At 39.9% G+C, this 112317-nt stretch overlaps 2 protein-coding genes across 3 annotated transcripts; both read right to left on the bottom strand.

Annotated features, from left to right (window-relative positions):
* Positions 1-12444: 12444 nt before the first annotated feature.
* LOC143850300 (uncharacterized) lies at positions 12445-12879 on the bottom strand. Its single transcript, XM_077359557.1, has one exon. It carries the CDS (start codon positions 12877-12879, stop codon positions 12445-12447), a length of 435 nt encoding a protein of 144 aa, XP_077215672.1.
* Positions 12880-34626: 21747 nt separating this feature from the next.
* LOC143851549 (putative protein S-acyltransferase 23) lies at positions 34627-100532 on the bottom strand. Of its 2 annotated transcripts, XM_077361012.1 has the most exons (13): positions 100103-100531; positions 97979-98119; positions 88731-88843; positions 79130-79209; positions 78112-78275; positions 71614-71752; positions 71413-71512; positions 52059-52119; positions 51169-51246; positions 50964-51062; positions 47901-47979; positions 47656-47801; positions 34627-35222 (listed from the first exon to the last, which is right to left on the bottom strand). In XM_077361012.1, the coding sequence occupies exons 1-13, from the start codon at positions 100358-100360 to the stop codon at positions 35034-35036; spliced, it is 1647 nt and encodes a 548-aa protein (XP_077217127.1). In that variant the 5' UTR covers positions 100361-100531; the 3' UTR covers positions 34627-35033. The 2 variants fall into 2 exon arrangements, with proteins under 2 accessions (XP_077217127.1, XP_077217128.1); XM_077361013.1 differs by lacking the exons at positions 52059-52119; positions 71413-71512; positions 71614-71752 and having other exon boundaries at positions 100103-100532.
* Positions 100533-112317: the final 11785 nt, after the last annotated feature.

The following is a 112317-nucleotide window of genomic DNA, read 5'->3' as shown; positions in this document are numbered from 1 at the left end:
GGTTACATCTCGATGGAAGCCACTGATCCAATGCGATTGTAGTTGTTAACTATGGAGCAAGATCGCAAGGGGGCCCATCATTGGGTTCTACAGGATCGACAGTCGGATCCCTGCAATTATCCCACTCACAATTTGAATGACCCATTTATATTCTTTGGATAAGGGTCGCGCATTTACAAGATTGCACAGACGGACTAGATTCGTCGCATTTGATACGAGGGAAAATTTTTACATAGTTCCTTTGGTGTATACACACTGTAGGACGCATTTGGAATACCCAAAGAGTTAATTATTAAATTAGGGGTGTTTTGAGAATTATATAATATTATAGATTGAGCTTTTATCCCATTGTATGGGAGGAAATAAGTATATTTAATTAGAAAAATTAAATAACAACCTTATAGACTCGTTTTACTAAAACAGTCATATCTCTCTCATCTCTTGGCCAAAATGAGTGTGTAAGTACTCGTTTTGAAGAAATTTTAAAGGGCTACAACTTTGTATTTTATGATTTTTTCTAATTTGGCCATTTAGTAGTAAAAACATGGAGTCAAAAATTGGCCAGCAGCTTTGTAGCGGGAAAGGAGAAAAGTAGGAGATTTTTTAGGGATTAGTTTTGAACCAATAAAGCAACCCACATTTTTTTAATTGGAAAACGCCTATCTTGGCTATGAAAAAAGTCCAAAAAGTTTTTAAAAAATATTCTCCACCTTATTTGTTTCCTATTTGTAAAAGTAAAGTGAGCTAGTCTTTCTATTTTCAAGGGATTTTGGGAGACTTTTAGGAAACTTTAAAGGAGGAAAGCAAAACTATATAAACACATATGAGAAGGTTTTTCAACAGATTTTGGCTGGGAAAAACATTCTCCCCTCCTTGGGAGAACATCTAAAATTTCTCCCCTCTTCTCTCTCTTCTAGTTCTTTGTTTTTTAGTTTAATATCTTTGAGAAATCAAAGCTCCATCAAAGTAAAATTCGATTTCTCATCCAAGAGTGATGATATGATAAGCCTATATGATTGAATAAGGGTTGTTCAATTTTCCTCCGTGCAATTCGAAGGAATCTATCGGTTCAACTTGCGGGTCCGCGACATCGAATCGTTCGTGGTCATTCGAGCAGTAGATCAAGCAGAGGCTGATATTACGGTCAGTCACAAAGGTATTTTTTTATCTTTTATTTTTATTTGAATCACAATCAGTTCATCTAGACCCTAGGATCCTGGGTTAACGGGCGAAATCAACGAGAAATTTTTTATTCTACGCGATTTCCAGTTCTGCTGCGTGTAGCTATTTCCCCCGGGGGCGAAAACCCTTCCAACAGACGTAATAAGGAAAGCAATAACATGCATGCACTACAACTAAGCAGGTACTGAACAGATATCAAGGGATAATGATAAGGAGGCAATAACAAATATCATGTACTAGCAGATAAGCAAGAATAAGCATGTGATCTAAGTATTGCTATATAAAAGAAAACTAATCTAGCACATGCTAGAATAATAAGCAACTAAAAGTGCAAGCAATAGACATGCAAGCAATCAAAGAGTCAAATGATCTACAGAGAAATAATAAAAAGAAAAGGGGTAAAGGCACGATAGGCTAGAGAGAGCAATCATCATGACCTATCGCCTAGGTCCAATGAAATCAACAGATGTTGATCTCATTGTGCCGTCGACCAAGGGGAGAAAGACTTTTCTTTTTTGTTTTTGGTTGAAAACTATTTTTTCTTTAATTTTCGAAAACCATTTTATTATTTTGAAAGGTTTGACTGGACTTGGGTGGACCCAAGCTGCCAACTTACCCTGTGGAAAGGGATCAAGCCAACGTAGTTCGAAAACTACATTTTTGAAAAGCGTTTTTAGTATTTTTTAAGTCTTTTGTGATTTTTAGCATTTTAAGTGTTTTTTGTAATTTTTATGTGTCTTCACTCTTTCAGCCAAAAGGAACATACAAGAGATACTCCATACTCCAAGTATGGCGGAATGCTGACAATGGAGGACAAAATCCCGAAAGCTAAGGAAAATTTCAAAAACAAATGAATAAGAGTCCTTAAATGACACTAAAAATGATCCCCAAGAATGAATAAGACCGAATCTTAATAAGACAAAGTAAGTCTCTAATGGAAAGGAAAGAGACAATGGCAGGCTCCAAGTATCCTCATCATCGCCCCTACGATGAAAAGAAAGGGAACATCACAAAGAGACTAAGTCAGTCTCAGAAAGTAAGGGGGAAAGAATCGGATGGGCTCCAAGTATCCTCATTATCGCCCCTGCGATGATGATCCCGAAAATAAATGACTAGAGAAGCATATCTAGAGACTAAGATACAAGGGAAAGAGAAAGAAAAGAAAGGGTTGAGCTCCAAGTAACCTTATCATCACCTCTTATACTTTCTCAGACCTCTAAATGAAAATTCTGCAACAAGAATACAAGTTGTATGGATACATCACCATAGTCTGTTAAGTTCTTTTCTTTTTGACAAGAACAAATCCAGAGAAGAAATCAAATTTCTGAAATGAGTATATCATACGGTTGCTTAAAAATTCATCAATCTCATACCTAAAGTTCATGAGCAAATAGTTTAAAGATTCATACAAATAAATGATGATATTAATTCAAGAATATACTGTCTGCAAGTAAATACCATGTGTATATCCGTAGGAAATATTCCTATGTCTCATCAATAAAATGCCTTCTTCTTCTTTTGTTATTTTTTTATCACAACAATCACGAAGTCTGTTATTAATAACAATACCAACAACTGAAGCATGCATAATTGGATTACATAACTCTTAATATGCAGTAAGAGAACAAATATAATTCAATTCTGAAATCAAACAAATGAATGGCATTAGGGAAGTGTATACACATAACATTAAACTGAAGTGAACTACGTGAACCTATTTTTATTCCTCATTCACACGAGTAGAAGTCAAAATCAAGATCAACACAACATTCCAAACCTTGCAACACAAAGCAAAATGAACAACTAGAATGGAGTAAAATACCACCAACAGCCATATGAAGTACATTACGATACACGCCAAATAAAAACTAAGCTTACTATTCCCAATTTTATGCTTAAACTACTAAAGACCGGTCAATTGATCTTACAAAGAAACCCTCTTCTATTCTCTCATCATACACAGGTAATCACTAAAAGTCATAGCCACTATCAAAATGTGGTGTAGTTAACAAAGAGAGATACAAGCCTTCCTTGTTTATCATTGGATAACACATCTGTGGGGTATTTATAACTCCTTCTAAATATTCTCATTTTCAAATGGTTCATCAATTAATTCGAAACTAGAGACTAAATATGATTGTGATTAAAAATCAAGCATGGCCTAATCTCCTTCTATTTGGTATTTGCCTTTCAATGGAGCCTTTTGCTAGGGAATATAAACAAGAGTCACACTGATCTGGTATCAACTTTCGAAGTTTGGTGGTGTTTGCAAACACCTCAATACTTCGATGTTAACACCATTTCATCTGAGCTTTTTAAGAATTATAAGCTAAGAAAAATCAAGCTCGCTTCTTTGAAGAACATTATCTTTCCTATTCATTTACTGATAGCATGAAAGTATATATTCCCACATTTCAAATCGCTTTCAAATTATTATTGCCGTCCATAAAATTGAAGCGGGGTCATGACATCAAATCTTTGCTATTTATCTTATTCTGAAAGAAATCAAGGAAATCATTGAAAATAAAACTAAATTATAAAATTGAACCTTTAACTATTATAACATCCTAAAAGAAATGAATACAATACATGAAACTAAAAGAAAATTGTAAGAACAAAACACATATTGTTAGCATATTCCATAAGGAGTTAACAAGATGAAAACAAGACCTGGAACTTCGACAATTGGTCATCACCACATCCAAACAAATTTAATATAATAAAAAGGCATCACTATAATCATAAAATCAGAACAAAACTCATGAGACTAGATCTCTGTTTATTATCACATTTATCAAGATCATTGAAATCACAATAAGTCATGGAACCTAATCATTCTACCAATTACTTCTATACTTTGAAGGAATTTAACAACAAAATGAACAATGAAATTAAAGCAAAACTATCAGATCCACATTAATTAACAAATCAGTCAATGAAACTGAAATCAAACTGAATGTCCAAGACAAGCCTCGTGAAAAACATAGGAATTCAAATAAAATTTATAAAATCCAGAATCAATGCATTATGACATTATTAGATACTATCCACAAGATAAAACAATGGAAATTAAAACACCATTTGTGAAATTTGTGAGAATAAAACCTTTGACCTATACGAGAACAGAGATCCAAAGCTAAATCATGCAATCATATCCTTACAACCAACATTCTAAACGAGAAATTAAGAATAGAGAAAATTACCTAATAGAAATGATCTCTTACACTAATGTAGTTTCCAATCGGGCGGATCGCATCCAAAGCTTCAAGGATCTTCGACTTGTATGCCAATGAAACTATTGATTTTGTCTCCTCCCTCCAAAGGATGATGAATATAGTGACAGAGAAGGCTAGATCGGAATCAATGGAGTTCAGTACCAGATCTTAGCAGAGAGGTGCACGGATCTATGTATTATTGGTAACTGTAAGCCCAAGGGTTCCCATGGGTTAATCATTCACCTTACCTCTTGTTTTGATGCTAGCAAAATAAATTGATTAGCATTTATGGACTGATGTGTTGCTTTGATCTTCCATTTCTACATCTTATTAAGAGACACTCCATAGGGCTTTACATTTGTATTTTCTTGGAGTGATTGTGAGCTTACAAAGTTATAATCCACCTATTAAGAGGCATTGAGTATTTTTCAATTTTTTCTTTGTTCTTCATTGAGGGTCTTCTCTTCGGTCCGTTAAGAATAGTGAAGACGAGGATCTCCTCTTCGGCCGGTTAAGAAAGGTGAAGAAGGCATATGTATGTCCCATTGCCAAAGGCTTCGTGTAGATGGGCTTCGCTTTGGCCCTTGAGAATGGAAAAACTTGGTCATGTAATGGCTCATTGATCCGGCCTTGAAGGAGGATCGAGATAGTGGAACTCACGCGCGGACGTGAAGAGTGGAGTAGGTATTGTGATAGACCGAACCACTATAAATTTTCTGTTCATTTTCTCTCTCTCTCTCTCTTCCTTTCCTTCTCTTGCATGTGTGGTGATTGGTAATATCTAACCCTAACTTATTTATTATTTTAATGGAACAAGGATTAGTAAATGCACTTGAATTAAATGTATAAACCCTAATTGCATTATAATGTCTATTTGAACAAGGGTTAGCAAATGTGTATGATTAGAATGTCTAAACCTTACATTTTATTGATATACCTATTTGAACAAGGGTTAGGCTAATTAGTGCTTAATTAAATGGATTAATTTTTAATCTTTCCCTAATTAAGCCTAAAATTTCTAATTGACCAATTCACCCCCCCTCATGGGTTGTCACACTTGTATTTCAGTAACAAATAATTAGATCTAAAATTTGTAGGATGAGGTTGTAGACACCCGATTTGACTGAACCCTAAACAATCATTTATTTGAATAAAATCTCAAAATGAGTGAATTAGAGTCCCAAAACTGACCCAAAGGTAGTTTAGAATCCCAAGAGTATCACTACAAAATTTCATAAAAATCTGACAAAATTTACCTAATAAGACAAGTTAAGTTTGAATTGTAGTGCAAAATGAGAGTGAATTATCGAGTTAACCAGTCATCTATATACACTGGAATAGAAGGGGGAATAATTAGCAAAACCAGGGAATAACTTAGCTTAAGATCTAACCACCAGAAGGGGGTGGTTTATCCCAGCTAATAATTCGTTAACACTTTTCCCTGAGACCACCCTTAGTAATGAAAGAGTAGTTATGAATACAACCAAGAGGGGATGTCCCAATAAAACTTAGGGGGCTTAAAATTAACTCAAAATTCTATAAATAGTCATTAAAGCTAGGATTTTCTCATTTTCTTTTCAAAACCATAGCAAAGAGAGAGAGTGGGAGAGAGAGTGGGAGAGAGAGTGGGAGAGAAGAAGAACTTCATCTTCTCCGGCCAGTTCTTTTCCTCATTTTCATACATTTTCTTCATAAAAGCCCTTGTCTTTCACCTTGCCTCTCCATTTCTCCTTTCATTTCCATCCAAAACCCTAGATCTGAACATTTCTCTTCCTTATTTGAGTTTCAAAGCTTTAGATCTAAGCCTATTTTCTTCCGATTTTAGGTTTTGAAGCTTTAGATCTCACTGTTTCTTTTGATACCTTGACGCTAATGACGTAATTTTGACTATTGTATTGGAACTCTTAGCCATGGGTCATCTGTTATTAGATCCAAACCTTGAAGAGGAGAGAAAGATCAAAGATCATAGCAAAAGGATCAGAGGTAAAGTTATTTTCATATTTCCCTTGTAAATCTCGTGCTAAAGCTCTCTTTGAGGTATGAGTTATACTTAGAATCTTGTTTTACTTGGTATTGAAATGGCTTGAGTTTTTTTTAGATCAACTACTCTTGCTTTGATGCATTTTTACATGATAACACTTACATGATAAAATATCCTCATATTATTTATGTAATTTCGTTTCGTGATACAAGATATTGTTTGGATCATTGTTGGTATTATAAAGTTGTTTAATGTTGAAAAGGATTGGAGCTATTTAGATTTGTGATTTTGATTTATTCTTTTGATTTTTTTTTATAAAAAAGAAGGAAGTTTTTCTTATTATTTCAATCTTTGGAGAAAGATGTAATGTTTTGACGCTAGTATGTTCTCTTTCTTAAAGCTTATATTCGATACTGATAATGTGTTTAATATCAGTGAAAGATTTAAGTTTAGTCTTTAAAGTTGATATCCCTATTTTCTAGATTGTGACCTCTTTTATTCAAGGGAAGATTAACTGAGTTCATTCTTCACGCTGAGTAGTTTAACAATCCAATTCTATTTGTTTGAACATAAAATAGTATGTGTTTTCTCTGACAGATCTCAATGTAAGCTTATGAATCTGCCCTGTTTAACTGTCAGTCATTGCAATCTTATTTGTAAGGCTATCTAATGATGTAGACGTGTTTGATGAAGTATTAAGTAGTGTGAACTTATTTAGTTTTATCATGGTTATCAAATAATGTGAGATCATCGTGTTTAATCACTGGATGTTGCCAACACATTCGATGGAAAGTGTTTAATGATACAGTTTGTCTCTGTTGGATTTTTTTCAATAAGGTAATCTCATTAGGAGGGTTTGCTATACTTGATAGTTATCTTGAACCACTAAGTTTACACCTTGTAGCCGTTGATCCATAGTGTCTAGTTATTGCCTTGGATTCCTATACATTCCTCAGTTGCCTAAATATGTTTCTCAATTATGTCATTGGAAAAATTAATTTTTGGATTATTTGAGGGATTCCCTATCCCTTAGCTCAAAATTATTTTGCAATCATATCCACTCATTCCTCGGATTAAATTCATCGTAATTTGGATTTGTAGTACTTAGTCGAGAAGAATGATAATTTTGAATAGTTCTTGGATGAATGAAATATTTGTTTGAATCATAGTGCATACAAGGTGATTGGTACATACATGTTAAATTCTTTAGATCATGTAGGTTTCTAAGGTCTGTATTGTAAGGGCACTTTGAAAAAGAAATGTAACTTGAGATTATTTTATGATCAATGCATACTTTTTCTAAAAAAATCAGTTAATTCAAACCTTTTCAACGTTGAGTTCAATGTGATGGTTACTGATTTATTTTACATATTTTATAGTATGTAATTCAGAATTGTTACATGTCTTCATTTGATAAGAAATGTTTGATCATGTGTTTCAAAGTTGTTATTCATTCACATAGGATTTTACTTTGCATTAGACTTGTGCCCTCTCACTATAATGAGACAAATAGATTTAGAAAGTATGTTATACCCTCAAAATTTAACAGATCCCATATGTTGTGCTCTGCAAGCTATTGTAGATCAATATTTGATTTTAGTAATTCTAAATGCTTGGATATTTTGTCTTTGAGGAATTAACCACATCCTCATGTATTTTGGCATGCTTAGTTAGCAATATTTAATAGGAAATCACCTGAAACCTTCTTATTTCCTTATCTCTTCCAGCTGGTCATATGTCAGAAATTAAGGGGAAGTTATCTGAACTGTGTAGGGCCCTTCCAGAATCAAATTTCATTAACTCTTCTCACCCAGTTGCTAATGTAATTTCAGAAAATGAATGGTTTGAGCCTTTCAATTTTATCCAGGGTTTTGTCTATAAATCAGATCTTTCATTACATTTATTTCAAGGAAAAGGTAATATGCACTGTTATGTCTTGTTTGGTTCATTCATTTAGAAGTAATATTAGTCCAATCATGTCTTAGGTCATTATATTGAAGGCACAGCATGGTAGTGCTACTACCATTACTTTATTTAATCATAGCTGTGTATTGATAATAGCAATTACATTTTATTTTCTTTCCTTTCATTATGGTGCTAAGAATACTTTTAGAATTATAATTCCTTTCTTCCATTCTCCTAAATGATAAGCTGAGATCATGCATGTGTCAGGTGATTAGGAGAATACATTCTCTGCAACCTGTATTCCATTTTTTTAGGGCTTCTTCCATTGTTATTTTGAAAAGAAAAGATTATAAATCATGCTCCCTTAATCAGGTGTAGAAATTTGGAATTCACTTTATCCTTTGAATTTGGTTGAGTCTCTTATAGGCTTCAGGATTTATATTGGTATGAAAACCATTCAATAATTTACGGGTTCTTTTCCTCTTGAGTAAGGGCAATGATGAGGATACTTGGAGTCCAACCCTTTCTTTCCCTTCTTTACCCCTCGAGACTGACTTAGTCTCATTAGTAGCTCACTCCCTATGGTTTCCTCCCTTGCCTTGTCTTTCTGATACTAACTAAGTCTCATTGATGTTCTTTCCTATCATTGTAAGGGCAATGATAAGGTCACTTGGAGCCTACCCCTGTTGTCCCTTCCTTTTAGGAGACTTGTTTAGTCTCATTAGCACCTCATTCCATTCTCTTAGAATCAACTTCTAGGATACTGTCTATTAGTCTAGGTAGTTGTCCTGTCCATCAGTCTAGGATTATGTCCACTAGTCTAGGAAGCTGTCCAGAAATTTATCCCCTAGGTTAAGGTAATGATGAGGCTAAAAAACACAAAAGACTTAAAAAACAGTAAAAATGTATTTCAAAAAAGTTGTTTCCGAACTACGTTGGCTTGATCCCTTTCCACAGGGTACGTAGGCAATTTGGGTCCACCCAAGTCTAGTCAAACCTTTCAAAAATAATAAAACGGTTTTCAAAAATCAAAGGAAAAAAATATTTTTCAACCAAAAACAAAAAAGAAAGGTTTTTCTCCCCTGGTCGACTGCACAATGAGATTGACACCTTTCAGGAGTTGATTTCATTGGACCTAGGCGATAGGTAATGATAATTGCCCTCTCTAGCCGATCGTGCATTTACCCCTTTTCTTTTGTTCACCATGTCTTTATTGATTCTTTGATTCCTTGATTAATTACCTGCATTTCATTGCCTGAACATTCAAATGCTTACTCATATGCTTGGCTTTTAGCATGATACTTGCTATTGCTTTATTGCCTAGACTCTCTTTTTCTTTCTCTTTCGGCTTCTTCTCCTCTTGTCGGCTAGTGAGGAGCATCTCATGGGTAATGAGAGATCCTACAAGCTCCTCCATGGTTAGAGTCTTGAGATTCTTTGATTCTTATATTGCGGTTACCTTTGGATCCCAATATGGAGGAAGAGACCTAAGCAACTTACTCACAAGCTCATCAGTAGGATAAGATTTATCAAGATTAGCTAGTTCATTAGAAATTTTAGAAAAATGTGTATACATTTCGGAAATGCTTTCGTTTTGATCCATTCTAAACATTTCATATTTGCTCTTTAACAAGTTTATTTTGGAATCCTTAACTTGAGATGTTCTCTCATGGGTAACGGCAAGTGTATCCCAAATAACCTTGGCGGAATCAAAAAGAGCAACTCGATTAAATTCCTCCGTAGATAGGGCGCAAAACAAAGAATTTATAGCTTTGTAATTTAAATTTGCATGCCTTTTTTCTACGACATTCCATTCTTCAAATGGTTTGGAAGGCAACATGTATCCATTTTCAACAATGTGCCAAAGTTCCACATCTATCGAAAGAAGATAGATGCGCATCCTTGTCTTCCAATGTCCAAAATTGGACCCATCAATGGAAGGAGGTCTAGTTGTGGAATGGTCCTCCGGAAGTCCGATTCCATTTCTATCCGCCATTTCACAATTAGAAAGTTGCCAAAAATCTTATGATCTTTCCCTTGTTTGAAAATTTTAAAGAAAAATTTACCAAAGATTTATAGAAAAGAAAATCTTTTAAGAGCTTTGCTCTGATACCAAGTGAAAATCCAAGGGTGGTCCCGAATTGGCAACAAATGAGGAGTGAGAAATTAGGTTTCTAACAAGTTTTAACTCTTTTGAAAACTCAAACCCAATTTTAGAAATTAAGAGATCAACAATAAAATTTGATCACACAAGTTAAATCTAAAGTGCAAATGTAAATAAAGGGCAAGAGTAAGAGAGATTGCACACGAGATTTAAAGTGGTTCGGTCCTCCAAACGTAAGGCCTACTCCACTCCACCAACCAAACCCGTTGATGGCTTCACTAGGGATCTTCTTAACTTCGGCGAAGATCAATGCCGATTACAATTCCAACCGCCTTTAACCTTGGTGGCGATATTCACCACGGAGAGTGGGCTACGTTTCTCCGAACACTCGCTCAATACAAAGTTCTTGACTAAGAAAGAAAGAACAAAAAATCCCTCACAAGGGTTTACAAGAATTGTAGAAGATGTACAAATTGAACCTATGATCCAAATCCTAATCTTTAGAGGATGAGAGGCATAATCAAGTTTGATTCACTCTTTGGATGTTCAAATGAAGTTTTAGAGTGTTAGGATTGATAATTTGGAAGACGGGAATACCCATATATATAGAAAAACCCAAATATGACCGTTTGGTGGCATAGTGGTAATTCTGGAGAAAACACCAACGGATATAAATCTAACCGTTATTAGTGTTCTTGGAATTCCGAGAATTTTTCTCGGAGTTCCGAGAATTTTTCTCGGAGTTCCGAGAATTTTTCTCGGAGTTCCGAGAATTTTTCTCGGAGTTCCGGGAATACAAACAGGAGATGAAAAATGTCTACTGGACCAAATCTCGGAGCTCCGAGGATTTCTCGGAGTTCCGAGCTCGGAGCTCCGAGAATTCTCTCGGAGTTCCGGGAAGCCTATGTTGAGCAGATTTTCATTTCTGTTTTTGGGCTACCAATTCTCAACCAAGATGGGATTGCTATGAGGGTTCCAAGGTGTTGGAACACCACAAGGACAATCTCTTATATATTTAGTGTGTGTGAGATTAACTTAATTATGCCTTTCAAAATCCTAAACTAGGATTGGATCTTAATACAATCTAATATAACTTTGATCTTCAATGGACTCTTCAGGTCTTCATTTGTCTTGGACTTCGATGTCTTTGGCCTTCATGATGTGGTCCAATGAGATCTTCTTGGCCTCAATCCAAGCAATGTTGTCTTAGCACCAATGTGATCTACAACTTAGACAATCAAACACATTAGTGATCATAAATCACTTGTGTATTGGAATCATCAAAATAAGATGGGAATGCCAAGGTGGAAACCATTGGGCTTACAGATTGTTTAGTCTTAATGCCTCTAGCTTAGGTGAATACCAAAGCAAGTCATGCTGGCACTACTCAGACTTTGGATAATGCCAATACTGAGCTAAAAGTCTAGCCGGCTTTCTAAAGTTCTGTTCTTTATGCGAAGTCACTGTCATTGACCAGATCGCCCTTTTGGGTTTTCAACCTGGCGGACCGTCTACCTTAATTTTTGCTTGGGTTGCCCTTTCGAGTTTTCAATCCAGTAGGCTAGCACCCTGATTTTTTCCTAGACCGCCCTTTCGGGTTTTCAGCCTAGCAGGTCTTTAGACTCCATCGTTTTTTTTCTTTCTTTCTGTTTTTACCCACAAACCTTTTCCTGATCACACCAAAAGGACTTTTTAGGAGGGCTAGGGTTTGAAAGAAATGGACTTTATTAAGTGTGCAAAGATTTCGACCGGATCTGGACTAGCCATACTACCTATGTACCTCCAAAGAATGAGGATCGGGTCCGCGTAGTTCGCTCCATTGGGATGTTATGATTTTTATTTTCAAAGGTCGACTGAACCTGAATTGATCAGGCTGCCTACGTACCCTGTAGAAAGGGATCGGGCCAAACGTAGTTCGGGTCAAAATGCCCCTGTTTTGAGTTTTAACAAAGAAATTTGATTTTTGTTTAGGCTCTAAAGGGTTTGTTAACAAAATTTTCAAACTCAGGGATTTTTAGTTTTGAAGCTCAAACGGCCAAGGATGACCTTCTGGTGTTCTAGGCGTAATATTTCTTTAGTTGATCAAGGTTTATGGGTTCTGTTGACGTTTCACCATTTTGATCGAGGAGTCTGACGGCTTTTCCAAACAGGACTTCGTTAACAATAAATGGACCTAACGAATTTGGCCTGAACTTGCCCCTGTGATCATAGACCGGTGCCCGATCGAATTTCACGACCAGGTCTCCTTTCTTAACATCACGGATACGAACTTTCTTCTTGAAAGCCTTCTCAACAAGACGTTGGTATCTTTGGACATGATAAAGAACTTTCAGCCTCTTCTCGTCAATCATGTGCAGTTCTTGGTATCGGGCTTGTGCCCACTCAAATTCTGGCAAACCGGCTTCCATCATCACTCTCTGGGAGGGGATTCTCAACTCAACGGGTAAGACTGCGTCCATTCCGTATACTAGAGAATATGGAGTTGCACCCATGATTATAAGGGTTGCGGAACCGCCCCTCCGGATCCCGAAGATATGTATAACGAGCGGCATTTGCTAACTCATTGGTGGTGATGTTCCGTGCAATCTGCATGAGAACTTGAATTGTTACATTCGAGGAAATTTAACACATGGAAACGAACAAAATATTGACAGATCATTCCGTTTAAGCCACATATTTTCTTGAGACTACTTCAGCTATAAGTGGAGAAATTCATGAAGTGAAGACCCATTTCGGACATCTTTACTTACTTTTGAGGGGTGTTTATATGTGCATTTCAAAATTACAGTGGCACTCAAAATAATTGAGCCGTTAACTGAAAAAAAAGGGATTATAGAACAACTTTAAACACACATTTAGACATTCAGTTTGTACAGTCCTTCCAGTTAACAGCCATCAAGGAGCTGGTTGAGTAACTCTTGTCAAAGATATTTTGTCATATTTTGTCAAACTCTCCGGCTACATTTTTATTAGAAAGGTAGTAAAAAATGCTTCATATATTAGAAGATTTTATAAATATGAGTTTTGCTAAGCTTCTAAGCTTCTGACGAGCACACAACAACAAAACCATACATAAATGATTAAAGAATGTTTCACATGACTATTGGTAGGAGATGAGATTTAGGAGGATTTTCCGCCCGAAGGTAGCATGACAGGTAAGGTTTTTTTTTTTTTTTTTTTGAAAGTTGACATATTTTCAAAGTATCAGAGAAGCTGGCCAGGGCATACCCTGGACCAGAAAACTTTAAAGCAAAAATAAAACAAAATAACTGGGACATGTCTTCCTTCATCATGCCAGTGGTGAGACATATGCTTGAACCGACCCAAGAGAGCTTCATATTACCATGCTGCTCCACCAATCAAACTAATCCCCAAACTTTTCCTATTAACACTGTCACTAAAAAGACACAAAGATTTCAATTTTCAACACTTCTTTTATAACCACCTATGAAGCATGGGTACGGGGTGCGGGTACGACACGACACAGGTACGTGGGTACGTGATTTTCCAAAAAAGCCGGGTGCGGGTACCTTCGGGTACGCCGAATATACTAATATATTTTAATATTTTATTATATATTTATAAAAATTAAAAATAATAATTGGACAGCAATCAAATAACAATAACATCACCAAAATGGAAAATTCTAATATTACTCTTCATTTCATAAGTGATTAAATTCCATATTTCATAACATGAGGCATCAATACATCATTCATTAGAAAAAAAGTCTGTCGCCAATGTTGACCAGCGTATTGACCAGTGCCTGACATGGATCGGGAGATTGACATGGATCGGGAGGTTGCGGCCTTGCGGGCGGAGAATGATTTATTGAGGAATCGGGTGCGCTGGCTAAATGACCGGGCCCGATTTGCTGAGAATCGCCGCTGGGGGAGCTCTTCGGAGGGGGAGTAGAGTGATAAAGAGCTCTCCGATGCGGAGAACTCTTTTATCGGCCGATCGCTCTGAGCCAGAGGTGGCGGGATGAGTAGGATTTTGGAGGAAGCCTCTTTTCTCTGTGTCTTTTTTTTGTTAGGGGCCTTGGGGGTCCGGGCCTGCGTGCCTTCTGTCTTTACTCCTCCCTCTTTTTGTAGGCCCGTGGGCCAGAAGGAAGTGGTTTATGAATGGCTCTTTTGTCTTTTTCTCTGCTTCTTACAACTTATATCTTATGTTTGCTTTCTCCTTGCGCGTTTGCTTTCTCCTTGCGCGTTTGTTTTCCCGTGCGACTCGAGCCTTTTCGCTGCGTTTGGTATTATTTGCCTGGTGGCACCGTGTGTCGGGTCTTCGGGACTTGCTCTGAGCCTTTCTTGGCCTTACGCAGTATTTTCCACCCCACGGATCCGCATAACGTCCCCTTGTGAAGGGCTCCGAGCTCTTTGCCATCGAACGTGGTTTTTTCCATCTTGTGGATATGTATGTCGGACCCTTGTGACGGGTCTCGAGCCCTTTGCCATCGAACGTGGTCTTTCCCCTCTTGTGGATATGTATGCCGGACCCCTGTGACGGGTCCGAACCTTCCCTCATGTACTTGGATTTTTTCCCTCTAGTGGATTTCTATGCCGGGCTCTTGTGATGGGGTCCGAATCTTTTGCTGTTGAGCGCGGTGAGGGTTTAAGGATGGCTTGCTGGGAAGTCACGTAGGGGTAGGGGCGTCTTTTCCGTGTGGGACTTTTGGCGGTCCCTCGGGTTTCCCAATCGGCGCCATGTGTGCGTGTCCCATCGATTTAGAAAAGGAGGGAAATCAAACGACGCGAGTCGAAACCCTAGCCCTTTTTAAAGCCTTTTGGGGATTTCATTCTTTGCTTTATTTCTTCGTCTTCCTCGGGTTAAACGGGTTTTCCTCCGCTGCGATTTTTCTGCGCGTTGCTTGTTCATCAACCTTCTTCCGGTGAGTTCTGTGTCTTTTTTTATTCGCCATTTGATAGTTTACGATGTCTGTCGCGACTGTACCTCAGAGCCCTTCTTCTGAGACGGTAGAAGTAGTGGAGAGGGCTCCGCCGAGAAAAAGGAGGCGGTTGTCTGTAGAGGGTGGGGGCGGCGTCTCTGAAGATGTACGGCAGCCCACGGAGTTGAGAGATAGCTCCGGGACCTCTGGGTCATCGGTGGGGGCCGCTCCTTCGGAATCTCTGGCTCGAGTTTCTTCTGCTCGTGAGGCGGAGATTGGGGATATTCGGTCTGGTGCCGTTATTTGTCCCGGTCGGGTGGCGTGTTTCAGGAACACTTTGGGAGAAGGGGCGGCGGAGAAAATTAGGAGGGAGTTCCACATTCCCGATGATTATGGGATTAGGGTTCCTTCCTTTGTAGAGGGGGTGTGTGGAGGTACCACTGAGGAAGAGGTAGCTTTCTACGTGGAGGCTTTTCGGGCGGGGGTTAGGTTCCCGCTCTTGGGCATTATAGTAGAGGCCCTCGAGTTTTACCGGGTGACCCCCTCCCAACTGGTGCCTAATAGTTGGCGCACTCTCTTGGCCTTTGTGGCCAAGGCGGGTCTTCACAAGGTTCAGCCTACCCTTCCGCTGCTCCGGGCCTGTGTTGCCCTTAGCCCATTGGTGAAGGGGGAGGACAGCTGGCTATATCTGACCCAGCGTCCTTAGGTGAAAATGGCGGCGAACTTGTCTTCCTCCATCAAAAAGTGGAAGGAGGAGTATGTGTTCATCACCCCTCCGTCGGACGCCGGCTGGGACTTTCCTCGGTCTTGGAGGCGCTCCGTTGAGTGGTGAAGGAAGTCCCTCCCCGACGAGTCTGACTATAGCAAGTTTGACTTAGGGAAGCTCGCCTCTGGGGAGACTATTGACGTTTCCGAGTTTTGATGAAAGAGGAGCTTGAAGAGGCTTGGTTTGCTGGGAGCGGTGGAGAGGAGGACCCGCTGTATGGGCGAGGGAACGGGGGAGAGTTCCGCCAGCCGTCGTGGTGAGCGCCTCTCCTCTTTCTCCCTCTCTGTTTCTCCCTTTTTTTTTCTCTTTTTTTGTTGCTTTCCTTCGTTCTGACCGGTTGTTGTTCTCCTGTTTTTGGCAGGAGGTATGTCTTCTTCCGGTGACGCTGGGAAGGGGAAAGGAGTTGCAGTGGTGACGAAGGGTCTGATGAGTCACAAGAAGATCCCTTCTGATTTCATGGCCGCGGCCAGGCTGGGCCGGTCGCAAGCGAAACTCGCGGTATCCATGCCTTCTAGCCCCTCTGCTCAAGCGGTCGGAGAAAAGGGGGCGGCTAGGCTTTGTCCTTCAGAGTCGGAGCCGTCCGCCAAGAGGGCTGCCCCTTCTAGCGCTCGACAGGGGGATGCTGTTCGCGTGGCGCGTTCTCCTGCCTTTGCGGAGGACGTGCCAAGTCGGATGGAGGGGGCGGTTATGACCAAACTTCTTCTGGAACGGGTGGTGCTTCCTCCGCAGAGCTTCCAGGCGCGAGGAGAGCTGTTTAAGCCTAACTGGAAGATTGGCGTTGAGGATAGCGTTCTTGCGAATCCCCGGGTTGGGGTGGAGCTGGGGGTGACGACCGCCCTTCCTGGCGACGAGGCTGAGTTGGAGGGCTACGATCGTAGGGCCCTTGGGGCTCAATATTTTCAATCAACATCTTGCGTAAGTACCGGGTGGCCGGTTTTCTGTTTGTACGTTTCTCTCTTTGCCATTTTGAGAACGTACGTTGGAAATTTTCTGACATGTTGCTTTTGCAGTCCCAGAGCTATGCCAGGAGGATGGTGCAGTGCCTGCTCGAGGATGAGGCTGAGATAAGTGCCTTTGAGGAGCAAAACCGGCAGCTAAGCGAGGATTTGGATAGAGCCCGGGCGGAGAAAGCGACCTTTGATGATACTGTCGCTCGACTTCGGGAAGACCTCCGGACAACCATGGAGGGGAGAAGTCGTGCGGTGGACAAATTGGCGGTGGCTCGTCGAACGCATGTCCGGGAACTGGCGGAGGCGCGGGAGGAATGGCGTGGCTCAGTGGAGTTCCTTAGGGCTGCGGCCGCGTTTAGTGTGGATGTTGAGATTGATGCTTTTGATGAATGCCGGCGGCATGTTCAAGAGGTTGATCCTTCCTTTCCCCTTGACAGACTAATGCATGAGGCTGAGGTCGATCCTTCGTCGGTACCAGTAGAGGCACCGGAGCTGGTCGGAGAGGAGGTGGCTGCCCTGGCGGATCCGGTAGTCACTGAGACCTCTGAGGGGGCTCAGTGATGCGAGGATGCATTTTGGACCTTATATTTTACTTTTTCTTGCGGGGTCTGTAATAACTTTTGAATTCTCCTTCTTTTCTTCCTTTTTTCTGCTTTCTTCCTTTTTTTTATATATACGACGTGCTCCGGGTTATCCGAGCCTTTTGGTATTGAATTTCAATCTGACCGTCGAGAATATTACTGGTGCATCCCGTGGGGTGTCTTTTTTGCGGAAGGACTATCTTCCCCTCGAGTGATCAGTCCGGGGTTAATGGGTCCTGCCTGCCCTTTAAGGGGAGGTCTTTTCTTCATGGGGAGCGTTTTAGGGTATTCTCGGGGGGATCGGCCCCGATGCTACCTCTGTCTCACTCCCTGTCTTCTTTCGGGTCCCTCGTTTATTATGGGCCGGAAAGTGGAGATACGTATGGTTTTAAGTAGAAACGCTATTCCATTGATTTGTTTAAGGAGAAAATACATCTTTGCTTCTAGAGACACAAAAAGAAACAAACAAACATTCGTCATGCTTTTAAAGAAAAACACGGAACTTACCCTGTCTTTTTACTGGTAAAATTCTCGGAGGTTGTCCATGCTCCAGCTTCGAGGGACTGGGGTCCCGTCGAGGCGTTCTAGTTGGTAGGCCCCGGGGCGGAGTGCTCGAACGACCCTGTACGGTCCTTCCAATTTAGGGGCGAGTTTTCCAGTGTTGCGGGGGTCGGATACCTCCGCACGCCGTAGCATCAGGTCTCCGGGCTTTACCGAGCGCTTTTTTACCCGGGCGTTGTAGTACCGTGCCACCTTTTGCTGGTAGGAGGCGGTTCGGAGAAGAGCTTGCTCTCTTTTTTCGAGCACGAGATCGAGGGTGTTCCGGAGGAGCTCGGAATTTCCCTGTTCGTTATAATTTGCAGTGCGGAAGCTGGGGAGGGCAATTTCTAGCGGAATGACCGCTTCGGCCCCGAAGGTTAAGCTGAAAGGGGATTCTCCAGTCGCGGTCCGCTGCGTCGTTCGATAGGCCCAGAAGACGCTAGGGAGCGCCTCTACCCAGTTTTTTCCGGCTTCTCCCAGTCGCTTCTTGAGGCTCTGAAGCAAGATCCTGTTAGTTACCTCTACCTGCCCGTTGGCCTGCGGGTGTGCTACGGAGGCGAAACGATGTTCGATGCTTAGGTTATCGCAGAATCTGCTGAATTCAGCACTAGCGAACTGGGGACCGTTGTCTGTTACAAGTGTTTTTGGAATGCCGAAACGGCACACCACGTCGTGATAGAAGAACTTCTCCGTCGCCTTGGAATTGGGTTTTACCACGGCTTTGACCTCGACCCATTTGGTGAAGTAGTCGATGGCGACGTACAACATTGTATGCCCCCCGGGGGCTTTTGGGAAGGGTCCGAGTAGATCCATGCCCCACATGGCGAAAGGCAGGGGCCCTGCTATCGCGGTGTATGGTGTGGCCGGTTGGCGGGGGTGGTCGCATACCTTTGGCATGGGCTGCACTTCTTGACGAACTCCTTGGCGTCCCTGAGGATCGTAGGCCAGAAGTAGCCGTGCCTCACGATTTTCTGAGCGAGAGTCCTGCCGCCCCCGTGGTCTCCTCAGATCCCTTCATGTACTTCTCGTAGCGCGTAGTCTGATTCGGAGGGCACCAGGCATCGGAGGTACGGCCATGTGTATGACCGTTTGTAGAGCCTGGACCCGTGGACCACGTAGTGGGCGGCTCTTGCAGTTAGGCGCCGGGCTTCCAGCTTATCTGTGGGCAGTATACCGTCTTTCAGGTATCGCATGATGGGGTCCATCCAGTTTGGTCCAGGTGGAATCTCCAAAACTTGCACCTCGTCGATGCTGGGGTGAGGCAGTATTTCTGTGAGCACGGTGCCGAAGTCATGAGTCTCTTCGGCGGCCATTTTTGATAATGCATCCACTCGATTGTTCATGTCTCGTGGTACCTGAAGGATCTCTACCTCTCCCATTCCCTACAGCTTTTCTCTTACCTTCTGGAGGTATCTCTTCATCCTGAGGCCTTTGGCTTCGTATATTCCGTTCACTTGGTTGACGACGAGCTGGGAGTCGCTATGGACTTTTAACTTTCCCGCGCCGAGCTCCGCGGCTAGATTCAGTCTTGCCAGTAAGGCTTCGTATTCAGCTTCATTGTTGGAGGCTTTGAAATCTAACCTGAGGGCGTATTCCAGCGTAAATCCTTCTGGGCCGTGGAGGACCACTCCCGCCCTGTGCCCTTTTTTGCCGGCTGAGCCGTCAACGTGCAGGGTCCAATGAATGTCGTCGCTTTGCCTGGCTGAGTCTGGTGCGAAGTCGTTGCGAGCCTTCTGTTCGGTGGGGCCCTTGCCGTCCTCCGTTGTTGCTGGTTCTGCGGCCAGGGCCGTGGATTCCACTATAAAGTCAGCGAGGGCTTGGGATTTGATAACTGGCCTCGGGCGGACCTGTATGTCGAATTCTCCCAACTCGACGGCCCAACTGACCATCATACCCGAGGTCTCTGGTTTTTGGAGAATCTTCCTCAGGGGTTGGTCGGTCAGAAGCACAATGGGGTGGGCCTGGAAGTAGGGGCGGAGTTTTCGGGAGGCGCTGACGACTGCGAGGGCGAACTTTTCTATGTTTAGGTACCAGATTTCTGCACCGTGGAGAGTCTTGCTCACGTAGTACACCGGGTGTTCCTTTTTGTCGCTTTGCTTGGCCAACACCACGCTCACCGCCGTGGGGCTGACGGCTAGGTATAAAAATAGCTCTTCCCCCGGCACAGGTTTGGCGAGTACGGGTGGTGTTTGAAGGTATTGCTTCAAGGAGTCGAAAGCCTCTTGGCAGGCCGGGGTCCATTCGAATTCCCGTATGTTTTTTAATTGTTTGAAGAAGGGTTGGCACTTTTCTGCCGATTTGGGCATGAATCGGCCGAGGGCCGTGATTCGACCTGCGAGCCTCTGTACTTCTACCGCTGTTGTCGGGGGTTCCATGCCTAGGATGGCCTGGATCTTCTCAGGGTTGGCCTCGATCCCTCTCTGGCTGACCATGAACCCCAAGAACTTTCCGGAAGTTACCCCGAAGGCGCATTTTGAGGGGTTTAGTTTCATCCGGGCTCGTCGCAGGGTGTTGAAAGTTTCCTGAAGGTCGGAGATGTGTTTGGAGGCTTCTAGACTTTTTACCAGCATATCGTCGACATACACCTCTACGTTCCTTCCGATTTGCGCCTGGAATAGCTTATTTACGAGCCGCTGGTAGGTGGCGCCCGCGTTTTTTAAACCGAAAGGCATAACAGTGTAACAGTAGACGCCCTGATCGGTGATAAACACTGTTTTTGGGATGTCTGGCTCGTGCATTTTGACCTGATTGTAGCCTGAGAACGCATGCAAGAAGGTGAGAAGTTCGTGCCCGGATGTGGCGTTGATGAATTGGTCTATGCGCTGGAGGGGGTAGGGGTCCTTTGGGTAGGCCCGGTTTAGGTCTGTGAAGTCTATACAGGCCCGCCAGCCTCCGCTAGGTTTCTTGACCATGACGACGTTTGACAGCCACTCGGGATATCGGATTTCTCTGATGAACCTAGCTTGTAGTAGCTTTTCCACTTCGGCCTTTATGTGAGTTTGATGCTCTATCGCGAAGTTCCTTTTTTCTGCAGGACGGGTTTAAGGGCTGGGTTCACATTCAGCTTGTGAACGGCTAGTTCCTTGGGTATATCGGGCATGTCTTTAGCGGACCATGCGAACATGTCCTTGTTGATCCTAAGGAAGTCGATCATCTGGTCTCGTAGGGGGCCTTTGAGTAGGGAACTGATCCGGACTTGTCTCTCCGGCTGATCTTGGGCTATGGGGATGGAGTCTAGCTCCTCGGCGGGCTCTCCTCTGATTGTGCGGTCCCGCTGTCGAGGATCTTCGCTATCGATCGTGAAGTTTTTGGCCGGGGCATTGGTTCCTCTCAGGCTTGCTGCGTAGCACTGGTGCGCGATCATTTGCTGTCCCCGGACCTCTCCTACTCCGGTTGGGGTGGGGAATTTCATCTTGAGGTGGGGGGTGGAGACTACTTCTCCCAAATCTCTGAGAGCGGGTCGCCCAATAATGGCGCTGTAAGTGAATGGTATATCCACAACCAGGAAGGTGGTCAGGATGGTTTTTTGGAGGGGGTATGTCCCAAAGGTCACGGGTAAGTCGATCTTGCCGTCCATCCGTACGGACGCACCGGAGAACCCGTAGATGGAATACTCCGCGGGCCCCAACCTTTCCCTGCCCAGTTTCATTTCTTCGAAAGTGTCGAGGTGCAGCACGTTGACGGAGCTTCCTGTGTCGACTAGGATTTTTCCTATGTCGAAGTTGGCGACGACTAGCCTGATGACCAGTGCGTCGTCATGCGGGACCTGTAGCCCGTTAAGGTCGTTGTTGGAGAAAGTGATGATTTGGTCCTCACGGGGCGGATCTGTTCGGGCCTTTTTGGAAGGCACATCCATGGAGAATACACGTTCAGCATATGCCCGCCGACCGGCGGTTGTCGGCCTTCCAGCTGCCGGCCCACCCGTGATGATATTGATTTTTTCGATATGGTGGGTGGCTGTTCGCGGGCCTGTGGTTGCTCGGGGGGCTCTTCTTTCCTGGGGCGCTGGTGGCGGTGCGTGTCGTGTCTACCGTGGGATCGGCGTCTGCTTCGGGAGTGATGCCGGCTAGGGGATCGGTGTCGGCTTGTGGATCGGCGACGGTTGTTGGATCGGCGTCTATTGGGTGACCGATGCCTACCTCTGGGCTCGTCGGGCGGGTGCTGGACCTCGCGCGAGCTTTTGCCAGGGCTCCTGAGATATTGATTTAGGTACCCTTCTTCGGCCAGCTTTTCGAGCTGTAGGTGGAGGTGGAAGCAATGGTCAGTTTCGTGGCCGTAGTCCCCGTGGAATTCGCAGAATTTTCTGGCGGACCTCTTCTTTGGGTCTGTGGCCATTTTCTTGGGGGGGTCAGGAGACCCTGATCCCTGATAGCTAGCAGAACGTGGGAGAGGGGGAACTTCAGCGGGGCGGTCCCCAGTCTCTCGAAGACGGGGACGGGGTTCCGGCCCGCCTGCCTCTCGTCGGCACGTGGCCTTATGGCCCTTCGGCAGTCGTTTTTTCTCTCATCGGGGCCGGGCTGATTTTGCTCTCGAGCGCAGGCGTCTTCTACTCGGACGAACTTATCAGCCTTGGATTCAAGTTCCTGCAGGTCCCGTGGTGGCTTGAGGGTGAGATGCAGCTTGAGATTCGGATCGGTGGTGGCGTGCTTTAGCGTCGCGACCGCTATTTGGACGTCCATGTTAGAAAGCTGGGCCAATTTGGCGTTAAATTTTAACATGAAGTCTCTTAGGGTCTCATTCCTTCCCTGCCGGAGGGCTAGGAGGGCGTCCGCTGGATCATGGCGGAGGCAGTTGTTGGTGAACCTTGTGCTGAACTTCCTCCCGAATTCGTGGAAGGATGCGATGGAGTCGGGCTCCAATCTCATGTACCAGTCGTTAGCAGTTTTTCTTAGCAGGGACGCAAAGGCTCTGCACATGAATCCGTCCGACGCGCCTCGAAGCGTCATTACCCTTTTGAAGGTTTGGAGGAACTCGAGAGGATCCGTGCTTCCATCGTATAGACCGAAGCGGGAGAGGTCTATGCCTGTTTCTGCTGGGGTTTTTAAGACCTCCGAGGTGAATGGGGATGCCGTCTCCCTTTCCCACTCATCGAGGATGCCGTGGGCGTAGGGTTTTTTCATTTCCAGTTTTACCTCTCGGATTTGCCTTTGTAGGTCGGCTATCGGATCCATGCCGGGCGGCTGTGCTGAGGTTGCTACTTCTTCCACCCGAGCCAGAGGCGGTTCCTGGAGATGGGCTGCCTGGACAGGGGGCGCGGCTTAGCGTGGCCTGCCTCTCGCTGGTGTCCCCTGGATACGGGGGGCAAAGGGCTGTTCGTGGATGGGGACGGTGTCCGGCGAGTCGGTGCTCGCTTTCGCCGGGGATGGCGCTCCCCTGGCTGTTCCTCGTTGCCTTCATCATAGGCTTCTGTCTCGTCCTGTGTTGTCAGGGGCTTCTCCGGGGCCGGAGGAGGCAAGCGCTGGAGTAGTTCTCGGCGGAGTTCGTTCAACATCTCCATGGTGGGGACCATCTGCGGCGCGCTAGAGGAGGGCTGGTGTCGGCCCGAGAGCGGTGAGTTGGGTTCTCGGGAGCTTGAGGTGTTGGTTTGTGCGCGTTGAGCCTGGCTTCTGGTCATTACCCCTATCTCTTGCTGTTGGGTGTGGTTTCTCATCGCCATAAGGCGTTCAGTACTCGACGAGTCCCACGGATGGCGCCAATATGATGGCGTCTGAATCCGGGTCTGCGATTGCGCGGTCGGTAGAGGGCCTTCGCGGGGTCTGCAATCACAAACAAAGGGGGTCAGGGGGTCCGGGGTGGGTCCCGGACGACCACTTCGACACCCAAGTCAGATCCTTTGACCAATCAATATAAAGAACATCGAGAAGGGGAAGGGGTTTCGATCAGGGTTACCAGGGGCAGTGTGCGGAGTCTTTTCTGGGTGCGTGAGTGAGTGGGTCGGAGGGGACTAGCAGGGAGAGTAGGATTGAGTTCCAAGCCTCCTCTGTTGTTGCCTCGCCTCTTTTCCCGGTGTCCGGAGTGGAGAATGGGTGAAGTCCTTTTTTCAGCGGAAAAGCCTCCCCTTCTCTTCTTCCTTTTCCTCCCTTTTAAAGGGAGGCGCGCGGCCCTTTTCATCATTATAGAGAGAAAACCTTCTTTTGCAGGATTGGGCCGTCCCCCTGCTTCGCCGGCGCGCATGGCTTTGGCGGCCATTTCCTTCCATGATTTGTGATGATGAGGCCTGGGCGGCGAGAGGGTGACACGTGTCATGATTGTGTGGTCTTTGCCGTTTTCCAACGCCCTTCTTCATGATGATTGGGCTCTGCTCGTGCATGGACGACACGTGGCGATATCTGGGAATACAGCCGTATTTGTGTCCCATCAATGGCCAGGTATATTGTCTACCAAAATATCAATGTGCGGTAAGGGGAAGTCATCCTTCGGACTTGCCCTGTTAAGATCCCTGAAATCCACACACATTATGACATTTCCATCCTTTTTGGGCACCGGTACTATGTTGGCCAACTACTCAAGGTATTCTATGACTTATATGAAGCCTACGTCTAATTGCTTTTTAACTTCATCTCTGATTTTCAATTCCCACTCCGGTTTCATTCTTCGAAGTTTTTGCTTTTTTGGCTTGGCACCTAGGATTAGGGAAAGACGATATTGGATAATGTCTTCACTTAATCTCGGCACATCTTCATAGTACCAAGCAAAAACCTCTTTAAATTTCCTAAGTAAGGTGATTAACTCCTCACGCTCCTCAGGGGATAACGTTTTCCCAATCCGTATTTTCCGAATTAGGGTTTCATCACCTATATTCATAGTTTCGATTTCTTCTTCAAGTGGTTTTGCTCGACACTCCTCCCCATGTCTAATCATGCGTTTGATTTCAGGGGGAGTTTCGTCGACATCCTCATCCGATGAGGGATCTTGATTATTATCGTTAATTTTATCAGATGAAGAAGCAGACGCACGAAAATACTGAGAAGAGTTATTCATTTCATCAACAATCACATATACAATGATGGAGGCAGTTTGCAAAGAGGAGTGATTTCCTTGGAGGCGATTTTGCGAAGAAGGTTTGTTCCTTGGAGGTGATTTGTAAAAGGGGGTTTGTTCCTTTGAAGGAGTCAAGTTGTAAAGCCCGGATATTCGGCGTGGAATCTCAAATAGTGAAGGTAAATCCCAATGAAAGACCAAGTACATGGGTAGTGGTAGATCTACTTATGACCGAAACACTCTAAATGATTGTGTCGTGTCCTATCTTCCTTCTCCTTCTTTTTGTGGTGATTGGTAACATCTAAACCCTATCTCTTTTGACATGCCTACATGAACAAGGGTTAGATCTATAATTTCTAAGTTAAATTAATTGAAGATAATATTTCATATAATAAGGGTAAATTTTTTTAACTACCCAATTCATCCCCCTCTTGTCTTGTCTATTGGGATTTCAGGTTCACTAGTAAATGGCTTTTGATCGGACATGTCGCTTCCTCTTGTCATCTCTTCAATGCGATGGTCGATTTCTTCGAACTTTCGCTACACATGATCAGCCCTTTTTCGATCCTCTTGTCTTTTCTAACAGTAATGTCCACCGTAGGGCTTGAGGCAGAATCTGATTGGCTATTGGTGCTCTTCCTATGACGGCGATGCTCCGCTTGGCTAGGGTGATCATTTTGAGATCGGTATCTATGGGTCGATTTAGATCGACTTTGGAGGTGATGGTGGCAAGCTGGGGACTCCGGTATTCCTCCGAGGTGGAGATCACGTCGATCCGATGACCTGGGATGTTGTTCATAATATGTCGGTGCCTGTTGTTGTTCAGAGTTAGCTCTTCCCTGCTGGACAGGCGGAGTTTCGAGATGAGCATGACGTGGGGAATGCTGAAACAAATTCTTGTATTGTTCTACCGTGGCGGACATTTGCTGGACTAGTGCATGGTACTACTCAAAAGTAGGCGCCGCTACTTGAGCATGTGGTTCGGAAGGACCCGAGGGCTGCCCCTCTATAGGAGGAGGAGGGATCACCACCTGAGAGGTGAGGCGTGGAGCCTGAGAGATGTTTCTAGACGTCGGATCGGCAACTCGATTTGATCCATCTCAGCCGCTCTTCCTAACTACCATGCTCTTACTTCTGTAATGACTTCTTGTTCGGTCCCACGGATGACGCCAGTATGTTGAGCTAAAAACTGGAGATCTGTTTATATGGCTTTGGAAGAGCTGAACTGGACCTGCACGAGGTAGCAAACGGTCAGACGACCGACTGGAGTGGTTACTCCAGGAAGGTCCTCATATGCTTAAGTTAGTGAGTGCAACAGATAAGGAAAATGTCCAATGAATAGTAAATTTCGGGATTCGGACCCTTACTTTTGAGCTTTTGAGGGCTATTTATAGTGGGGCTCTGAGCATGAGATTACCTTTCTACCCTTGGACAGGTGTCAGGACATGACTAGGTAAGAATTGCTCTAGAACCTTCCTTTGGAGAGTATAATTACCTAGTTACCCTTTATGTAGTGCTAGTGCAGAATCACAGGTTCGTTTTAATGCCATGTGTCGATCTACGATTGGAGTGTCATTTTTGGTCCACATCACATGTTTTAATTCATGTCTTGGTTCTGAAGAGGGTCCTTTATGGGTTAAAGATCGGAGGAGTGTTGTTCTTGAATGCGACTGTGATTTCTTCAGACTCTCTTGAGTAGGAACATATACGGAGGAAACTTGATGGAAATCCATCCAAAAAAAATGATCAAAGATGTATTAAGTTCTTCTTAAGCCCTGGATTCGTTGTAACCCCAAGTTCTTGCACACACTGTTATAAAAATTGATGTGCAAATCTGTAATTTATGATGAGATAATACCTTATACGAAATTAATCTGGTAACTCCAAAAGCAGATTTCAACAGTAACAATTTTCTGCAATAATAAACTGTAAAGGAAGAACAAATCGTTAGATCACTTATCGAGTTGAGGCACGAAGAATCTTCGCTGTCCTTAAGGCAAATCTCGCCCCCACTATGACGAATCAACGGTGCAGATGGGCGTGATGGCGTATGCCTCCAGGATACAACAACTCTCGCTCCAGGGGTGTGCACTCACGCAGCCCGGATGCCTAACAACTTGCTTATATGTGCCAAAAGCCTTGATCAGAAAGATTGGGGAAAACCAGAAGGAAAACCAGAGAGAAGATAGCAGAAGAAGAAATCGTTCTATGTCTTTCTATCTCTGTAAAACCGTTTTTATAGAAAAATAAGAGACACGTTGGGATGAAACGTCGCACTCTTTTAGTGCGTGAGAGACGTTTCCCAAACGGTCACAAAACCAAGATTTAAGGAATCTCAAACGGTAAAAAGTATTAAATAATGATTAAAGAAAAAGAAAAGAAATAAAAGAAAAAGGCTTTGGGCCCACGCGCGCGGCCGGCCGAGCCGAGCCGGGCCGGGCGGCGCGCGTGTGTGGTAATACCAAAAGCCCACCGGACCCAAGTGGGTGATCCGTGCGCGTAGGATTCTCATGACCTCTTTCTCATTCACAAGACTAAGAGAGTGAAAGTATATATATGGCCACTCTCACCCTCTCACACTTCCCATCTAGGACTAAAGTTTTCTCATGGCTTTAGTCCTTTTGGAGGGAAGCTCTAACTTTGAGTGAGAAGCCCTAAAGCAAAAAGCAAACCAATGTAAAAGACTAAAAGCACCCCTTTGTAAGATTGAATTACAAAAAGACTTTTGAATAAAAAGTCAACAATCCCCCACTAATTCAAAATTACAAGAAATAAATCATAAATGTAAATAGATTTGATCAAGGCAAGATGTGTTATGCATCAGTAGAGGTGTCTTTTGGACTTGAACCTTTACTTAGTGCAGGTATATCGAGTTTATCAAGTACTTGGTGAATATACGTCTTGAACCAAGCACTTTTAGTAATAAACTGAAACAACATACCACACACACAACACAGAAGGCATAAGCAAGTTCATACGGTGTTGCACTTTTCGGCCATGTGCTATATCCTGATTTCATGAGAGCTCTAGAGAATTTAGCCCAATTCTCATAGGAAGCGGCCACACTTCCACACTCATATAGGTGTATCTATCAGGAGTGCCCTGTAACTACGCACCCCACTGACAATCAGCATGACAGCTATAGATAACATTAAGAGTCCTACAACTCATCCTCTTACCGTTACAGGTTGCACCCACACCATAGGGATAGGCTTAGTGAACTTAATTCACATACAACTTGGTGCAATACAGATCACTCAAATAACTTGTTTTTTCCATTGAACCTACTTCTTGGGATCTCCAGTCAGATAGGTTGGGTTCCTGTTATAGGTGATCTAAACAGTGGGCTTCAGCCCCATCCCCCTCGATGTGCTTATGACTAAATTTTTATTTAGTCCTTTTGTAAGACAATCTGATATATTATCAATTGATCTTACAAAATCTATGGTTATCACTCCATTCTTCAACAACTGTCTTATGGAGTTATGCCTCCGACGAATGTGTCGTGATTTTCCATTATATACATTATTACCTGCTCTTCCAATAGCAGCTTGACAATCACAGTGGATTGTAATACCTGGTACTGGCTTATTCCAAAGTGGAATATCAGACAGAAGGTTTCTAAGCCATTCGGCTTCCTCACTTGCTTTCTCTAAAGCAATAAACTCAGACTCCATAGTGGATCTGGCTATACAAGTTTGCTTGGTAGACTTCCAAGAAACCGCTGCACTTCCTAGAGTGAAGACATATCCACTCCTAGATTTGGTCTCAAATCCAGATACCCAATTGGCATCGCTATACCCCTCTAGTACAACAGGATATTTAGAAAAATGCAAACCATAGTTTATGGTTCCTTTAAGATATTTCAATACTCTAATTAGTGCTTCCCAGTGATCACTATCAGGATTACTGGTATAGCTACTGAGTCTACCCACTGCATAGGCTATGTCTGGCCTAGTGCAGTTCATCAAATACATTAGACTCCCTATAACTCTAGAGTATTCAAGTGGATCTACTCCACTCCCTTTATTCTTACATAATCTTATACTAGAATCATATGGGGTAGCCACAGGTTTACAATCAAATTGATTAAACCTCCTTAATATTTTTTCTACATAATGAGACTGAGTTAAAATTATTTCTTCTGGGTTTCTATTTATTTTGATACCCAGGATTACATCTGCCTTTCCCAGATCTTTCATATCAAAATTATTTGATAAAAACTTCTTAGTGTCTTTAATTACACTTATGTCTGTTCCGATGATCAACATATCATCTACATACAGACAAACAATAACACCACTATCCCCACTAAATTTGCTATAAACACATTTATCTGATTCATTTATTATGAATCCATTTGATAGCATCACACTATCAAACTTCTCATGCCATTGCTTTGGTGCTTGTTTTAAACCATATAGAGATTTTATAAGTTTGCATACCTTTTGCTCTTGGCCTTGGATTACAAAGCCTTCAGGTTGATCCATATAAATCTCTTCATCTAATTCACCATTCAGAAAGGCTGTTTTGACATCCATTTGATGGATTTCAAGGTTATAGATTGCAGCTATGGCAATAAGGATTCTAATAGTGGTTATCCTGGTTACAGGTGAGTAAGTGTCAAAAAAGTCCATTCCTTCCTTTTGCTTAAACCCTTTAGCTACTAGTCTAGCTTTGAACTTATCTATAGTTCCATCAGTTTTTAATTTCTTTCTAAAGATCCACTTGCAACCAATAGGTTTACAACCAGGAGGCAGATCTGTCAAGATCCATGTCCCATTACTCAAAATAGAGTCTATTTCACTCTTGACAGCTTCTTTCCAGAATGAAGAATCTGGAAGTGACATTGCCTCTTTATATGTCTTTGGATCTCCTTCTAGAAGATAGGCAATGAACTCTGGACCAAAGTTTTTCTCTACTCTTGCCCTTTTACTTCTTCTAGGCTCTACAGATTCCTCAGACACTTGATGCTCTTTTTCTATAGATTCATTGGGTCTTTTTAGTGTGTTCTCACTTAGACTAGTTTTATAAGGGAATATGGTTTCAAAGAATTCAGCATCTCTGGATTCAATTATGGTGTTAGGATGCATATCAACATGATCTGATCTATAGATTAAGAACCTATATGCACTACTGTTTTGTGCATATCCAATGAATGCACAATCAACAGTCTTAGGACCTAACTTAGAACTTTTAGGATCTGGAATCCTAACTTTAGCTAAGCACCCCCACACTTTAAGGTATTTAAAATGCGGTTTTCTATTCTTCCATAACTCGTAAGGAGTTTTGTCAGAATCTTTAAATGGAATTTTGTTTAGAATATAACAAGCAGAGAGAAGAGCCTCTCCCCATAGGTTCTGAGGTAAACCTGAACTCCCTAACATAGAGTTTACCATGTTCATTAAAGTTCTGTTTTTACGTTCAGCAACTCCATTTTGTTGTGGAGAGTAAGGTGCAGTTACTTGATGAATTATGCCATGAGATTCACAAAAAGCACTAAAATCATTAGAGGTGTACTCACCTCCTCTATCAGATCTTAGGATTTTGATCTTCTTTTCTAACTGATTCTCTACTTCAGATTTGAATGAAATGAATTTATCAAATGATTCATCTTTATATCTAATAAGATAAACAGTACAAAATCTAGAGAAATCATCTATAAATGTAATAAAATACCTTTTTCCTCCTCTAGTTAAAACATTGTTTAAGTCACATACATCACTATGAATTAAACTAAGAAGTTCTGATTTTCTTTCTTCTACTCTATGAAAAGGCTTCTTAGAGTACTTTGATTGCACACAAATTTCGCATTTATCTACTATTAGATTACTTTTAGGAATTAGACCTATGGTCATCATTTTCTTTAAAGATGCATAGTTAACATGACCTAGCCTACCATGCCATAAACAAGAAGAATCAATAATATAAGCAGAAGAAGAAGATGCTTTATTCATAATGTTCTCAGATACATTCAGTTTGAATAAACCCTCACTGGAATAACCCTTCCCCACAAATTCACCATTCTTAGTAATGACAAATTTATCAGCCTCGAAAACTAGTTTAAAACCTTTCTTGATCAGAAGTGACCCAGACACCAGATTCTTTCTTATATCTGGTACGTGAAGGACATCACAGAGCTTCAGAACTTTTCCAGATGTAAGCTTCAATAGGACTGTTCCTTTACCCGCCACAGCAGATGATGACGAGTTTCCCATGAAAAGCTGCTCTCCATCCCCTACAAGCTCGTAGGAAGAAAATACACTTCTGTCACTACAGATGTGTCTGGTGGCACCAGTGTCCACCCACCAGTCCTTCACGTTGCTAACCAGGTTCACTTCAGATACTACAGCCGACAGATATTGATCTTCAGCCATATTTGCCTGAGGCGCATTATTTCCTTGAGGGTTTTTCTTCTTGTCGTTTTTGCGACAGTTTTTAGCATAGTGACCTGCTTTCCCACACACAAAGCAGTTACCTTTCTTTTTCTTGAAGTCCTTATTATTTTTCTTGAAATTTCCTTTTCCAGATCCAGACCCAGGTTTAGAATAGATTTTCTTTCCAGATGAAGATTCAGTGAGATTTGCCTTAGAGTTAAACTCATAGGCCTTTGATTTCTGTTTTCTGAAACAGTTTTCCTCTTCAGTTCGAAGATATACAAATAGATCTTGAAGAGAAAAATCGTTTCTGTCATGCAGAAGGGTGTCTTGGAATTTCTCCCATGAAGGTGGTAATTTTTCAATGATTGCACCAATTTGGAGCTGTTCTTCTATTTTAATACCTCTAGAAAGAATATCAGAAACAATCAACTGGATCTCATTTACTTGATCCATAATAGATTTTCCATCTATCATCTGATATCGGAAATATTTTCCAATAAGATGTTTCTTAGAACCCGCGGCTTCAACCAGGTATTTCTGCTCTAGAGTTTCCCACAACTCTTTGGCAGACTCAATTCTGAAAAATACATCGAACAACTGATTACTGAGACAACTCAGTATATGGCCTTTACAGAGATAATTGTCTCTTTTCCTTTTCTCAGAGAGATGGGTTCTTGCAGGTTCTTCCTCATCAGGTGATGGTTCAGGAGCATTCAAGATATAATCTAGGTTCAGAAAGGTCAGAAAGAATCGCATCTTTTCTTGCCATCTACCGAAATCCGATCCATCAAATTTTTCTGGTCTTTCGGTTTGGGAAGTCATGATGATTAATTTCCAATAATCGGAATCCCAAATTACAGATCACAGATCGTAAAGATTTGCCTTAAGATTGTTATAAAAATTGATGTGCAAATCTGTAATTTATGATGAGATAATACCTTATACGAAATTAATCTGGTAACTCCAAAAGCAGATTTCAACAGTAACAATTTTCTGCAATAATAAACTGTAAAGGAAGAACAAATCGTTAGATCACTTATCGAGTTGAGGCACGAAGAATCTTCGCTGTCCTTAAGGCAAATCTCGCCCCCACTATGACGAATCAACGGTGCAGATGGGCGTGATGGCGTATGCCTCCAGGATACAACAACTCTCGCTCCAGGGGTGTGCACTCACGCAGCCCGGATGCCTAACAACTTGCTTATATGTGCTAAAAGCCTTGATCAGAAAGATTGGGGAAAACCAGAAGGAAAACCAGAGAGAAGATAGCAGAAGAAGAAATCGTTCTATGTCTTTCTATCTCTGTAAAACCGTTTTTATAGAAAAATAAGAGACACGTTGGGATGAAACGTCGCACTCTTTTAGTGCGTGAGAGACGTTTCCCAAACGGTCACAAAACCAAGATTTAAGGAATCTCAAACGGTAAAAAGTATTAAATAATGATTAAAGAAAAAGAAAAGAAATAAAAGAAAAGAAAAAGGCTTTGGGCCCACGCGCGCGGCCGGCCGAGCCGCGCCGGGCGGCGCGCGTGTGTGGTAATACCAAAAGCCCACCGGACCCAAGTGGGTGATCCGTGCGCGTAGGATTCTCATGACCTCTTTCTCATTCACAAGACTAAGAGAGTGAAAGTATATATATGGCCACTCTCACCCTCTCACACTTCCCATCTAGGACTAAAGTTTTCTCATGGCTTTAGTCCTTTTGGAGGGAAGCTCTAACTTTGAGTGAGAAGCCCTAAAGCAAAAAGCAAACCAATGTAAAAGACTAAAAGCACCCCTTTGTAAGATTGAATTACAAAAAGACTTTTGAATAAAAAGTCAACACACACTTGATTACTAATTCATTGATTCATTTCGCTGACCCTGCTTGAATAGTCTACAGCCTATTCACTAGATACTTCAGAAATTCGGTCATGATTTGAACTGCTCCAAAATTTGCAATCATGTGGACTTGAACCACCATACCCTTGAGAAATATAGTTTATGCCAGTTTTCCCAAGTGCTCTACTGTTTGAGCTAAAGATCCATTAGAAGATAAGTAGAATTACTATTATGCAGAACCTTTCCAAATTCTAATTGAAAGAGTGTTCTCGGCAATGCAACGGAGAATTTGCAGAGATGGAGGGCGGAGGTGACAGAGGTACTTACTACCTCCCCAAAGTTTTGGCCAAGTGTGGATTTTCAATATGATATTTCAGTTTCTAGGTTCGTTATCACAAGACTATTACTGTAAAACTGGAATAACTGCATAGAACTTCAATTTTTTTATATTTCAAGTCTGCAAATTAGGATCCATTTAAGTAGTTCTGTGTCAAATTTTTTCGTGGTAACAATTTTTTTCATATTTCTGAGGTGTTTGAAAACATGGCAGCAGAACTTGCAACCTTGGGAAAGATAAGGAAAATTTGCGAGACATTGAAGCTATTCTCAAGCCAGTCAAGAATCAGACTTGTCCAGTGGCATTTGACAAAGCTAGTTCTTCCTCCATACAGTTCAATGCTATTTTTACACACTCAAAACTAATTCACTTTTCATCTGTCCAAGAGGATTGAAGGTCGCTTTTCATCTGGCCACGAAGAAATTTGAATGCTTATGTAGAATGATTACTTTGTTTTATATGTGTTGATCAGAATGACTAATTGATTAGTTGGGTTTATAGCGAAACAAGCCCTAGTTTTATTGAAGTAATTCCAGAAGCTACCGTTTCTTGTCACCATTTTTTACTTCCTGTGACTGCCATTGGCCATGCAAATCACCGTGAAGAAGGCATTTTTTGAGTCCATCTGAAACAGATCCCAATGTCGTGATACTGCAATCGCAATTACACAACGGACGGTGATCATCTTGGCTACGGGTGCAAAATCCTTCCTGATTTGGGCTCCTCTTATTCTTATTGTGAACCGCAAATATTGTACCATCCTTGGGCAAGCCCGACTCTCGTATTTTCCGTGATAGAGGATCCGAAAACAGATTCTACCAGCCACCGGAATCTTTTAAAAGTTAACAACACGCCAGTTCTCCACCTGATCTGATTGCTTCCATCTTACATTTTTAAGCTCAGGAGCCTGGAAGATCAGGCGTCGAGGAATTGATGGGCATCCAGGATATGCATAGGATGTGATCCCCTCCAAAAAATATAAACTGCCCATGCAGGAGATACATAAAAGGATTTTTATTCATAAAAATAAGAATCATATTACATAATACAGATGATACACTAGCAAATTACGAATGGATTTGTTATTTTTTCGAAAGGATTTCTAGGAAGACAGTTGGGATTATCCAGCAGAATAAAAAATAAGTAAATGCACACGGAATCATTCTTACAGGGAATTCTTTGAAGCAGTTCAGAAATGGAAGCAGTAAAGACATTTCAAACTATACAACTCTCTCTCAATCGAGGTACAGTGAAATAGGGGGTTTGACTGGCAAAAAGCCAATCCAGAGAACTCTACAGTACATTCTGGACAATGTGAGCTACCATGACCACCCTTTCAGAACCGTGGTCTCAAAGGATAGAAGCCATACCAGTTGCTTTGAATAGAACCATAGTGATGTACATTTCTAATGTGTGGCCTGCTGTAATGATGGCCAAGTAATTTCATCATCTTCACTGTACCCACGTATAAGGAAGTCTGTACAGTTCTTTCGGAACCCATGATTATAAGGGTTGCGGAACCGCCCCTCCGGATCCCGAAGATATGTATAACGAGCGGCATTTGCTAACTCATTGGTGGTGATGTTCCGTGCAATCTGCATGAGAACTTGAATTGTTACATTCGAGGAAATTTAACACATGGAAACGAACAAAATCTTGACAGATCATTCCGTTTGAGCCACATATTTTCTTGACTACTTCCGCTATAAGTGGAGAAATTCATGAACTGAAGGGCCATTTCGGACATCTTTACTTACTTTTGAGGGTTATTTATATGTGCATTATAAAATTACAGAGGCACTCAAAATAATTGAGCCGTTAACAGAAAAAAAAAGGATTATAGAACAACTTTAAACACACATTTAGACATTCAATTTGTACAGTCCTTCCAGTTAACAGCCATCAAGGAGCTGGTTGAGTTACTCTTGTCAAAGATATTTTGTCAAACTGTCCGGCTACATTTTTATTAGAAAGGTAGTAAAAAATGCTTCATATATTAGAAGATTTTATAAATATGAGTTTTGCTAAGCTTCTAAGCTTCTGACGAGCACACAACAACAAAACCATACATAAATGATTAAAGAATGTTTCACATGACCATTGGTAGGAGATGAGATTTAGGAGGATTTTCCGCCCGAAGGTAGCATGACTGGTAAGGTTTTTTTTTTTTTTTTTTTGAAAGTTGACATATTTTCAAAGTATCAGAGAAGCTGGCCAGGGCATACCCTGGACCAGGAAACTTTAAAGCAAAAATAAAACAAAATAACTGGGACATGTCTTCCTTCATCATGCCAGTGGTGAGACATATGCTTGAACCGACCCAAGAGAGCTTCATATTACCATGCTGCTCCACCAATCCTTCTTTACAAACTAATCCCCAAACTTTTCCTATTAACACTGTCACTAAAAAGACACAAAGATTTCAATTTTCAACACTTCTTTTATAACCACCTATGAAGCATGGGTACGGGGTGCGGGTACGACACGACACAGGTACGTGGGTACGTGATTTTCCAAAAAAACCGGGTGCGGGTACCTTCGGGTACGCCGAATATAATAATATATTTTAATATTTTATTATATATTTATAAAAATTAAAAATAATAATTGGACTGCAATCAAATAACAATAACATCACCAAAATGGAAAATTCTAATATTACTCTTCATTTCATAAGTGATTAAATTCCATATTTCATAACATGAGGCATCAATACATCATTCATTAGAAAAAAAGTCTGTCGCCAATGTTGACCAGTGTATTGACCAGTGCCTGACAAGATGAATAATTTTTAGAGACCAAATTATGAGATATTTATACTGGACTTTTGAGATTTAATAATGTTTGGACAAGATAGATTTTATGAATTTTTAAAATTTGAAAAAATACCCCACCGTTTGGAAGTTACGGAAGTTGAAATTTTGACCCGACCCTTTTTCTTCGAATTTTGTATTAGAACAAGAGAGTTGACTTTTTCCTTTTAGATTTCGGTATTAAAACTATTTTTAATAAATCCAAATGGGAGGTATTCCGTTATTTACATGTAAATATGAAGTAAATGGACAATAAAATAGTAAAGACATTTACTTAAGTGGTTTACAAGGTAAATACTAAGTACAGGAGAGGAGAGAGAAGAAGCAGGAAGAATTTACACCAGATGAGAGAAGCGGGATGTGTCGGGTATGCGTGGGTGCGCATCCTAAACGCACCCGACACGCACCCAACAACCAAAATTGTTTTTTTTTCTTTCTAAATATGGGTATGTACCCAGGGCGTACCCGCACCCAATACGTGTCGGGTATGGGTATGGGAGCCCCGGGAGAGTACCCATGCTTCCTAGATAACCCCTCCTCCCAACAATTTAAATAGTAGAGTAGACCATGGTCTCTCAAGCCATAATTGGTCGAAACATAGCCCATCTGGATGCAGATAATTTATGGGACAGCTACTACTACTATTACTACAGTCTTCATATTAAAATTTCCTCATTGAACCTGGATACAATTTTTAAAAAAACCCGCGAATGATAATTCCGAAAAGAAACCTCTTCTCCTACCAATCCACCTTTGTGACTAAAATATCGTATCCCAATAACAACTCCATTCAATATCCAACAATAGCCTACCTCCATTGCAATCCTCACAACCTGACCCAAGGGAATGCTATCCACCAGTGCTCTAGCACCCAAGGTAGTCTCCCCGACACCAAAGTTTCTCCTATTACCTCAGAGCCTTCGAACCCCCAAAACTTAGTAAAGATTACTAACCCATAGAACCAGCTAAAGAGGGACACAAAAACTGAAACCTAACCTAAAGAACCTAAGAACACCTATACAGATCCATGTAGAGAGCCCATTACTTACCTGGGTCCCCCTCCCCGATCTTCTTTGCAGCCTCTTTCTCCTTTTTCTCTTCCAAATCCCTTGTAGCCATAGCCACAAACATTTCCTTCGTGGCCCCCAAATCATCATCATATCCAATCCCAAAAACGTCCCCGATTGATAACATGTCATCGAACTCTTCCGAAAGGTACCCTCGATCCTCAGGTAACCCTGAACTGTCTTGCACCATTTTTCCTCTGCCTTTGATTTCCTCTTCCGGACCCAAACGCTCCCGGACTAGTTGCTCTACTTCCAGATCCAGAGAGTCACTGTAGACACCCCATTTTGACTGAACCCTTGAAATTGAATAAATCTCAGAAATCGAATAAAGTTCTCGAAATCCAATTTAAAATTTCTCAAAGTCATGTTTCAAGTTCCTGAAACCGATCTTGAAATTTCTGAAAACCAAGTCTTGAGTGCAAAAGAACCCGAAAAACTCGAAAACTGCCCATTATTTTTTAAGTCTTTTGGAGCCCGAATATCCCTAAACTCCCATTTAAGCCCCTTTGTAAGTCGCCCCAGTTTTCCCTCATTTTTATGAAAGAGCAGAAAAATTACAAAATACCCATGAGTTTTTGGTACTGGCACTCCTTTATTTGCATCCCCTAAAATCCAAATGTTTGATTATAACCCTATTTTGATATTTTCGCTACCCGTCTTGTCTGTTTTTGCTCAAAATGCTATCCAAATAATTGTTACCATTCGCAAGAGCATCTCTGCGAAATTACAGATAAAAAGGGCGAAAGAATGAGGAAAAGACAAGCTAAATTGGTGCCATTATCAAAATTAGGTTCGTGCCAATACCATTGCTTGTAAGGAAAGAAACTGAAGAAAATATTCACTCCCTTTGTTATCACCCAGATCACTTACCCCCATAGAGTAAAAAGAGTAATCATAAATGCACCATAGGGGCTGCCCATGGAATAGGAGGGGCAAAATATATCCTTTCCCATGTAAAAGGAGGGTGGTTCATCAAATCATGGGTGTGGTCATACCAATTACCATGCATATCTAACCAAAAGGGAAAGGATGAAATGGGTGGTGTGGTTATCAAAGTTGGGATGTGCTAACATTAGCACATACCCCCTCACTTATAAAAAAGGAGAGATCGGCTAGGGTTGAAAGGGGGGCCTCTTCTTCATTTTTGTCTGGAGAGAGAGAGAGATGGAGATGAGGTTGGTGTGGCCAGCTACCATTTCCCCCTCCATGGCCACACCTTCCTAGCAGCTACCATCCACCATCTCTTCCCCATCTTAGCCACCACCATCCACCACCTTCTCCCTCTCCAATCTCCACCTCCCCAGACACAACAGACCCCTCCTTCATTAAATCAGACCCATCTCCACCACACTTCTACCACCATGTTTACCTTCCACCACCACCACTACCACGCCTTTACTCCATAAATCCAACCCAAATTTCTTCACAACCACCATCTCTTCTCCATCTCACCATATGCTATCTCAATCTCCAATTTGTAGACCCTATCATCAGCCATCTCCCTCTCTTTTGGTCTCATGTCCAAACGGGGTTTGTGAAGTAGGGTTTGAGTTGTATTTGAAGGCCATTCATTTGAAGGCCTTAGTGGCTGGATCTCAAGGAAGAGAGTGAGATTTCCAGCATCATCCTCGGTCATCATCTTTCACCATTGTCGTCATCACCATCACCGATCAAGCAGCTCCAACCTTGGTTAGATCCATTGTCCAGTGATTTGGGTAATTCCTCTTTTTCCCCTTCTCTTCAATCAATTGATTTGGGATTGCAACATTACCTATTTTCTTTGAGTTTGTTGCTGTGTTTGTGGTTTGAACTTTCCCTTTTCATTAGGTTTTAATGAATTCCATGAAATTTCAAAAGTCAAATCAAACCTTTAATCACAATTCTTCAATACTATTGTTGAAAACTATTGATATTGGCATTACTGTGTGTTGACATTAGAACAAATTTGTCTTGCCATTATTGTTTAAGCAATTGTCCAAGGTATATTTTTACCATTGTTGTCAGTCCTTTTCGTGGTTTGTGCTACTTTCTAACAAATTGAACGACTTGTCCATGAGATGCCTCAGCCTCACTTTCTTTCCTTCATTGGTCTGAAGTGCTCATGATGATTTCCACATTTGTTCTGGCTATGTTTTCTTTTCTTTCTCTTTGGGCTACTGATGTATTGATCCAGGAGATGGGCAGATGTGGATTGTCCTGTAATTTGCCTTTTCCTTCAATCCATAATTCTTGTTGCTTGCATCCGGGATAAGATTGGGTTGTATTTTAATGACATTTTCACCCTAACCTTTGGCCTTCTATGTTCAGGTTCAGATGAGTACTGGGACTATGTTCAATTTATTCTCATGACCATTCTCAGGCTTAGTTACAAAATCAAAGTGTGGAAGCTTATTTTCATATTTCCCAATAGTATCTCTAGTCTTGTTTAGTGTCTGTTGAGAAAGTTGCCTAGCATATTTCAAGTTTGAAGTTTGGGCTATGATGAGGCTACTCAGAGCCCCTCCTTTTTCTTTCTCCTCCTCTCCTCTTAGGGTTTTGATTTCTAGAGCTTCTCCATGTCTGCGGGATTTTCATTATTCGGGATCGTTACCATCGTATGATCTTTTCAACGATTTTTGGGAACTTCCTCCGGGGTTTAGGTGATGACCGAATGTTTCTTGAGCCAAACGCTTGCCCCTCTTTGTATTCCTTCCTATCATAGGACTTTCGCAGGGTTAAGGGGTTTCTTCCTTTCTTATCTTCCTTCAGGATTATTCTTCTCACGTTCCTCGGGATCCTATTCGAGTTTCGGGATTCCCTCGATTTTGGGAACACCTCGTCGGGTTATGGAGACTATGGACGGAAACCTCCTGAGCCAAAACCCCCTTTCCACCAAAAGGGATAAACTAAACAACGCAAAAAAACTAAAAAGTACAAAGAAAAAATGGGTGAGGATGGTGATTGCCAGGTCACTCGTAGCCCTCTTTTCATTTCATTTCCGATTTTGATCGTGGTTTTCCGGTTTTCATCAGTTTTCCGACGTTTTATCGAGTTTTGGGACGGGCGATGACGTAGCGTGGCTCCTTCAGAGGGATTGTACTCATGAGCCCATGGGCATTGACGTAGCGCGGCCTCTTCACAGGGGTTGTCCTCACTGAGCCCAACGATAGGCTATGACGATCGCGAGATTGAGATTTGTCCCATTTTCAGGGGATCAGAATCGTTGGGCTTGATTCTTTTAGAATCGCCCCCTGAGCCTATCATATCTTTTTTTCGTTTCTCTGGCATTTCTGGTCCTCACATACCGTTGACTTCCCAATTTCTTTCTTTCCTTGCATCTTTCAGCTTGTTGTGTGTTTGTCTTTGGTTTCTTATTTGTTTACTTTCAGCTTGCTTACTTTTCTAGCATGTGATTGGTTACTATTTTCTTAGCATTATCTCTTGCATAGGCTCAGATGCTAGTGTGTTTATTCTATTGCTTTGGTTGTTTACTGCTTTGCATTATCTTCTACGTAGTTAAGTGCATGTTAGTGTGTTTACTTCTTTATCTTGAGTGATTACTCTTTAGATACATCTCTTGTGCAGTTTCACATGCGTATTCACCCTAATTTTTGCCTAGCGGGTGAACGACCTTGACTTTTGCTTAAGTCAACTTTTTGGTTGCCAACTCAGCAGGTAAATGACCATAATTTTTGCCTAAGCCGCCCTCTCGGGTTTTCAGCTTAGCGGGTCTTCAGACTCCATCTTTTTTTTTTCTCTTTTGACTTTGAACCTCTGCTTGCACACCAGAAGGACTTTCTAGGTGGGTTGGGGATCAAAAGGAAAGGATTTGGTTTTGGTTTTGAAGATTTCGACCAAACCTGGATTGGCCAGCCTGCCTACGTACCCCCATGTGATGAGGATCAGGTCAGCGTAGTTCTATCAAGGTTTGAAGGTGACTGATTTTTGCTTTGAAAGAGCGACCGAACCTGGATGAACCAGGCTGCCTACGTACCCTGGAAGAATAGGGATTAGGTCGAGCGTAGTTCAGGGCAAAAATGCCCCTTCTTTAAGGTTTTGGAAGACTTTTGATTTTGTTAAGGCTCAAAAAGGCTTGCAAAGGATTGTTGTATTGGTTTTTCAGGTTTTTTTTTTTTTACAAGGCTCTAGTCGGCCAAAGAAGACCTTATGGTGTTCTAAGCATAATATTTCTTGAGTTGGTCCAGGTTTGTTGGCTCTGTTAATTTTTCACCATTTTGATCGAGGAGTCTGAGGGCTTTTCCTGGCAGGACTTCGTCCACAATATAGGGGCCTGTCCAATTGGGCTTAAACTTTCCCCTGGGGTCATAGACCGGTGCCCGAAAAGTTTTTAACACGAGATCTCCTTTCTGCAAGTCTCTGACACGAACTTTTTTGTTAAAAGCTTTCTCGATACGACGTTGATATCCTTGGACATGATATAAAGCTTTCAACCGTTTCACATCGATCATATGAAGCTCCTGGTATCTGGCTCGCGCTCATTCTGATTCTGGCAAGTCAGCCTCCATCATCTCTCAAAGAAGGAATTCGTAGTTCTACAGGCAGGACAACTTCCATTCCATACACCAATGAATACAGAGTTGCACCTGCGAAGGTCCTGATCGACGTCCTATAGGCCCACAGAGCATACAGAAGCTTGTTCGACCAATCTTTATAAGTTTCGGTCATTTTGCTAATGATAACTTGGAAATATTGTTGGCCGCCTCGACAGCTCCATTGGTCTGGGGCTATAGGGCGAAGGCTTGTGATGTTTGATTTTGAACTCTTCACACAAGTGTGCCACCTCTTTCTTGAAGTGCGATCCATTATCTGAAATCAGCTCATGTGGAACTCTATATCTGCATCAGTGTTTAAAAACTCCTGGACTCGACAAGGAACTCCCCCGAGTCAGCAAAATGATTCTTCACTCGAGGCAGATGAGTTAATGTGATGTTTCTGAATTTACTAACCAGGGACCCCAAGTACTCATGATATGGGACCAGTCAATCTTCTCTTGTTCTCCAACTTCCTCTGATTTGACAAATAATCAAGATTGAGTCTCCAAACACATCGATGTCTTGGATGCTTAAAGCCAAAGCTGCTTCGAGACCAGCGATACACGCCTCATACTCCGCCATGTTATTTGTACACTCAAATTGTAGCTTAATTGATATAGGGGTATACTCCTTTCTAGGTGATACCAACACCGCTCCTATACTTCGACCTTGGCAATTCACAGCTCCATCGAAGTACATAGACCATGTCGTCCCTGGGATTTCATCTTCTACGGTCATTATCTCTTCATTTGAAAATTCAGTTTTCAAATATTCATTTTCCTCTACGGGTACTTCATCCAGCTGCTCTGCTACTACCCGCCCCTTGATTGATTTCTGGGTGACGTAAGTGATGTCAGACTTAGACAACAATAACAACCATCTTGCAGTTCTCCCAGTGAGGGCTGGTTTCTCGAACAAATACTTCAAGGGATCCATCCGTAAAAGGAGCAAGACCCTATTTGATAACAGATAATGCCTTAGCCTTTGAGTAGCCCAAACCAGCGCCAGACAAGTTTTCTCGAGTAGGGTGTACTTCTGCTCATACTCAAGCATCTTCTTACTAAGATAATAGATAGCCTTTTCTCGCTTCGACTCTGGATCTTGTTGGGCAAACATGCATCCCATTGCTGCATCAGTAACAGACAGGTTACAACAACAATGGCTGGCCTTGCGTGATTGGTGACAACACTGGAGGCGAGGCCAGGCATAACTTGATCTTTTCAAAAGCCTGCTGACACTTTTCGTCCCATTTCTTGGATGCATTCTTCTTTAAAAGTTTGAAGATTGGCTCACAAATGGTAGTCAACTGTGCTATGAATCGTCTCAAATATTGTACCTTACCAAGAAATCCTCTAATTTGCTTCTCCGTTTTTGGAATCATTTCCTGGATAGCTTTTATCTTCTGAGGATCAACTTTGATTCCTATCTGACTCACCAGAAACCCAATAACTTCCTTGATGTAACACCAAACACGCACTTGTTTGGGTTAAGGCGAAGCTGATACTTTTGGATACACTGAAAGAACTTCCTCAATGACACAACATGCTCTTCTCTGGTCTTAGCCTTGACGGTCATGTCATCCACATAGACTTCGACTTCTTTGTGTATCATATCGTGCAACAAGGTAGTAGCAGCTCTCTGATAAGTTGCTCCTGCGTTCTTAAGTCCAAACGGCATCACTTTGTAACAATATGTTCCTCATTCAGTTGTGAAAGCTGTTTTGATCATGTCCTCGATCGCCATCTTGATCTGATTATATCCTGAAAACCCATCCATGAAGGAAAGCAATGCATGACCAGTTGTATTGTCCACCAGGATGTCTATGTGCAGCAGAGGGAAGTCATCCTTCGGACTTGCCCTATTCAAATCTTTGAAGTCTAAGCACATTTGAACTTTTCCATCCTTTTTGGGCACCGACACCATGTTCGCAAGCCATTCAGGGTATTCCACCACTTCGAGAAAGCCCGCTTCTAGTTGCTTGGTAACTTCATCTTTAATCCTCAAAGCCCATTCGGGTTTCATTCTCCGAAGCTTTTGCTTTTTCGGTTTGGCACCCGGACTATTTGGCCTACTTCCAGATCCAGCGAGTCACGAGAAGTTTTAGGTTCCTTATTCAGACCAACCTTCAGCTTTTCCAGGCTCCGAATCTCCGTCGCCTTTTCCTCCTCTCAGCGATGCCTGCGGGAATGCCTTTCCTCTTCCAGGGCATCTCTAAAATGAGGAAGCTTGAAGAGAGGAAGGCACGCTTCCTTGACATCCTTCTTTCCAATTAATCTGAAGATATCCTCATCGTTACTCCTAGCATCCATTTTATACTGTTTCCACTGCTCTTTTAGAATAATCAGAGAAATTTCACTCGGAGTAGGGAATTCCTCCCTATCCAGTTTCTCGTCGTATTCCAGCTCCTTCAGAAACTCTAAGTCTCCAACTTCAAAGGCAAAATCCTGACCACTCTTTCTTTTCCTATCCTAATTTCCTTCATCTCTCGACATGGCTAGAGCGGAAGGATTATCAAAGTCTTGTAGTAGATGTTGTACTTCAGATACAAACTTCCTCTTTCCTGATATGGCCATGGAGCCTCCTTTTAAAAAGAGAAAGACAGCCTCTAGCGCCCAATAAATGTGCCTCAGACTTAGAGTCTCTACGCGTGGGACCTCCCTTCCCAATTCGGAGGCGCTTGTAAGCCCGAGATCCATTGAAGCGATCCACCTTCCCCTGGCCCTCATTAACTCTAGGTTTTCTCATCTTTCCTTTATTCCGCTTATTCTCATTAACAAACCTATTTTTTATTTTTATCACCCTTTTGTCTTTCGCCGACTTCAGCATAAAGCTGTCAGCAATATCTTTTTTATTAGCCTTACCCCGAACACCATGTGTTTCAGCATTACAGGGTTTCTGAATCGCCCCTTTTCGACACCATCCCAACTTTCCACCCAATGATGCATTTCTACTGTCTGACATCCCCGACGACTTTTTAAGAGGCGATTCAAAAGGCGCATTGAGAGGGGATTCAAAAAACACGGAGGGCCCCACCAACAACTCCCTGTCACAGACAATATTGCCCTCGGGATTAACAAAAGAACTTCCAATTTTATCTTGTGGAACAGCCAACTCCGACGACACCTCACCGGAGGCATGGATTTCGGGTCCCTCAAAAAAAAAAAAAAACAGAATGATCCTTAACAGTTGAATCCCCCACTACTGACAAGTCCATGCTATTAAGACAATCCTCGGCTATCGCCTTAACTCCCACAGAATAAATGCTTGAATTGACCCTGAGGTTGATAAATGAGGGAAGAGATTTCCAAAGAGATGTAAGGACCAAGGCAGAAGCATAAGCCAAGCAATGGTCATGGTTGCCATATAATTGGGTCTGTAGAACCTGACCCAAATGTTGACATAGACCACGCACGAAGAGGAATGTCATAAAATCTGATCCTTACAGCTCTAGCACCAGTATTGAACATAGGGAACCAAGGCTGGAGGGATGATAGGTACCCTTCCAGAGCATCCCCGCCACGCCTGAGAATAGAGGTGGCCTGGGAATCAGATTCGAAGCAAAATAGGATAGCCATTGGACTGATGGAAAAAGGTTTTTGCAATTGAGGAAGGCCCCAGGATCGTTTGGCCCAGCCCCAAATTTCTTCGAAGAGCCATGCACAATTCATTAGGTTCCCAATGAGACAGCTTTTGAGAGTCATCTTTCTCTCCTCAACCAGCTCAAACAGCACGTCGATCACCATATGACCATCCAGAATATCTGCAACCTGAGATTTGCCTGGCTTTGGCCTCCAAACCTTGGCTGATACGATTTTCCTCTTTGTCCCAGAGCACTTCCTACAAGTGTTGTGCGATCCAAAGTTTTTATATCGGCAGTTCGGGCACATCCAGTCGCTATCATTCAATGGCATATGCTGGTTAAACTCAGTAGCTCTACGACCAGGGAACTTTCTGGCTCCAAACTCCAATATTCTCGCTCTAGTATCCCTATCCTCAATACTCCCCAAAGATCCGGAATGGGATCTAGGGGGCATTGGGATCTCACCAGACCATCGCCTTGACCGAGCAATATTAAAGACCTTTGACAACAAATATTGAGAAGCCCAAGAGATTGGAAAACCTGCAATGCAGAATATCCATAGTCTACAAAGGCGAGGAAATGCCCCGCCAATCTCTCAAGATTGAATCCACAACTACAGATGACCTTATCTGATGAGTTATCAAAACCTAAAGCCACCGGGGGAATATCCCGGCGGCGACTATAGTAATCCCTAATGGTCATCCACTCTCAGCATGACTGGTAAGATTAGCCATCTTTCAAGAATTTTAAACCCAATATTTGTAGGTGCGTTACTAATCTCGTTTTTCTTATACTTTCAATATCTGAAGAATATCATGATGGCATTCAACCAGAGATGAAGCAAGCTTAGGGCGCGTTCGGCAACCATTCTATTAATTCTCATTTTAGAATCAATAATGAGAACGCATTTTTTTATATGCTTCAGTCAACAGAATTGCGTTCAGATATATGGATGACTGTAGGTGAAGTTAATCAACATGGAACCTGTTGTTCATGTCTGCTGTTTATCTCATCGTTTATGGTTGATGTGTTGAATTGAATTGGGTCCCGGGACAGTGACGGCAACTACTTGCGGATAAATCCGGAAATCTGAAAAAAATGAAAGGATGCCATTTTAGGGTTTTCCCATGGCGGGGGGGGGGGGGGGGGGGGGGGGGGGGGGCAACAGCAACAGCAAGAGGCAGAGCAGAGGCGAGCCAGTACGGCGGCTTCCTGGTCGAGTAGATTCAGTTGGAGGGGGCTTCGGCTGGTCGTTGAGTTGAAGGAGCAAGATGAAGAGAGAAGAGGACACTTGTTACGGGCGCTTCAGCGAGTGGGTTGTTGGGGAACTTTCACGATAAACTCATTCAACCAAATTTCAGAAGCGATAAATAGTGGCTCCATAAAATTTGGTTCCAGATCCGATTAAAATGGGCTACCTAATTTGATGACGAACGACATTTTAACGATTTTTTTATTTTACCATTCTCCGCACCCTAAAAATGGGGTAGAGAATGGTTGCCGAACGCGCCCTTAGTCTTCAGTGTGATTGGGATGAACACCTTGAAAAATCACAGTAATTTGAGGAAAAAGAAATTGAAAATTTGAAGCCTCCTACCACAGAAACTGTTAAGAGGTTGAGTTGCTCTGATTCAGAGACTAGACTCTCTTACTGGTAACAAAGTCATCTGAATAAATTCTAAGCCAGGTTTCTCAGGTCCATTATTAGCTAAAGGAAGAGGATGGCGAGCACAGGAAACATTTCTAGCGACTAGAACTGGATCAATAGTGGCCAACCCCCAAGAAGATTGAAAAGACAATTTATTTCGATATACCAAGTGACTTGAAAAAGAACGTTCAACCAAAGCAAACAAAAGTGTCTATTTTGTTCTGAAAAATCCGGAATTCAGAATAGAAAAGTTTCTTTTGATGAATTAGACCATGTTCGATTACCAATCTGCATTTATCTATCTATTGAAAAAAAAGGAAGAAAAGGAAGCCACCAAACTACTATATAGGAAACAAAAAAGAACACCATCTGTCAACCTATTTATTACCTGGGATGCCTGTGCTGTGGTCAAAGCTGCACCTGCAAGCAGTAAAACAACGTCCAAGACCAGGAATGTGATGGCGCCAGGATGTTGAGTTACCAAATGTTGAGTCCATGTTCCTGCAAATGAAAGTACAGGTTCTGTCCATATCCCTGTCATGTTGCACAAGGTTTTAATCCTTTAGTACAAAAGGTTAACCACAAACCATAGATCTAAAAAGGCTTTGGTTCATCCTTATCCATTTCACATACTTTGAACTGCAACGACAGCAGCGATAAACGTTGACAGGGTTGCCATACAAACAAACACAAAGAAGTCCCACTTATTCCTCTGCAATTGATCCAAGTAAACAATTAAGATGATGGCAAAACGTGAATGAACTTATCCTTTATACACCAATAACAGAAAATGAAGAAAGTAAGCTCTTAGCTTACAATTTTTTTTTTTTTGAACCAGCAAAGGAAAGTTTATTAAATCAGATAAAATAAACATAACTACAGCAGAGGCAGAGATTGCACCACAATACATAGAATCCCTTCTCACACCTCCCTTTTTCGAGACGAAAAGCAATTTCATTCGCGCTCCGGGATATGCGAGGTAAGTTGACAGCTTACTGTTCAGCCATATGAATGGTTGAGCAATATTGACATAGTGAGAAGCTCACACTAGTTGCAGCCATACTGAAAAACCCCCTTAACAAATTTCGTCCCCTTCTTTAGAAGAGAGGGCGTTTTGTCCTTTTGGTTAATAATGGATTAGGGCATCCTTAGAGAGGCTATAAATACTTTTTTTGTGGGCTTTGTGAAGATTAAATTAACCATAAAAATCTCTAGAGCCCAAGAGGGAGATTTCGTGCGGAAGGATTGGGAGAGCCGAGTTTGCGAGCCATAGATCGTGAACCAAGGTAAGAATTCCATCCCTCGGTAGTTTACTCTTCATTAACCCTAAAAGATAACTTCTGCCGGTTGGGAGGTTGATGTTCTGGCATATAATCTATGTTTGAGAAGAGTTTCTCGATGGATCTAGGGTTTCTTGGGTTAGATCTTGTCTTTGAATCCCCATCGATCCCTAGATCATCTTGTTTGAACCTTGGAAAGTGAAAATATTTGTTGTGTGCCCTAAATCTTGATTTTCACCTCCGATCTCCATCCGACGATTTTCTTGAGACCAAGTTAGGTTTTCTGGAGACCAACGGATCCAACCATGCTTGAATCGAAGAGTATTGATCATGTTTGGACCTCCCAAAATAGTTAAAACTCGAAAAATCTGGGATTTCTCGCAAAATAAAACTTGGAAAATCTGGGATTTCTCCAAAAAATATAACAGTGCGCATCTAGGTTGACCATGCGCTTAATGTTTCAGCATGGTCTGTCTGAAGGTCGACCATTATGGTTACTGTTTAAGCATGGTCTGTCTGTAGGTTTACCTACAGGCTACTGTTTCAGCATGTCGACCATGGGTGGGTTTGTCCACCGATTAGGATTTTTCGGAAAAAATGTGTTATGTGATTTGTTTGTGGGGTTTCTCCACCTTGTTATACATCTTCTATGTTGCATAGAAGATGTGAGTGAACATCGATCTCCTCAAGCGGGAGCGCGAAAGAATCTCATTTGATACTAAAGTACGTAATTTTGTACTACCTCAGTGATTTGATTCTCAAACTCGAATGCATATTCTTTGGTTGTCACCTAAGTACCGATCTAAAAAGTGGAACTCTAATTGATTTTTGACATTTAGTTTGGGTCTTGCATGCTAACTTTTCATATTCATTGGAACCTCATAGAACCCTTATGACTATTGTTGTAACGTGAACTTCTCAATCAATGTACACTCTATTGCATCGAAATCTCTTGTGGAAACCCATGTGAATCATTGCCATCCAACTTTTGTGCCCCTTTGGACTTTTGTTATATATAACACCTTGGTATATGCCTTTGCCCTTCAACCTTGTGCACTTTGATCCTATTGCTATTAGTTACTCGTGAATTACTGAGATAATGTGTACTCTATCTCTTTTGCACACTGTACTACCTACGACTAGTATATTCCTTCAAACTCATACTGAACCTTAATACAATCATTGATAATCAATTTGGGCTTTGCGTGCCAAGTTGCCATATTCAATCTAACTGTGTTGCACCCTTACGATCTTTGTTACTTTGTAAACCTCAGAAATAATGTGGATTTTGTTTCTTGTGGAACCCTTATGAAACTTTGCTCTTTTGCTTTGTGCACTTTGACCTATTGCTATGTGGACACTTCTTGTGGAGGCTTAGGTTATATGTGGACTATGTGGGCCCTCACCAATGAGGATAGTATGTTGGTTATATGGGTCCCATTAGTGAGACGAAATGCTGGCCCTGTCGACCGGTATGTGATATGAGAAACTAGTTGCAACACCGTGGGTGGTCGGTGTAAGCAGTAACTCGCTTTTTGGACCAGGCCGATGACCTTGAAGTGGTATTGTTCTCTGTTTGACTATGTTCTTTGATCTCTCCTGATATCTGATGCTCTTTGATTTGATACCTTTGAACTGTGACTTTGTTGACCCATTTACTCTTTGTTTGACTTTGTTTATTAAACAACATAATACTTGTTACTTCTGCGTTGGCACCTATGATCCATGATTTTGTTGACTATGCTACTTTTTGGTTTCGCTATTGCTTGTGGTTACCTCTTCAATCCATAATACACATTTCATGTGAAGCTTGATACTTTGATTTGTTCACATTGTTTGACCCCTTTGCTATTGGCATGCATAGACCCCACTGTTGCAGCACATTATTATGTACCGAGTTTTGGCTGACTGTGGTTTAACAAATTTTAGATTTTGATGCTCGTGGAGATCTCGAGGGAGAGCGAATTGAATCATCAGTCATTGGAGTCTGTTCAATCGAGCATAGTTAGTATTTGTGTTGAAAAAGACATTTAACGTAGTGATGTTGAGTTAGAATGCAATAGTAAGAATTCTGCTTTAGATTTTGTAAGACTTTCCATTTTAGTTATGCTGTGAATGGATCTGATATTAATTTGTTTAGCCCAGTATACTTGTAGAGCTTGCTTTGCAAGTATAGGGCGTTGTTATGTCCTAGGCTGTGTACAGGGTATGGGGGCGAGACACATACTGTGCTTGCCTACCTCATAATATAGTTATCAGCTTCAAAACGCTACTAATAGGGGCCCCTCTCACGTACTATACTGATAAGGGCTAATAGGGCGCAGCTTACGTTTAGGGGGGCTTGATAACAGATCTTCCAAGTCCATAGTAAATTCACATTGTATTTATACTGAATTGTGGTAGCTCTATTTCTCACCTTTCCAACACAATTAGATATCCATGGGCAATGATGGTCAAATTGCTCTACACAATGCTTGCAAGAGGGGCAGTGCTTGGAGCGCACAGGTCTAATTATCTGATAAAAAAACCAAGAATACACAATAAATTTCAATGAAATCAATAACTGGCATGAAGAGGACAGTATACAGTTCTGCCAAAATTTACGAATTAAATGAGTAAACCTTGCAGGTGGGGCAAAGTTGAGACCAATTCCCGGTCCAAACTGAGGAATAGTTTAAATCAATGTTCAGCAAAGGATCCTGCATGATACGTAGGTCAAACCATTATTCAAGTGAATATCGGAAAGAAAAGACCAACATATTAGTTCCTAACAGCTAAAAACACAGGAAACCCAATTGGTAAGACATATAATTGATAACGGAAAGCCCCGTTAACTAATCACGTAAATGAGGAAAAAGGAAAATAGAAAAAAAAACTGCATCACAGGACAACAGGCATAACTGAAGTAGATGAACTTCAAATATTTCTGACTATTGCCAACCCCTAATTTAACGAGAATCAAACCCTGTAAATCGGGATTTCATTTTTCTCTTTCCCATGTCTTTTAGCTTCAAGCTACAGTTTAGTCCTTTTTTTCATCAAGGGTCCAAGCACATAATGGTTCTAAATAATTTATCAAATTTGTTTTGATATTAGCAAATTCATAGATTATTCCTTGTAACAATGTGAAGAGACTTCACGATAGCTGCTCCATAAATGCTGAAGCCTAAGAAACTCTGTATTTTCTCCTAAGAAAATATATTTTGTTTCATATAATTTTGCCAAGTTCCTCCCAAGAAAACAACACTTTTTAATATGAAAATAAGATCAGCAAACTTGCAGGTAGGGAATGACCGAGCTGGAGTCTGGTGCCATCCATTATTAAAAGAGATGGGAGTTCCTGTTAAAAGCAAACCCATTTTATAAAAGGAAATATTTCACTCGATGGTTGGATAGATGTGAAATTCAATGGCACCTATGAAAAATATAAACTCTGATGGGAACCATACTTTATTTTGACTGCACAACAAGAGCTTTAAACAAATCCAACAGTGCAGAAGTAATTACATACATCTACATCCGCATGATTTGTTAACCCTTCTGAATTTCTTTCGATGTAACCCGGATCCTTACTGCGAGAATATAATAAAGGTTATTCAATGGCCTCTTTACTACAAAAAAACAAAACCAAGCAAGGTCTGACGGTAGTAACTAGTAGCTGAATGTATGTGAATAAATTGAGTTCTGTAAGATATTGCATCAACTTGAAATGATGCCAAGTAAAGATTAAAGCAACTACAAGTAACAGTAAAAAAGGGTGCAGAATTTCCAGTCACAAAATAATAGTGCAACAAGTGACATGATCATCAGAATATCAGAAATTCCACAAAGAAGTGACAAAAAAAAAACACTGTATTATAGTGCCTATCTGCTGTTAGAGTGAATCAAGCTGGGCTTGAAAAATGCATGGGAAAAATATAAATATTCGAAGAGAGTCCCTCCTCAGATCTCCAGAGTGAAAAACAGTTTAACAGAGACAAGACCACAACACATAATTTAAGGATAGTTCAAACATTGAACACAATAATCTGGGACATTTGTGATTGAAGACATATATTATCACAATTTAAATGCAATAAATGAAAACAGTAAATCATGATGAGGACATGGTGCCTGGGATAATAATTCACAGGCAAATCCAATCCTTTCACACCTAGTGAGTTTCCAATTAGAATAGGACTGCACCAAGGATCAGCTCTAAGCCCTTATCTTTTTACGCTAGTTATGGATGAGCTTACGGAGGGTATCTAGGATGAGGTGCCGCGGTGTATGTTATTTGCAGATGACATAGTATTAATCGACGAAACCAAAGCAGGAGTAAATGCTAAATTAGAGTTATGGAGAACTACTTTCGAATCTAAAGGTTTTAGACTGAGTAGGACTGAGACAGAATATATGGAATGCAACTTTAGTAATGTAAGGAGGCAGGACGAGGATGTAGTAAATATGACTGAACAGGAGGTACTTAAGAGGGATATCTTTCACTATCTTGGTTCAATTCTACATAAGGAGAGATTGAAGAGGATGTTACCCATAAAATAAGAGCAGGTTGGTTGAAGTGGAAGCTTGCCTCAGGAGTTCTGTGCGACTGTAAAATCCCTACCAAGTTGAAGGGAAAGTTTTATAAGACAGCTGTGAGGCCAGCCATGCTATACGGCTCAGAATGTTGGGCCACCAAGAAGCAGCATGTGCATAAGATGAGTGTAGCGGAGATGCGAATGTTTAGATGGATGTGCGGCCACACAAGGCTAGATAGAATTAAAAATGAAGATATTTGTAAAAAGGTGGGGGTGGCTCTAATTGAGGAGAAGATGAGAGAGCACCGCTTAAGATGGTTTGGACATATCCAACGTAGGCCTTTGGATGCTCTGGTGAGAAGAGGAGACTCGTGCCAAATTGATGGAGTAAAAAGAGGAAGAAAATGATGGAAGAAAATGACCCACGTAGAAGAACCAAACTAGAACCAGGATTAGAGCCGGGTAGATTCCTTTTACCTTCTTCATGAATTTTTTCTAAAGGATCCATTTAGCCGACCCCAACTAGTTTGGGACAAAGGCTTTGTTCAGTTGAGTTGAGTAAAGTATCGGATGAACAAGTAGATTTCTGCAAAGTCAAATAAGTGTGTAGGTAAAATCAAGAGGCAATTGGTGAAAGATGAAATTGGGAGACAAACACTAGTAGTTGATGGTTGTTTATCTATTATAGATAGTCTATTTTCTGTTTACCACCTTGGACATACTGAATCTTTTCTTTTTTCTTAAGTTACCATTAATAAAGAAAAATGTTATCCTAGACATTATTAGTAATTTCATCCTAATTAATTCTATGTATTTCATTTATGCATGCCTGGTGTCATACCTCGCGGGATGGGATACTGGTCCGATAGCCTTTTTTTGTCGTAGGTAAGCTGGGATTGATCCTCTGACCTATAGGTTGAAGAACAAAGCATTGACCATTGAGCTAAAGGCTTAATCCCCCTGGTATGGTACCGTAAACTTGTCCTGCCTTTTGAAGGTGCCGAGTTGTATATTTGTTCCCATGTCCACGTATATATCTGGGTATCATAATCCCTTGCACTAGGAGAGTCATCGTCCTAACTGCAGTGTCTTCACTAAAGGCATCTGATTTTGAGTCAGAATGGGTGATAAAGTCAGGTTATTGAAAGACCCATGGTGCTACGAATGGCCTCTCAAGGACCTGTGTGGGCACATTTTCATGGTGACTAGATAAGGATGGCACAATGCTGGACTCCTATTCTATCATGGAGGGCAGACTGTGTTGGCGTATTCCATTTTGCAGGGATTTTTTTAAGCAAGAGGTTGGGATGGTGGAGGAGATTGTTAGTAGATTGAAAGCTACCTATGCACACGCAGAGCAATAGATTTGGAAGGGGAAACCTTTTGGCTCTTTTTCATTCAAGTCTTTCAACGGCTTGCATTGGTAGAAGGGTAGCCCATCGCATAGACAAAAGGATCATCTCACTCACTGTCGGCGCTTCACTATTATTAATCAGTACTCAGTGTGGATGCGGAATCGGCTGACCAATTGATAATTCAGTGCCCGGTTGCCAGGTTCTTTTGGTATTTTCAATTTTGTATTCTCCCTTTTTTATGTCCATTGAGTGATGCCACAGTCAATTGGCAGATTAGTCAATTGGCTCTTTCTCCGCCAAGTCTTTCTACAAGTAGAGCTTGCATTGGTAGAAGGAAGGGTACCGCTCTTTTTGACACCCATTGGGTGATGCCGTGGTTGATTGACAGATTGGTCGAGGCATGGATATTTTCCCCTTAGCATGTTAGAAGGAAATTGTTGTGGAGTTTTTGCCTTCCTGCCACCTTTTGGATGCTGTAGAAGGAAAGGAATGGGCAGATATTTTCTGTCAAGGGCGGAATCCATTGGGGTTCTTAAAGGGATCATCTCCAGCTATGTCGTTAAGTGGGCTGTTGTCTTGAGCAGCTTCACCAGTACGTCCAGTATTGGGCACGCAGCGGCGTGCATGGTACCATCATTGCCTGAGACTGATCGTAATGAAGACCCTTTCCCCTGCTGGTTTTTGTTTCCTATAGGCTCTTTCAATCTCAATTTTGATGGATACAGTACTGAAAACCCCAGTTCCATGGGCATTGATGGTATTATTAGAGATCATAGAAAGGGACCTTCTTTTTTTTGAATCATAGGAGATTCTAGTAATGTGACTAGATGCCACAACTAAGCCTTTGTCCCCAACTAGTTTGGGACAAAGGCTTAGGTGAGTTGAGTTGAGTATAGGAGGTTCTAGTAATGTGACTAGATGAAGTTGACTCAGTTGACTATATTGATAAGATCATGGATCGACATAGTCCCTTTCCAGTACATCTGCGGATCTGCTAATGAGATCATGCATACTCTTGCGAGGGAGGGGCCCCCTATAGCTGCCTCGGTTATTACGGACTATTACTTGGTGGCCACAAGTCTTTGATTGGGTTTCTATATTGCTGATCTTTTCTTTTCTTTTTTTTCTTTTTTTTGCTTTGACCATTTCAGTCAGTGACCTTTTGTAGTTTCTGCGACTCCTAATAAATCCCCATCATTCAAAAAATATTACAGGCTCCCAGGTACAATTTTTCATGGGAGATGCCTCATTTATTTCAGTCTTCCTCCACTTGGGATGACCTAAGGCCTCAACAACATTTTGGGAACTTTAGGAGTAGAGATTTGTTAAAGATACACCCTATAAGGAGACAGGGACTGATAGCAGAGGATCATTCGAAAAAAAAAAAGACTGATAACAAAAGAAGTTGCTGATAGGATGGTTGGTACAAGCCCTCTTCCCTTATAGCAATGGGTAAGAGTATAAAAAACAAGGGAGTGCAGGGAACTTAAAGAGACAGATCCACAAGTGTAGGAACTTCAGAAGAAGCAAAAATAATATCTAACTCAATGGTTCACGATGACATGCCGCAAGATCCGATTTTTCAGTTACCATTTTTGGTAAAAGTTTGATTGTTGTCGAGCCATCCACCATTCTCATTGTATCCTCCTCGCCCCAATGACCTTAAATCTTCAATCGGACAAGTCAGATCAACCACATATAGTTGTTAAAGCTCCTATTCATTTCGACCACATTTTGGAAAATTTGAACTATTTTAGTGGGTGTAAAAAAAAGGAAAAAAGCTCATTTCTGCACCATTTTTAAGGTAACAAAAGAATCACCTTTGATGCATTTTTGGTCAATTTTGTCTTGAATCTTCATAGCCAGAATAATCCCTAGAAGTGGGTGATATCTTTTGGGTGATAGCTCTACCAACTCGGCATCAAAGCTCAGCCCTCAAAACCAGATTTTTCTTGTCCTTTTCTCATAGTTTTTCCAGCATTTTCCCTAGCTGATGACAGCATTGCTTCTCTCTGGAGACCTTATCCCGAACCGAAGATCCAAATACGGTCATATCTTGGCTACTTTTGAAGTCAGTCGTTGATTTGCCGCATGAGATTCATCGTCCCACTCTTGGCTTGTTCGTAGCTTGGTGGTGAGCCACCATAGCATTACACGACTGTGACTCTCGGTTGAAATTGTAAATTCGTTTCGTTTCCTCCATAATGGATGAAAAATTCCATTTCCTCCATAATGAATGAAAAATTTCGTTCATACTGAAATCCAGAATGGAATGGCCATATATTCCCTTTCGTTCCAAATTTTGGTCCTACTAGAGATCCACATGGAGAATGGAGAATGGAGAATGGAGAAGAAGAAGAAGGTGTGAAGAGAGAACTAGGGAATCCACGAGAGAAGAGTCATTCAGCCTCTCTAATTCACGCCCTAATTTTATATACTTAATACTGTGAAGTTACATAAATGCCGTTATTCATCTAACACTCCCCCTCAAGCTGAAATATATATATATATATATATATATATATATATATATATATATATATATATATATATGAGGAAAGTTAAGCTACACCGCCGGTGTAGCTAACTTAACTACACCGCCGGCTTAAAATACAATGGGCCCACATTGTTTTGGTGATCCAAAGAATTCATTTGATTGGCCCTCACATAGATAGGGTGTCCACCAAAAATCAGCTCCATAGGATCATCCCAACCCTACGATTTGTGGACGCAAAAATGAACGTGTAAAAACCTTCACAAATATGTCCATTTTTGCCTCCACAGTTTGAAGGGTTGGGATGATCCTATGGAGCTGATTTTTGGTGGACACCCTATCTATGTGAGGGCCAATCAAATGAAGACCTAGTGAACATGGTGCAAATTTCTCATCTTTGAATCCGCTGACGAATGAAGTGACAATCCACTTCAATATGTTTGATTCGCTCGTGAAAAACAGGATTGTTGGCAATATAAATGGCTGACATATTATCACAATACAACCGTGACGATCCTGAAGGAGGAAAGCCAATTTCTGACAAGAAGGAACGTAGCCAAATTAACTCTCCCGTTGTATATGACATAGCTCTGTCCTCGGCTTCTGCACTAGATTTGGAGACAATATCTTGCTTTTTACTTCTCCAAGACACCATATTACCACCAACAAAAGCACAATAACCAGTCGTTGATCTCCTGTCCGCTGGAGAACCAGCCCAATCAGCATTTGTGAATCCTTCTACTATTTCATGTCCAATTTTCCTAAAACATAATCCTTTTCCCGGCGTGCATTTCAAGTATCGAATAATCTGACGTACTGCAGCCCAGTGAGATGTGTAAGGAGAACTCATAAACTGGCTGACCACTCCTACAACATTTGAAATATCAGGTCGGGTAACAGTCAAATAAATCAACTTTCCCACTAATCTCTTGTATCGGCCTGGATCAAATAACTCTCCTTGTTCAAGATAACTCCCTTATATATATGAATTTAGGTTTTTAAAATGTAAATTACAAATATGCCCCGACTAATTTTACCCTCCTCATCTTTGAAAACTGGTTAAACCAGTAATTTAACATAAAAAAGGTGGGATTTGTGATCCCCTAACTTAAAAACGGATTTCCAGTAATGGGAATCGCGGTTTCAGGTAATGAGAATCCTGATTCTAAACTTTGTAAATCCGCGTATTATAATTTTGTGAAACGTGATTTTATTATCACTGAAACATGAATCCTTAAATTAAGAATCGCGATTCCGGTGGAGATTAAATCGCGATTCCCAGAAATCGATTCGCGTTTCCGACGGAATGGATTCGGGATTCCCAAATTCTGGGGATTCGAATCGAATCACGAATCCGATCCGCGAATCGGGAAATCGAGAATCCCCACCTTGAGAAACGAATCCTGATTCTTTGGTTATGGCAACTCAAGATGGGGGGAATGGGGTTACGGCAAATATCAGGATGGGTTGGTGTGTGCAAGTGTGATTGGGGAGGGGATTACGTAGAAGGGGGCGAGGGTTACAGCAACAAGGATGGGAGGTGTGGGGTTTACGGCATCACATAGTTAGGTTAGGGTTAGGTTAGGTTAGGTTAGATTAGATTAGGGTTAGGGTTGATTAAAGAGGGAAAAGAAAAAGGAAAAATAGAAAAGAGGAAAAAGGATGTGTTAATCTACCATGACTCTGATACCATGTTAGACATCCACATGGAGAATGGAGAATGGAGAAGACGAAGAAGAAGGAGAAGGTGTGAAGAGAGAACTAGAGAATCCACAAGAGAAGAGAGTAGTTCAGCCTCTCTAACTCACGCCCCAATTTATATACTTAATACTGTGAAGTTACATAAATGCCCTTATTCATCTAACAGGTCCATTTCGTCAATTCCGGACAAAATTAGCCGGAAATTCGTCAAAAATTTTGTTTTTCTTCTCTTCTTCTTGACACCTCTTAGTTCTCTTCTCTTCTCTTCTTCTTAAGTATTTACATGTAAAGTCATATAAGTAAATGTCCATTTACTTAAGATTTACATGTAAATAAGGGAATAACCACCATTATTTATTAAAATAGTATCAAGACCCAATTCTAGAAGGATAAAAAGTCAACTTCCCAGTTTTAGCGCAAAATTCGAAAAAATCGGGTCGAGTCAAAATCATAACTTCCAAACAATGGCGTATTTTTCCAATTTTAAAAATTCATAAATTCTATCATGTCGAAATATTATTAAATCCCAAAAGTCCGGTAAAAGAATCCCATAATTTGGTCTCTAAAAAAATTTCATCTTGTCAGGCACGTGTCAACACAGCCACACAGGCATTTAAGCTAATAGTGATTTTCCCTTAAGTAAATGTGCGATCTTTTACAAATTTGGTATTTAATTGGATTTTTTAATATTTTAAATATTAAAAAAAAATCGGTCGTCGTAGCGGATCGAAAATTTTCAAATTAAATGACCGAAATACCGAAATGTTCTGTCCGGTAGCTAAAACGAAATGGCGAACAAAACTAAATTCACAACTTAGCTCTCGGTGAATCAAACCAATGCACCCATCATTCCGGGGGTTCACGAGTAACAGTGGCAAACCCTGTGAATAGTGTTATTGAGTGCTACACATTACAACACTCACATTGTTTCTTGGAATTATATAATAATTAATTTTCGAAAAAAATATCCAACTCCATCAATAAGTAGATTGGGCCAGAACTCACATAAAATAATCTTAGGAGTTAACATATATATATATATATATATATATATATATATATATATATATATATATATGTAAGAAAGGTGAGTGTACTCGATCGAGTAGATAAGCTTATCTACTCGGTCGGCTAAAAACAGTGGGGGCCCACATTTTTTGGGTGATCCAAACCATTCATTTGAAAGGTCCTTATCTAGATAGGGTGTCCACAAAAATCAGCCCCATAGGATCATCCTAACTCATCCAACAATGGAGGGAAAAATGGGCATATTTGTGGACAAACTGTGTTTGTCCATTTTTCCCCATTTTTCCCTCCACATTTGGATGGGTTAGGATGATTTTTTGTGGATACCCTATCTAGGTAAGGGCCTTTCAAATGAATGGTTTGAATCACCCAAAAAATGTGGGCCCCCACTGTTTTTAGCTCGACCGAGTACGGTCACTTTTCCGAGTATATATATATATATATATATATACTAGTAAAAAACCATGTGCGATGCACGGGCCGACAAAGAACTGTACGGACCACATCATAGGTTGATCCAAACCGTCCATGTGATGGAACACAACATCAATAGGTTGTGCCCGTAAAATCATTTCCATAGGCTGATCCTAGCCCTCCAATCTATAGAGGTTTCCATAATTAAAAAAACATAAAGGAGGGGGTAGGATTGCAAATATGTGGGTTGAATGGGTGCCTTTGTTAAAAAAAATCAAAAAAAGTGGTGTGTAATTCTCATAGAATTTTGGGAGAAATTCAAATAATTCTCTCCTTTTCTCTTCTGCTATAGAGTGTGTGTGTGTGTGTGTGTGTGTGTGTGTGTGTGTATATATATATCTGATTAGTTTTTATTAAAAAATATTCTTTTTCCCAATTTTCAAAGCAAAAAACCCATAAAAATGAAAATGCATGCACTAATCCATGTCCATATTGCATCGAATCAACAATTAGTTGATGCGCACCATAATTGAAGAAACAAGCAAAAAAAGTACTTTCCAAAACCTAAGCTTCTCCATACACTTCTGTAGAAAATTTGGCATGTCGACCGAAGTCCTGTAAATAATCAATTCATTTCCTTCTTCAAGTTCTATCAAGATATGCATCACATATTTGTGGGGAAAAGTTTGGTCCGACCAATTTCAAAAAAATGAACAAAACAAATACACCCAAAAGCATTAGGAGGTATATAGAACATATGAACTTCAATAATCAACAATGAAAAGGGGCATGCGGGTTTTATGTGGCGTTTTATTTATCAGAAAACATGCAGTGAAAGAAAGCTTTGGTCCAAAACAATTTTGGTACCTATGTTCCAATCAAGAGAGGTCGATTGACCTTAAAAAGATAGCAAATCTTCCTTTCAACCACACGCCATTTTGTTAAGTATGAGCATAAGAAGTTTGAAACATTACACAAGATCAGGTGAATACCCTTGAAGCCTTCTCGAAAGAAACACTCATCCATTATCTGTTCTAGACACTTTAACTTTCTTATCAAATTATGTAGGAACCATTTTGTGAAGCGAAGGTAAAATAAATGACAGCTCATCCAAGACTTCATCAAATAAACCCAATTAAACCGAGTACAATCATCAATTAATGAGATAAATATTTATAGCTCTTGGGAGAAGTCACAAGAGAAAATCTACGCATTTAAATGTATTAAAGCAAAAGGTTCATCACTTCAACTTAGACCGCGAAGGGGAAGCACAAAGAAGTTTAGACAATTAACAGGCTTTACAATTAAACCATTAAAACAAAAAAACAAAAAAAAAACAAATTTCGTAATTTAAAGTATCAACACCCAAGCCATTCAAAAAAAAAAGGATCAACACCCACATTGATAAAAAAGACTATCAAAATGACATGATGAAATTAAATACGAATAACACATTAACACTTGAAGAGGTGAAACCAAAGTGACTCACGACCCCCACAAATTGACTTCTTGGAAGTCTGATACTAAAAACTGCAATCGTCATATGGTCTATTGCTTTTGAATCAATAACCATGAATACATAGTAGTAACATTGAAAGTTGAATACTTGATTGGATACAGTGTCTACCAACAAAAGTGGTTCCCCTTCTACATATGAATTAGCTCAATATACTATTCTTGAGAAAATTGAAAAAACCTGGTAGAGGTAGCCAGTGGATTAGTAGAGGATCTATCAACATGCTCAAGCACCACTCCAATCGAAATAGCAACAGTCATAGCTCAATCCAGCCAATACCTCAAGCATCATTTTTTGAAGGTAACGAGAATTTTATTAAAATGGCATCAATCGAAATACATCATTGGGTTGAGGTGTCCCACTGACGCTATGACATGCTATGACAGCTACACCATAACCATACAAGAAAAAAACTCCATGCATCGCCAACCCATAGTCCCACACCCACTGACGAAATTCATAAGCAGTTAAGACAGCCCACAAAGATACAATACACCCAGTGAAATATAGGACTGTATCTAATTCTCCCCAATAGAATTAAGAAAGCATCCAATATCCTGACCCCTTAGCCTGCTGCTGTCAAGTGAACCATGGATGATGCTCTTTAAATATGTGTTATATTGTTTACCATAACCTGTACTCCGGCCATGTCCACTCCCTGTTTCGCCAATGTGTCTGCCGATTTGTTTGCCGATCTCCTCATGTGCTGAACTTGAGGATCAATGATACCCATGAGGTCCCTAATTTCAACAATGATAATGGCCAACTTCCATGGACCTTTTGTTTCCTTAGATGCCCATACCATTACATTGGTTGAGTCTCCTTGAATCATTAGACTAAGGCAAGCTTCCACACAGCACTTAATGCCCCATTATAAAGCTTTAGCTTCAGTCTCGTTTGAGTCGAAACTCCCAGCTAGTCTTGAATGCAACATAAGTTCCCATCCATTTGAGTTACAAATGATTCCGCAGATCCCTGCTGGACCCGTCTTTCCTCTGGAACTCCCATCAAAATTCAATTTGATCCACCCATTAAGAGGTGACTGCCAATTTGGAGTAACAATCGATCTTGATCTATTCTCTTGCGCAATCGTTTGCCATTCTCTCAAAATGTCTCCCACTGGGTAGCTTGCTCCTTGTTTATCCTTTCGCCCCCAAGAGATTATATCAATTTTCACATCTAGGAGGATCATTCCCCACTCTCTCTCTCTCGTCCTCGAATATGCGGCTGATCCGTAACAATCGATCTTGATCTATTTTCTTGCGCAAGCGCTTGCCATTCTCTCAAAATATCTCCCACTTGGTAGGTTGCTCCTAGTTTATCGTTCCACCCCCAAGATTATATCAATTTTCACATCTAGGAGGATCATTCCCCAGTTATTTATCTTGTCCTTGAATATGTGGTGAGTCCTTTCCTTCCAGATATGCCATGTGTGCACATATGAAACTTCCTTCCGCAACTCAATATCATTTTTCTTCAAGAAGTTTTCGACTTTCATCAGTGCCTACTTGACAATGAGATGGAATAGGTACAATGACAATGAGATGGAATAGGTACAAACAAACTAGCATTACCCCTTATATTTTGAAGAGAATTAAATTACCAAGCAATTGATTGAGACCATGTCTGATGGTCATCATTGAGCTAACTCCCGATGCAATTGACAGACATAAGAAAATTTTTCCTGATGTCCGTAAGATTCATGCACTGCATCCCACACATGGCAGTATTAAAAAACAAAGAAGCCATTCCTAATATACGGCTTCATGAAATTTAACAAATATAAGGCGTAAGATTCTCACTCCATACTTTGGATCACCGGGATTGTGTCTTTTATTATATTATAAAGATAACAAAGTTTGGGACAAAGGCTTAGTTGAGTTGAGTTGAGTTTTATAAAGATAGCAAAGTTTCACTTTCTAGCAAATAAAAACTCTTAGTACTACGACCTCAAGAAAAAAAAAATTCTCCCCCTCTAACTTCAATGGAATAATTGCAGTATCGGGACACTTTGTTTGGAACTAGAACAAATCAGTCACACATATATCTCCTATATTGTTATAAAATATCATGATATTACGATATTTTTTATAAAATGACAATCCCTAAATTTTCACGAGATTTTGGAAAATCGAGATATCATCATATTTTATTTTTCACTATGAAAATATCACAATAAATTCATAATATTATTTGTTTGGAAAATCGAGATATCTTCATATTTTATTTTCACTATGAAAATATCACGATAAATTCACGATATTATTTGTTTCCCTAATCTTGTTCTTAAATTTCAAATTTTTTATATATTTTAAATATTCTATTTTTTCATTATCCTGATATAAACCCAAAAAAAAAGTTTAAAATATCCTGAGATACACCCCTCCCCAAGATATCCCGAGTCAAATATTTGTGACTATGGAATAGACAACATGATTTCCTTAGGCCTCAACAACAGGTGAAAGATCTGGATGGGTTATCTTTAGGAAAAACTAACTTGTAGGAATAAAATAACTTTTCTCATTGGACAACAACAAAACAAATACTTCAATGATCAACAACATATTTCAATGTAGACCAGTCCACATGTCAACACAATCAGTCTACAAATCCTAATCGAAACATGGCAAAAATATGGATTTTAAAAAAAACACTAAAGTCTCGCCCCCTCTATTTCATCATATAAGGTCCCTTCCAGACATGAACGTTGTTAACTGACCAACTTCTCCAAAAGCTTAAGCTGTTGGAGAAAGGCGTTGTTTATCTTTTATACTTTAACACTCCCCCGCACGTGTGGCCCACTTGGCAAACATGTGGCACATGTGGTCCCACTTTGGGCCGGCCATCGCATGTGGATTTTGCTATCCGGGAGGTTTGAACTCGAGACCTTTGGCCCTGATACCATGTTAACTTACCAACTTCTCCAAAAGCTTAAGCTGTAGGAGAAAGGCATTATTAATCTTTTATACTTTAACAAACACAAAACCTCATATATTATTAAGGACCACACAAACAAAATAAACTGCAAACCCTAGATTGATATAAATCCGATTGACATGTGCAAATAATAAAATCACCTCTCTAACGAGAAACCACCTTAAATCTTAACGACTATGCAAAAGATCTTAAATGCCAACTTCATGAAGATTTGTACAGCACAATGAATAACTTTACGAGTAGAGGTGAAGTTTTGAGATTATATTCCTCTTGGAGGTCCCTAGGATGAAGAATGTCAATCCAAAGAATCAAGGAAGATAAAAAACCCCAGATGGAGTAGCATTTTTCTTTGATAGCATATAAACTATTAGGAAGATGAAATAGAGGAGAGAGGAGAGAGGAGAGAGGAGAGGGGAGAGATTTAACGAAATGGGAGAAAGGAAGGGAGAGTTTGTTTCTCGTACAGCCTCACTCCCATGAATATTTATTATAATGATTTCCAAAAAGATACAAATCATGCCACCACATACATAGTTTTAAATTTCCCTGAAATTTCTCCAAAACGGCCGAAATGTTTCCATCTCCATCCCTAGCGAAACAAAATCTCAATGAATTCCTTCCACGTCATTATTTCCGACCGAAATTCGATCGAAATGGTCAGAACGACAAAAAAAGGAAGGAAAGATGTTATGATTTGCATTTCACTTTATGTCATTAATGTAGAGAACGATATTTGGTAGGCAACGTAATTGAACCGTACCGCAAAGTAACCGTATCTTATGCATGGGATGTCAGATCGGCATGGGACCAATAATACCTCGTAACTGTATGCTGTATTGACATAGAGTTGGGGTCCTTTGAGGGGAGACTGGTCATTGTACTTTCTTATACTTCATTACATTGTACTTCTTTATTAACTATATTGTTCTAGACATATGCGACAACGCATTTCACCAGGCGTTCTATGTGATTAAGCCATTGTGGATTGCTTTCTTGCTTATGTGATGGTTTCTAAATATGTATCTGTGCTTCTTTTTTTTGAATGGTAAAAAGATTTCATTGAGAAGAACAGAGACCGAGAAGGTTCCTGGACATACACAAGAAAGCAAACAAAACAAGAATGATTGGGAGTACAACAATTATAAAAACCCCCTCTCTAGCTAACCTATCCGCCTCACCATTTGCTGATTGTCTCACATGGCTAAAGGATATCGATGCCACACCAATTAAGTCCTAAATCTCGGCAAATAAGGATGCAAACCTCCAAGGTGCCACTTTTGAGCCTCTCAACCATCTAATAAAATTGAGAGTCCCCTTCCACCACCTTCTTGTTCAGATCCACATTCTGAAGCGGCTTTATTCCTTGATGAACAGCCTTTACTTCCGCCTCATTTGCATCTGCCACCCTCATTGGTCCTCTGAATGCCCAAATCACCTCCCCCTCTTCATTCCTTAGAAGACCTCCAATGCCAGAAGGCCCCGGATTCCCCATACGTGATCCATCAAAGTTCAACTTGAGGGACCCTTAAGAAGGAGGCGCCATGCTTGAATTACTTTAGGTCGATTAGTATTTCCATTGCATATTACTTTCCATTCATGCTATTAATCATATGCTGATACAAATCTGAAATCAGGCAACGTTTTTACCCACGATATAGTTAAAACAATCACTTTATTAAAGATAAAATGAGCTCCCTTATGCTCCGTTTGGTTGCTCGGGTTGGCTAGGAAAGTAGAGGAATATGAAGTCAAAAGAAGTCAAACGGGAGGAGACAAGCATTTTGATTTGTCTAGAATTACCACGGAGAATAGTGAAGCAGTGTTTGGTTGCATGGCATATTCTCGGAAAGTAGGAGAATAAGTAGGGGTGTCATTACCAATATAAGGATAGAGGAAAGAGAGAGGGAAGAGAGAGGGCAGAGAGAGAAAGGGGGAGCGTCATTCCCTAGAAAATTCAAGCAAAGTTTTTTAGTCTTAGAAGGATTTGCTTTTAGAGGGGACAAGGAATCCACATCATGACACAAGTAATTATTACATGAGAGAAATCCAAGGGAGTCCAATGCTATTTTGGCAACCAAACATGGAATGGCATGCCAAATCCAAACCAAATTCCGACGGCTGCCGAGCTTTTGTGCAACCAAACGAAGCATTAGAGAAACCCTTAAAAGTCCTAGCATTTCTTTCTGTCCATAGCACCCACATCGTAGCTAGGAAGGAAACTTGCCACAGTATTTTTCCTTTTCCTTTCCAAGGTGCCATCACTCAACTTTCCAATGCTTCCATGATTTTTTGTTGGAAAGACCCATGAGATTCCAAATATGCTTAATAGTCTTCCCCATACTTCTCTAGCCAACTTGCAATGTACAAGGAGGTGATCCGCTATTTCACCTGTCTCCATACATTAGGCACCCTGATCAACTACCAACATGTTTCTCGCTCTAAGGAAGTCGATAGTTTGAATCCTTTCAAGAACTGCGGCCTATCCAAAAATGCTTACCCTAGGCGGTGCTTTTATGTCCCACAACTTGGCTACTTAGGAGGAGCCTGGGCAAGGTAGAAGATGTTGGTCGAAAGATTTTACTGGAAAGTCCCCACCTGAATTCCAGACCCAAATTCTTTTATCTTCCCCTTCTAACTTGATGTAATATCTCTCCAATGCCTACAATAACCTTCCCATTGATTCCAGTTCTCTGCCAAAAAAATCTTGCGAAAAGGCGGAGACCACACTATGCCATTATCTGAGCGAGAGAAACAATCTTTTACCATTACATGGTATCTATCTGTGCTTATTCTAGCATTTTCCAAAGTTTCATCTTAAAATTTCATAATTTGCATATGTTTCCATACGCTTTCATGATTTTACAAGATTTCCAACGAAATTTCCACCGAAATTTAAAACCTTGGCCACTTATAAGCGATAAATTGTAAACCCCACAAATACCCCTGTTGAATAATGTATTAGGGTAGTTCAGATACTTGTAGTAGTTAGGGGTATTGTATTCATTGTAAACATGATGCCCTATTTGGGCCTATATATACGGCATTTATATGAGGAGCTCCCAAGTGGAGTCTCTCCATCCTTCCTCCTCTTCTTCTTCCTCTCTCTAACCCTAATCTCATTTCTAACATGGTATCAGAGCCAATTGGCTGATCCTTCAAGAAGGAAAGAAGAAGAGTCTATCTCCCTTCACGCCATCATCTCTTTCTCTCGTATCTCGTTTTCCTCTCTTTATCTCCCTATAGTTTCTCATTAAATCTTCCCTAAGATTTGTCTCCCCTACTGTCTCTCTCATATTTCTCTGTTTTTGTTTCAAACCCCTAAAATCTCTCGGTATTTTCTATGCCGTCAATTTTCTCTTGGCAAACCCATTTTTCTCGGCCATATTTACTCTCTCTCTCTCTCTCTCTCTCTCTCTCTCTCTCTCTCTCTCTCCTTTGGGCTGCCGTATGGAGTGTTGTCTTCTTGTCCTTCATCCTCATCTTTGTTTCTCTCCATCTATATTTGTTGTGTTTCATGTCTTGTGTCTTCCAAGTGTTGATAAAATGTCTCAAAGGGGTTTTATACCTTGAAAGTCTTCTTTTCGTTTCAAGTTGAAGGGCCTTCAACCTCAACTTGAGCGGAAGTGTTGTCTTGTATTGTTTTTCTTATTGTCTTCTATTGTTTCTTGTGGTTCTCTTAATTTTTTTATGTTGATGTCATCTCGTTTTTACATCTCTTTCTTTGCGTTGTCTTCTATGTATTGTTTTCTTGTCTTTTATGTAGTTCTTCAAGGCACACACCAAGTGTTTGCTCAAATGTCTAAGAGAGGTGTAGTGCCTTGTTTCTCTTCGTTTATTTTTCTTCTTCAAGGCGCACACCAAGTGTTCGATGAAATATCCAAGAGCGGTGTGGTACCTTGATTGTCTTTGTTTCGTCGCAAGTTGAAGGTATTCGACCTTTAACTTGAGGGGGAGTATTCTCATGTTGTTCTCATGTAGTTCTTTGTGTTTTTTCTTGGTGTAGTGCTGTTATGTCGTCTTTTCTTGAGAGAGAGTGTTATCGGCTTCTCTTTATGATCTTCGTTCGTTCTCTTGGTGGTTGTTATTGTCTTCCTTGTTGTCTTTTCTTGTTTTGTCTCCGAGCTCATGTAGTCTCGCCAGTGGGGGAGTATTGTTGGTGATTCCTTTATGTTCTTCGTCCTTCCTTGTGTTGTCTTCCAGTTGATGTTGTTCATCCTTCTATGGCTTGTTTCCTCTTCGTGTTCTTAGCGTAGTTTGTTACGCATTCATCTTATTTTTCTGGTTTTATGCCTTATCTTCAACGGGCGATGGTTTCCCCATCGTTGGTTAGTTCTCAGGCGACGATGTTCATGTCGTCGACCTTCTTTCCAGACGATAGTGTCCCCATTGTTGGTTGGCTCTCTTCGGGCGACGGTTTCCCCGTCGACCTCTCTTCAAGCGACGATGTCCATGCTGTCAGCTTCTTTCCAGATGATGGTGTCCCCATCATTGGTTGGCTCTCTTCAGGAGACGGTTTCCCCGTCGACCTCTCTTCAAGCGGCGATGTTCATGCCGTCGACCTTGTCTCCAGACGATGGTTTCCCCATCGTTGGTTGGTTATCTTCTCCCTCCTTTTCAAGGAGATGGCTTCCATATCCATCGTTGGTGGGCTCTCTTACGGGCAACGGTCTTTTCCCGTCGACCTCCCTTTTCCGGGCGATGGTTTCCCCATCATTTGTCGGCTCTTTTTAGGCGACGATGTTCATGTCGTCGATCTTGTCTCCAGACGATAGTTTCCCCATCGTTGGTTGGTTATCCTTTTTCTCTCTCTATTTCTTCTTATCTTCAGGCGACGGTTTCACCGTCGACCTTGTCTCCGATGGTTTCCCAATCGATGGTTATCTTCGCTTGGTGTTGTACCACTTCGCCGATGTTCAATGTGTGCACCTTTGGTGTGGATTTTTGTTCGATGGATCGCTACTATTTCCCTACCGAGGTGCTTCTGTTCGATCCTTCGTGGATTGCAACTTTATTCGCTAGGCTCTCATTCAGGGAAGGCTCTGTTCTGTTCGCTTTCGCCGTAGTGCTGCTTCAGGGGGAGATGTTCCTTTTTTGTGGCCGTTGATCTAGACGATTGTACTCTCATGATGGCCGTTATCTTTTATTATGCTTTTATTATGTATCCACCACACCAGCTTGAGCAGTGTTATACATAGATATAGTGTATGAGCTTATTGAACTTTTTGTTATCTTTAGTTGTTCGTTGTTATCTTTAGTTGTTCGTTGTAGTTTCTTTGTAGCAAGCTGGAGTTCCATAGTATATACAATCCAACTTGAGGGGGAGTGTTGAATAATGTATTAGGGCAGTTTAAATACTTGTAGTAGTTAGGGGTATTGTAGTCATTGTACACATGATGCCCTATTTGGACCTATATATACATCATTTATATGAGGAGCTCCCAAGTGGAGTCTCTTCATCATTCTCTCCTCTTCTTCTTCCTCTCTCTAACCCTAATCTCATTTCTAACAACCCCCATTTACAAACACACATAATAACTAAAGTAAACAAGACATACCACATGTTAGACGTATATGTAAGGCTAAGGGCATTTTGGTCATTGTAGTTATCTCTTTTATATAAATATAAGTGTGAGGGGGAGCTTGTCTCCAACTCATTCATTCTTCTCCATCTTTCTCTCAACATCTCCAGCCCAGCTCTATTGTGATAATAGAGCTGCCATTCACATTGTTACCAATCCTGTATTTCTTGAGAGGACCAAGCATATTGAAGTTGATTGCCACTTCATTCGCCAGAGGATACAGAAGGGCGAAGGTCATGTTGCCTTCACTCGATCTATAGATCAGCTAGCAGATGTATTTACCAAGCCTTTAAGTAAAGCTAAGCTCAATGACATTTGTAACAAGATAGGAATGTATGATGTCTACATTCCAGCTTGAGAGGGACTGTTAGATGTATATGTAAGACTAACGGCATTTTGGTCATTGTACTTATCTCTTTTATATAAACATAAGTATGAGGGGGAGCTTGTCTCCAACTCATTCATTCTTCTCCATCTCTTTCTCTCAACACTACTAACATTGACAAAGAACCCAACTGCCAAGATCATAATGTTTGCAAATCCTTGTTTAAAGTATGTGTAAGGAAAAGTCAATTTTCATTGTACTTACCAAGTCCAAAATAATGTCACGCACTTACTGTTAACAGTAAAAAGTTTCCAGTTGAAGGGGTAGATAAAGGCAGCAGAGTAAACATTATAATCAAATGAAAAACATTGGAAGTATTTGCACTAACTTGCACGGGCATAGTTACGACTGACAAGTGTCAAAATCCAACATAGGTGACTGTGGTGTGTCACTAGGACTCATGGACATGTGATCATATTTTCCATCAATTTTAAAAGGTCAGTATAATTCTACAACAATTGAATTATAATATACATAATGGGATGTAGAATGGATTATATAAATCTAACGTCATATTTTTCATATTGTAGAATGGATTATACAAATATAATGTTATATTCTTCACATAGGAGAATGGATTATAGAGATCTAATGTTATATTTACAAATAAGAGCTTCTCTGTTGAGAAGGGTAGAAAATGAGTGAATTAATATAAAGCACAAAACAGAAAGAGAAAAAATAACTGAAAAAATAATTTCAAAGTGTTGCACTGAAATCCATGGAGTTTCCTGATGTCGACACGTGCATAAGTGGTAACAAGCAGTTGTCCTAATATCCATGGGATTCACATTATTTTCATGAAGACGGTTCCATTTACCATTTTGCACAATGTAAAGAACAAAGACATCCTAATATACATTTGATTTTTTTTCCTAAAGGACCTACTCTGCAAAGCAACTATCATTAGGCAACCACGAATTTTTAGAAACCTCAAAGTGTACCTGCTACATCTATAGAACATTATAAGTGTACCAACTGAAAGAGAAACAGCAGTCCATCCCCAAAGTCCAACAACAGCAGTGACCTTTGTAAAAGTAGGCGCTAGCAAAAGTTTTAGGGAAGTTAGTAATTTGATCTCGTAAATCATCAATAAGATCACCACATACTTGTTGAAGAATATTTTCAACACCGAAGTAACTCACCTGCAAGAACTGTGTTGATGAAAAGAATCGTTACAATGATCATAACAAAAAACAGAATAGGAGCATATCCTATCTTTCCAATCCACCCAATGCAAACTTTCTCTTCACAGTAATTGACATGTATCCTCTTTGCATTTGACTAAACACAACAGAACATGCAGTTTAATTGTTAGTAGAAGCTCGTAATGGTGTTAGGAAATATGATACGTGTCTAATGCAATAATATAAGATTGGTTATTGCTAGCTGCAACAAACCAAATTCAAATAAATGAAGACTATACTATTGAGAATTCCAAAAGCTGTAAAAGTTTATCTTACTGATACATACACCACTTGTTTTTGACGCTTTTGTTGACCACAAACTAATCACAGCCTCAATGTATATTGTTTCGAAAAGGCTCTCATGTGCAGTTACGAGGATGAGTCCAAACTATACCAGGTGCTAGTCTTTTAACAACCTTAGATCGTTACATCGACAAAAAGTGAAAAAACCTTTAGATAATTATCTTATCACTCAAAAAAAAACCTTAGATAATTAGTGTCCCTGTGATACCCAAAAGAGATCAATCATCAGTTAGAATGACATGTAACTTGATTGCTACAGTCTAGGTCAGCTAACACATTAATGATCTGTTAAGCAGAAAAAAGGACCGTAAGTCCTCACTAAGAAACTATGTTAACAAATCTTACTCACACATTTTCTTGTCCAAGCACAATCTTTGTGTCTGATTACAAGCACTTGAGCTTTTGTCGAAGTAGTATCTGTAACCATATTAGAACCCTATCACCGCCCACAACCCAAGCACCAAGCCATCTAATGCCATCATCATGTAATGAACCTTGAATGCTTGCAAGGCCCTAAATTCCCAGCGGCTACCATTAAATTTTAACTTTTTAACTATCTTGTACTCGTATCTTTGAAAGTTAAAACAACACACCACATTTCAGTATTCCTTTCATCACCATGCAGCCACTTTCAAACCTATATACATCAAAAGAACTTACTTTTATCATCATGAAATACACTTCAAGTGCTTGCAAGGCCCCACTTCACCTCTTGTTACCTTGCATTCATATCTTTGAAACAACATGGGACCCACATTACTGATTTTTCCACCACCACCGCCGAGCTGGTCATAATTCTAATTAACACCCACAGCACCAAAACATCATATGTTATGATAATGAAAGGGATTTTGAACATTTGCAAGGCAAAAAAGAAAAGATCATATGCGGCTACCATTAAAATTTAACTTCTCACTACCTTTCAGTCACACCTTAACAAAGCATTGCCACAATTATTTTTTCCACCATCGCCTCATTCCCATCAACCTTGCATATGACCAAACAATCTTATTGTTATCATCATGCCTGTGCACCCCTCAGATGCTTGCATGGCCTGGTTCCACCTGAGCCTACCATTAAATTCAACTTTTAACCATTTGCATCACGTCTTTGGAACAATTCTTACCACATATCAGTAATTTATAAACTACTATCCTGGTCCTACTGAACCCCCACAACAGTACGCTAAACCATCTTACAGATATCAACATGAAATGCACCTCGAGTACTTGAAGGACCAAATTCCCTGACTAATTGCAAATTATCATCCTGCAGTCAGCTCTTTGGAGCAACACATACCACACATTTTTTTTAATCCACAATCCTGCTCCAATTGATTTCCACAGTACCAACCACCTTCTCTCCAACTCTCAGACTTACTTCAAACCAACAAGATTTATTTTTTCCTGTTTTCTTTCTCCACCCCAGTGGAGTATCCTTTCCTTCCTACCAATAACTTAGCAAATGGAGGCACCGATATTCAACTAGGTCAGGGTATTATTACAGATGCGGAAGAGACAGTAGACTCCCTCTTTGGTTTGCAGTGCATCTAGCAGCCTTTTTTACCCCCGACCGCAATCGTATACTCTCAATCTCCTCACGTGATGTAGCATCCTCAATATTTGATGGGAAACCCTCCAACATCCCCCTAATGTTGACTCAATATATTGTAGAGGTGCAACTTGGCTCGGGTCGGGTTGGGTTGATCTTTTGCTAAAAAATAAATTGGAATCAATCCAAACCTGACCCGATTTTATGGTACAATCTCAACCCGAATTCCCAAAATCTGACCTGAGTTGCACGCCTAACAAATTGTACTTTCCATGGCTTTTTGGCCTGTAATGTCTCCAATTAAAGAAGAGCTGTCAACTAACTTGTGCTTGCAAGATCAATTTTCAATACAAAATTGTATCATAGATTTTTTATTTTTTATTTTGAATGATCGCCAATTTTATTGCAAAAACGGACCGAGATGGTCGAAATAGACAAGAAAAAACAAGGAAGAGCGGAAAGAAGGAGCAAGAACCAAAAAACAAAAAACAATGGGGAAGGTAGCAAAACATAGCCAAAGCTTCTTTCAACACCCCTTCTCTAGCGAGGCTATCCACCACCTTCTTGGCCGATCGACGAACATCATTGAACACGAATGAAGACGATCCCACCCAATCTGACATCTCATCAAAGAATCTATCAAATCTCCAGGGATGCCTTTGAGAACCTTGTAGCCACCTTATCACATTCAGTGAATCCCCTTCTACCACCACGTCTTCCACTCTATCTCTTGCCAATAACTTTAAACCATGATGAACAGCACGTACCTCAGCCTCATCCGCCTCCCCAATAGGACCTGCAAAAGCCCAAATCACTACCCCTAAATCATTTCTCAAGACCCCTCCAATTCCAGCCGAACCGGGATTACCCAAACTCAAACCATCGAAGTTAAACTTTAAAAAACCAAGAGTGAGTGTGTGTGTGTGTGTGTGTGTGTGTGCGTGCGTGCGTGCGCGTGTGTGTGTGTGTGTGTGGGGGGGGGGGGGGGGGGGGGCGCACTCTTTAAGTATTTTTTGCTTATTTTGTACGCTCCAACACACCTCTGTCCATCCTTCCCATAAGTCATAGGCTAAAATAAATCTAAAGCATGAGAGAGATTTCACCTATGAGGAAAGTGATTGTGGCTTGAGTGCAAAAACACATGGGTCCCACATTTTTTGTGGTGATCGAAACCATTCATTTGCAAGGCCCCATCATAGATAGGGTGTGTACCAAAAATCAGGTCCATTGGATCATCCTAACCCCTCCAAAAGTGAGGGCAAAATGCAGATTTGTGGACAAACAGTGTCTGTCCATTTTGCCCTCCACTTTTGGATGGGTTAGGATGATCCTATGGTGCTAATTTTTGGTACACACCCTATCCATGTAAGGGCCTTTCAAATTAATGCCTTGGATCATCCTAACAATGCGGGCCCACATGAGTTTTGTGCACTCGAGAGCATATAAGCTATATGCGCTCGAGCGCACAATCACTTTCCTCATATATATGTATATATATATATATATATATATATATATATATATATATATATATATATATATATAGGAATTTGCTAGGGTCCATCGCATAAGGCATTTCGTGGATGGGCTGTTGCATGCAAGAGCAGCCACACGGGCTCATTTTTCAGTAGATTTTGTCTTCATTCGTGAGGTGGCTGCTCTCACAGCACCAGCTCGATAGCAGATCCCATGTGTGTGGATAGATAGATAGATAGATAGATGGGGAAAGTGTTTCTGATCGATTGACCAAATAAGCTATCTGGTCAATCGACCAGATACACATGCTTATTCATCGTTTAACACGTGGGTCACACTTTCGCTTTAAGAAAAATACGAACTAAGGCAACTTGTGTTATCTCTACGAATGGCGAAAAATATCGAGAAACCCCTTCTGTTACCAGAAACCTTGAGCGAGAAAACAGATTCTCCCATCCGATGGGCGCTGAAAGATATTGAGAAACCCCTTCTGTACACCATCGTTTTTGCCTAAAACCCTAACCCTAACCTTCCTCATCGAAATCCCCGCAGAACCGCACAAGCCCTAAGATTCTTAGGCTCATTTTGGAAATCGAACCAAAGCTGCATCACTGGACTCCCCCCCACCCCCCCCTCAGAAAAAAAGGTACTAGCTTCTAATCCTTCCAGATGTGGTTTAGGGTTTTAGTTTTGTCCTTTTAGGCTTTTTTCCCTTTTAATACTTTTCTTCATTTATTAATGGAGTTTCAAGCCTTTCTTGAGCAAGAAAATTGCATAATAAATGCATAGTAATCTCTCTCTCTCTCTCTCTCTCTCTCTCTCTCTCTCTCTCTCTCATGTTGTTGTTCTATTGGATTTTGCAATTGTTTCTTTTCAGTGGTCAAAATCATGTAAAATTCGGTGGAAATATTTCGGTTGCTCTTAAATTTATGTGGAAATCTTGTAAATTTCAGTGGAAATCTTGTAAATAGGTTGTAAGCAAGGATTTAAATTTCGTTCTCGGTCTCGGACATAGCCGAAACTGAAATTTTGGCTGAAATACAGTAAAAAAAAACAAATTTCATTAATGTTCTGAAATTTCGGAAAAAAAAAAAGTTAAAAAATCACATTTTCCTGAAATTTCGGCCAACATTACCGAAATTTCGGATTTTGGTGATCTACATTACCGAAATTTTGGATTTTGGTGATCTCGGTTTCAGCCCCAACCGAATCCAAAATTCCGGTATTTCGGCTGAAATTTAAAACCATGGTTGTAGCCGGAATTTCGCCAAAATTTCGACGAAATATTGTAAATTTCCTATTCAATGTGAATTTCGTTTCGACTTCAACCGAAACCGACACATTTCGACTGAAACTTTAACACACTTTGAGTTATGGTTTAAACAAGTCGCAAAGAAAAGTATAAGTGGAAACATAGTCTTTAAGTCATTACAGGTTATTTAAGTCCAAAAGTGCCAGGTTCTTGTTTAGGGTTTTGGATCTTTCTAGTTCCCTTTTTTTATTATATACGCAGCCTAAGGGCACTTTTCTTTATGCTGTGCAATGATGTATTGAAGAAAGAGTTGAAGCTTTTTCTCTCGTGTAGATGTGACGCCTTTTTTGACGTGTGATGCTCCATATCAAGTCAGTTTATATCCCTAATCTCTTATCTTTTTTACCTTCTCCTCCTCTCCTTCCCCCCTCATCCTCCCGGATGGGATTAAAAGCCGACATCTCCCCCCCCCCCCCCCCCCCCCCACACCCCGGGGTAAATTCAGAGTTTAATTACAATATTTTAGGTTTTCTAAAGTTCTGATCCTTAAAAGGCTGGTGATGATCCCCCTCCTCTAGAGCTTAAGATCTTAACAGTTAACACAACTAACTCTGTCTTCCAAACTTGTCAAGTGGACATTGAGGGTGATGAATAGGTTCTTTTAATATACGCAGCCTAACGGCACTTTTCTTTATGCTATGCAATGATGTATTGAAGAAAGAGTTGAAGTTCTGTCTTGTGTAGATGTGATGCCTTTTTTGAAGTGTGATGCTCCATATCAAGTCAGTTTCTATCCCTAATCTCTTATCTTTCTTTCTTTTATCTTCTCCTCCTCTCCTTCCCCCCTTATCCTCTCGGTTGGGCTTTTAACTCTCAGTTGGGATTAAAAGCCGAACCCCCCCAATCCCCCGGGGGGGAGGGGGGGTAAATTCAGAGTGTAATTACAATATTTTAGGTTGGGGTAAATTCAGAGTGTAATTACAATATTTTAGGTTTTCTAGAGCTCCAATCCTTAAAAGGCTGGTGATGATCCCCCTCCTCTAGCTTAAGATCTTAAATGTTAACACAACTAACTTTGTCTTCCAAACTTGTCAAGTGGACATTGAGGTGATGAATAGGTTCTTTTATTTTATTTTATTTTGAAATGAAGGAATAGGTTCTTTTATTTTCTTTTTTTCTTTTTTTTGAAATGGATGAATAGGTTCTTTTATAGAACCACTACTTGACAACTATCAACGATGGCTTTTATTTGAACTGTGTCAAACCACTGATAAATGGAAAGAGTCACAAAGGACTGGAAGGGCAAAACCCAGACGGACAGACCCAATTACAGCCAAAAGACAAGCATAGTTCTATATGTTGACGGAAATCGACTCAAATTGATTGACATGTTTTCCATTCCCACCAAAACAAAATACTTTCCGTCGACATACATAAATTTTATAACAAGTCAGTTATATCGACCAAAATGCTAACACCTTAGAATGTAAATTATAAAACTTTATTCAGCATGTCTAAATTTCAACCACAATACATATAGAAGCTTGGGTTTCACATAGTTTTCAAAAAAAAAAAAAAGATGCTTGGGTTTCACATATTTGCTTAGTAAGTGTTTATTACATGTTTTTCTTAGCAAACTAATCTAATTTTGGTTCCTTGCCTCAAGATACGAGAAATATTGAAATGTACCATGTTCTGCACAGTCCCTAGTTTCCGAAATTAAACACATTCTTCCATTATATATGTTGTTGAAGGGAAACTGGAATGAGTAGATTATAGATTCAATTGTCACATTAGGTTATCCAGCGGCCACTTAAATATCAAAAGTGGAATTTAGTATTAATGAGAACAATAACAACTCCAAAAGTACGTACAAGGAAAAAAGCGACATGCCGATGACCTTTATCAGAAGCTAGTTGCGATGGAGTAAACCCAGCATTATCTTTAACCATTAATTCTTGCTTTGTGCCTGCATGTACAAGAATAGTGCATGCCTCCACATTCCCACTTATTGCAGCCCAATGCAACGGAGTACAACCTAAACCCATGTGAACTTAAACATGATTAGTAGCTGAAAATCAATTCCTTTACCAAACTAACATAAAGAATTTTTAAATTCTATATCAATTTAATATTGAAAATCTTTCTCTTTTTCTGTGTAATTTCCTATATTTTGGCTATATCAAGCAATGTATATTTTTTCTCAAAACGACAGGCACCAAAGAAATTATACCAAGATATCAACATTAATATTTTGATATATAGATAATAAATTTTCCAAGGCTGTTCACAATGAGATTGAAACCTAGTTCCTCACACATACTAAAAGAGTACTAAGGCCTATGGATTCATAGCCATTCAAAAAAAGGCATCTGGTTTCATTTAGTGGTATTAAAGAAATTATACCAAGATACCAACATTAATATTTTGATATATAGATAATAAATTTTTCAAGGCTGTTCACAATGAGACTGAAACCTAGTTCCTCACATGGTTTAAAATTTCAGTTTCGGTAACCGTTTCGGACCCCACCGAAAACCGAAATTTCGTAATTTGGTTCGAAATTCCGGACAGAAATTCCAAAATTCCGAAATTTCGGTCCGAAATTTAAAACCATGGTTCCTCACAGATACTAAAAGAGTATTAAGGCCTGTGGATTCATAGCCATTCAAAAAAAGGCCTGTGGTTTCATTTAGTGGTATTAGAAGTACGACAAGTTTGTTATATGTTCATATTGTTCTTTGACAAATGATCTTATAAGATCATGCACTTAATCAAAATCCGATAAAATACTATAAGCTCATGCACTCAAGAAAAATCAAATAGAAGTTAATTGTGACTAAAATAGACTCGTAATACAAAAGCTCTAGAGAGAAGGGCTAGTAAGTATACCATCTTTATCTTGTCTCCCTTGGTATGCATCCCTAAACAAAAGTAACCTTATAGTATCTGCGAAGCCTTTATAAGCAGCCCTGGTCAACAGCATTACATGTTTAGCAAGACTAACAACAAAATCAAAATGTCCATAGCTGAATAATACACATTTTCAAATTTGTTGATATGTCATGCTCTACTAGAGAAAGATATTCTTCCAGACATAAAATCAAATTCCTGCAAGTTCAGAATATTGTCCAAGTATGTTTCAAACATAAAATAAAATTCCTCCAATTTCAGACTGTCATCCAAGTATGCCCCAAGCATAAAATAAAATTCTGCCAAGTTCAGACTATTATCTTAGTATGTCATCTTCCAGGATTTTGCAATGGTAAAGAAAATCAAAATCATGGGAACAGAAAACAAGAGTGGTAATACTTCAATCTTTCCATGAAAGTATACAACATATCATTTAGCAAAACATACAAAACTCTATATTTATAATTATAGCAAGGTATCAGAGCTCTGGTCCAAATCAAAATCAGAACCCTAGGATGACATATCGAGGGTTTCCTTTTTCCAGGAGTTGAGGATGAAGATAGGGTGAAAATCGAAGGTGTAATTTTCCCTTTATTCCAAGTTATCTATATCTTCTTTAGATGAGATCCTTTTTGAAGTATGGAAGATGGATCAAGCAATTTTCAGAGGTTAACCGTAGGATAATCACTTCCATGAGAAGTAGTAACAATGGCCACCTAGGATTGATAATTACTACGGCTAAACTCAATGGAAAAAACTATTTGGAGTGGCCACAATCCGCTAGATTGTTTATTGGTAGCCGGAAGAAGTTGGGTTACATAACAAGAAAGGTTAAAGAGCGGATCCATCCCATGATGAGTAGGAAAGTGAGAACCTTACAGTTATGGCTTGGCTTTTACATCCCAAGGAGTTTCAGGCAACTATTGCCTAAACTACCCTCACATGTTATTCAACACTCCCCCTCAAGCTAGGGTGTATATAGTATGGAACTCCAGCTTGCTACAAAGAAACTACAACAAACAACTAAAATAACAAAAAAGTACAATAATCTCATACATACATCCAGCTTAATATAACACTCATCAAGCTAGTGTGGTGAATACATAATGAAAAACATAAAAAACAAGACAACGGCCACCATGTGACTACAATCGTCGAGATCGGAGGCCACAAAAAAGCTGACTTGTGGACACGGACACGAAGTGTCGGACACGACAAACCCCTAAAATTTAGAAACGGGGGAACACGTCTAAAGTAGAAAGTATATATAATCTTGATTTGTGTATATAGATTTGTGTGCTAAGTTTCGACACGAATATGGGGTGTCTGACATGGCTAACCCCTAAAAATCTAGAAATAGTGGCACGTCCATACACGTACATACATCTAAAGTTACCTACACTTCTAGCAGACATTTAAAAGTGTCAAAAAGAATGTCGACGCGTGTGGACACGGGTGTCATGTCGGACACGACACGACACGTGTGCCAACAATAAATTCAAAGTGTCGACCAAATCATAGCAAAAAAGGAACAGCTCCCCTGAAGCAGCACTACGGCAAGAGCGATCAGAACAGGGCCTCCCCCAAAATGAGAGCTCGATGAATAAATCTACAAACCATGAACGATCAAATAGAGACACCTCGACAAGGAAATAGAAACGGTCATTCAAGCAAAACACAAAAGGGCACACCAAAGGTGCGCACTGCGAACAACAACGAAATAGCACCAGCTGCCAGAGATGTCAGCTGAGTAGCACAGCGCCAAGAGAAGAACCACCGGAAAGGTGATCGGAACCAACCAACGACGGGGGACACCGCCGTCTGTAGAGATAAGGTCGACGGCAGGACATCGTCGCCCATAGTTGTCAAACTCTTACGAGTCATACGAGTATACACTCGAGTTGAGTCGAGTCGCATGGGTGACTCGCCTCTATTGAAGACTCTTACGAGTTTTCCGGTGACTCTTACGAGTCGCTGCGAGTCGAGTCGAAAAAACTAAGACTCTTACGAGTCAAGTAAAGTTGTTGGGCTTGGGCTTTCTTGTTTTGATGGTTGAAAACTTGGAAGTTGGAACTTAGAACTCAATTATTATTTTTTGAATGGTAGGAAATTGCATTAAATGCGAAAAAAGGCCGAGGAGGTCTATACAAATAAACAGAAAGAAAATGAAAAGAGAAAGACAAGAACAAGTTCATGTCAAGGAGGAACGAAGTCAAATAGCACAACTCTCTCCCTAGAGACACCGTCTCTAGCTAAATTGTCCACCATATAATTAGCTAACAGCCTAAAATGATGGAAAGAAATTGATGCATCCCCCACCCTATCTTGGATCTCATCGAAGAAAGAGGCAAATCTCCGAGGGAAGGAATGAGAGAGTCATTAAGCCACCTTATCACATTTAGCAAGTCTCCTTCACCTTATTCAAATCTTCATTCTCAAGATACCTTATTCCTTGGTACATAGCACACACTTCAGCTTCATTAGCGTCTGCGCCAATGGGACCCGCAAAAGCCCATTTGATAGCTCCAAATCCATCCCTCAAGACTCCCCCGTTTCTGGTAGGGCCATGGTTCCCCATGCTAGACCCGTCAAAGTTTAGCTTCAAAAAATCATATGCGAGAGGCTCCCAGTCTTGGACAATCTTGGGTTCTTGGCCTGACCACCACAAATCTCTTCCCAACCATATCATAAATCATGGGTGGATACAAATCTAAAGCAAGGAAGGGTTTCCCCCATGATTAAATTCCAATCATAACTAAATTATTTTTGTGCATGCAAGTTACAAGCATATAGTTATTTATATGTTTGGCTTAGTGCTTATATTTTTTAGTTTTTACATGCTTCATCTTTTGATATATTATGATATTTTTTTTCAACTAAATTTATGTTCTTGTCAAAAACTCTTACGAGTCACGAGTCGAGTCGAGTCGAGTCAAGAGTCATAAAATTAAGAAATCGAGTCACGAGTTGACAACTATGTCGACTCCTGAAGATAAGAAGAAAAGAAAGAAGAAGATAATCAACCAATGATGGGGACACCATCATCTGGAAACAAGGTCGAAGGCATGAACATCGTCGCTTGAAGATAACCAACCAACGATGGAAAAACCATCGTCTGGTGACAAGTTCGATGGGGAAACCATCGCCTGAAGAGAACTAACCAACGATGGAGAAACCATCGTCTAGAGACAAGGTCGCAAGGTTTTACATTTCGACCGAAATCTGAAATTTCGATTTGAAATATCGAGGTAAACTCGAAGCGTTACAAAATTTTGACCCAAATTTCGGTCCGAAATTTATGGAATATCACCAAAAAAATTTGGATTTTATTCATTATTTAATATTTCCCAAAATTTTGGTAATTTCGGATGAAATTTTTTCCATTATAAAATATTACTTTATTTGATTTTGTTAGATTTCGTCTGAAAATTTGAAATTTCGGCTAAAATTTCGGTTTCAATGGGGACCGAAACGCATTCCGAAACCGAAATTTGAAACCTTGCAAGGTCGACGGCATGAACATCGTCGCATGAAGAAAACACCAACCAACGACGGTGGAAAGCACGTCGTCCGGGGCAGATAAGGCTTAAAGCAACACTAATGACTAGGCATATAGTCGGAGAATAATACCTTTTTAAAAAAAATATATATAGTCGGAGAATAATGCATAAAACTAAGCCAAGAACACGACGAGGAAACAACGAACAAGGCGAAGGACAACTGACAATGCGAAAAAGGAGAAACCAAACAACTGAAGAATGGTGAAACCAAACAATTGAAGAATGGTAAAATACATCAAAGAGAAGACAACATGAAGAAGGACGGAGAACAAAATCACCAACAATACTCCCCCTCGGACGAGACTACATGAGCCCGGGGACAACAAGACAAGAAAACAAGACAACACTCCCTCAAGAAGACAATACTAAGACAATAAAAGAAAAGACAACACCAACAACTACATGATAACACTAACAAAGAAGAACTACATGACAACACTCCCCTCAAGTTGAAGGCCGGATACCTTCAACTTGCAAAGAAAAGAAGACTTCCACGACACCAAATCTCTCTCGGACATTTCATCGAACACTTGGGTGCACCTTGGAGATGAAGACAAAGGCCAAAAAAAATATAGAAAAGAGAAAATAAAGGATTTGGAGTGGAGGTTGGGGTATAGGAAAGGATTTGGGGGTAGATCTAAGCAAAGATAAACCTATATAGAAGCCAAAAAAAAAATAGAAAAGAGAAACTATGGGATTTGGAGTTGCGATTTGGGGTTTTGGGTGGAAGGCCATAGAGGCCAAAAAAATATAGAAAAGAGAAAACAGAGGGATACAGTGGAGATTTGGGATTCAAAAGTGAAAGAAAGGAAGGAATAAGGGATTTAGGGTTTTTGGTGGAGATTTAGGGATTTAGGGTTTTGGATGGAGGGAATAAAAAAGAGAAAGATAGGATTTGGGGAATAGGATTTGAATGGAGGTTTAGGGAGAGAGGTGACGGCAAGGAGTGTGGGAGGATGAGAGATTTAGCTTCTTTTTTGTTCTTTTTTTGTTTGGGATTGAGTAATAGATGGGAGACAGAGACTAGAGGTGTGGTTGATGCGCAAAATAGAAAATGGGGTGGCGGAAAAAAAAGGTAGGAAAAATAGGAGAAGAGAAACTTGTGAGCAAATGAACAATTCGCTATTGCACAAAAAATAGAAGGGGATCGAGAGAGATTTTCGAGAGGTTCCCAAAAGAAAAATCTCTCTCTCTCTCTCTCTCTCTCTCTCTCTCTCTCTCTCTCTCTCTCTCTCTCTCTCTCTCTCTCACGGCAAAGAGGGTTTGCAAGCAAGAAATTGGGGGTGCGAGTAGAGAGAAGCGAGAGAGATTTTCAGGATTGGAAGAGAAAATAGGGTTTGCCAAAATCCAAACAAAAAAAAAGGAGAAATAGAGAGACTGGCGTGAAAGAGAGATGGAGATGGAGAAAATTCTTCTTGTTTCTTTCTTCCCTAGGATCTTTGCTCTGATACCATGTTAGAAATGGAGTTAGGGTTAGAGAGAGGAAGAAGAAGAGTGAAGATGACAGAGAGTCTCCACTAGGGTAGAGGTAATGCCTAAACTATCCTTACATGTTATTCAACATCGTTTACTATTCCATGGCATTTCAGTTACAGTAATTAACATACATGGCTGAGATGAGAAATGAATGATGCTTAACATAGAATTTATTATATAGGTAATGAATCTCTTTATATGGGTTTACCATAACTAATGCAATGGATTGTGTCTATTTTGTTGGACGGAAGCATACTGGAACTTGATTTCCTAATTCTTCGAGGGTGTACTTTCTAGTTCTAGTGTCGTAAAAATTTCACCATTACTTGACACTCCAATGCTTGAATTTATTGTGTTGATATTCATCACTCTGAAATACACCTTTAGATTGGTTTTCGATAAAATTAAATGTTGGAACACTGATTATATTCCTTGCCTTTTCCATTAGGGACTTTGATGAACCATTTCATTTGAATAGAGCTGTATAGTTTATCGGGCCACTAAAAACAACTGAATGTGGGGGTAGGATATGATAGGAGGTATCATCAGAGACGCTTGAGGTACGATACGAGCAGTATTCACTGGAATGATTGGGAGGAAAGGGTCTAATGAAGCAGAAGCAATGACAATGTGACATGGGATTAAGATTCTCACTAAGATAATGCGGATACCTATTATTATTATTATTATTACCAAAAAAGGACTTTTTTTCCTGAAATATCGGGTCAGAGGGGGGTGTTTTCGAAATGACCAAAGGGTAAATCGTACTGACATTTGCCACCTGAGGATCGAAATGCCCTTATGGCTTATTAAAGTCATCTTCAACCATCATTTAACTTTTTCTTTACGTTTTACACAAGTGATATGGTTGCCCCCTTTTTGCTTGGGACAGCCCCCTCTAGTGTATTTATGAATTCTCTTTTACACTATATGTAGTTGTCCCAAGTAAAAATAGGGGGTGAATATATCATTTCACTTTTTCTTTACGTATTGCATTGGGAAGTGATATATCCGCCCTCTTTTTTGCCTGGGACAACCCCCACTAGTATATTTATGAATTCTCTTTTACACTATAGGGGTTGTCCCAAGTAAAAATAGGGGGGCGAATATATCATTTCACTTTAACTTTATGTTTTGCACTGGGAAGTGATATATTCGCCCCATTTTTTACTCGGGAAAACCCCCTCTAGTGGATTTATGGATTCTCCTTTACACTATAGGGTGTCATTCGAGGGGCGAATATATTATTTCCCTCTTTACGGTCGGAAGTGATTTATTCGCCCCCTTTTTCACTTAGAACAGCCCCCTCTAGTATATTTATTGTTTTGTGCCATTTTGAACCACTATCAGACCCTCTGAACCACTAATTTATCATTTTGTGCCAGTTTGAACCACTATTGGACCCTATGAACCACTATTCTCTTGCATCAACTAGTACAACTATTCGAGTTGTAAAACCACAATTAGACCCATTTGAACCACTATTGGTCCCTTTGAACCACTAATTTATCATTTTGTGCCAGTTTGAACCACTATTGGACCCTCTAAACCACTATTCTCTTGCATCAAACAATTTGAACCACTCTTTAGACAGTTGAACCAATATTTAGACAATTTAACCACTATTTGGAGCCATTGAACCACTATTAGACATATTCAGACAGTTTGAACTACTATTAAGATAGTTTGAACCAATATTTAGACAGTTGAACCACTGTTTGGAGCCTCTGAACCACTATTAGACCTATTCAAATAGTTTGAACCACTATTTAGACAGTTGAAGTGTTGAACAAATATTTCGACCCTATGAACCATTATTAGACATAGTCAGACAGTTTGAACCACAAGTTAGTTTGAACCACTATCTGGAGCCTCCGAACCACTATTAGACCTCTTTAGACAGTGGTTCAGAGGCTCCAAATAATGGTTCAAACTAACTAAATAATGGTTCAAACTGTCTGAATAGGTCTAATAGTGGTTTAGAAGCTCCAAACAGTGGTTCAACTGTCTAAATATTAGTTCAAACAATCTAAATATTGGTTCAAACTGTCTGAATAGGTCTAATAGTGGTTCAAAGGCTACAAATAGTGGTTCAACTGTCTAAATAGTGGTTCAAACTGCCTGAATAGGTCTAAGAGTGGTTCAGAGGCTATAAAAAGTGGTTCAAAGTAACTAAATAGAGGTTCAATTGTCTAAATAGTGGTTCAAACTATCTGAATAGGTCTAATAGTGGTTCAGAGGGTCTAAATAGTGGTTCAATTGTCTGAATAGTGGTTCAAACTAACTGAATAGTGGTTCATAAGCTCCAAATAGTGATTCAGAGGGATAACAACCTATAGTTTAAAAGAGAATTCATAAATACACTAGATGGGGCCATCCCAAGTAAAAGAGGGGGCAAATATATCACTTCCTAGTGTAAAACATAAAGTAAAAGTGAAATGATATATCAGCCCCTTATTTTTTACTTGGGACAGCCCCCCCGTAATGTAAAAAGAGAATTCATAAATACACTAGAGGGAGTTGTCCAAGCAAAAAGGGGGCGAATATATCACTTCCCGGTGTAAACGTAAAGAAAAAGTGAAATGATATATTTGCCCCGTATTTTTTACTTGGGACAGCCCCCTATTGTGTAAAAGAGAAATCATAAATATACTAGAGGGGGCTGTCCCAAGTAAAAAAGGGTGATGGTATATCACTTCATGTGTAAAATGTAAAGCAAAAGTGAAATATCCGTTGAAGATGACTTTAATAAGCCATAAGAGCAAACCGTACCTTTTACCCTCTTTTGGTCATTTAGAAAACACCCCCTCTGACACGATATTTCAGGAAAAAAGTCCATTTTCTTGTCATTTTCCATTATTATTATTATTATTATTTTCCATTCTTATTATTATTAGGGAAGTGATATACCCGCCCCTTTTGATTACATGGGACACCCAGGGCCAGCGCACAATCAGCCCCATTGAATCCTTCTGACCTGAAGTACATCAGCCCCTCTGTTGTCATTGATACACTGCTGCTGGGTGTCCCAAGTAATCAAAAGGGGCAGATATATCACTTCCCTTATTATTATTATTATTATTATTTGAAAGAGACACTTAATGTAATAAGAAGGATGTGTGCTGGTCATGGCTTTCCATCGCAGCTAGCAGATATTTTTGAACGGGCATCGGACCTAAAAGTAGAGATTCAAGTGATTTTCTGCCATGTTGGAAGAAATACAAATGCAGAAGGTGATCTTTTAGCACATAGTGGAATAATAAGGATGCTTTAGTCATCAGAATCCTTTTCCAATGGAAGATTAGCAACCCACCTAAACTGTTTCCGTCTTGTAGCCTTGTTTTTCTTTGATCATCTTGATCAGGTTTTCTGCTTCTTATAGATAAAATTTATCGTTACCATTAAAAAAAAAACGAGCTGAAGATGTCCCATTTTCAGTAGTGTTTGAAACTAAAAAAGCGGTCTCAGAAGTTGAGTAAAGGAGCTATTCGATGGTTTCAATTTTTGTAAAAATTTTCTTGGTTTTTTTTTCGGTGAAAGGTGGCGTTTAAAATCAGCAAGATTCTAATAAAGGCCATTCAAGGGCATTTGCCTGTGATGTGAAGGTTTTTTCAAGAAGATGACAAAATTTATTAGAAAACATAGTGTAAGTTTGTGCAGACAAAAGAAAAAGAAGAAAAGAGGAAAAGAAAGAAGATTTGAGATCTTGAGGCAGAAAGAGATTAGGTAACAGAACCTACATGACTGAATTTTGACCTACATCTAGACGGCCTTAAAACTCAATGAGGACTCAATAAAGTCACTGAGTCAATGCAACTACAGCAAAATAGTACAGCTGATATAGAGGAACCAGGTTTTATAAAAACCCAAAGAAACTTGATCAAGCACTCCGAAAACACAATTGAATGTTCAAAAAATGCAAAATAAGCTTTTCAAACCCAAAAATAAAATTCATCACTTGATAGTCGATAGTTTTCGAGTGGACTAGGATATGCCTTTGAGTTTGACTCAAGTTTCGAGTCTTCAAAACTTGCAATACATGGATATAAATAGTTGGCTTTGCATAGATTTAGCTAGATTGCCATAGAGACCTAAACTCGAGATTTTATCTGCATGGGATGGGGTAAGGTTGGTTTCAGACAAAATGTCGTATCGTTCTTTTTCCTAAGAAGTGTGGTTGGTTATATACAAAGTTCAGATCAGGGACAAAGAACTACAAGCCCTTTGTTGAGGTCTTGAATGGGTTTCCTTTATGTCCTTTGGCTCAGATATGAGAAAATAAAATAACTTGTTTCATTCATGTAATGAATTTCATATACATTGAACAGCATTTTCCAGATTAACTCCAACATGACATACAAATGACCAATATACCTTATCTATGTCAACAAATAATAAGAAATTATAAACAAGCCATGCCATTCAAAAAAATATTATAAACAAGTCATTCAAACGAAAAAAAGGCATGTTTAGTCTAACAAGGCCAACACGTTTTTATGTCAATACATTCACACACATTAGATAGCACATTATGTACAACATACCAATGCAGGGGGCTCCTCCCGTCCTTATCTGGTGGGTCAAAATCTGCACCATACCGAGTGATGATATGGTTTAGGAAACCTGTTTGTCCATACTGAGCTGCAACATGAACTGCCTGGTCCAAAGACAACCAGGAATTCACACAGGGTCAGTTAGAAATTCAATGGCTTGACATATAAACAGAAACAAATAACAACGAAACAGCATTATTTGCATGCCAGAAAGATCACACTTGTTAGTCAGAACTCAAAAGCACACAAAGACTTAAACTTCAATTGATTGAAATACACCTATTTCTCAGCATTATTATAATAACAATCATCACAGGATTAGCTTAGAGAGGCTAAGCATGTTTAAAGGACGACCTATTAATAAGCAATAGGAAATTGTTGGAGGAAAATTGGCTAAAGCAATGTCTTATCCAAGAGGAAGAATGGAACGATTGAACTCAAACAAACCAAATTCAAATCCAAGAACTAGTATGGACATATAAAGCAATATTTTCAGACGACCTATCATTTACCATATCCGCTTCTTTTTAAATGATAATAATGTATAAAAAGCCATTCTTTGAAGCCACAATTCGGATTGTGCCAAAAACTATTTGCGATTCTTTTGCAACCCATATATCGATCCCCGTTCATCGAGCTTATCAGCACTCCAAGTTATTATTGAACCAATGGTCCTCAAACCGTCAATTCGCCATTCGCCTCCAAAAACAGCTGGTTCGAGTGTCCACTCTTCCACCACCTTATGCTTACCCTCGCTCGATGTCTTTTCTCTCTGTCACTTGCCATAGCATCTTTTCTTTTTTGAATGATCGCCAATTTCATTGCAAGAAAGACCGAGATGGTCAAGATACAACAATGAGGGTAAACCGCCCAAAACAGAAAAATACAAAGATAGACAAAAGAAATTCATGGAGGGAGAGAGTCAGACAATGCCAATGCCTCTTTCGACACTCCTTATACGGCAAGCCTGTCGGCTACCTCATTAGCCGATCCGCGAACATAGTTAAACTCCAAGGATAAAGGCTTCATCCAATCGAGCATTTCATCAAAATACCTATCAAATCTCCACGGATGATTTTGAGACTCACTAAGCCACTTAATAACATTCAAAGAGTCCCCCTATACAATCACATTATCAACTCTATTCTCAACCAATAATTTTAAGCCTTGATGAGCTGCGCAAACCTTGGCCTCGGTAGCAACCGCCACCCCTATAGGGCCGGCAAAAGCCCATAGTACTTCCCCTTGATCATTTCTTAATACCCCTCCAATGCCGGCCGGACCTGGATTACCCAAGCTCAAACCATCAAAATTTAACTTTAGAAAATTGGAAGGAGGCGGTTCCCAAATTTGGACAACTTTTTACTTCAATTCTACACTCCAAAAAACTTCTCTCCATCCTTCTCATAAATCATAAGCAGATACAAAAGAAAATGATGGGAGGGTTCTCACCCAAGCAATCGTGAGGGCAACCGCTTTGAAGAATAAGAATGCAGGACCTCTAGAATACCCTATGAATATTCTAGAATTTATTTCCTTCCATAGAACCAAAATAGTAGCCAATACAGATACATTCCAGAAAATTTTTCCTTTTTTCCTCCATGGGGCAGCCGACCACCCATGAATAAGATCAACAAGATTTTCAAGGAAAACCCAATGAATACCAAACCAGCTCAACATCTTGCCCCAAACTTCCCTAGCCACCTTGCAATGAAGAAGAAGATGGCTAGCAGTTTCTCCTGCCTCAATGCATAGAGCGTGGTGATCAATAATTATCATTTTCCTTTTCCTTAAAATCCACTGTTTGAATCCTCCCACGTTAAGCAGCCCAACCAAAAATGCAGACCCTAGGCGGAGCTTGGATTGTCCACACTTTGGCTAGATTTGAAGACACAGGGCATACAACTAACTGATGATAGAAAGATGTTGCCATCGCATCTATTTGAAATTATCTTTTTTCAGTTTGAAGGCATGGATTTCAATTAGAGTACAATGTCCTTCGTCGGGACAATGGCCAAGAACAATGTAGGTCTGATTGGCTTCCAACCCGATGTGTGTAGATCGATGTTGAGGCTAGCGTGTGTAACAAACTTAGCATCACGGTACATTTTGTGGTCAAGTTGAAAGATTTCCTACAAGTTCGTACCGAGGTGGTTGTGGTCACCCTCACGAGACAGTGGTCTCGCATCGTAGTTAGTTCATGGCATGGCATGGGCGCATGCCTTGAACGACCAAGCGGCCTAATGGCTTGGAAGATTAGATCATGTCATGGTCGTGCCTTCGAGTCCTGGTGGGCTCTAGTAGAGTACAAAGCTTCATTGTCTCACTTTACCCTTCACATAATTAGTAGAAAGATTCAATAATAAGAACCGGCAAGCCTCCCTCCTCAATGATTCACATAATCTTCCAGTCTGTAGCAAATTGTCCTCTCTTCTTGCAAGAAGCATATGAATTTTGTTGCTTCCACTTTCTGGGCTGGATGTTTTGACTCATTAGTAGAGAGCCTCGATGGGAAACTTTGGTTGCTGAAACGTTTGTGAGGTGAGAGAATTGAGTGATAATATCTTGATTCACTAGTCGTTTTGATTCCAAATTGTTGGCAGATGTATCCTCCAAAAGTTGAGATACTTTCTCTCTGCAATTTCAATTTTCTTTTCGAAGCATCTTTCGATTCAAATGCAGCCAAAATCTGGGAAGAATGCTCCATAGTTGAGTATAGTGAAGTTGATTCCATGAGATTAGAACCTATTATGGATAAATTCGGAGCACTAGTTGGAGAATCCCACAATAAAAAATTTCCTTCCAAATAGGGGAGGAACAATCTGGAAGTTTGTCCAGGAGGGAATACAGCAACTACATTGAAATCATGGATATATCTTGACGGTTGCTCTTGTTTTGCCTAAGCACAGAGAAAATGAGGAGTCGGGCATCGTATTTTTCCATTGTTGTCAGAATAAAAAGTAGCGCTGCAGACTCTGATGGATCGCTTCTTGACTTTTTTTGGAATAGTGACTCTTTTTTAGGGTGGAGCCCCAGGAATGCAGAGTGAGCTTTTCACCATTTTCCTCACATGCGTCTTCGACAATCAGTTGTTTGAAGGAATGAGATGAATCTCTTTTCTATTAGAATCTCCAGGTCATCCTTGATTTGGGTTATGTCGCCTCCCAAATCATAGCCAACCTTGTTTCCCAAGCAATGTATGAGAATGTTTGGACAATTTAGTTGCTGATGTAGCGCAGTTTCCTTCGAGTCTGATTAATTATCAATGGTGCTGTCATGAAATAATGATGTCTATCTACTCAAATTGTCTTGACTGCGAAAATGGAGATTTTTCAACTTCTTCACCTTCCGCAAACGCCCATACCGTTTTTCTTGTCTTAATGATTGAGATAATTCAACATCCATTGTGACCTGGTGGTGGTCACAGGTTCGAGTCATGGAAACAGCCTCCTGCAAAGCAAGGGTAAGGTTGCGTACATCTAGCCCTCCCCAGACCCCGCAATGGCGGGAGCCTCGTGCACTGGGCCACCCTTTTAATGATTGAGATAATTCAACATCCATAAAAGTAGTTGATGGTTGACCATCCTAGTGCAGAAAATCTTCCAAAGGTGCCCAGATTGTTTCCCATCCGGTAGGGCCCACATGGGCTGCTTGCCCCTCGCTAAAGCTATGAAAACTCCAACTGCAATAGAGGGTAGGCATATTTGTCATTTGGCCTTGGCCAAATTTTTGACAATATGGGATTTACCCTCTTTATAGCTGTCGAAATATGGGGTGGGAGGGGGACATTCCATGTTGGCCGCAAGTTTGGAGTTTTCCAAGGGGATTTCTCTTTTATTTAACAATTGTTAGAGTAGAGGACGAGCCTTGGTGCAACGGTAAGGTTGCTCCATTGTGACTTGGTGGTCACGGGTTCGAGTCACGAAAACAGCCTCCCTGCAAAGCAGAGGTAAGGCTGCGTACATCTAGCCCTTCCCAGACCCCGCAATACGGGAGCCTCGTGCACTGGGCCGCCCTTTTTTTTTTTAATAATTGCTAGTCTTGGGTTGATAAACATCAGGATTTAATCAAATTTTCTGATATAATTATATTCCTTAAATCTAATAATAATAATAAACCAAGATAGGAAAAATAAATTAATCAGAAAGGTTAAAAATCGCCTGTGAGAAGTGATCGAGGCATGCCAGAAAAGGCGCTCTCTTTAGAGTCAATACGCCTCCATCTGCACTAGGTTCACCTGCGTTTGGCTCCCAAGATCCAACAGTCCTTCAGGGTCTCTTCCGTGCAGGGAATTGATCCCACAAACTCGTCAATCGCCCGTATGGCAGAAAAATATGAAAATATAATTATCACAAATGAAATAAGATATTTTGTTTTGGAGAAGATGAAGATTTGTGGGGAGAAGAAGGTTTTTAGAGTTTATGTAAAAAAACCCTTTTATTCGTGAAAAAGAGAGAGAATAGAGTCGTTGGGGGAAGAGTAAATACTGGATGGAGATTTCAGTTTCTAGAAAATTAATGAGATTTACGTTAAAGAAAATCTCCTCACACCCAAAACCGTTTCTCCTTTCCTAATAATTCTCACGACATCACCCAAATCACCAAAAGATTTGGTAGCTTCCTATAAGATAAAAGCAATTGGTTTTTAAAGAAAGTAACTGCCAAATAATAGCAATTTTATTAATTTTAAATTAAGCACAACAATCCCCCACATAATTTAAAATTAAAAAAATACACAGGCAAGTGACTTTACTGTGCAATGGGTGTAGGTGTCTTCCGGACTTGAACCGACACTTAGTGTTGGCAAGTTTCCACCTAAAGAAGCCGTAGTGAACTAAGTCTTGAACTAGGTCCTTTAGTTTAGATTTCATCTTACCACACACAGTACGGGCAATTATTGAGTTCTAGTCGGTTTGGCCCTTTACAGTCATGAGCCCAAATCTTGTTTTCATGAGTGTCTTTAGGGAGTAGCCCAGCTTCCCACAGTAGTGACCCCACTACCACACTCACATAGGTGAGTCCTCCAAGGGTGATCTGTGACCTACACCCTGCAGAATCCTGCCTTGGACTGATTAAGAGTTAACACTCATCCTAAGACTGTCACAGTCATGAGTACTATCACCATAGGAATGGAACTAGGGAATACCCCTCAAAATAGTCACTGCTCCTCCTAACCACCCTACAGCTTCGTTTTTACCCATTGAACCTCCTTTATGGGATCTCTAATCACAGAGGTTGGGCGTCCACTGTGGTGACTAACTTATGGGCTTCAGTTCCATTCCCCTCGATGATTCTATAATTAGCCTCCGCGCTAGTCCTTTTGTAAGTGGATCTGCTATATACTTTTCGGACATCACAAAGTCCAAAGCTATTAGTCCTTGAGAGAGTAATATTTTAATTGAATTGTGCCTAATCCTTATATGTCTCCTTTTCTCATTAGAATTAGCATTTTTAGCTTTGTATATGCTAGCTTGACTATCATAGTGAATGGAGACTGCAGGTATGGGGCTGCTCAACAATTGTATATCTGCTAAGAGACTTCTTAGCCACGCTGCCTCAACACTAGTTAAATCTAATGCTATAAATTCAGCTTCCATTGTAGATCTAGATATTATAGTTTGTTTAGTAGACTTCTATGCAATTGCACCACCTCCTAAAGTAAATACATAACCACTAGTGGCATGAGTGTCATCTGAGTCACAGATCAAGTTGGCATCACTGAATCCTTCTAATACTGCAGGAAATCCTGAATAATGAATTCCATATTCCATTGTTAGAGTCTTGGTAAGATTAGGAGGTTTGTTTAGTGTAATAGAATAAAGTTTAGAGGTTTCAAGGACAGGGTAAGAATCTTAGATAGTTGGAGGAGTCTTTTTTTAATTTTTAAATTTCGACACGACCGGGAGGGTGGGGGGTGTCACCATTATAAAACATGATGGGATTGCCTATAAATGTAAGGCCTTTGGGCACTTTTTAATGATAGCTTATCAATAAAAAAATTGGTATTTTCGTGGGTGTGAAGCATTTACATTGGATTCCAAGAGTGAATGTTGGAACATCTAGGTGTGAAGCCTAGATCAAGAGAAGGGATTCCTCTGAGCCTGATCGTGATCGGAAGTCATTCCTGAGGGCGTGAAGGCTTAGGATCCTGGAGTGCTTCCAGATTTATCTATCAGCTATTTTTTTTCTTGTTTCTTTCCCCTTTTCATATCCCTTTTAGTTTTTCAACCCAACCAAATCCCGATATTTATTTGCTTTCCTGTTCATTCCCTTCTTAGGTAGCCGACAGCCTTATCTTAGCACATCTGACAGCTAGATTTAGTCATTCCTTAATCTGATTCTTGATCTGATCACAGGTTAAGAACGGTTCTTGAAACCAGTCCTTTCAAATCACCATAACTTTTGATCTAACGACTGACTGGAGCAAACTTCGTTAATTATTTCTATTCCGCAATTGATCACGTATGGGAAACCTCTTGACTGCCTTGTTGGTAAAAGGTCTTGTTTAGACCTTTAGATTGTGGTTTCGAGGATTGGTACCAATAGAGAGAATCACATATGGGAAACCCAGAGCGATCTAACGGTTAGATCTGCAAATCCGAAATCAGATCTGGACTGTTCATTTTCTAAAATGTACAGATCATGTACTTTCTAGCCATATTGAGGACTTGACAGTCTGATTAACAACCAAATTAGATAAAGTGATCATAGTCACACTATCTAGCCTAGATCCAAAGATCAACATAATCCAACAGTTAGATCATCCTAAAATTTCATATTTACAGATCTTGATAGATCTACATCCTAGTCAAACAACCCAAGCCCTAGATTTTCAGCCTTCAACCCCATCCTCTAGACCCACCCTGCATCAGATTAGGTTTCAGAGCCTAGGTTGGAATCACGTCGTCCAGAAGCAATCCACGGGATGAGTTATGCAAGTTCCAAAAGGCGCGTTGTTTGTGAAGATGGGGGAACGAATAAGACAATTGGACACACAATTGGCAATTCAGCAGACAGTTTCAAAGCGGCACAAGTTGACACCAAGACGACCCAAGAAGACAACGATCTGCAAGTAGTGCAGCAATTGCGGATATTTTGAACTCCAACGATACTATGTAAAGTGCCGAACAGGTGCTAGACGGCTATACTACATCGAAAAAGCAATAGTTGGTCAAGAAGGTAATCCTTGGATGTGTCAGATCTCCACACCACATAATCAGCAGTTGGACTATATATATTTTTTAAGCTAGACAATTTCATGCATACAACAGTTAGAGAGTTTCATGTACCGTGGAAAAGTTTCATGGGGACTTGTATAAACCTAGCAATAAAAATAGACATCCAAAGTAATCGGTCCTTAATAAATCAGAGCATGCGTAGGCCCTAACCTGAACACATGAATTTCGTCATGCATGGACACCAAAAAATGCCATGAAGGCCCCGTGATGGACACAGATACGGTGGGCACATGGATGCATAAAGAAGTGGTCACAAAGGGAATCGGGTGAAAGAATGGACTTATTGGTATCCTCTTGGATACACAATGATTTTCTATATTACAGATGTTAATAGTTAATACAACAGACTTATAATGGCTTCAAATCGTAAGATCAACATAATAAGGTGAATCACCATGGTTCAAAGTTCAAACCATCCTCAAAGAAGAGTCTTGCTAGATTATATTTCCAATATAAATACTAAGCCAGAATCGTAGGTTATCAGCCAACCCAAACCATCCACAAAGAAGCATTTTGCTAGATTATATTTCCGGTATAAATAATATGCCAAAGTCGTAAGTTTATCAGCCAACCAACCCATGTTCTCATAAATCTCTATAGACAAACTTTTATATCCTCGTTGACAAGGTTGACTACTTGTTGTTCATCTTTTACAGTTCAGTAACAAAAGGAGAATCCATTTTTTATTGGTTTCTATTCCTTTCAAATCTGCAGAATGTTTGACTAAGGAAGAGAGATGCCCTTCAAATAATGTGGTATGAGATCTCGTAGCCAAGGTTTGAAATTTCGGTTCCGGCCTCAGCCAAAAACGAAATTTCGGTGAAAATCTTATAATTTCGGCCGAAATTTTAAGATTTCGGTTTTGGTTTTAAATTTCGGCTGAAATTTAAAACCATGCTCGTAGCATGAGCAAAGCTGCATGTAGGAGCTCAAAATGATCGTGAGAAAGTGAAGAGCGACAAGCCGACAATTAATAGCATAGCTACTCAAGGATATTTTAGAAAATGCAAAATGACCATGAAATGGCTCTCCAATTCAAGTATCAATTAATTTATTTCAAGTGACAAAGACAATCATATCTCTGCACAAAAGTGAGGTCCGAAAAGATGCTACCCAACCTGAAAATTCATCTGCCAAAACAACTTTGCTGCTATATAAACCTACTCAAGATTATGAAATTGACGGGTATGCTTAGAGGTGACATTGACAAGGTACTAAACTGAGGCCCCTAAAAGAAGCCAACAGATTCATCCTGCAAACCATTTGTTGCCGGAACAAATTCAAGGTCACAAAATGCAAAGGATTTTCTTAGAGATGTGGCATGGACCATGAAATGGCATTATGATTCAAGCATGAATTAATTATTTTTATCAATTTAACTAAAAGCTGAATTTGAGGAAATAGTATTTTTATCAATTTAACCAAAAGTTGAGTTGTTGTGCTTGTAGTAAGTTGAGGCCTAAAAAAGTCTCCCAAACCACAAAATTCATCCTTCCAGCACCACTTCATTGGTAGAAGTTACTAAAGTTCATGAAACTGAAGGGTTTCTTAGAGATCTGACATCAACCATGAAATGGTCTTTGACATTCACAGATGAATTAAGTGCTTCACAAGGCTAAATAGTAGCTCTGGCCAAAAGGTGATAAATAAAAAAATGCCCACCGAAATTAGGATTCATCGTTGCAGATAGTGACCCAAAATTAAGATTTATCTTTGCAGCTAGTGATGCTATCAAGCTCATGGAATTCAGCATCCTTCAACAATTTAACATTTTAACATCTAGGTACTTCAAAATCCAAAGGACATTGAAACTCTCACAAGGGTTAAATAAATTCACATAAACCTTCTCAACAAATATAATAGCACATGTGATCAGATTACAAACTTCTCAGAACATATGGTTAAAATCATTTAATCATAAATGAGCTCGCCAAATAAATAATTATTAATAAGATAGTTTACATACATTTACCCTAAATCCCAAAATTAATAGATAAATTACCCTGTATCCATTAACATCGGCAGCTTCAACCCTAGCTCCGTTCTGCAAAAGCATATCCACCACAGCAACCGAACCTCGAACCGCCGCCCAGTGCAAAGCCGTCTGCTCCATATTATCGGCAGCATTGATGTCACCACCGTGCTAGACAAAAGATAAATTCGAGGAACTAAGATCAAAATTTAAATTCAACTCAGAATAAAGCAATCGAAAGGGCAAAGGAAATAATAGACTGTTACGAGTCTAATTGGCTGTAAGAAGATGGAAAAAAAAGAGGGGAAGGGTTGATTTGAGGCAACTGGGCCTCCTAGAAGTTCAATTCTAGAGGAACCATGACTCTCCTAAATCAAAGTTTCTCTGTTGCCAAATTCTCTTATTTCTATTGTAATGCAATTGCTTAAATACAAGAACAAAGGTAGTTGCACACCATCAATCCATTTACGTACTTAGAAGACACATCATCAGCAGCCAACACCCACTACGCTCAACTCAACTACGCCTTTGTCCCAAACTAGTTGGGGTCGGCTACCCACTACCTTAAACACATAATAACTACATTACAGCTACCCCATAAACACCATAATAGTATGCACATATCAGCAAGAATTTAAATGTAAGTTTTGGTGTTGGTTTCGGCCACCACCTAAAAAGAAGTGGAAATTTAGGCCGAAATCATGTAAAACCTTGATAAAAAAAATCGGTTTTTCTTTCTTTTCTTTTTTTTTTAAATTTCCACCAAAATGTTGATATGTGCAAGTTAATCTTGTATATGGGGTTAGTTATTATCTAGTTATTATGTAGTGGCTATGTGTTTCAGAGTTATGGGGTTAGTTATTAGTGATGTATCTTGTAAGTGGGTAGATGGACTTGTGATGTGGCATTCTCTTTTACTTGTATTTATTTAGTTGTAATTGAATGAAAAAGGAAGAAGAAAAGAATTCTACAACAAAGCAAACTTTGTAGGAGAGTCATGGTTCCTCTCAATTTGAGCCATTAGGAGGTCCGGTTGCCTCGAATCAACCTCTCTCCCCCTCTTTTTCTATTTTTCGTTTGTTTATTTCCGTTACGGCCAATTAGGCACGTAACAAGTGGTATCAGAGCCATCGATCTTGCACCATGGCTGCTGTCATCATAGTTTTGGGAATCCGTACGTGAAGATCAACAAGAAATTAAAGAATTGGTTTTGAAAATGATTGAAGGACAACGAAGATTTGTGGAAGGTTTGAAAAAAATCAGCACGGTGAAAGAGGAAATGCGCAACAATGAAGAAAAACATAATCTTGAAAATGTTGATTTTCAAATGGAGAAAAATGAGAGAATTGATGGGGACGAATATACTTTAGTTGAACACCATGCCAAGTTTTTCAATCAATCTGTCGTTTCGATGCGCCTCCACGAAAAATTGCATTTCTTTCCAACTTTGTTCGCAATGGATTTTGAAGGAGGGATTCAAATGATGGTGGTCATTATGATTTGGGATCCTAGTGGATTATAAGTATTTTCTCAACAATTCAACCTTGAGGACAAGGTTGTTTGTAAGGGGGTGGAATGATATGTGCAAGTTAATCTTGTATATGGGGTTAGTTATTATCTAGTTATTATGTAGTGGGTATGTGTTTTAGAGTTATGGGGTTAGTTATTGGTGATGTGTCTTGTAAGTGGGTAGATGGACTTGTGATGTGGCATTCTCTTTTACTTGTATTTATTTAGTTGTAATTGAATGAAAAAGGAAGAAGAAAAGAATTCTACAGCAAAGGAAACTTTGTAGGAGTGTCATGGTTCCTCTCAATTTGAGCCATTAGGAGGTCCGGTTGCCTCGAATCAACCTCTCTCCCCCCTTTTTCAATCTTTACTTTTGTTTATTTGCATCACGGCCGATTAGGCACGTAACAAATGTATAAAATTTTGGTGGAAATTTTGGCAACTTCGGTGGAAATCTTTAAAATTTGGTGCTAGTTTTTAGAATTTTGGTGGAAACATTTAGTTGAAAATTTTGTAAATAAGGATGAAAAACGAAATTTCAGAAAATTTCAGCCAAATCCTGTACTTTTCCAATTCAATTTACTTTAGGTTTAGTTCCAAAATTTAAAACTATGCATATCAAAGATGAAGAGAAATCTTGTATACCTCAATTATGTACTGCACAATATTTGTGTAATTGTTCAAAGAAGCCCATTGGAGAGCATAATAGCCGTTACCATCAGGTTTGGAGAGAGAGGCTCCGTCCTCCTCTACAAATTTCAGCAGTTTTTCGAAATTTCCATAAGCAGATGCAGAGAATATGTCGATGATGGTATTATCGTTAGGGTTTTTGTTTGTGGAAGTGGAATTTTGAGGGTTTTTGGAATCGGAGACAAGTTGGATCTCTGATTCGTGAGAAGCCATTTGGCTACATGTGGAGAAGAAGGAGAATCAATTTTCTAGGGTTTCTGGAGGCAGAATTAGAGTTAGGGTTAGGGTTTCATTAGTTTTGGAACTAGAATTCGGTGTGGTGGCGAATCGTCCAAGGGGGGCTGCTCAATTTCAGACGGCAATTTTGCTCCTTTCACCGACTCACCCTCTCTAAAAATTCAACGAGGGTATTTTAGTCTTTACAAGAAGGATCTTTTGGTCAGAGAGGTAACTTTTCAGGCAAAAATGCTAAAAACACGTTTGGATGTGCAGAGTTTTTTCCGTCGAAAATATTTTTTTTTGGAAAGTTTTTTTAAAAATTCTTTTTTCTTGAAAAGTTTTTTTTGTTGTTGTTTTCTTCATATAATTTAATTGAGGAATGATAGATGCAAAGGCCCTCTTTATGCAAGGGCTAAAGAAGGGCCCTTGAATAGATCTCGTCATCAAGTGCAGCCGAATTCAGTTTCTCAACCGGCTTTTCAAATGATGTTGATCTATTCCAGGGCCCTTCTCCGGCCCTTGCATCTATCATTCCTTATTTTAATTTTAATGAAATTTAAATTCTACAGCTTGATTGATGATGATTAAAATTTTCATGGAAAATTATTAAGAAATATGATAAAGTGAAGGGTGACCTTGCAAGAGTACAACGGCAAAGTTGCCTGTTAAAATTGGGTAACTCACCACAATCAGGGCCACCTCTAAAAATGATCAAAATAGACTTAATAGAAAGGATATATGGTTTGTGAGCTACACGTCACAAACCATATATCCCATAGTTGGTTGAGTCATCCAACCCATTAGTTTTATAGGTTATAGTTATGGTTATGGTTAGGATTATGGATTATGGTTAGGATTATGGATTATGGTTATGGTTATGATTTGTGGACGTTTGAAATGGATGGTTAGAAATTACGCTCCTATAGATCGAATGGTTAGGATTATGACATGGAGATGGTTTATTAGGAACACACTATCTATGTGAGGTCCTATAGAATAAATGGGTTGGATGAGTCAACAACTATGGGAGATGGGGTATTCTCAGCTCTAGCTCACGAACTGTGCCCCCTAATAGAAAATGGTCAAAATGTCCTTGTCTCATGACCAAAATATACTGTCCCATGAAAGATGACCAGAAGACCTCCTTTACGAAAATGACCAAAGTAATCCTATTTCATAAAATGACAAAAATAACCATAATTGCTATGAGTAAATAGAAGAACATGAGAGTATTTTGGTCAATTTCTATGAAATAAGTAGTCTGATATTTTTCATGAGAAGGGTATTTTAGCCAATTTTCTATGATATAAGGTTATTTTAGTAATTTTCTTTTAGATAGGATTACTGTAGCTATTTTCGTATTTTCAACACGATAAGAGTATTTTTTCTCATTTTCTATAAAAAAAAGGGGGGGTATTTTGATTATTTTCTTTGAAATAGAAGTGTTTAAGATATTTTCGTATTTTACTATAATTTTAAATTTTAATTATTTTTCTTAGTTTTTTCTATTTTGTCAATTTTATTATGTTTAAACTAAATTATTCTAACTTATTGTTGATACACAGACTTTATGTAAAACTATTTTAATCATTTTTCATGAGATACAAGTATTTTGTTCAATTTTCCATGATATATAATTTGGTTATTTGTTATATGTGAAGTAAGGTTATCCCCTAATCTGAGCCCTAGTTGCTCTGATACCACTTGAAGGAAGGTTATCCCCGTCCGGCAAGATCGCTATGCGCAGCGGAACAAAAATCGCATAGAACTTTAAATTTTTCTTTTCGATCTTGCTTTTGCCCAAGATCCTAGATTCTAGATTAGTTAATTATATTAATCAAACATAAATAAATATCTCTTTGAAGAATAAATTAAGGAATCACGCTGCTTGATCTGCTCCTTGAACGGTTTCTAAACGTCGCGGACCCCGCAAGTTGAACCGATGAATTCTTTTTCTTTGCTTAGACTATTGTAGATGTGAATAACTCTTATTCACCTATTTAAGGTCTGATCTAATCAGTACCTTTGTTGTAGAGAATAGAGAAATTGATTTGAAGCCTTTCTCTTTGAAACTATTTCAATTGGAAGAGAGATAGAGATATAGAGAGAGAGAGAGATGGAAACCTATTTTTCAAAAGGGGAAGCAAGGGAGAACAAAATTTTTAGTATTCCACACTTGAAATTTTGTTCTCCCCTCTCTCTTTTGTATAAAGTAGAGTTTTGGTTTCATAAATCCCTGTTTCTCTCTCCCAATTCCAATCCAATTAAGAAACCGACTTGACTTGAGACTTCTCGAGTCAATGGGACTCTCCCAAACCTCCAAGGCTATGTGGGGACACTAAAGATACATTAGAGAACGTGTATGAAGGCCTCCCTCGAGCCCTTGTGGCCTTATCTCATAAGAGTTGGTGTTGAAAATAAATTGCTTGCTTTGTAGATCCTACAATTTAGCAATTCTTATCCAACAAGGAGTTTGAGTGCAACTCAAAGTCCTTGAGCAATTGAGACTCTTTTTCCAAGCTCTCCAACTAATTTAGGAGTGTTGTGGGCCCCACAAACCTTATCCAAATGTGTAGTCCTATCACAATTCCCAATTCTGTTCCAATTCTCCAACTTTTGCAAAACCGGTTTGAAAATAACTATCCTCATTTGGATTACACATTATTATGGTAATTATTAATCAAATTAATAATACATAATAATGTATAATAATTAATTAATAATTTAATTGATTAATAACTCACATCTAATGAGAGTTATTTAAGCTCTAATTTGTCTTCAAAAAATTCTCTTACTGTTTCTTATTACTTACTTAACAAAGACATGTATATATATATATATATATATATATATATATATATATATAAATATCCACATTAATCTAACAGATCATATCCGTCCGTGCAATTACATAAAATGCGGAACCCTGATCCATTTGGAAGCTACCGGGTCATTCAGTTTTAAGTGGGATCGTTGCAGGGATCCGACAGTCAATCCTGTAGAACCCTACGGTGGGCCCCACTGCGATCTCGCTCTGTAGTTAAACTACACTCGCATTAGGTCAGTGGCCTCCATTGAGACGTAACTTTGAAGATGACCGTCAGATCATCTTACCCCTAATCACACCATGCATGTGCAAGTCCTTTCTTCGTAACCACATCTACTGAGTTGAGTCATACAGGAGGTGGACATCATTTACCCCCTTGCCCCACTCTTGGTATACTATTTTGATCAAGCAATGTTTGGCCTCCAAATGCATTTGTAAAATCCTTTAAAAACAATTCAATATTTCATAAAACTTTTCGATAAACGTTTTATCAAATCCGCCTAGCCAGGCTATTAAATAGGCTTACCGCTTTGACAAAATTGTAGATGTCAATCCCTAAATTTTAGGACGAAGAATCCCTTGTTGAGTATCACTATTGGTCTCGAGGGTTTGCTCTAAGATATAGCTCTATCCGAATATGACTCTAAAACTAGAATCACTATAAGATAGACTAAGACCCTAGAACGGACCGGCAGACCAATACCTCAGGTCTAAAGACTTGTGAAGGATCCTCTTTGGAAGGACAACTTTATACTTTCTTGTCCACAAATTGTTCTTTATTTGATCCGGTTCGGTTACACGATCTAATCGTCGCACCCACTCTTCTTGCTTAGGGTCCACTACCCAGATGACCAAGATAAGTCACCTCACGACACGTGCATGTAGGCAAGACTGGTGCTAGTTGTATACAGAAAGAGATGTCCAGTCTCTTTCCCAACTAGGAACTATTAAGGCTTGCATAGAACCAAGATGCCATATCTCCTTGCTCCCTTGGATCTGTGAATCCTTTGAGCATGACATTTCTACTACGCTACCTAAGGACGAACATGTGTACATATAATAAGCACATTACACACATTCATAAATGTAAATACGCATTCAAGTCATGAAATAAATCTTTATTGATTAGAAAATGTCATTCTACTAGCTTGCCAAGGCATATACTCTAAAAATCTCCCACTTGCCCTCAAAGCCAGTCATGAATATATCTTAGACCCATTACCTTCAGATGCTTGTCAAATACCTTTTGACTAAGGGACTTGGTCAAAGGATCTGCCACGTTGTCCACTGAAGCTCCTTTAGCTATGGCCACATCCCCTCTGTCGATATTCTCTCGTATCACATGATATTTACGAAGGGCGTGCTTTGACTTCTAATGAGACCTTGGTTCATTTGCTTGAGCGATCCCCCCACTGTTTTCTCAATACATCGTAATAGGTCTCTCAACAGAGAGTACGACTCCAAGTTGGTCTATAAACTTCCACAGGCATACCGCCTCCTTCGCCGCATCACTCGCAGCGATGTATTCCGCCTCAGTCGTGGAGTTCGCCGTGGTGTTTTGGTTGCAACTCCTCCATGAAACTGCTCCATTAGCTAAGGTGAAGATAAAACCTGATGAGGATTTCATGTCGTCAACATCTGACTGAAAATCCGCATCAGTATATCCAGAAACGACTAATTCGTCTCCTCCAAATACTAAACAGTAATGTTTAGTTCTTCTGAGGTACTTAAAGATATGCTTAACTGTCGTCCAATGCTCTGGACCTGGGTTTGATTGATATTTACTAACCATACTTACAGAGAAATAAATATCTGGCCTTGTACACAACATGGCATACATCAAGCTTCCCACCGCCGAAGCATAAAGAATTCTATTCATTTCTTCCTTCTCTTCAGATGTCTTAGGACACATCTTCTTAGAGAGCTTGATTCCATGCCTAAAAGATATTAACCATTTCTTGGAATCTGTCATATGATACTTGGTCAATATCTTCTTCGTGTAAGTTTCCTGTGATAGTCCAAGTGTCCTATTCCTACGGTCTCTAAATAATTTAAGGCCAAGGATATAAGACGCTTCACCCAAATCCTTCATAGCAAAGGTACTAGATAGCCATACTTTTGTATTAGACAACATTCCAATATCATTTCCCAATGAGTAGAATGTCATCTACATACAAAACAAGAAATGCTATAGCACTCCCACTGACATTTTTGTAAACATAAGCCTCATCTACGTTTTGTGTATAGCCAAACTCTTTGACTGCTTAATCAAAACGAAGATTCCAACTGCGGGATGCTTGCTTTAATCCATAAATGGATCTTTGTAACTTGCACACTTTCTGACTTCCTTCTCCGGCAGCTTCAAAACCTTTTGGCTGGATCATATAGATATCCTCTTGAATGTTTCCATTCAAGAAAGCGGTTTTGACATCCATCGGCCATATGTCATAGTCATAGTGTGCTGAGATAGCTAAAAGAATCCTAATAGACTTTAGCATGGCTACAGGTGAGAAGGTTTCCTCATAGTCAATTACAGCCTTTTGACTATATCCCTTCGCCTCTAACCGTGCTTTGTAGGTCTCTACCTTACAGTCAGGGCATTTCTTCCTCTTGAAGATCCATTTGCATCCAATGGGCTTAATGCCCTCTGTTGATCAACTAAAGTCCAGACTCCGTTAGTGTACATTAAGTCCATTTCAGATTTCATAGCTTCCATCCATTTTCCCGCATAGATGTCTAACATCGCTTCTTTGTAGTTAAGGGGATCATTATCATTTTTATCTGAAATCATATCATATTTTTCACCCAAGTAGACTAATCTATCAGGTTGTGTGATCACCCTTCTACTACGTCGAAGTGTTTGTATAGGTATAGTGTGCTCTTGCTCAGTGTCTTCTCTTTCCATTGGAGTTTCAGGTTGCTCTTCCAAAGCAATCATGTCCCTCTTGACAGTATCTTGGATGAACTCTTCTTCCATAAATATCGCATTCCTTCTTACAAAACAGTTTTGCTCGCTTGGCTTATAGAATATATAACCTTTTGTTTCCTTAGGATATCAAAAGAAAATACACATTTCGGTTCTTGCCTTTAACTTCTCAGCACTTATCTTTTTAACATGTGCGGAACACCCCCATATCCTCATATGATTTAACGATGGTTTTCTGCCTGTCCATATCTCATATGGAGTAGATGAATTTAGTTAGGACACAATTTAAGACATAGAGCGCTGTTTCAAGGACATATCCCCATAGAAACAGAGGTGCTTCTGCGAAATTCATCATAGACCAGACCATGTCCAACAAAGTCCTATTTCTACTTTCTGAAACACCATTTAATTCTGGTGTTGCAGGTGGGGTCCATTGAGAGATGATTCCATTTTCCTTAAGGTAATCGCTAAACTCATCTGAGAGATACTCTCCACCTCTATCTGTAGACACCCAAATTTTGACCGAACCCTAATTGGCTTTATTTGAGTACAAACCCTATCAAATCAGTGAGTTATGACCCAAAATTGCACCCTAAGATAGGTTAAGATCCCACCAAGGTCCTTGCAAAATTTCGTCGAAATCTGATCTGATTTGCCTAGCGAACGGACCAGGAAATGTAGAGTGGTGCAAATACAGAAGGGGGTGAATTATCCTGAGCAAGGCCGAGCATGGTAGCAGATAAGACACATAGTTTTGCGCGCCAATCAAAAATCCACGTGCCTTATCAAATTGCAGTGCCAATATAAGCACCCCAGCTTTGCTTATAAATAGCAGCTTAACCCTTGTTTACAAAAATGAGAGTTTTTTCCCAAATTTTAGAACAGAGAGAGAGAGAGAGAGAGAGAGTTTTAGAAAAAAGAGAGAGATCGTTCGAACCCTAGCTCAAACCCTTGCAAATCTTTTCTTTTCCGACGAATCTGATCGGACCAGGCGGGTTTTCCGGCCAGATTGATTTCTCCGGCAAGCTTGAGTGCCGGCAAACTTTCTTTCTTCTTGGATGTGCTATTCTCCTTATCAGAAACCCTAACTTTGAAACCCTAATTCCCTTTGCTTATCTCTTCTTCTCCAATCTTTTCTAGTAGACTTTTCTTCTACACATGCAAGCTTCTTCTCCGGCAGACCTACGACCACCTGGTGCGAACTCCGGCAAGGCTCTGATCGTCTGCCGTTATTGGTAAGCTTCATTATTTTGCAAGATCTTCTCTTCTCTCACTTGTGTTGTCAAATAATAAGTGTTAAACCCTAGATTTTGAACCCGGAAACCTTTGATTTATATTTCTAAACTTCAGATCTATAATTTTTTAGTTTGGAATTTAGTAATCTTCAAAGAATTAAAGACAAATACAAAGATTTGTTCTCTGTCGAGCCATCACATTGCTTAGTTTTAGCATTCAAGATCTGTAATTCTTGTGTTTCCTAAAATAGCATGATATGTGCAATCTCTGTCGTTGCTTGTAGCAGTTGATTACTGGAGTTTTGTTTACATTTACAGTTCTCTCGGTGCTTGTGATTATTAGATAATTTATCTTGCTTGCATGCATCTCATTCAGTGAATTCTAAAAGACAAACGGTGGAAATTGTTGGGAAAAAAGCAACAAATTCTTGATCCTTGTTTGTCTTCACTTTGAAATTGTTTCTTTGCATTGAAGATCTCATTTTTTTTATTGGAACGAATTGAGAGTAAGACGAATTTCATTGAAAACTCTAATTGAAAACTTTTGTGAATGATCATTCTTAAGTTTTTTCTGAATTGGTTGAATTGGCATGCATCTCCTCAAAAGCATAGATCTAGAAATCCCTAGTTGAGAAACTACATCTCAGTTTGTGACTTGCTAAACTGACTATTTAATGAGGCTTTGTTTGGAATGCTGAAACTTAGTGACCGCTTGTGGATTTGAGCTTTAACAGCTTTGTTCTTCTTGAAATAAGTTTTTTTTTAGGCCAAAGTTTTTTTTTACTACTATAGAGCCCTATTTTTAACCTACATGTGGCACCTTCGTACTGCCACTTGTAAAGATCCTTTTAGCAAAGTCTCTGTTCATTGTGATAACAAAGTCGGGTGGCTTGGATTTCCACAACTATTTGTGATTTTGTGGCATTTTGCATGTGGCATAATTTTGGAATATATACATAAATTAAGGCCTTCGGTTGGAATGGATGCTTTTACTTGAGTATAGTTCCCTGATGATGGATTCTATTTACTATTAAAAATAGGACAGAATAGTGAAGAATAATGATACAAGTGAGCTTGCTTTGTTTGGTATAAAAGACACCTGTCATTGACACTTGTAAGTGTTAGGTGATGGTTGGTTACATGCTTTAGTGAAAGAATTAATGACATTATGTGAATGAAAAAATAGCTCTTAACAGAATACACGCATATCTACTTTTTGGATGTGTTTGAACGTGTTCAGTCAATGGTTATTAGCTCACCTCCACTTTGCTTGTTGCATACATTTTCTTTATTTGATTGGGCTCCTATTTTACTCAGATTTTGATTGGTTTTAAACAAGGTTCAAATGTCTTATTGGAGTAGTTATTTTCAACCCCATACATTTCAATTTCAGGGTAGTTTGAATTGCTCATATATTTGTGCATAATAAGTAGTCATTTGATCATACATATTTGGATATTAATCTTTTCATCTATGTTTGAACTACCATTTGTCATTCACCCAATATTTACATGATCCTTGATAAAAGTTTCCTTTGATTTTTCTATCTGAACCTCTTAAAGTGTAACATCAGCTCAACAATGTATTGACCCTTATAAAATCACCCCTTCATGTGTCTGTGATTGCCTTCCTTAAGCTTATAAATATGCTTATTGAAATGATTTCATTCTCACATAGAATAATTATATTAGATTTTACAGGGAATCTCTTTTTCCTCTCACTTTAATTCGATACCCACACACTCTCTCTCCCCTCACTCTCTTATAATACTGGCAGCCCCACATTTTTTATAATGATAGCCCTTATACCTTTGATTTTGGTAGCCCTCACACCTCTTTTGATAATAACAGCCCTCGCATCAATGGAATTGTAAATTGAAGGCAGTAGCTTAGTGGTGTGGAATAAGGTAAATTTGGAGTAATTAGTAAGGCAGGGTAGTGCATAAATGGTAGTACTTTCACATGCTGATAGTGTAGGATATGTATAGACCTTTGTCATAGCATGTAGATTGGTTTTCTTTTGAGTGCCTTTATCCTTCAGTTATTTGTTGAGGCTCATATTCTTGCATTCAGGGTGTTAGTTGGGTGTGTGAAACTTAGTGTCCGCATGTATTTTATGCCCAAGAATAGGGTAGCAATAGTGTTTTATATGTATATATTTTTGTGCCATGAAATAAGATAGCAACTTAGTGTTGTGCGTGAATATTTTTCTGCTCCAAATAGGGCAGCAAATTAATGTTTTCCTTTTGCTTAAACAGGGCAGTGACATGGTGTGTGTATGCATATGTGAGTCCGTGTATGTTTGTGAATGAGTGTATCTGTTTGTATATGTGTGTGTGTATGTGTATGTGTATGTGTATGTGTATGTGTATGTGTGCGTTTGTGTATGTCTGTGAATGAGTGTATGTGTATGTGTGTCTGTGAGTCTGTGAGGTGTTCATAATATGTGCGAGTGTAGGTGTCTATAAGTGTGTATGCGTACGTGTCTGAATTGTGTGTCTGGGATAGTGTGTGTGCATTGTGTGTATGCGATGTTACTGATAAATGCTTTGTTTATTATACGCATAATATTTTGGATCACTTTTGTTTAGTTCTGTCAGGTGTCTTATTGCACAAGTGAGAAGTACATAGCTTAATTTAGAATTGATTTGATTAATATATTACATTCACTATTAGCAGGATTTTTAGTCCTCTTATTTTCTTGGTATTGACTCATATTTATTCAAACCTTTTCAAATAGTTAGACAAAATTTGCTTATTTCATTATTGATCTTTGGTTAAGGTAGAATCTTATCCTGTAATTTAGTTCTTTTCAAATTCTTAGGTATAATAAATTTTTGCTAATCAGTTCAGATTTCAGGTTCTGTATCTGATTTCCATGTTAACATTTCATGGCATAACTCACAATTCAGTATTTTATCCAGGTTTCATCCTTGTAGTTTTGTTATATTTCTAAAATGAATTTCTATTTAGTCGTTCATAACTCACTTGCTCGTGTTTTATTTATTTATTATTTTATTCTATTAGTACTCTTTGTCCATGGAATGTATTAAAAGCAGAATTTGATTTTAGAGGTACTATGTGAGTTATAAGCTATGGTTCAATATTTATTACAAAGCCCATATCAACAGTCATATGTCTTCACTTGTATTTTTGCTAACCTGTTTTGTGAAGTGACATTTACAAAAAGTTAATTATTTGTTTAGTACCAATATATGTATTCTTAAAAATCTCTTCACAGCACAGGGTATAAAATTTCACAAGTATCCATTGCATTACATCTATTTGATTCAAATGTATTTGGATTGGGGCAGTAAAATAACGTACAAAAATACTAAATGATGTGAGTCTGCTGTATTTGGGTTATTGTATTTGGGTTACTCTCCTGAGATTTTGGTATATATGCCCTGATGACATGAGTTTATATCATGTCTCAAAATTTGATGGATGGACAGACATTGAGCATGTATAGCTCTCCCTTTAAAAGTGACTCATACAGCGTATGAATCCAAAGGGCTGTCCAACCAAAGAGACACCAAGGGATTTAAAGGTGAATGATTTTCAAACCACCCTTGGGCCATAAATGCGTGATTATTATAGATAGTCATATGATACCAAAAGAAATGACAACCTAGCAAACCATGCACCCCCTAAATATGTGCAAATAATATATATAAGTATGACATACAAAGCACATATAGCTTATCATGGTTAAGATGTTGGCTATAAGCGAAAGTAGTTAGATGTTTTAATTAAAGATGAGTGTACATTATCCATCTTACAGGGTAAGAGGACTAAGAGTACAAATTGAGTGATTTTTAAATTTAAGTTTATCATCTTTATCATGTACCCAGTAGCATACAAGGAAAAAACTATAGAATATATATTTAATATCAATTAAGCACAATTCTATAGAACTTAGACATTATAAGAGGGATCAATAGAATCCCATGTCTAAGAGAGATATCCATGGCTCATCCAATGAGAGCATTCATGGATAGTCTACCATATTTGGACACAAGAATCATGGTCCAAACATCTATGCCTACATCCACAAACCACTATATAAAACTAGGCCATTTAAGCACAAAGTGCAAAAGGCCCATGGAAAACCAAGATGTGTGGGAAACAAGTGTTCCCATCATAATGTGTTACATGATAACCACTACAATGAGATGCTGCCCAATAATGATACTAGATTCGTATGATATTTTCAATTTTACTCAATTAAGTTTCATATATGGAATCTAGACTCATTTTCAATTCTCTACTCAAAAAATATTAATGCAGGACTGTAAAGAATAATCCAAGGACTTCTAGAGAATCTCAAGTGATGAACACCTTGGAGACATGCATTTCAAAAAATACTACCATGACTAGATAGTTTTATCTTAGTCATGAAAGGATATTCATTTTAGGTAATTTTTAGAATACATCAATTTAACCCATCAAAATTTCTTATGCATTTAATGATAATCATTAAGCACATAAGAATGGGTTAGAAGGACAACTAGGTGGATAGTAATAAACATACTTACTTACCTAGGGCAAAAGAGATGTCTAAGAAAGGATTTGAGTGGATTACCTTAGACATGGCTTTTACTACTCAATCTTACTAGAAATGATATTCTTCCTAAGTTGAATATACTGAGATCTAGCAAATGCCAAGATTGTCCTAAATAGTGTTCAAGAATGATAGGAATGAACTTGAAAGATCAATTTGAACTGAAGGGCAAAAATGATGGTTAATTTTTATTAAAGCACATATATGGTTTTCACATTAAATTTTCTAAAGTGGATTTACTTTGTGGATGCTAAGTGCACAAGTGATGTGATTTGCACGAAGATAGGCTTAATCAAGAAAGATATTCAATAAAGCACAAAAATAAAAAGAATGTGATCATTTAAGCACAATGAGCAAAGATACAAACTATTAAGAACATGAATAATGATGAGTATCTAAT

The sequence above is a fragment of the Tasmannia lanceolata genome, unplaced genomic scaffold (assembly GCF_043159265.1).
Source record: "Tasmannia lanceolata isolate RefF3 unplaced genomic scaffold, GAP_Taslan_0.1 ptg000018l, whole genome shotgun sequence".
Taxonomy (NCBI): domain Eukaryota; kingdom Viridiplantae; phylum Streptophyta; class Magnoliopsida; order Canellales; family Winteraceae; genus Tasmannia; species Tasmannia lanceolata.
This window is presented reverse-complemented; position numbering and strand designations above follow the sequence as displayed.

Bases quoted from the DNA above. Each gene is read 5' to 3' on its own strand.
- LOC143851549 (XM_077361012.1), bottom strand. From the start codon at position 100,360: ATGGCTTCTCACGAATCAGAGATCCAACTTGTCTCCGATTCCAAAAAC. The intron at 79,210-88,730 runs GTATGTTGTACA...GCTGTTGACCAG, and splicing joins GGGAGGAGCCCCCTGCATTG to GGCTGCTTATAAAGGCTTCG. The intron at 52,120-71,412 runs GTACACTTTGAG...ATATTCTCGCAG, and splicing joins ATGTTCTATAGATGTAGCAG to TAAGGATCCGGGTTACATCG.
- LOC143850300 (XM_077359557.1), bottom strand. From the start codon at position 12,879: ATGGGTGCAACTCCATATTCTCTAGTATACGGAATGGACGCAGTCTTA.